The sequence below is a fragment of the Haliotis asinina genome, chromosome 12, assembly GCF_037392515.1.
Source record: "Haliotis asinina isolate JCU_RB_2024 chromosome 12, JCU_Hal_asi_v2, whole genome shotgun sequence".
Taxonomy (NCBI): Eukaryota; Metazoa; Mollusca; class Gastropoda; order Lepetellida; family Haliotidae; genus Haliotis; species Haliotis asinina.
The window spans coordinates 48,928,222-49,072,400 of record NC_090291.1 but is presented as its reverse complement, the minus strand read 5'-3'; the positions used below and the strand labels follow the sequence as shown (position 1 = coordinate 49,072,400).

The 144,179-nt window shown below is 40.1% G+C and overlaps 4 protein-coding genes across 5 annotated transcripts; 1 reads left to right on the top strand and 3 right to left on the bottom strand.

Annotated features, from left to right (window-relative positions):
* Positions 1–31,354: 31,354 nt before the first annotated feature.
* Positions 31,355–33,693, bottom strand: LOC137257544 (uncharacterized). The gene is made up of 2 exons (XM_067794869.1): positions 33,537–33,693; positions 31,355–32,460 (listed from the first exon to the last, which is right to left on the bottom strand). Exons 1-2 carry the CDS (start codon positions 33,661–33,663, stop codon positions 31,355–31,357), a joined length of 1,233 nt encoding a protein of 410 aa, XP_067650970.1. The 5' UTR covers positions 33,664–33,693.
* Positions 33,694–46,935: 13,242 nt separating this feature from the next.
* LOC137258302 (chloride channel protein C-like) lies at positions 46,936–77,889 on the bottom strand. 2 transcript variants are annotated; one of them, XM_067795938.1, is made up of 18 exons: positions 77,693–77,870; positions 75,260–75,492; positions 72,220–72,362; positions 70,206–70,335; positions 68,991–69,071; positions 68,484–68,659; positions 66,756–66,848; positions 64,869–65,112; positions 63,204–63,398; positions 62,555–62,643; positions 59,652–59,782; positions 58,482–58,653; positions 57,985–58,162; positions 56,242–56,408; positions 54,296–54,472; positions 53,748–53,847; positions 49,322–49,417; positions 46,936–48,322 (listed from the first exon to the last, which is right to left on the bottom strand). In XM_067795938.1, the coding sequence occupies exons 2-18, from the start codon at positions 75,431–75,433 to the stop codon at positions 48,068–48,070; spliced, it is 2,601 nt and encodes an 866-aa protein (XP_067652039.1). In that variant the 5' UTR covers positions 75,434–75,492; positions 77,693–77,870; the 3' UTR covers positions 46,936–48,067. The 2 variants fall into 2 exon arrangements, with proteins under 2 accessions (XP_067652039.1, XP_067652040.1); XM_067795939.1 differs by lacking the exon at positions 54,296–54,472 and having other exon boundaries at positions 77,693–77,889.
* Positions 77,890–79,058: 1,169 nt separating this feature from the next.
* On the bottom strand, positions 79,059–105,017 carry LOC137258303 (chloride channel protein B-like). Its single transcript, XM_067795940.1, has 18 exons — positions 104,874–105,017; positions 101,812–102,065; positions 95,797–95,939; positions 95,210–95,339; positions 94,095–94,175; positions 93,216–93,391; positions 92,095–92,187; positions 91,134–91,377; positions 89,467–89,661; positions 88,645–88,733; positions 87,956–88,086; positions 86,692–86,863; positions 86,281–86,458; positions 85,196–85,362; positions 84,454–84,630; positions 83,509–83,611; positions 82,720–82,815; positions 79,059–81,981 (listed from the first exon to the last, which is right to left on the bottom strand). The coding sequence occupies exons 2-18, from the start codon at positions 101,977–101,979 to the stop codon at positions 81,727–81,729; spliced, it is 2,598 nt and encodes an 865-aa protein (XP_067652041.1). The 5' UTR covers positions 101,980–102,065; positions 104,874–105,017; the 3' UTR covers positions 79,059–81,726.
* Positions 105,018–112,277: 7,260 nt separating this feature from the next.
* Positions 112,278–142,062, top strand: LOC137258342 (protein-glutamine gamma-glutamyltransferase K-like). The gene is made up of 15 exons (XM_067795989.1): positions 112,278–112,600; positions 125,493–125,608; positions 126,425–126,607; positions 127,264–127,530; positions 129,151–129,269; positions 129,828–129,935; positions 130,665–130,842; positions 132,612–132,747; positions 133,647–133,750; positions 134,189–134,304; positions 135,570–135,696; positions 136,436–136,723; positions 137,124–137,284; positions 138,306–138,442; positions 139,016–142,062. The coding sequence occupies exons 1-15, from the start codon at positions 112,518–112,520 to the stop codon at positions 139,155–139,157; spliced, it is 2,265 nt and encodes a 754-aa protein (XP_067652090.1). The 5' UTR covers positions 112,278–112,517; the 3' UTR covers positions 139,158–142,062.
* The last annotated feature ends 2,117 nt before the right edge of the window (positions 142,063–144,179 follow it).

The window sequence follows — 144,179 nt, the reverse complement described above, 5'->3', positions numbered from 1 at the left end:
TACTAATAATGACAATCATTATACCATAGTACACTATCGATATACTTTATCATGGAAATATTAATATACTGTGACACGTGATATTTCCTAATGGTATGGATGAAACGTTATTTCTTTAATGGGCATGTTTCAATGCCGTACCTTGCTGTACACCTGTTAACTGATGTTCGACTCTACATCGAAACTTTGGTGCGTTCAGTCAGAAAATCTACCCCATCTAACTTTAGCAATGATTTTGTATTGAGCATTTCTTGATTCTGGTGTTTGTTATTGTTGCTTTTCGGAATAGCGAGCCCTTCCCTATCAAATGAACTGTTTATTACATTTCTGGTTTCGCCTGCCGTGTTATTGGTGGTCTATTGCTAAAAGCGGCTTATAACCCAGGTCACTCAGTATTACTATTTTCGTGGCCGTTACCTCAACATTTGGTTTGGACTGCGTCAAATGACTTCTCGCTAAGAGTGCGCTGAATATACCGTGGTGCTGTTTTCTTACAATGATACACATCTGCGATTATCTGTAATGGTTCACAATAAAATCGAACAAACATGTCAGCGGTACCAGCTGTACACGAACCACTGAAATGAAGCCTCCTAAAACTCCTTAGATACTTTTAATTGTTCCAAATTGCAATTTAAAAAAAATAACGACATTTAACCGAAGGCCTTCATCAAGAAGCGTGTCCCGCTGATTGCAGGGAACGCCATGAACCGAGGACGTCATCGGTAACGGCGAACGTTAGGTCAGTCAACATCCCATCCCGACATTCACCGCGGCAATAACGACTACACATCGGGGAGAAAAATGTCGTTAATGTCGTCACGGTTCCCCTCATGACACCTAGATAAACAAGCGTCCTCGCCACCTGCAAATAAACAACACTTTAAAGACGACAACATACGATATCTAGCGTTCCTTCCCAGGCTGAGGGTGTTGTGATGGATAGATAAATGATGAGGGCTAGCGTGTTGACTAGATTACCGCTGTACTCTTTAATACAGGTTGTGTTGTTGTATGCTGGGGTGCCCTCCCCGGAATGTTTCATTATCCACATGGGCCTCTTTATACCCCAGGGGCTTGAGAACTGCTCAGCTTCTCGCCAAGATGACGGGAACAGGCGAGATCCGCGACACAGTGCTTTATGGCATATCTGGTGCTCGTATGTTTGAATGCTACCATTGTATTTAAATTGTGTTTTCCGACGTGTGTGCGCTGTTTTTTGCTGTTTTTCCCTTACTGATCAGCAACGTTATCTGTACATCCTACTACTATTGCTGCTGCTGCTGCTACTACTACTACTAATACTTCAACTGCTGCTGCAACTACTACAATTTATTGCAACTATTGTTTAATTTACATCTCCCTTATTTATGCATGACAGTTGTATACAGCACTACAATACACCACAACACTGTGATAAACAGTGTCATATACACTACACTACCATGATGTAACCTAATCACAAATCATTGTCTCCGAGTGTTCCTTCGTTTCGCTGTAAGGAATATACATGTATTGAAATCCCCAACAACATGTAATTATTTTGACTGCTTTCCATATGATACCCGTGCAGTTATTCCCATAAACACATACTATGCTTCATATAACGATGTTAAAATGTTCCGAATACAGAATAATATGATATAAATAATGTTAAACAGTTAAATAACGATGTTGATATGATTCGGAACGCCTGGAAACATAAGAACAACGTCACGTGAAGACTGGCGTTATTTAACGTTGGAACAAGCAGTATTTGCCTGAAATCCTGACAAGTACTCGAAGTTATGCAAGTGATAATCAACAGTTGAAAGGTAACGTATTAACAGACATAATACCAACATTACCCGCTAAGAACTTTTCTGTACGCCAAACCCAATCAAAACTTACTTAACCTGTGGGTCAGACGAGAAACAGTTGCACTGCCAACTTTACCCGAACAAGATATCACTGGCTTCTAAATTGGACCTATTGGCTTTCGGAGGAAAAATTAAGCTGTTAACAATTATGGTGTATATGTCTTGCTCGGAATCCTGTCTTTACACACGCGCAAGCCTTTGCACCTTAATTTGTTTATTTACGTTGTGTGTTCACAGACGCACTTGTCTTACAAAGGTCGAGACCTCGTCTTCCAATGGTAAAAAGACACGCCAAGAAGATACCGAGATTCTCAAACACTTGCGAGTTATTTACACTTCCAACCGGGCGAAACAAGACCAAAGCCTCCATCTTCAAGTAGCAAACAGCGTCTAAACAAAGTACAAGCACGGAGGGAATAGCTATCTTGTGACTGGTTTTGTGTTTACGCTGCGTAGCTATTTGCTTGGCAAATTGACTCAGTCAAGCATAACTTTCACGCGCTATCGTCCTCTTAATTTCTTATATGCACGTGTCTAGGGCTCGAGGGTTTATGTATATTACAGACTTCACAACATGTGCGGGGATATGTTTAAAATCCCATTTCGTTTCCACATGCTTATTCGTTTACCATTCACATGTTCATTTCGTTTATGTTCCGGGAGGCAATTTGCAAAAAACCAGACATACTGTTTCTTGACAAATTGGACAATCGCAGTTGATGGCCGTTTAGCTGTGGAAAGCTCTTATCATGGCATTGTTTCACCTTATCTTCTAGTGTTTATTGCGCTCACTTAATTGGAAAAAATATCCCGTTTGAAGGAACGGTTTTGAGAATTTTTATATCCTCCACGACAAACGATATGGCTGCCTTTACGTGTTAGATCTTGATCGCCAAACGCGTGGTGAGTTTTTAAGCAATTTTATTTCACCTCATATAACTAAATAAGCACAGTATTCTATTTTCCTTTCAACAGATAAAATCTTTATTTACATACGTTAAAGACATATACTTAACTCATAATATGGTTACAATCATAAAAGTGATTTATCGCGTGGAATGACAAAAGACTGGTACACCTCAATTGAAAAGCCTATCTTTTTGCGATCTATAAACCTTTGGAGCACTTCAAATAAAACGGGGCTGAATCAGACTTTTTTCAAATGTCTGAGACTCTACTAAAATTACTGTCGCGTAATTTGAAACTTGAAATCTGCCAGTCGGTTGTAGGATATTACAATCCCTCTGATGTTAACATCCCCGGGTGTGTCCTCGACATTATGCCCTAAAGTGCATTTTATACCAAGTTAAAGTATGTACAACCTTGACACAAGACTTACAATGCAAAGTGTGAAAATAACAAACGAAAGTTTTCATCTATTTTAACGCTCTTCCGTTATCCGCATCCACTGGCTTCGTTATCGTTTAAATAATCTGTCTTTTTTGCAGCCACTGAGATAATCAAACGGACGTCATCTTTATATTTTATCAAGTGTCAAAAGCGTTGCGATGAGAATGTAATCGGACTGTATTTCCTTATGACAGCTGGAGGTTTTAACGGTTGCGACCAAGGTTATATGCAAGAGTGAGTGAGTGAGTGAGTGAGCGAGCGAACGAGCTTCTAGAAATATTCCAGCAATATCACGGCGGGGGACACCGGAAATGGTCTTCACACAATTTTGACAAATATAGGGAATCGAACCCCGGTTTTCGGTGTGACGAGTGAAGCTTTGACCACTAGGTACCCCACCGACCAAGATGGAAAAGGCAAGATGTTAGGTCAGTTATAGAATTTGTATTGCTCAAGGGCAAAATCACTTACCGTTATACTGGCAATGCAGTAATACAATTCATCGATACGATTGTATCGATACGATTTTATTTATACATATAGTTTTATAATAATTTGGTATACTTTGGCACATGCTCTTCCTACAGATGATGATCAATGGTTAGTTGATATCGTAAAACGATTGGTAGGATAGTCTACCGATTAAAGGTTTTGCTACCCTCGGGTTCTAATTCCTGGATACAGTGTGCAGGGCTTCTGTGTCCAGTTGGGTGATATAGCCGTAAATATGCTGAAGAAAACGTCCATCTGTACTAACCATCATATTGTGCAAGACTGTCTGGCTTTCAGTTTGATTACGTGTCCATATTTGCTTAGTACTTGAAGCGAGACCCGTGAAGGTCCCGGGGTAGAATAGGCCTTCAGCAACCCATGTTTGCCACAAAAGGCGACTATGCTTGTCGTAAGAGGCGACTAACGGGATCGGGTGGTCAGTCTCGCTGACTTCGTTGACACATGTCATCGGTTCCCAGCTGCGCAGATCGTTGCTCTATTGTCTGGTCCAGACTCGATTATTTACAGACCGCCGCCATATAGGTGGAATATTGCTGAGTGCGGCGTAAAACTAAACTCACTCACTTAGTCACTTGAAGCGAGAAAAAGTGTTAAGAAAAACGATTTCTTCTGTATGGAATACATTCACTCTTTTTCACTCCGAAAAAAGTGTATCATTGTACAACCACATCGTATCGTGATGCATCGTATCACAAGTTTATCGTTTGTTGTTTAGCGCTGATGAAATAAGAGCAGTACTATTTATACATAAAGCGTAACAAAAGCCTGTATGTCGAGATGACGTCTCCACGGAATGTGTCGCAAACACTTGGTATCGTCACTGTGTCATAGTTATTCAATCATAAACACATACTCTGTCGTGGTATCGCATGGTGATAATCACTAGATTGTCTGGTTCAGACCGGATTTGTTTGTAGGCATCATGCAGCTGTAATACTACTTAAAATATCTACTCATGATCTTCTCATAGTCAGTCAGTGTACAATCAACTCTACTTATGGTGCAGATTTCTTATGAATGTGGAAAGGGTTTTGTCGCTTCTACTAAATATTTTCTCAGGTTCAGTAAAGAGACATATATGAAGAAATTCTCTTTACTACGATCAAACGTTCTGAGAAGTGAAAATCAGATTAGTATTGGTCCTAATAAGTATTTGAAAAATGACAAGAAGGAGGGAAGCAAACCTGTACGACCGATGTTTATTGATTTTGACAATACACTATGTTTGTTCTGGACTAAGCGTCGGTTGGTAGACAAAAAAAAATGGGTATATTGGCAAGTAATCCAATTTCGTTAGAAATTTCAAAATTTGCACTTACACTGTTCCACCCAAAATCAAAGAGGCTAGGGGCAGGACAGCCTTCTCTCGCCTTGTCTCTTTCTTTCATTTGCTGGAATTTGATGAAATATGATTCACAAAGAAATACGTACAAGGGGGTTAAGTGTATGAATCATAATTAGAAGGTAAAGTGTACGAATAGTAGCAATAATTATTTCTACTTCATGGTTTGATTATACACTTAACACCACTAGTGTGGTTAACATGTTTCAATATATGACAATGTGTTTGCCCTACTTTGACACTGCGGTGTATACCCCCACACTATCTGTTAGTTATATCTACTGGGTCCCCCCTCCCAAGTTTCTTGACGGCCTCTAATGTCCCGTTAAAGGTTGAAAAACATAAGTCTGAATTAGGATGTCAGCAATTTTAATTGCTCCGGGGAAACCCCGTTATAAACTATTTGTACCGACTTTGACATGTCAATGGCGTGTATGATTGCTCTTTAAAAGACAAAAAGTGTTATTAATGAAAACATATGGGAGTCCTCATACAAGTCTAATCTCTTCGGTGTAATGCATGAATCAGAGTCTAGCAGACGATGATGGCTTTACAGCTTGATATTGGCATTTTACTTTCATTTTTGACCAAGCATTTAACTTTTTTGTTTGAGAAGTGTTTAACAGGCAAAGAAAATTAATGATACTTGTTTGAATTTTGCTGACCCATGAGTGAGAGGTGTCACGAATATCTGGAAGCACACTGACTTTATAAACAGGAGCATATGGCAAATTTCAAACCATTAGATTTTGCTGGGCAAAAAACACCTTTCTGACAAAATTCTCAGTTGGTCTTTGCAATAAAAATGATTTACGGCAAAATGATTAGTTTTAAATGAAACCTTGAGGAAATAAGTTAAATGAATATCGCGGACCGGAACTGGTCGACTCGCTTCAAGTACTACACGCGAGACAACAGGTGGATCCGTTCTGGTAGTGTCAATGGCGCGCGCTGCTTAAAGGAGTCATGGTCTGCACATGCGTGGTTGAAACTTCCTTCCCGAATCTCCAACATGGTCACTCGGCATGACGCCCTCTTAGAAGTAATTGTATCATGTCAAGTTGTAATTTCACAGTCGCGGCGCATGAAATAGCTCCTAACACCTCTCAGCGCAGTAATAAGACTTTTCAGGGACCCAGTGAGAGCCATGTTGAAACACTTTATCATGTTCTACCTTGAAAGTGTATGTGGCATGACGACTTACTCAACGTTCAAGAGGCAGGATGCGACACTTAATTACATGGAACACTATCAAAAGAAAACATAACCAAACGACTTTGGTTTTTAAAAATCCCCGGGGCCCTCTAAATCAATTCCACCTGTACGATGTCATCAGCTTTTTGGATCCGAGAAAATGTAAACGATTTCCGTTTCCTGTCTGGAACGGCCGACTATCCATTTCCTCTCATAATCTTACTTCGGTCATGACTCAGTCAAATCTCGGCCAAAGTGTCAATATATTGGGATCATTCAGCATCAAGTTTGAAATATTGATGCAACCATATGTTTAGTTAACTTCAAAATTCTTTTTCCGAATCGTTAATCTTTAGGTTCGTAAAGATAATGTCAACCATGTCATTAAAAGATTATTTTAATTTATAACTTTCACCGGCGTTCCAAATTAGAAAAGCTCGCTTGAAGCAAGAATATAAGTTAAATTATCTTGCTACGTGTATTTGGGTTGATTGTTTCAACGTGTTTCATCTTGGCTATATTGTTGTTCGAGTGCTGAAGTTAATCAACTGTTTGCTTGATCTGGGCAGGAATATGTAAGGGCAACTGTGACAGAGATGGAATATTGGCAGTTGCGACGTAAAGCACTATTCACTCACCCATGCTGTAAATACTGTTTTCCACCCGTAGTCTCATTTACAAGAAGTGAAACCATGTTTGCTGTCGTGATTTTGTGAGTTAATTTCCTTGTACACGCGAAAAACTGTGAACCATCAGGTCTTTGCATGTCAGACTGACCGAATCTCTCAGACTGACCGAATCTCTCAGACTGACCTCTTGCACTTAATAAATGTGGTGACATTTCTGTAGGGGCGATGAGGTAGGTTAATATTTATAAAGCGTTCGTTCATAACGCCGGAGACTTGGGGTCGAAACATGGGTACAGTGAGTGATACTTTTTACTTACAATGATCGAATATTCATAAAGGTCTTACTCCCTATTCTCTTCATTAGACTTACCCTGTCCAAGTTTAATATAGATGCCAGCGCTCTTTACACAAAGTTACGAAATAGTGCATGCAAGCATGCTACACTCTGTCTAACCCTTCAGCAGTGGCTTAGTGTACCCGAGGGCAACTGCTTACATTGCACCGGGAGTGAGTGAGTGAGTCAGCACTATTCCAGCACACATCACGGAGGGGGACACCAGAAATATGCTTCACACGTTGTATCAGTGTGGGGAATGAACCCGGCTCTTCAGCGTGACGAACAAACGCTTTTCCCACTTAGCTACCCCATCGTCCCCACGTTGCACCGGGACACGAAGGCAGAACACTATGATTATTCCGACAACGACGTACAAGTTGAACCGCCATTATATTCTCCCAGTGCTTTTGTTGTTGTTTCAGACTAAATCTTTGCAGTTTCCTCTTTCAAAAGGCAAATAAAGATTAACAAGTTATAGTTTCTGTGCACAATTCACCAAATCAGTTATAAACTATTGTAGTTTTCCCTTTTCTAATTTCACGCTCACTTAACTGCTATTTTCGCTGCCGCAAACTAACGTTGATGCCCCAGCTGACAAAGAGCGTTGTTCTGTCGAAGCTTTTCAGTCCATTTTTCTACCATTTTCATTACACTTGTTTCCTCCCAGTCACACCTCTTAGTTTGTTTCTTGCTGTGTGGGGAATCAAGCGTTCGGTCATTTATGGATTTAGTCATATGCAGTTCTTATTCGTGTAATATCCTGCTTAACATTTCAACCACGGGCTAAACACTATCGATCCAGCATATCATGGTGTTTTCACGGGTTTTGTTCAGTCCGTTCTTCGATGGAACTCAGAAATTTGTTCGCATACCGTTTGATCCCAGTTTCAACATATATTTAAAGAAACGGAACATATTTAGTCCAAAGCGATGTGCAAAAACGTATCATGTTCTTATTCGCCATTAAATTCTACTTAATGAAACACGCATAAGTTTGAAAGGATTTTACTAACGCTTCCCTAACATATCGCAAATTGAATGCGTTTTGAGCATTTGAAGTTTCTCTCGAGTCTGGGGCAGTGAACATGGTTACAGTGACAGTGGAGTCTGTGATTTATGCGACGGAAACTTAACGATATGTCAGGGTCTTTGAAAAAATCATCTTTTTTGTGACAAATGATCCCATAGAAAAAGTGTAAAAATAATACAGTGTTCCAGTAAGGGTTTATCCCCTTTCATCATAAAGCATGTGCTGTTTTATCTGCGAAAAGAATGTACGTATCAGTTTCCATGAATAGGTCAAATGTCACAGAAACATTGTGAGTACAAAGTTGATGTAACGGAAAATTCGTTCATTGTGACAGATGATTCCCAATCCCAAAATACAGCTGACGGTGTGTGATTGGTCCACCTGGTGAGTGGTGAGTGAATCGGATTTGGACCTAATGTCAGTAAATTTCAAATCAACTCTCTTGCAATATTGATTTTCTAGGTATGCAAGCCAATTATTACCTTACCCTTCCCTTACTGATACTAAATTCACAATACTGTCACTTAGTTTCTGTTGCAGAAATCACAACGGCTCTACTCTCACTGTAACCTAGTTCCCTACAGTGTTACTGCAGGCTAAAAGCAATGTATCATACTGTGTTAGGAATTTTAAACTACGTCAAAATCACCAATATTTTTGTTAGAGTGAAATTACGTGTCCGCTCGATGAGACTACATGCAATCATCGGGAAAGCTAACTGAAGTTTATACATGTATTACTAATGCAGAAATATGTTCTACACACAACCACCGCCCTGACTACAGGTGTGGCAAGTATAATGTTACACAGTGTTACAGTGGTTGTTACAAAAACTAAGTGGATATATTTTTCATAAGTACTGTGTTTTAGGTGATTATTGATTATCCTACAACATTATTGGATAGTTTTGGGTCCGAATGTACATACGAAGGATGGGCGACCATGTATTGGCTGTGGGCCGTGTGAGGGGTAGCTGTAATCATACCATAGCTCTTCAAGATGGGTTCGATTCCCCACATGTGAACAATGGGAAGCTTAATTCGGGTGTTCGACGCCGCGACATTGCTGGAATATTGCTGAAAGGCGGCGTAAAACTAAACTCACTCAATGTTAATTGTGTTGACAGTGGTTAACGAAGAGCAACACCTCCTTTAGTTGACCCTGTGTTGGTATGGATGGCTGTTGATGGGTGTAAGATGGAGGTTAGTCAATTTGTGCTGCCTTGCTGTAGACACCTCTCTGTGTTTCAATAACCATTAAAATATCGCGGAAGTCAATTTTGCTCTGTTTCTGTCTATATGTACAGTCAAGTAGGGTCCATAAGTCAAGAGTTCCGCCTGATGGTTTGGATCTTTTTTCCCCTGACAAATCAACTGTTCAGTTGTTTACAGTTCGGATATAAGATTTAAAGTAATGAGTGTGTTTTGTTCACCAATAAACTGAACCTCAAGTCTAGGGCATCTGTCTATATATCGCTGAAAGTATTCGGACCTTTTACGAACGTTTCTCAAATTTGTTGCTTTAAGCATATTTCCATCTGTTGAGCATATCATGAGCATTATTCAGGCAGCATCGACTGTCATATGATAGGTACGTGAACACAGCATGTTACATATGCTTTGAAAACCGCATTCTGCGTAATAACATGGTGTCTATAACCTACATACTAGAACTAAAACACACACAATGTGAACAGGGAAGCTGGTAACTACAACGACAGGAACACACCAAAATGTGAGTATCAACAATGAAGAGAAGTTCTTTATCGCTGTGATTGGAAGAACTAGAACTGGCGACCACATTAGTTCCTTCGCACGTACGTCTGAATCGTCCTCTGCCACTCCTCATGTGGAATGCGCCGATTCCGGTAGGTTTTGAGAATTGGGATCTCGAGCTCGAAAGTTCACGACTATGGCAAAAATGGAGGGTTGTTCTGTGGCAATGGCAGCGCGAGCGACTGGCAAGAGGGTGGTTGTGAAAATGTAGCACGATGGTGGCATGTAATATTTAGTGGTAACTTGCAGACATACGAAACACACGCCCACACTTTAACCGAGCCGCTACAAAAGGCTATGCCCTCAGGTCGTCTCCGAATCACGCCAGACGTCCCAATTCACACCAGACGTCCCCGAATCACGCCAGACATCACTTCGCGTGTCTTATCCTTTGAGCAGGGACATCTGATCAGACGTTCCTTTAGATCCCAGCCTACCTCTGAGGTGCAGAAGAGTCGGACACCCAGCCCCCATTTCTGTTCTTTGGCATGTGTTATGGGAGTGTGTATTGCCAGATGAATTTGAATTCCATTGTTATGGCCATTGGTCTTGGACGATCCTCTACGTCAAGAGTGGCCACGAACTTCCTTACAAGTCGATTTATAACCTTGTAGTTACGTTTCTAGTTCGCACCGATCTTACGGCAGGAGAGCACAGAGTTTTGCCTGTCAAGCGGCCTTTAACTAATATTAGTATACATCATTTGGTATCTTTCACGACAGTGACACAAGCCACGTTGAAATTCACCGTCAAATTTACAAACTGTTTCGAAATCACGTCAACAAAAGCATTCGAAAAAACAGATCTGATTACCTGAATACAGACATCACATCTAATGCTGATAATCCTACACATTTGTTCTACACCCACAACAAGGTGCTCGAGAACCATCTGATATTGCTCTACGAGAAGGAGACGATACTTCTAAAGCAAATGATTTCCAAATTACTCCTTTGAAAAAATCACAAAACTCCGTCATACGTTGGGTAGTCTCTTTGATGATGTCTTGTATCAAGAGTTCCAAGTGCACCACTTCACTTCTTTCACACGTGTCTGGAAATGACATAAGGAAAACATCATCATACCCAACATCATGTGAGGCAGATCCACTCTCATCCAACTTCCTGCTGAAGGTTCCAGACACCATTCTGTCTGTCATGACCTTGATTGTCAACCTCATTCTCTAATCTGGAGAACCGTGAAGGTCCCGGGGTAGAATGGGCCTTCAGCAAACCCATACTTGCCATAAAAGGCGACTATGCTTGTCGTAAGAGGCGACTTACGGGATCGGGTGGTCAGGCTCGCTGACTTGGCTGACACATGTGTTCGGTTCCCAGTTGCGCGGATCGATGCTCATGTTGTTGATCACTGGATTGATTGTCTGGTCCAGACTCGATTATTTAGACAGCCGCCATACAGGTGGAATATTGCTGAGTGCGGCGTAAAACTAAACTCACTCGCTCACTGGAACCTGTTCATGAAACCTTTGACATTGGAAGCTTCAGCAATTTCCGACCAGTTTCTAATCTTTCGTTTCTTTCTAAAATTATTGAAAAAAACAAGGTGTCGGAAGTCAGATGCTAGGATATTACAGAACTTCGATGTGATCGCTAAGTATCAATCTACCTATAGGACTAACACAGAAACAGCTCTCAGAGGTGTTCTGGACATCATCAAGATGTCCGTTGATGACGGTAATATTGCCGGGCCCGTCCTCTGTTGCCTTTGATAGTACTGACCATGCAACACTGTTATCAAGGCTACAGATTGGAAAGGGACATTGCAGCACAGCCACATCTAGAAGATCGTACACAGTCTGTTCAATCTAAAAGGGTGCTGTCAGACAACCATGTTCTGGAATGTTGAGTGCCACAAGGTTCAGTTTCAGGACCGATACTGCACACTGTGGACACCAAACCTCAAGGGCAATTCATCTCTGATGAGGGGTGCGGTGAGCGAGCTGGCGAAAGCGCCAGGCTAGTGATCCAGAGAGGTTGAGGTGTCGGGATCGAGCCCACCACTGGTGTGGTGGTGGCTTTGTGTTAATAAATGACTTCGTTGAACATTGCACATAAATTCAACCACCAGTTCGCGTTGAATATTGCTGATGGCGGCGTTAAACAGCAAACAAAATCCAAATCATAATGATCATCCATAGTACTGTTGCAGGTTTCCCCGTCAATGTCATCGTCCTTGTTTTCCTATTCATCATCATTCTCATCATCATCACATTTTGCATCCATTGTCTCAGATTACAGTCACGGCGTGCACCTCTTTGTGCGGACCGGAGACTTTCATATTTACAGTTTTTCAAATAGTGTCTGGCGTTTCATTCACCGTCCCTGACACCTAAATATTTGGAGCAGGAGCATGTGCCGCGTGCAGCGAAAGCATGGCTCTCAGCATCCTCTCACAAAGAATACCATAATATATAAAATATGAAACGAGTGTTCGGGACAAAAACGAACGCAGACTGAAAAAAGATAAAAAGTTAAACATTTATGACAGTCATCGTTAACAGAGCGGTCATTTCATATCAAAGGTCAGTACGACAGAGAGGGCTCCACAGCGTGTGTATTCTTCATTTGGACAGGTCGACCACGCTTCCACGACTCTCTTAGTCGTTTGATGGTCGATAGAACACAAAATTTAATTAACCGGAAATGTCTCGCTCCGTAAATCATACAAAAACTGTGATCATGTGCATTGTGACACATATATGATCTGTGAACTATGACGTTTTTATGATGATTTCATTTAAGGCAGTTTTGTCGTATGTCCACCGATGTTTTATATATTAATTACAAGTAACGTCAAAATCGAGAAAATGTCTTTTAAATAATCGAAGAAAATGCAGAGAATCGGTTTTGTTTCACAGAGTACCTATTTTTTATTTTTTTTAAAAAAACAACAAAACATCATATGCACCGTCATCACAAACGTTTCCCCTCATCATCCTCTCAAATGGGTAGATCAAAGCGTGGTGCCTGCTCTGCAGACCTTGACGCTATGCAGACTTTATTGCTTACGTGATATAGATATCAAGTTCTAGTCACGCTTTTCAACAATAAAATTTATATTATTGTGTAATGCACCTATACGTTTTACATTAAATACTAGTTTCGTAATTCATGGTACGTCAGATCATGAAATCACAGAAGTTGTTAAAACTGCATACCACATTTTGAGTTTCAGATATCCAGACAAAGGAATTTTGTGTATCGCGATTTGAGTATGTGTATCTATTTTGTAATGTTATTTTAGATTATAATAAATGAATGCAACAAAGAAGGATAGGTTCGGCACCCTTGCCTTACACACAACCTGACGGCTATTGACCAGGAGACGTTGCCTCGTCGAACCCACCCAGAATATTTTAGAGAATCTGTAAAGTCACCGTTTGCGTTGACCAGTTTGTCAGAGGGGGTCGGATATTCTTCTATTCTCAGCCAACAGATTGGGAGGTAGATCATGTGTCAACTGTCGCATGGAATGCAAGAGTGACATTTCGCATGAGAAACCCGCGTCTTTGTACCAAGGACAGAGTATTTATTATGAAAGGGATTTTACCTTGCACCTTTAGGTCCACTTGAAACAAACATAGTCGAATGGGATACAAATAACACTTCTCCTTTCATTTTGTTCATTATTTATTACAATAGCGTTAGTCTGTCCCTTGCCCTAAACATGCGGTTTTAAAGGTCCAACTCCCATTCATATAAACCTGCTTTAACGATGTGTTTCGGGTGTTGTCTTTAGGTACCCTTAACTTAAGCTGTCACTGAGAAGTGATGTCACAGTTTATGTAAGTCTGTGACATACTTACTATCCCCATTTGTTACTATACCCTTCGGCGTGGCTATATGTTGCTACGTGGCCCATCATCCGATATATTCAGTTAAGAATATTATATAGTCCTTACACCATTTGATAAAACAGTCCAAACTTCCCCCTCCCCAACCCTTCTTCTCAGTACCCTCCCCCCCCCCAGTATATAAGTTAACTTAACAATAAGTAAAGAAAAAAACTACAAGAGTGTTGTTTACTACAACTCTCAATGCACATGTTTAGATTTTAGCTTACATTCGTATTTAATTTCGTCTGTTTCATTTTGTCTCTTTTCTGTAGGTTTTTGTGTATTCTGAATATGTTTGGGGGGGGGGGGGGGGTATTCACAAAAACAAAGCTTGGTTTGTTTACCCAACTAGATTCTTTCATGAATAAAAATACATTTAAACCATACATCCAGTATGTGGAGTAGGAAAGAGAGATACCAATGATGGCCTCGGAACCTTGGTCCAGCCACGTCCAGCGTACTGTCTTTATGGCGAGGGTTTTGGATGTGTGTGCTTTTGATACAATTCAGACTAAGCTGTTCTAGAATGCCCATGATATTTTTTTTCAGTGCAGGGATGTAATATACCGCTGATCTTGTCTGTTCCACCTAAGCCAATGAGTCCGTGTTCTGAGTCCATTTCCGTATATCAGTTCGCATATGTAATAACCCTACAAGTACTGACAGAACACTGCATTGCTCTATCCTACCTCAGCCACCGACACGCGAATGGGCTATCGCGAGCCTGTCTCCTTATCGTCAGCTCTTTAGATTCATCATGGCTAATTTTCCCGACTTTTAACATCGCCATGCACACTCCTATCTCGCTGTTCATCGCATTCCTACAAGTGAGGAGCCTAATGGAGCCATATGATAGCACCAATCCACTCCCAACAGCTGCTCGTCATACCAGCTTCTCAGTGCCCGCCTCTCAAATGGAGCATGTTGCTGAAACAGCTCGAACGTCCGCCATTTTGTTTACGCTGATGTCGACAAAGCGGTAAATAGGAAGATAAAGTGTTAATTATCTCCACAGAGTAGGGAATGCTGACACTGGTCATGGAGAAACCCGGGGTTGTTTATAGCGTGGACAGGCGCCTTTGCTGTGAGTGGTGTTACAAATAAATAAAAACCTTTCTGGTTTTGACGTCAAACGCATACTATATCACTCATTTATTGTCATGTGTTACTCACCCACACAATAACCATCAGACGCTTATGATATTATTCAACAAATGATTTTCATAGTTTTTTCAAATTGTTACATTGTTAATTTCATACACCCCTTGATATTTCATGACTGTCTACATTCGCTTGAATCTTAGTCCATAGTTCTGTTTTTGAGATACTGACTAAATAATACGTTTCATAAAAAATAAATTGTTTATATTTTTTTCACTTTTCAGAACTAATCCTTGGTCCCTCGCAATATGAATGATGAGTCGGTGCACAGATTTAAGATAGAGTCATATACTCTAGTTCGTTTAACTTCTAAATGCCTTTTAAGAACTTGATTGAAATTTGGTTCAGAGCAGAGGAAAGCTGCCTCACTGTATCGAATGTACTTCATGCAGTAAAACCTAACAGAAACTACTGCGCTACTCTCTTTAACTGTCACAGTTCATCGACTCATTACATCCGCCGCGTAACAACGCTCTCTATCAACGTCACGTGACGCAACTCTTAATTAGCAGCAGGGCCGATTACTCTTGTCCGAGTGTTTCAATGCGTACCGCGCAGCAGGAAGCTGTCTCGTCAGATGAATTGAAAACATTCCGAGCCAAGCCCGATTACCCAGAACCAATTGAGACCGTGCGTATATCAGTGTCACCACCCCACCAACTGCTTCTGTTTGTTGTGCTACAACTCGTCACGTAAATTAACACTAAACTGACATCGCTACATTAAACATGAACTGTGAAGTGTGGAGTATGTTAAGGCATGTAAGTTACGAAGAGAATACTGTAGGTGGCCTGTATCCAGTGTATCCAAATGAGTGAGTGAGTTGGTTTTGATCATGATAACGTGTTGATCATAATTTCAGATATATCACGGACTGTCGAATGTCGAAGGATACAAAATAAAGGGATACAGATTTTACTGAAAATAAAATATGGTATGGTACTACGTGGGTGAGTGGGTTCGGGTGGGTGAGTGAGTGAGTTTTAATCCATGTTCAGCAATATTCCAACAATAGTTCGCAAATCTCCAGAAATGCGCGTTCCACATTGTATCTATGTGAAGAATATGACCCAGGTATTCGGTGTGACGAGCGAACACTTTAACCACTGGGTTCCCCTGCGCCCCTGGTATGGTACTGACACACTAAGTTGAAACTCAAGCCCACAAGGTGCAATACAGTGTATATATATATATATCTTTTATGGGATCAATGAAACAAAATGTTACATTTAGAGATTCATATTATGGCACTCTCTTTTTGTTCTGAAATTGTTTGTATGTCCAATGAAACTGGGGTGAAAATGAAGTGTGTACACTGTACACACATCTCAAACACCCTTTCTCCCCACCGTCTCTCTCTCTTTCTCTCTCTCTCTCTGCCTCTCTCTCTCTCTCTCTCTCTCTCTCTCTCTCTCTCACACACACACACACCTATCTCCAAAAACTGTATCCACCCAATGGTACCAATGGTAATCAGTCTTAGCAGTATCTGTGCGGGTTTGTGTTCTCAATGAACAACAGTGATGAATTATCGCGCATGCGCACTCATGACGTGAGATGACAGGTGTTGATGACGTTGACATACAAGGCACGGACTGCACGTTCAATCAGCCAGAGCACGCGGCTTGTTTGTCTTGTGTTAAACAATCGGCGTCAGTTACCGAATTCCCTCTCTGAAAGCGACCGGAAAATAATCTTTAATTTGAGACTGTTCGAAACAGATATACCTTGCAACAGAGAGCATGCGCAATGAATCTTATTCAAAACTCTTTTATGAATGAGCAGACCAAACAAGAGAGTACTGTTTCTAACACAACAGAGTTATTTCAAAGAGTTACTTGGTGTGAAATTTAAACTTGCTTTCATACTTTTTTCAGCATCTGCCACTCAAAGAGAAGAACTTATCTGCAAGAAAATGCTCACAAAAAATATTTTATTTTATTGGGTAAAAAACTTCGTATGGAAACATGGACTTGTAAACTGTTGTGGGCTCGCAACTGTGCAAATGAGTCTGTCTCAGGAAAAACAAATATAACAAGGCGTGCATAAAAAATCAAAATGGCGGACATAGCATCTGGAAAGGTTGCCTAACGGACGAATTGCATATGTTATATGACAGCACCTGCATAGTCTAAGTAAAATAACGCAAGGAAACGCGGCATGTACAACTCTACACAAACACCATTGATCTGTTTACTTCATTGACAGTTGTTACATCCGTCAGGGGGCGCTGCAATGACATGTCGTCTGCCACACACGTGACGTGAAACTGTGACGTCATCACGGAAACATGGCGGGAGGGGGGCACTTGTATTGATATCTTCTTAATTGAGCTGCAAACATGGCGGATATCTACTTCCATCTACCAGGAACCTCTCTTTTGAAAACAGTGACCCGATTCACTACTTAAATCTGTTTTTGTAGCAAGCAACTAAGCTGAACACGAATGTCGGAAACCTTTCCGGTCGTAATGTTTTTAGCGGTTGTGCAACTTGGCTCAATTCGACTGTAGGCCATAGACTCAAATGAAGGTGATTAGCTAAGCATGGGGGAAAGAGGAATATGCCAGTTTTTTTCCTTCGTGTAAAATAGACACAAGTGTAGTCTCACCTGCTGAGGGATTATTTAGGGGTGTTTGAAACGTAGTTTAACAAATTACTGCAGGAGAAATGTCCTGCACTCATGCTTACCTAGTTAGTCTACTTACCCCGGTTCCATATAATGGTAAAATAGTGTGTATAGGAAGAACAAGATAACATTAAAGTTGATTCCAAGATTTCTTTTGTGACCTCACACGACGCTGAGAATGTTCGTTACGTTTCGAATTAGCAAAAGGAAGGGTTACCCTGACCGTTCATTGCTTTGCATGTCTGAGCAAACGGATGGTTGATAGTGAAAGCAGAGACCCACGTTGCCAGGGAGCAATCAGTTTTCAGCTTACACATCAAAGTTCAGCTTCAGCATCGATGTTCAGCTTACACATCTATGTTCTGCTCCAACATTGATGTTTAGTTTCCACATCAATGTTCAGTTTGCACATCAATGTTGTGTTTCCACATCTATTTTCAGTTTCACATCTATGTTCAAGATCAACAGCAGTGTTCAGCTTCCACATCTATGCTCAGCTGCTTCAGCGTTGATGTTCGGTTTCCACATCAATGTTGTGTTTCCACATTTATGCTCAACATCAACATCAGTGTTCAGCTTCCACATATGTGCTCATCTTCAACGTCGATGTTTAGCTTCCACATCTACGCTCAGATTCGAAATCAGTGTTGAGTTTCCCCATCTATGTTCAGCTCCAGTGTCACATCTCTGTTCAATTTCCACGTCTAAGTTCAGTTTTCACATCTTCGTTCAGCTTCAACATCTATGTTCAGTTTCGACATCTGTGTTCAGCTTCAACGTCTATGTTGAGCTTCCACTTCTATGTTCAGTTCACATCAATCTTCACTTTCAACATCTACGCTCATCTTCAACGTGGATGTTCAGCTTCCACATCGATGTTCAGTTCTACATCTATGTTTATTTGTTACATCTATGTTCAGCTTCCACGTGTTTATTCAAGCTCGACATCTTCGTTCTTCCAAACCTGGTTGAGCATACCGCTCTTGATTACGAAGGGCAATAAATTTGTCAGAATTTTCTAATTTGAAATTCCCCGCAAGCCTCAGATGTTTTTTTGTAAATAGATGCTAACTTATTTCTTTTCTAGCTAAGCAAAAGTGCGTGTACGTTTAGGGAAGTGTGAACAATATTTATGACGCTGAACACATCATTACTGCTGTTTAATCTTAGAGAGGTCTCATTTGTCTAGTCTCGTGGCAACCCACACGAGACTTAGCGAGACGAACCGGAAATTGTTGAAGCTGGTTTCAAAATGTCCCACATTGTAGGCTGTCTATACCGTTGCAAATTAAGATGCTTGGATTCAAGACTTTCGGTTAAAGGTGATGATGTGTTTAAGTGCAACATTGCTAAGAGGGGAGGCGTCAGAGAGAGTCAAGATAAAGGCGTCGTTTGAAAATATGAAAATATGGCAAAATTTAAACTACAAGCTGTTAGTTGCCATGTCTGGACCAGACAATCCAGTGATCAACATGATGAGCATCGATCTGGGCAGGTGGGAACCGATGACATGTGTCAACCAAGTCAGCGAGTCTGACCACCCGATCCCCGCAGTCGCCTCATACGTCAAGCATGGAATGTACGGCGTGAATGTGAGGAAGCGAAAACTGAACGTGAAAAAAGTGTAACTCCTCTACGTCAACTATCAGTGACACTGTGAAGATTGTGAAAGAAAAATATGAAAGTAAAATAGATAGGTACATGACCACCTAAAATATTTTACAGATTACTTGTTATGCATGAAAACATTGATATAACACTCTTTTATCATTGATAGTGACCCCTTTATTAAGTTACGTTAATGTATATGTCATCTGTATTAATACAACTTCAAGTTCATTTGAGAATGGGGCTAATTCGCTGCCCATTCCTCGCCATTTTGGCGAAGACTATGTCGGCACTGTTGACGACACAATAAATATACAGATATTTAGAATCTTCTTTAATTCTGGTTCAGGTGGATAAGCGATAAAAGAGAATTGATGCTAAGTTAAACGTCGTAGTTGGTCAATTGGTCATGTTTCGATTTTGATAAAAATATATAAGCAGATTACTCATGACCCCTCTTTCAATTGGCACGTGTGGATAAAACAATCCAGTCTTCGTGAGTGAGCGAGTTTAGCTTCAAACCGCACTCCGCAATATCCCAGCTATAAGGCGGCGGTCCGTATATAATCGAGTGTGGACCAGACAATCCAGTGATCAACAGCACGAGCATCAATCTACGCAATTGACATACGATGACATGTGTCAAATTGTCAGCAAGTCTGATCACCCGATCCCATTAGTCACATCTTACGTGTACAAGCATGGGTTACTGAAGACCAATTCTAACCTGCACCATATGGTCTGAGGTTGAACATATCCCTTTGTCTCGGGTATGAGTGTATTTAAGTAAAGCTGGATACAGATTAAGCTTATATTGCTTAATCAAGAGATTTAATCGTAAAGTATCTTTCATCACATTGAAGCGAATGTTTCCCCTGCGGAGGGAAAATACTATTTCTCGCCGTAATAGGAACCCCGGTTGGGCGATGTAGTATACCCCAAAATACGAACAGCCTTACAGTGAGTGAGTGATATGTTTTACACCGCACTCAGCAACATTCCACCTATATGGTGGTCTGTAAATAATTGTGACTGAACTAGACAATCGACTGATCAACGGCATGAGCATCAATCTAAGCAAGTGGGAACGATGACCTGTATCAAGCAAGTCGATGAGTCTGACCACCCAATTCCGTTAGTCGCTTCTTACAACAAGCATAGTTGTGCAGGCATGGGCTGCTCAAGGCCGGACTTCATGGGTCAACCAGAGCCTTGCAGAACAGATTACGGACGTTTTCGTGAATTTCAGCAACACACAATATTCGTCTAGTCACCTTCCACCGTCTTTGACTTTCTATGTTAGATTTAAACTCAACTCACTCACTCGTTTCAACTTTACAATAGTCACTTTCCATTTGATCTTATTTCATTAACATCGAATTGAAACAAGATTTTGACAGTATGACATCATAATATCGGCACACTGATCATTCATACCCATGGTTCTGTCAAATTGCTTCGTTCTGAAACAGGATGCTTTTGTTTCACAGAGCAGATTGCGATCAGCAGGATGGAAAGTCACTTAAAATACCTCCCTCCCTCCCTCCCCTCCGCTGTCCCGTCTCACGGAACACCCTCCATGTCACATGTTGGGGGCGCGCTATACAACAAGGCAGGTGTACAGAGGTAGCGTTTTTAGATTTATTGTCTCTCCTACGTTTTTGCACCATCCCTCTTCCATATCTCGGTTTTATAGTAGGGTGATACGTTAGACGATCTCGATGTTGCGTCTCCCGACAATAAAAACGTAGCTTATATATGGCAGCCCGGTGGTGCTAAATGTAACGTGAAGAGACCGTGGCGTTTTTTCACAACACTTTGTAACATTTTATCTCCCATGTGTGACAGTTGCTATTATCTTTTACCCCGAACGCTGAACGATCAAGCAAAGAAACCTTGAACCAATCTTTTTAGACCGTCCTAAGACGTAGGTGTCCCGCCTGCACTGAGCGTATACACAATATCAGAAATATGACATACTAACTCTGTATTTATATAAATATAATACAATCTTTGCACAGATACGTACCATATGCAGAGCAGGTAAAGTGTGACTTATGTATAGAATTCTACCTATGAATTTCAAGAAAATGCGCACTGTTGAAGGCAATTTATGTAAATGCTTTCTGTGAGGCAGAACCTGAATCAATAGCTCAATTTTTCTGGAGTTCTAGAGTTACTAAGAACTTCCGGCAAAAGTTTTCACACTGGTTAGAGTTAAACTGTGTACACACAGGTGTTTTACATGTTCAGTTTGATTTGATCCTTTATGCGTGTTCACCAACTTTTCATTCTGATGAAATGTTTGACTTTTTACTAAATACCACATTTCTAAATGCAAGTTGGAAAAGATAAAACATACATTATTGCAATTTAAGAAGAAATTACAATATTATTATCTTATAGAAAAAGCTGGACATTGGAATAAATCTGAGATTAAAGAATTTGAAAGAAAATGGGCACTGTATCAAAAACTTACCTCTGGCTAACTTAGTTTGTAGAGGATGTATGGGTAAGAATGAGAGTGTGAATGGTGTGAAAACAGGTTGTGCATGCATTGTTTGATCTCTGCATAATATGTGATATATATTGTATCAACACTGAAAATATATATAAAAATATGTCTTATGTATTGCTTACATGTGATCAGTGGAATCTGGTATGTTTTGCAATCTCTCCAAAAGATCAGATAAGGACAAGCTTTATGGGTGAGCAAATTTAGTCAGGTAAAGTTTGTCCTTATCTGATTCATCAACTTCTAAACATGCCTCTCAAAGAAGTTCTCCAAAAGGTTGGAAGTAAAACCTTTGCCCATACAACTTACATTTGTAATGCCTGTTATAACATTAGGATTTGACGGACACCGTTTATTATATAGACTGTCTGTTGTAACCTATAGGCCAAACCAATGACGTCAGGTGCTTGTGACAAGGGTGTACAGGCTTGCAGGCAACACCCGTCAAATTCATCTAACTTCATAGTTTCGTGAACAAACCAGAAAATCAAGTCATCTGTGGCTTCAGAGGACAGAGTACCAGATGTACAGAGATCGAATCGATAAAGTGAAATATATTGGGAATACACTTGTTTTCCAACACAATGTGCGCCACTTTCGGACCTCGGTCTTGGACCAAACATTTCCCATGTAGTAATACTTGATCGTCAGGAGTTTGGGCTTTAAGTCCATCGGGTAAAAGACGTTAAACTTTCGGTCAAAAGAAAGTGTCCGCAAACCTGAAACGTACACTAGTAATGCATGGTTCTGGGATGGTGATGTACTGCAAAAGAGGATTCGTGATAGAATTTCATAGTGCTTCGGCGACTGCGGTCGGTCAAGTAACGTTTGTGACATTGGGGTCAAATTCGATGTTTCAAATTTACACATTCTTTGGCTCAGCTGTTCATTTTGAAATGGTGCATGTGAAAATAAATTGCTTATTTCACTTCACTTAAAAACTCCTCGATCTTCAACCATACTTCAAGAATGACCTTTGAATGATTTTGCAACCATATGTTAAAGACCCGTCTTCTATGCGTATATCTTACTGCATCTGAGCTTATCCGGACAATTTCAATAAAAACACAAGTGTTCGGATAAACGGGGCACGACTGTATCGGAAATAGTGCATGTCACAGGAGCCTGTTCCCTGTAGTTACAGCCCCCTACCCCGCACCTCCCAACCCCTCTGTCTTCCAGTGCACTTGCAGGATAATAAGTGAACACCACCATACTTCAAGAGTGACCTTCAAATAAATTAGCAAACTATTTGTTAAAGACCCAGCCCACCAAGTGCCTATCTCACCGTCCGAACTCGCTTCAGATTGAATCTAAGTTTTAAATTATTTACGAGGCAATCACTGGTCAACCATAGACACTGCACGTTTCAAATACGAAACCAAATATGGCGCTTTGTAAAATAAACTCATTTTAAGAAATCTGAGTCTCGATCTCAATAATTGAAACCTAGCCGTGGTTTCAGTTGGACCCGATGACGTCAGGCATGACTGGAACTAGCCATTGTTGGCATTCTTTCAGTCGTCGCCTTCCACGCTCATTTCGTTTTTAATCAATTTGGTATTTTGGTAGAACAGATAGCAGTATTTCATTTCGATGAAAATCCATTCATCAAGTGTCAGTTCCGTCTTTCACACGGGCTATAACATTATGAAGGATGGGATCTACGTCAGTTGTTGGGCTAACGGTGTAAATGTCACGGTGTCAGTGAAGCGTGACGAAGTAGAATGAACAATACGCGAGATCTCACGAGAATCACGTCCAAAACAAACTCTCCGAACATCTCGGGATCATAAATAAACCGTGTTTGTCATCTTTTCACTTGCTAGTGGGTATAAATTTCATTTAAGTTGTTTGGATATTATGGTTTTCATCCAGTGTGTACATGATTAGGATACTCATAGATGGTCCATAAAACACTGGATACATCCTGAACATAATGCATTGTGAGAGTTCCCCATTATAAAAGTGTCTCTTGAAGTGTCTCATTAATACTTCATGAACATCTTAGCACTAATTTTAATAGATGATGATTATTACTTCATGATCCTTACATATGATTATCTTTTGAAGGGGCAGTGGGGTAGCCTAGTGGTTAAAACGTTCGCTCGTCGCGCCGGAGGCCCGAGTTCGATTCCTCACTTGTGTGCAATGTGTGAAGCCTATTTCTGGTGTTCCCCGCCATGATATTGCTGGAATATTACTAAATTTTAAAACCAACTCACTCACTTTCATTTCAGGCCCCCCTAAGTAATTGAAGGAATTACAGCAAATTTGAAGGAATTGCATCTCAAATGTAAACAAACGCAGCCCACTCGCGAAACAATTGCAGCGATATCGGTAATTTAGCGGTAATAACAGAAATACATCGGCCCTATCGGAAGCAATGTCGGTAATACTGGAAACACGATCGGCCATCTTCGGAGATTTTTCGGTCGCGAGCGGAAACTCACGCAGCAAAACATGGCGTCGTTGGAAGAAGCGCCCGTCTCGGTGAGATTTGTTTTTAGTTTCTACTATTACATTTTTATACTTATCCATCTTTGACCACCCGTGTTGAATGCGTTTAGGTATGAGGTGTTGTCGGGGCAAAAGCTTATGTTTTTAGGAAAAGATAGTCACTCTAGGAGAGTGTCACAAGTCATGCCCCTGTAGTTTGTTTACATCTGAACATCGAAGTCGTGCCGATGATTACGAACGTGCGCCAGATATAACATCATATTTTTGTAAAATGTGTTTAAATTTGTCAATTGCACTTCGTAGCAAGAAAAATTATGGCTCATAAACTTCTTCATGGCGCACGTTCATGATGTTCGTAATCATCGGCACGACTTCGATGTTCAGATGTAAACAATCTCCAGGGGCATGACTTGTGACACTCTTCTGCAGTGACAATCTTTTCCTAAAAACATAAGCTATTGCCCCGACAACACCTCATACCTAAACGCATTCAACGCGGGTGGTCAAAGATGGATAAGTATGAAAATGTAATAGTAGGAACTAAAAACAAATCTCACCGAGACGGGTGCTTCTTCCAACGACGCCATGTTTTGCTGCGTGAGTTTCCGCTCGCGACCGAAAAATCTCCGAAGATGGCCGATCGTGTTTCCAGTATTACCGACATTGCTTCCGATAGGGCCGATGTGTTTCTGTTATTACCGCTAAACTACCGATATCGCTGCAATTGTTTCGCGAGTGGGCTGCGTTTGTTTACATTTGAGATGCAATTCCTTCAAATTTGCTGTAATTCCTTCAATTACTTAGGGGGGCCTGCATTTGAAGCAGGGATTCTGTACAACCGGGATAGGTCACTCGCTTGCTTTCTGTACCATATGTAGTAATTAGCGTGTGCCTCGTCATGCTCCAACGCACACAGTGACTTGGTTCGTTCCCAGCACAACTTAAGCTGTGTTTAACAGTACTTCGGCCAGTTTACTGTATCAGGCAGAATTTACAATGAATGGATTGATGAAGCAATGAATTATAGCAAGAATTATATCTGAATGGATGAAACATTAAGAAAGAAGAAAAGAAAGAATTACACGTGTGAACGAATGAAAGGATAAATGATACACTACGGCCATCCCTCCCCAAACAGGTTAAAAGAATGCAAAACTATCGCTAGAACACTTTGAGTCATGTTTTACATGATTAATGTATACAGATGACTTATTGCATGTGGGGAATGACAGAATGTTACCTGACACAGTCACACACCCCTCAAAAACTAACACAAAGCTTTGTAAGCTTTCCAGCTAAGTCAAATGTCAAGATCAACAAGAAAGAAAGACGTTTCAGAACTATTACTCTCAAGCATCACATGCAAGCATCAATGGCGGATCAGATCAGATTGGCGATATGTCATAGTTTTCACACACAGTAAAATACTCACCCAAACAATTTCTTAAATTGTGAAACTGTCACTAGTACTTGCAAACACCTTTCCCTTGATGGTATATTCCCCTCACAAAAATTAATGACGTATGTTTTAGAGCAATAACTAGAAACTATCAAGCATCGCGATGTAGTATTTCAATGGCGGATCAGAACAGATCGGCGATATGTCATACTTTTCACACACCTCAAATACACCCTAGCAATTTTCTTACAGTTACAAAACTATCACCGTTACGTCAAACAGGTTTCAACTAAAGGTATATTTCCCTTCTGAAAATCAAACTAATGTCATGGACCGAAGAATTTAGTCTCTCTTCGCTGTGTACCGAGAATTGAAGCCAGTGAGCTATAGCATGCCGACTTGAAACTTTACAACAAATCCACTGTACCAATACTGACCCTAATACTAATTATTTGACTTTAAATGAAGTGACAGAATATGTAACATATCTTCTACATGTAGGTTTTCAGTTATCACAACACTCAGAGAATGTAATCAGCTGTCGAAATAAACCGGGTTCAATCTTAGATACTAAGCTGCCGCCATATTGGCTACACATGGTCACGTAACAACGCTAAGGCACTTTTCGAGGAGTGACTACTCTCCCGGTATGAACCTCCCAGTTTGAAGGTAGGTAAGTAGAAGGTTAATACAAAAATATCACCAGTCTCGATTTTTCGTGGAAGCGGAATCTAAACAGTGTGCCCCCTACATCCTGACAGGTCCCAGAAAGGCATCAATGTATGTTATCGGGGTTTGAATAAACCCTGGGGACCAGCCAATGTGGTCAAGAGTAGATTGGCTCTTCGTGTCGGTATCATGTAATACCAAAGGCAACAATACCAACTTAACCAACAGTATGCTATTGGAGAGTCGTGCAGGCGCCGTCCTCGATGGTGGACTGACAGGATATTTACCTGCATCCCCTAAATAAATCTTTCAGACATTTATCATTATGTAAATGGATCACAGTGATGACACCAGGTGGTCATGGAGAGGTCGAGTGAACGTTATAGCGTGGGATGCCGTTACATTAAGACAGTGCGTCCAGGCATGTGAAGCCTATATAAAACAACTATCCAAACGGTAAGCTATTTTAGAAAAGGAGATTTTAACTTAACTGTCGTATATTTTGTACTGTTAATGAGGTTTCTATATTTATAATGTTATTTCAACCTTCATGGCTTCAGTGTCTACATTTGTATATCATATAAAGATTTTATGAATTTATGTCAAACGTTTATGAATGGGCGCATGTGATCCAGTCGTCTAACGCATCGCCGCAATCACCATGCAGAGTTGTGTCCCTTGTGCACGTCAGGACATCATGATCACGGTTTCGAATATCGAGCACCATACCATGTGGAAAGGTTCAAACATCTCAGACCTGCATCGCATACGTTGACATTCTCTGATGTAAGTGCTATACTGATTAAAACGGCCTTGAAACCAGTTCACCTACATATTCACAGAGCGAGAAATAGTCACTGGCCCGTTACTTTTAAACCACGGAAGATTAAATATTATGTGATAAAAATGTTCATCGTATTACCAGCTTAATGATTAACCTGTGACAACTTTCAAATTTCGCGCTAGTGGATTATTTTGTGGGCTTGTAACTTTCATATATAGCTAGCCCGACTGGCTAGCAAAATTTGGAAGCTATTTCGCACGCCGCATACTGATGAAACATATTCCTTATCACCCCCTTTAAAATCGCATTCCGGCTTTTAACGCTACTGTAACGGTATTCCAACGTTGTACAGAGGGTATAAAAAGATCAGAGGTTACATAATACCCATGAGCAACACCTATCAAGCGCAAAACAGAGAAGGAATGGCAGGCAGAGCATGAATAATGCGTTTGTGATACTGTGTATGGATCATATTGCCGGTAGCTTCTAGACTGGGTTACTGTCTGTCGCACTTTCGACAGTCGACTGGTTCAAGTCACTACTAGATGGCGCGGCTCCTTCTCAATCACGCAAAAACACGTGTAGCGCGCTTGTCTTGACACTACCGGAACGAGCGAGAACAGGTTTAATCGTCGAGAAGTCATATATCTTTCAAGGAAATGGGAGAAGCCATTAGTTTTGGTTAGATTGAGAAGGAGAGGTGAACGTGAGGGCGTCTACATCGCGTTGTGCCTCGCAGTGTGGGCGATATGGGAGTACGCGGGAGTTTAACACGATGCATTTAAGTTGAAAATATTGTAATAATATATGGCAATTCCACATGTATGTAAATATTCAAACATGACTTAATCATGTTTGTAATTTTTAGAAAATCGAAAAGATTTCTAATTGTAGCCTGTTCATGGATCTGGGATTTTTCAATCATAACAAACAGGATGTAGTTAAACTGTGAAAATATTCACTTTGTATTGGATGTGAGAAAAATGTACAGACTCTATCAAAACATTACTAGATACAGTCTCGACATTCCATGATTGAGGTGCAAAATACAGCTATAGACTATAAGACGCCCGTATCAAATCACATCGAATAACCACTTCACGTATATTTCAACTTCAGCCACAATCAAACATGGCCGTGAATTTTCTTTTCTCGTGCTATGTAAATATTTGTTCACCTTTCTAGTATTTGAATTAAAAAGATATGGATACAGATTAAAACACGATGGCAATTCTATTAAATATTAATTTAGTGTCAGGAATTTTAGGTGGAACCGTTTTTTATTTTTTTCTGCACCCAGTTCAGTTTGCGCATTATTCATTATGAAGCAATTATCTGTACATGTTAAACATTCTTTTACATGTTACAAAAGCCTTCCAAAATGTTTTCATAAATGAAAATATTAAGTTGGAATTAACTATTGAAAAAGGAATGCAATCCTTTTCGTAATATGAACTTCATGACGTTACAACAAATGTTCCTACTAACCGGACTGCATGTAATGCAATTTTTTGTCTAAATTTCCTTCATATGAACATTTCATATCAGCGATTGTACTATAAAACTAATAACCTCAGTTATGTGATAAAGATTAACTGCTTAGGATATTGCTCAGCAGTTGATACGAGTTGACAAAACGCTGGAACGCAATGTAACAAAACTACCTTCTCAAGATATTTCAAGTTTTCTTTTAGAGTCTAAGCGATTACATGTATAGCGTTCATACCCTGACGGAACTATTGGAACCAATGACGAAAGCATGTTTTGAAAGATATATACCTTTCGACATTGCTAACAGGTAGATTTATAATGAGCCAACTGCTAATAAACCAGCACTTTCAGCCACTATATAGGTAGACCGCTGAACCGGGTTTTTGTGTTGGAAATAAAGACCAGTCCTGTAAATGTTATTTCCCTATTCCATACATGGGCGAAACATTAGTAGATTCTCAATAAATGCAGAAAACGTATAATGAGAAGGTTTCCACGCGTCCTAACATTTTTTTTCATAGATTGAGAAAAGATTCTTTCCTGATTCCTTACACTGGCGAAGCATTAGGATTCTCTTAAAAAGAAAGAGCAGAAAACTTATTATAAGTAGGTTTTCAGTGTCCTTAACATGTTTTTTTTATAAATTCAGAAAACAATTAATGTAGCCAGATCCTGTTTACTTCAGTCTGTGTAGAATTCGTTGTTTATTTTATTATTTATTAAATATAATATATCAAATATTGTTATACGGGTTCAGCTAAGGCCTAGTGTTTAAAACAGGAGCCACGGGCTCCTCCTCTTTGCTTACTCCGCACCCAGTCTGACCCGTGAATGTCAGGGTTAAAATGTGTTGCCTTCAGTAACCCATTCTTATCGTAAGAGGCCACTAACAGGTTCGGGTGGACAGGCTCGCTGACTTGGTTGACACATGTCATCGGTTCCCATTTGTGCAGATCGATGTTCATGCTGTTGATCACTGGATTGTCTGGACCAGACTCGAGTGCCGCGTAAAACTAAACTCACTCACTCGCTCCAATAAAGTTTTATTCCGTAACACAGGAGAACTGTATTTTATACATGTCAACTTTGTGGGCCTGTATGAAATGGACACTTCGTGGTCTGGTATTTCGACTACAGAGACCACGGCTGGCCGGATGTGCCGCGCAGAGAAACAACCAGTGACTGATCAAGGGCCTCCTAGAACCTGGGCAGGGACTTCTTGGAGACTGATGTTATTATTTTCACACATCTAAAGGAAATGTCAAAGGCGGAACGTTCAACGTGCCAATTTAAACGTTATATACATACAAGTCTACATTGAAGAATTACACCTCGACGGGACGCCATAGTGTTCAGTTTTAATAAACAAACGTTGTTGTTGATGCCTTTTAAAAATACGATTAGACCGGTTTTTAACCACTGGATATACCAAATATTCTAGTGACCAAACATTTTAGTTACGTTCGTTAATGCAGCGAATAATTAGTTAATGATTCTGGCTTTTCGAAATTCAGAACCGGCACCATGATAAATTCTTCATCTGGAATTCGTTCGGTTTTGCTCAATAGAAAACTGGCTTGCTTCAATTACTTACCAATTTTCGAATCTTAGGGAAATGTCATTCTACTGTCTACTCGTGTCATTGCACGTTACGAATAGAGGCGAAGAGTTACGGAAAGAGGCGAGTAGTTACGAATGAGGGAAATGTGACAAGCCAAGGTCACAGAGTAAACAGTCTTGAAGCATCTGACGTCACGAATTTCAGTGAAGGTAACAGACCTCCAAGAAAATTATTTCATCGAATATAACACTGAAGTAGAAGCTACAAAAACATTTCCACATCCAGAAATCTCTGCTAAGAGTCGATTGTACAATTGTGACTATATCATGAATATGTATTTGTTTCAGTAGTATTATGATTGTATGATGTTGTTTGTAAACAAATCGAGTATGGATTAAACAATCCAGTGAAGGAAATTCGAAAACGTAAAACTCTTGGCACAATTTTCACATCAATTTTAAAGGTTTTACCCTGGGTCAAAAGGTTTTCAAAACAGTAGTAGTAGTAGTAGTAGTAGTAGTAGTAGTAGTAGTAGTAGTAGTAGTAGTAGTAGTAGTAGTAGTATATCTAGACATAACAAATTACCACGGTATATGTTATAAGTTCGAATGAAGCTCAAAAATGGTTATCTAGAAATGCTTAGTGTCCAAGCTGTACCCGTTATATAGGTTAAAACCAATAAAAAATAAAAACAAAACAAACAAAATATATAATGAAAATAAATTATTTATTCTTTGTAAATAGCTACAAGCTTATACAGAGTCCCGTTCACTGAAACAAAGGTATGTACATTATATATCTATATACACATTCATATATACGCATTGTCACACGACCAAATTACAAATTATATCTGACGTAATCTAATATCAATTTGCGTCTGCTGATATTGACAAGCTTTAACTGACAGGGACATTTTGAATGAATATTGATGAAGTCTTACATACGGCTGGATAATATGAAAATTTACATCAATTGGTCCACGAGTTATTTCTAAAACATCAGTATAATATCTGGTAACTTCATTGATTCCAGTAACCAGGGTCCGCAGCACAGACCGATTCCGGGTGCAACAAGAATGTTCATGATATGCATGTGATATACATCATTGATGTCCATGATTGTTCCGGAAAAAGAGGCAATTGCTGTGCATACCTAATCCAAAGTCATAGTTGTATGTATACAACCCCAACTCACGCTCTCCTGATCATTCCTGTACAACTCCCCTCCTCGTGCTTCAACAGAAGGGACATACGAGAGAAAGTTTTTGTGCACAGTTTACAGGCATATTTCTTGATGTCCGTGTGGGTCTGGAGATGAGCCCTGAGATTGGATCTGTCCGCGAACGCCCGACCACAGTGGGAACAAGAGAACGGTTTCTCCCCGGTGTGGGTCCTGATGTGTCCCTGGAGCAACCAAGGTCGGGAGAAGGCTTTACCGCACAGTTTACACTTGCAGGGCAGGGTGTGAGTCCGGATGTGCATCTTCAGAGCACCCAACGAAGAATAGGATTTTTCACAAAATTTACATTTAAAGTCCTTTTTAATTTGAGACGTGCAGTGGAATTGTTTATGCTTGGAAAGACCCCCGAATGTGGAATAACTTTTATTGCAAGCTTCACAGTTGTATCTCGGGGGCTGGGAATGGACGGAAGGGTATATTTGGTCCGTTTTGGATCCTAATCCTCCTTGGGGGAGATTAACCAGCGGATATGGTCGGTTATTTCTCAGACAGGACAGCCAGGCGTTTATATTTGTATAGGCTCCGGGTTTGGAATGAAGCGCTGATGTTTGATAGAAGGAGCTTCTTTGACGCAGCAAGCGAATAGCATCGAGATGGGACAGGCAGTTTGGGGGGTACACGTCCTTACCCAGGAGGGGTAGATAATTGTCCGAGCTGATTCCCCCTCCCCTCACGTCATCTGGGCAGCTATTAGCATGGAGTACATGTTGATTCCCGTAGGGTATGTTGTCACGCACGGGTTCAGTTAACCATGGTCTGACGATCGGCTTGAACGCGCTCTTGGGTGTATTTTGCGTCTCATTTGAAACCAAACTACTGTTTAATCGTTCTGCCATTTGCCCTTCTTTCGCTGTCTCGTTTTCCGAATTTCTGATGATTCGATTTGTTTCTCTTTCAGTGGCAATTTGTCTCTGGCTTGACTCCTTGTTAACTCCGATGTCAACGGGACATTGGCGAGAGGCACCCCCCGGGCTGGCCTCACTTTCCGCACTCCTACCTCCGGGGCTCAAGGAGAGGCAGTCGAAACTGTTTTCCCGATTTTCCAGATTGACTGCGACTGCAAAAACACAGACATAAACATTTGGGAATTGATTGAAATTGAAAAAAAAAATGAAAAAAAATTAAGTGAATAAAATGTTATAAAGCTTAAAGAATTAAACTTGTAAATCTTGGGGAAAAAATACAAGCGTTCAGTTCCTACAGGGGAAGTGCACACAATGTTACAGTTGGAAAGTTAATCACGTAAAGTGTGCGTTTAAAAAACTATTTTACTGAAAGTTGTGAAATACATTATTACCGTTTCTAAAGTGTTTAAAATATCTTGAAATCATTTTAGCATTTGGTTAGGAACCTAAGGAAATGGATATTAAATAAAGAATATTAAGGGCGATTTTGGAGGAAATTGTTGCCTAAATGTTTCCAAAACACAAAGTAGAAATACGCGCGACGCTTAGGGAAATTATATCCCCTAGTGCAAAATAGCTCAACTTGGTTGTCTTTTTTTTATAACAAAAGAACTTCATTGAAGATCGGTTGTTACCCTGTATTTAGTGAAAAAGTAGGAAATAAGTAATTAAATAAGAAACGGAGTTTGCTGTGAAAATAATTGATGGCTTCGTGCTATAAAAGTAGACGCTGAACTGGTAGTATTACTCTGGCAGGCGACATGGAGAAAATATAATATATTATGTATATTAGATAGTATCAAAACAACATAACAGAAAACGTGTTCCGTATGAACTGCACGGTGTATTGAAACTTGGAAAAATATGAAAAATGAAATCTAAATGACATGGGAACGCGGTTTATTTTCTGAGTGAATATATGGCCTATTCTTTAGAAAATAAACACATTAATATTTTGGTAATACTAATAATTTTTGTTTTAATGTCTATTCTCTTAACCCATGAACTGCCAGTTGACTTTTCTTGAACATGTTGACAAGGTTCAAATACACAAAAATAATTTTAAAACGTCAGGACATACACAGTTTAACAGACATCCAATGTAAGTTTTACAGTAAACACATTATTTTGTTTCTGCATTGACAATAAATATATATGAGAATTTTTAAGCAACCATAACATGATAACCTATAATATTTCAAAGATACAAAATATTCGTTGTACATACCTGTGTGAAAGTCTCCATTTACTGCCGTTATAAGGCAGGATGAGCCTTGAACACAAGCCAGTGCTGTTTCCGATTCTTCAACACAGCCAAATGCAGGATGTTTCTTGATCAAGAAAGCACGGGGCATGTTTGCGAAGGAAAAAACTCTATAAGCATCAAATACTTCTCTGGGAGCGATCCCAAGACAAGTGTACCGTTATTTGGCACCGATTCCACTCTTTGTATGCAGTTGTAGAACTTCTACACCCGCCGAAACCATCCACCAGGCCAATTGCAGAAACTCATGTGCCTGCTATCCAATCAGGTGCCTTGTTAATCGTTCGGGGCTGTCCCTCGTGCTACGTCACAGCACGAGGCCGCTACGTCTCGGCACGCGCACAATCTGACAACCACAGGTGCCTTGGTTCTGCGAGCGCTTCATGTCTGCGAGCCAATGCTAATGTCTTGGTAGAATTCCAGTAACCATGCTGGGTTAATTAGACTTCAGGGTACAGAATGGAGGTACATTGTTATTAGATGGTTAAGTGGAAGTCACTTGGGAAAATGTGGCATTGAATAAAATTAATTCGACACTTGACAACTGACAAAGTCTTATTAGACTGCGACGTGGCAAATTATACGTTTGGAACCATGGAGCCAGTTTGATGGTTCAAGTCAAGTTGAAAAACTTGATGTTTTTAACAGTGAACAATGAAAAGGTTTGAAAATAAAACTAACTTCTTCATAACTGAGATAGGCCATTTCACACACTCCTTAATGACATAAACTAAAAAAGGAAAAAAACAGGTGCAAGAAAAGACTTGACAGGCAGTTGACATTTACGACGTGCTAGCTGGAGACAGCACTGGTATGGCGCTATTAATGATACAGAGAATTGACTATGTTTTTTTCTACTATTTTCTTTCTGTATCTAATTAAATTCTACCCAAAGTGATCGATGCTTAGTGACTGATAGCAACTCTTACAAGACTGATTACAGACAAAGAAAACATCTCAACAAACATATATCATCACATAGTACAATTATTCCGGTCTCTCAGATACAAAAGACGGGGATTTTGTACATGGGATTTTGTACATGGGATTTTGTACATGGGATTTTGTACATGGGATTTTGTACATGGTATACTGCACATGGGTATATTTTCCACGGTCTTTCGTGTACGGTTGTTTTGTACATGGTATATTGTACACCAGTAGCGCACCTGCCATTTAGCACTTTAGGCACGTGCCTACACTTAGTTCAAGACTTACCTTTGATCCAACATGGCAGATTTCTGCATGTCATCTTTTGCACTAACCCATGTCCACAAAGCAGTTTTCTGCCCAGAAGACAAGGAGGTTGGATTTCATTTAAGAGTGTACAAAACATGCACGCTTTTCTTATTGATCTGTCCCGCATAACTGTCATTTGTTCAAACTGTTTTTATTGTGTTTACATATGAAGTAATCAGGACCAAGCATTTAGTATACACACACACACACGCAAAACACACACACACACACACACACACAAACACACACACAAACACGCACGCACGTGTCCCCAGGAAAATGCATGGAAAGTTATTGTTTGTTATTTTAAATGTAAAGTACATCAGCTGGTATATAACATTTTATAACCAAAACGAATAATGACCTTTGCTGAAAGCTATTTTGTCGTTGCGTATTTATGTTATAAAGAATTACATAAAATACTATTTTTTCAGTTTACTTTCAGAAACTTCCCTATCAAAATATATTATGTGAAAAGATTGAAATACAGGAAATTATAGCAGCAAATTCTGTCTAGAGCAACCATTTTTTGAAAATTTTCTTAGGAGGCGGCTTATGCCCACAACCCGGCATACCGATATTTTGTATACGGGTATATTGTACATGGTATTTTGTATACGGATATTTTGTACACGGTATTTTGTATACGGGTACACTGTACATGGGCATTTCGTACACGGATATATTGTACGTGGTATTTTGTATAGTGTGTAGTGTGGTATTTTGTACATGGGTATTCTGTCCATAGGTATTTCTTACACGGGTTTTTTGTACATGGGTATTTCGTACACGGATATATTGTACATGGGTATTTTGGACACGGTTTTTTGCGTTCAATCTATTCTTTTTGTTCATGGGTATTTTTTATAAGGGTATTTTGTTCACTGGTATTTTTGACACGGGTAATTTGTACACGCCATTTTGTACATAGATATTTTGCACATCGGTATTTTGTACATTGGTATACATGTAACGAGTACGTATCGGGATTGACTGAAGTATTAATATTTAAACCCTGTTTCATGTAACGATTCCTCTGTGTGTCGTTCACAGGCCGCTGTTCTCTCTGAGAGTTAAGCGATTTACTCGTAATACAGTGATTACGGCACACGTTTGTGGCGTCTGGTTGATCATTATTATCATGTGTATATTTTATTTTATTTTGAGCATAGTTTACTATGCTGGAAGTATTCGCAAATAATACAGTTGGCCCGTCGCATCCTAACTGCGTAATCGATGTTCATGCAGCGGATCACTGGACTCGATTACTTACAGGCCGCCGCCATCAAGCTGGGATATTGCTGAATGCGGTGCAAAACTAACCTCACTCACTGTTACCAGTACAATTACATCTGATATTCGAAGGTTCGGCACAATTGATCTATGTCACCTGAAATATACCCACAAAAAGAAAAGCGAATTTCTGTAATTATTCTTTGATGAGTCCTATGTGGAAATCGCATTTAAGACACTGATACCAAAACTGTTATATTGTTTTTATCTAAACAAAAGAATTTGGCCAAGACGTTTAGTTTAACCTATAGGTATATACATGGATCACCTGGCATCGTTAAAGTCAGAAACGTAGAATCCTCTAATCTCCCCCATCCTTAGACCTATGCGCAAAGAGTGACAAGACTTGAATCTATCGAAACTTTCTTTAGTAACTAGACATTGGTCTCGAAGATTCACATTGTATTAAGCACAATCAGGTCCCATGCCAGTATTTCAAAGAGCTTATTAGAGCCTTTTGTCAGCGTTAGAACATTAAACGCCCCAGTCAAGCGTTCAAAAAGTTTTAGGGTAGATAATGAAGGGCATTTCAAAATGAGTTGCATCGGAGACAGTATCGAATACAATTCCTACTACTTGAAACAGATGATGTGGGGGCTTCTGGGGTGAACAATTGATACACTTTTTCATATTTTTTTAAGATTTGCTCTCCTTTTGTCAGTGTACGCTCAGCGTTTCACAAAGACTCGGTACCATCACATATATGCAGTTATAAATAATCATATTCTTATGTTATGAAATAAAATGGGATTTTTTGTTTGATAAGGGACCTCGATAAGTCGCTTATATTTCATAGAATCCACACACTGATAAAGTCTGGAATGAATCTAACATTTTGTATATTTTGTTTAAATTCCATATCAGTCATTCAGACTGGTCGAACTTCAAAGATGGCTCAATTTAAGTGCAGTTTGTCACGGAAAGAGGGCCACTCGTGGCCAGTCTATTGGTCAGGCGATGAAAGGAAAGTGTGGCGATTTAAACAGACTCATATCAACATACAAACACGGTTCCATTGAGAAACATTGTACGTCTTAAGCATGGGTTATTAATTAAAGGCGTCAGAAGGGAACGTGTGATGAGCACGGGCGCGCGTGCACACCGCACGTGCAGCTGTTGCTACCCAAGTGAGGCATGTCGTGTTCAAAGTCTTGAAGCAAGATCTCAAGAGGACGCTGTCGGGAGTCCGACGGACGAGCCAGACCCCCTCCCAAGGGGAATTACACGCAGTTGGTACCTCTATACTCTCTCTTGTTTAGCTGAGGAGAGAAGGTAGAATTATAGCAGGTATTTAACAAATCTCCAAGCCTTTGAAACCGAGACCGAAATTTCATGGGAGATCATTGGAACAGGTATTTGGTGAATTTCTTGTTCCTTTGATACTGCTGCAAGCTATTGAAATCCAATTTCGTTTATTGCCCTCAAATCTCATCGCAATGATCATACGTGGTGCCAGACTTAACGAATATTGGCGCTAAATTCCACGTGTGATGACAGTTAGCTTTGATTCTGTCCTGTAAGTATGTTGTGTTAAGCTCAGCGGGTACCGGGGCGACACTTCCGTGTTCAGATTCTTTGAATCAGTCTGACGATGATGCAGTCTGTACTTGAAGACTCGATTACTTTAATCATAACTTCCAATGTGTCCTTTCATGTGAGTAGACAGTGTTTAGTGTGTCTAGGTAGAAGTCTAGTGGGTATAACTGTACACAAGATGAAAACAAGTTTCCAAAATTGATAACACGCATACACGTGGATTTGAAATATAGTTTAAAAAGTGCGTTTGAAATGAGTTTCGGAGTTTTTTCATTGACGTCGTCCTGCCATTAAACCACCAGGTCCTTAACAAAGTAGACCCTTCAGTATCCGCACACAGACAAACTTAAGGACAAGGGTTGCATGATATTGCCGGTAAATTGCAGTACGCGCTTTTCAAACGATACGTTTTTTTAGTTTGTTTGGGTTTTTTTTTAGTTTTGTTTCTTAGAACCAGTATATTGGGTGAACAACATATATGAAGTTTGTGTAAATATCTTTATAATTGTCATAGTCATCAGAAAAAAGTTACCAGTCGACATAAAATTAGCAGTTAGTATTCAACTAAAAGCAGTCAACAGAAAGGAAATAGCTATTAGCATACAAGAATTAACACTTAACATACAAAAGATACCAGTTAACATAAAATAGGTACCAGTTAATATACAAATTCTACAGTTTAACAAGCAATTTTCGTAGCTGCAGTGCGGGCAGAATAGTCTGACAGCTGTGATTGGGTGAGATTGTAGACGGGGTTTTTTTTGTTTGTTTTAAAAGTAAATTTTCAATATTCAGTCCTGCGTTTTACATACACTGACTTGTGCTAAATGTGTGCAGAAATATTTTCAAATAGGTGAAGGTTGGTGCGGAACTGGGGTAGGGGTGTACAATCTCCTGAACTGAAAAGGAACTGAAAAGGGACGTTGCCAATATATATAATGACTTTTACCGACCTGCATATTTTTTAAAGATAACATAATATTAGAGTCTTTGAACGTCATTTAGTGGCGAACTGGGGTTTAGGGTCTTTCTTCAGAATATTTCACTCAAAAACGATGCTCATGTGTGTGTGTAGGTGAGAGAGAGAGAGAGAGAGAGAGAGAGAGAGAGAGTGTGTGTGTGTGTGTGTGTGTGCCCGTGTGTGTGTGTTTGCTGCCTGTACTAGCCCAAACTTCAGCCTGTTCATCCGATGTTAAGCACGAATACCCCACTCAGACACACTATACTGACTCCGAGCCGACCAGTCATTGTTGTAGCCGTAAATGCCAAGCACCAGTCAAGGACGAGCAAGTAACATATTTTAACGTTATTTGGTATGATGAGGAACGACCCGCGACCTTCCACTCTACGCTCTAACCTTTACAGCCGCCATATAGGTGGAATATTGCTGGGTGCGGCGTAAAACTAAACTCGTTCACTTTTACCACTACAGAAGTGGCAGATATATAGGCAAACTTTGTGAATATCAACTTTTCAATGTTGATCTTTGAGTGGCATTTTAGAAGTTTGTTCAATATTTTTCATGAACAAAGAATATGTTCTTACTCCTCCATCAGGTGCATGAAAACGCTACAATGGTAGTCGATGGGACAATATTTGGCACTACCCTACCCAAACTCCCTTCCTCCAGATCACTAGCACGTACACGCATGCACATGTCTTTCGTAACCCAGTGTCTGTAGTGTCGCATGTCATCCGCCGCATCGACATTTGTCCTTAGCGAGTGTAAAAAACTAAATAACACTGACGTCAAGTGATGTTGTTTCACACATTATGTACGCACTTACCTTTCAAACAAGTACAGTTTTACTGATGACATTTACTCTTTAAGAGTGTTTCTACGACAACACAAAATTTGGCGAGACAAACTCATAAAATACACACATTAAATGTCAGTAAAATAATCGAAAATTATTGGACATTGTGGAATGGTGAAAAGTCCTCAGGAGAAAAGGCCTTGATAACTCACACGTGTGGGTTATTAAACAGATAAATTCATCGTTCATCTTTTGTTCCTGACACTTGCAAAACCATTTACAATCAGGCCGCGTTATTCCGGACACTTCTGTTTTTCATCAAAAACGTTCGGATAGTGTATATAAGTACTCACATACAAAAGGTGATTAAAAGGACGCATTAAAAAATTAGATAGGCCTTTGATCTTTTAAATGACATTTAGAAACATGAAGTACTTACTTTTGTGATTATGACGGACAGATTAGATATTCAAATTGATCTTTGATTACATTACTTTGGAAGCCAGTGTTTCTTGTAATTGGTTAGAGTAAGGCGATTAACTGGGCGGATTTCAGTTTGCAGCTTAAAGTATAACTATATATGCCAGTACCACATCATTAGGAATGAATAAGACTCAATCGATACCCCGGAGTAAGACTCAATGGATACTCCAGACTACATACTATATGCGAGTAGACATTACTAACATCAAGTTTCTGCACTAGGAATAAAGGTGAAAATCTTTGTAATGTACACAGGGTGTGACTAATTTTCATGTACATTTGTTGTATGCACCTAGAATACATGAAAGTCAATAAACGGAAAGAAAAATTATGAAAAACTAAACAATACTTTTTATTCTTTTGTAAAAAAAATCCTTTTCCAGAATGGGACCTTTGTCCGGTGCTTTATTTTCCAAAGACTTTTTTTCAACACTCAGGAATAGGATCTGTGCTAAATGTTATGTATATTCAGTATATTAAATGATATTGATTAGTAAGTAAACTGAAGAATATATTTGAAATCCTTAACTAACACACTAGGTGAGTATTTATATTTTTGCTTGTTTGGGTGGCATATTTAGAAGTTGGAGGTCACACAGAATAAGTGAATATGGATGGCAACTTCTTCTAGAACTCGACGTTTTGATGCAGGTTCTTGTATCGTTTTCAAGTGTAAAAATGTACATTGTTTTTAACACGTCGTGTTCTAACATTAAAGAAGTTGTCATCCATATACACATATTCAAATTCTGCAGTATGACACTGATGTTTACTGGTTATATTCTGCATGGTCATATATCAACAAATATCACAGTCATCGGGTGACAATAGATACAGGTGCTGACCTTGAACTGTTGCTCTTCATTCCATGTCCCATTTCTTTGATACATTTGGAAACCAATAAAAGTAATACGTATTTTGTTACGTTAACGAAAATAAGTACATGTGTGTATGTGCGTGTGTGTTTTAAAAGTTCACAGGTATTCAGTTAGACATATTTAAAAAGACTTACAAAAAAAAAACAAATGAAGAAACAAACAAAAAAGACCACACAGAGCCATCTTCACTCCTATACGGCCGCTTAACTTCTTCAGATAGTAAACGACAGTGTCTATTTCCCATTATACATCTATCTAACAATTAAATTAAATCTAGCTTTGAATCTCGTACTGAGGTTGGACACTAAAGTAGATGGACAGCAACCCATACGATTTAGCAATATACATGCTAGCACACCTTATTGTTTAAACGTGTTGTCTATATCGCACAGACAACCTTGATATTACTACACCTAATGGATCCGACACACACAATGTACTTCTTATTGCACAAGGTACAGACTTACAGTCGACCTTCAGGAAACATGGCGTTTCGCATCAACAGGCGCTAAATGAGATATTTCACAGGTTAGGGGCATGTTAACACTAATTATCACTCGCCGGCACCGAAACGAACAAGGGACAGTATTCTCGTACCCATCAATAACAAGTAGAACGGCAGCCAGTCGCGTGCCAGTGTTTACCGTTGAACACTAATACAGACGCCCCGGTCCAGATAAAAACGGTGTAATTTATCAAAGACTTGAGGCAAATGACCGAAGGTCAATAAAAGCTGCTCTCTGTGTAAGCTATCTCTCTCATTAGGACTGGTCAGCGTGTATGCCCTGGATTCTTTGATGTATATAATACCGCTCTGTTTAGCGTTGATGAGGGTAAATATTGTCTTCATCAAGACTCTTGTTTTCACATTAATACCAAGTGTATCGACGACTGATAGCCCCCGATGGTCAGTCTGTATACTTCCGTCTTATCTCAAGTGGTCAAACGTCCATGCATCATCTACAAAGGGGCGTTGACTGACCACGTGTGGCTACTTGCGTCCTGACCACGCAACATGGTGCTTCTGATTTAGGAGATTAAAGCGGTGATGCGCACACAAGGGTTGGTTTAGGCAACTGTTAGATGGCTAATCTCTACTTAATGGTGTTATCTTAGCTGTGTTCGTTAGAAATATGACTTCAGTACTCACCGAGATGATTGAACTCTTAATGAATAGTATATCCCTGATTACTGACAAGGAGAGGGTTTATATTGTTTAACGTCGAAATTCGTGATATCCCAGATATATCACCGAGGTTTGTGACATAATCATGCTAGGGTCAAACATATATATAGCGACTAAGTATGAGTGAGTGAGTATTGTTTTGCACCGCTTTTATTCCAGCACTATCACCACAGGGACACCAGAAATAGGCTTTGTACATTGTGCCCATGTGGGGAATCGACCCCGGACCATCAGGCGTGACGAGTGGAACCTTTAACTCTATGGTTACCAGGGAGCTGGCAGCGGGAATGGAGGCGCAGGACGATATGCTATTCACGAATGGTGCTCAAAATGTTGAATAAAATATATTTCACGTGATTACTAAATATCAGATTGGAAATATGAGAGCACAACCCAGTGAGGAAATGGGCGTGTACCTTTGATGGTGTCAATATTGTATTTTGGCATGAAAAATATTTTTCGAACCGAAGCGAGGCAAGCTCGTTGCCAATCTTTGAGTTTGGTCGCTTCGCTCGCATATGAGAAACTGGCCATTTTCTCTCTGTTGCGCAAACCTATTTGCGTTACTGTTTGCCTATGATTTGCCGGAGGGTGAATTTTGTTGCTGAAAGATATGCTAAATTAAAAGATATCAAGGGTAGTAACTTCCTAACGCGGTGTTTTGAAAGGAGTGCGGGAGTGTATGATCCTTGTATATTCAATATCTCCTGGGTATCCTCCTTGGGGGAGGTCTGCGTTATGAGAGGGAACCATATCCATTGCCTGCACCTATACTACCGACAGAAAATAAGGGAACCAAGAAACTGAATGTAGATGACTTTGACTGTGACAGGGGCCGTTATCGTGGCGTATCTCCCAAACGCAACATCCAATGACAATGGAATTTCGCATAATGCATGCCCAGCACGTGTTACACGTGCATACAGAAGTTAACTCCTGTAAATGTACTGGAGAAGTCGCAATCACTAATGCAATAGAGATTGACACTTACTGACAGAAATGCCTCCGAGGCAGTATCTCGGTGAAGCAACAAAATGGAGAATTGTGGGGATGATAGAGGGGCGGGGGGACATCATTATGTGAAGTTGCCCGGCAGATAGGTAAATCAAAAAGTGTAATTTCACGCCTGTGGGATAAGTACCGTCAAACGGGTGGGGTTGCAACGAGACCTGGGCGTGGTAGACCAAAATCAACGACACCACGACAGGATCGTCTCATTACGTTAATTGCTCTACGCGATAGGTTTAAATCGGCCCCTGTCATCAATAGAGAATTCCGCACACTCACTGGAAGACGCATTTCAACCTCAACCGTTAAAAACCGACTCTATCAAGCTCGTCTGAAAGCAAGACGGCCTTTTAAGGGTGTCACCCTTTCAGCTCACCATAAGCGCCAAAGATTGGCATGGGCTAGGCAGCATCAGGGACGGGTTATGCGCCACTGGCGTTACACCATGTTCTCTGATGAGTCAAGGTTTTGCCTTCGATTCACAGATGGCAGAAAACGTTGTTGGTGTCGGAGCGGGGAGCGATATGCCAGAGCAGCAATTCTTGACCATGATCGATATGGAGGTGGTAGTGTCATGGTGTGGGGTGAGATTACATATGACAGACGATCAGATTTGGTCATCATTAACGGAGCCATGACTGGTCAGCGATACGTTGGCCAAATATTGCGTCCTGTTGTGGCTCCATTGGCTAGAGTTATCGGCCGAAATTTTGTATTCCAAGATGATAATGCCAGACCACATTGGGCCCGAATTGTCTCCGCTTATCTCCGACAAGAAGGTATCAAGACATTGGACTGGCCCTCTAAGTCCCCAGACCTGTCCCCAAATGAACATCTCTGGAACGTTCTTGGTCGAAGGGTGTACGCCAGGGACCCAGGACCCGCCAACCTGGCCCAGCTTGGTGCAGCTCTCCAAGAGGAATGGCGGGCAATACCACGGGCAACCATCCGGAAATTGATTAACAGCATGCCATCAAGGTGCCGTGAATGTGTTGCCCAACATGGTGGACACACCAGATATTGAACTTGACGCCTAAAATTGATTTAGTGGATATTTAATGCAGTTTCAAATTCGCTATTATTTCATTAGTTCCTTTATTTCTTGTCGGCAGTATACCTAGCTAGCTGCGCCTTAGGAAATAAGGAATTTACAAGGGTCTTACAGTCCCGCACACCTTTTCAAAACACCATGTACCTACTATTATATATACGTTTCTACAATGCCAAGGTTCCATCTGAAATCCTGCCAAGTTGTAAATAACATCGGGCTTTCAGTCTTACCACACATTCAACATATAATGCAACTTCATTCACTATATGTAAAACACCAGTTCCGGCAGATGGTTAATTAGAAGCATATTTCATGACCCTAAGTACGTATCACTCGAAAACGTTAATACTTTAATATTTCAAAGTAAAAGTAGATTATTTCTGAAATGCGTTTGAAGTATGATTGTGTTCTGTAGTAGAAAGTTGGTGCTTTTTATGCATTATACGTACCACGCCCTCACGTTGGTGCTTGTGAAACATGTTTCTGCCACAGATGCGTGGTTCGGGATTAAGTCATATCGTTTATTTGACGACATACTCGAAACATGGATGGTAAAATGTCTCAAGTGACATGAGGCAAGACTTTAAAATCCGAACAGGAGTTGAGGGTCATCCATATGACCAACACCGCCGCCATTACACTTTCATCTCCAACATTTCATATAACCGTCTTTGCAAAATTGCTACATAAAATATTAAGATCAATTAAAAATAGATCAGGGTTACTACATCAATGACTTTGAAGTTTGAGGGATATCCCGCATTTTAGATACATACTTGACGAACGAACATTCTGACAAATGGGCTGCCCCCAAACCCCTTCAGAGTGTGTGTGTGGGGTTTTTTTTTTTTGTTTTTTTTTTTTTTTTTTTTTTTTTGGGTGGGGGGGGGGGGGAGGGGGGGGGTGATCAGATGCCACATGAAGTTATAAAATGAACAGACACATATGGGTTAGTATTTCGATTGAAGACATAGAAATACATCAATGTTTCTAAATGCCAGGTTTAGATGCAGTTAAACAGTTCTAGTGAAGTTACAATGTATACTCATGGAAAATGTAAGGGAACGCATGAAATAGCCGTGACTTTTAATCTTTGAAACAGTAAGAGAAAAGTTCATACAGATGAAAAGGCTTATGTCAAGTGATGAAAATCAATATCGAGTGTGTTCCCCATGTCTCTGGAGAACTGCTTGGCATCGTCGTGGCATGCTGCGAATGAGTGTACGGATGGTACCAATCGGAATTCTACGCCATTCTTCATGGAAAGTTCATCCAAATTGTTGGGTTGAACAGGTCTGTCCCGAACATTGCGGCCAAGAACATCCCAAAGATGTTCGATGGGGTTAAGATCAGGACTTTTCCCCGGCCATTGCAACACCCGGCCACCTGCAGCCCTCAGTCTGTCCCGACAAACATGAGCGATGTGAGGGCGCACATTGTCACGCTGGAACTCGAACATTCGACCTGCTGTACGCGCAAAAGGGATCACAGTCGGGTTCAAGATCTCATCACGATATCGTACACCTGTTATCCTGCCATCAAGACGCACAAGGTCTGTTTTGTGGTTAAAGGGAAACCCGCCCCACACCATAACAGAGCCCCACCAAAATGATCATGCTGTTTAATGGTGCAGGCACTGTGACGTTCCCCAACGCGTCTCCAAACTCGAATTCGACCGTCATTATGGTCAAGTGTGTACCTGCTCTCATCACTAAACATGGTGTTTCTCCATTGACGTACGGTTCTTCCTCCACGGTTCCGTGGCCACTGCAGTCTCAAGCGCTTGTGTTGCTCAGTCATGTTGATTCTATCCAATGGACTGCGGCTTTTTAGACCAGCCGATTTAAGACGATTACGCACTGTACGTGAACAAATTCTGACGTTTGTTCTTCGCCTGAATTCCGCATTGATTTTGGAGGAGGATTTGAACCTGTCTCGCAGAGCAATAAGGAGTAGGGTCCGGTCATCCCGTGGGGTGGTTTTCTTTTTCCGTCCCCGACCACGCCTCATTTTGACGTCACCAGTCGCTCTATAGAGATTCCAAAGTCTGGATATCACGCTAACAGATTTGTGAAAAGTTGTTGCAACCTGTCCTAATGAGCTTCCACCATTAACCATGCCAGTTGCCTCCCATTTCTGTGCCAAAGTTAAGTACTGTCTCGCCATGTTAACATGTTTTCAACGGACCTCCAGACCCGGCGTTTATTAAAATACCGGTACCCGGTATTTTTAAAAGCAGGGATGAGTACAAGGCCTTCGTTCTGATCATCTGTCTTGTGGATGACAGGAAGTTATGACCTACGGGACCATTCGTTAACATGTTTTTAACCGTTGTGTTTGGCAGTGCACATACACGTCACGTGTAAATCTAAGTGCATGTAACTTTAGGAGCATGTAGTGCACATGCATGGAAAGCGATATGGTGAGTTTGAGTGAACTGATCTTCACGAAAACGATAATACACGACGCTGAAGTTAGTAAACAGAAATATTGAATTGCCCAAAGAAACACGCGTTCCCTTAAATTTTTCCATGAGTATATATACTACAAACAAAAAGTAGGGGAACACCTTAAATTGGATAGTCTTGTATATGCTTAAACGTGGCGAGGTCATATACTCTTTACACACAGAGGCAAATGCAACTTTTTGGGTGCTAAATGGGCATCTAAAACAACATATTGGAACATGCAGCGAAGGAACTGATTCAAAATTCCTTGAGTCTGAGTGAAATGAAACATTGTCAAAAAATAGAAAAAAGCATGGGTGTTGAAACACAATAGTGCTATGTTTGATTCAAACACACAAATACAAGAGACTAGTGCATACGGAAGACAGATTGATGTTGATTGCATGCATGATGTACGGGCATCTGGATTTGAACCTTGACAATGTGTTTGTGCGAAACCTTCCTTGTCCACAAACAAAAACATATTTCTAACCTTAATCACAGTACTTTACTTGGCAAAACAGACTATGCGACCATGACTCAAACTTTAACAGGTGTACATTTAAAATAATAGGTTCAAACACTCCAATTATACTTAAATATCATTCCCAATATTACGACGTTCCGTTTGCCTGTCCCCATATATGAATGCATTACAGACATGTTACAGTGACTGGACATGCATGGTGTTCAACATGCACAGTGATGACGCATGGTCCAATTGGACACTGGGTAGGAGAGTGTTCAACATAGTCCACAAACAACATTAATATGCTACAAATTAATGTTATCACAATACCTACAAACTAAATTCCGTTCTTGAGTTTGATAAATCGGTTTTCACTTTCATGGGTGTAAATTCAACATGTGAACGTTGAATAACCCCTGATACACCAGTTCACGTGGATTTGTGAAGAGATGTAAGTCGTGTTATCATGATGTGAAAAAGTTGCATGAAAGTTTTCGTAAACTATAAGAAAAAACATGAACCATTCTCATTCACATTTGGTAAATGTGGATTTCACTCTTCCGGTAAAACTGGTATCATCTTGACATCTGCACGCTGATTTGAACATTGATTATAGCAACAACCTGTTAGTCATAATGGCATCATAAAAGTCGTGTAAATTGATATCAGGACTAACAGCTAGTTATTTTTTTTTTGAGAGAGAGATTGTTCTATCTCTCATTAAAGTCTATGGGTATATGGTCTCTTACGCGAAAAGAAAGTTTTAACTCTGATAATTGTTTGAATATACACTGAAATGTTACATTCGTATTCTGTTAATCCATAAACCCCACAAACCGGACCATCACTGCTGACAATACTTACATGTGCAAAAGGTGACATTACTCGTAGCACTTGATAATTCGAAAACTAGTTAATTCGGACATGCTACCATTTGGATTCACGTGTTTTCACTGTACACAATAATACTGGAATTCAAGAGTGGTTTTCCATACCATTAATATCAGCTAAAACAAGTAAATATATACTGAGGGAGGTAGTAAGAAACAAAAGCTTTGCATCGCATAGCCTATGAAGAAACCTGGAAAAATCAGGGAACACCTGTGCCTTCAAGTGATCCCTTATTGTTTTCGTTCATTGTGCATCTATCAAGGGGCTAAGGACGATTCGCTACTTCTTGTTTCTTGTCTCGAGTCCATCTCAACCTGATTCTCCACAATTGTGTTCAGTTTCTCCTCGATGTTAAAACCCATCAAGTCTTTCCGGGTGATGAAACCAACCACCCTATTAGTGTCGTCTGTAACCACTAGGTGGCGCATGCCTAGTGTGCGCAGAACGATGTACGTACGATGAAGCGAGAACTTCTCTGGCACTGTGAAGGCTGATTGGTTGACGTACGGGCTCTGTCGGCAGATATAAAGCCGTTATGAAGTGAACACCTGGTGTCATCACTGATATGATTTATGGAATCTTTTTGGGTTGAATATCTAGACTGGTTAATCACCACATTTGTACTTTCAGGTGTTTCCTTATTTGTTTTTTTTTAGTATACTTACATAATTGACTGCCGTTAATGGTCATAATATCTAACAAAATATGAATTTAAGGTTCCAGAATAGAAAAAAAGAACATTACACCACTTAAACGTCCCTTTGGAACCAGAATTCATTTTTGTGATATAGTTGTGAAGTCACGGTCACTTTGGATAGTTTTGGGCCAAACTAATTAGAATTGGTTGTCATAGAAATATATACAATTTTATTTCATCAAATGATTCTTGACACAAAGTTGTTTTTGTTGGCTTATCGGTGGAAACTGAAATACCGCATTTCCTCTAATAAGCGCCTCTCGCGCGTATTTTTTCAACGGACCTCCAGACCCGGCGTTTATTAAAATACCGGTACCCGGTATTTTTAAAAGCAGGGATGAGTACAAGGCCTTCGTTCATATGTCTTGTGGATGACAGGAAGTTATGACCTACGGGACCATTCGTTAATATATGTATTTTTAGACCAAGGAAGAATACATTTGAGAAACAAATGCAAAGGTCTGTACCGCGCTTATTAGAGACCAGGCGCTTATTTCTTGAAGCACAGCTTTGTCCCTACGCGTACTAAAATACCGGCGCTTAACAGAGGAAACACGGCATATGTATGATGTTTACAAGTTTTACATGCACGTACGTGTGAAAAATCATGTATGCTTTTGAGAAACTTCTGTTCTCTTCTTGGAAGATTCACCAATACTTTGCTTTTAACAATTACATTGGCTTTTGTATGAAAATTTAGAGAAATATTTTGCATATTTCAAATTCTACTGGTTGATTAGGTTGAAATGATATTCTTAAAAATCTGGTGTTATTTTGCACAGTTTGGTAGACCAGTATACATGATGGCACTTACCAGGTTTATGTAGCGTTCCCTGTATTCCTCCTCGTTAACGTACTTCTGGAGACTATCGAAGGTTACATTAGGGTTGGATAACTTCTCGAGCATCAGCTAGGAATACCAATAGGAGTTAATAAGTGAAGGCCTCTGAGTTCCACTGTCACCATAATGCGGCGTTTAACAACACACAGTTTCTTTTTGTATCTATATCTATATATACTCAACAGGAGAGTTAAGGATCACTCCAGTTTTCAATCTGAAGTATTTAATAGTTCATACTGCAACAAGAAATCATGCCTGATCTTAGTCTTCAAGTACTGAGATTATTATGCTCTCAGGCACAAAAGTAATTTCAACCAAGGTTCCAGCTCATGCTGCATTTTATTACGGTGATATAGTAGGGGTATTTTTCACTTTGTTGACGGCATCTGAAAGTTCCCTCAAACCGACAGTCGATCCGGATTCATTACGACAGAATATCCCAGGATCGTAATGATTCAATTGTACAGGTTACAGATATATTTATTGATTTGAAAAAGATTGGGAATAAGTAATCCAACTGAAAACACCCGCTCCCTACTATTTACATGCATACATTTTCAATTATATAAATATACATATATACATACAAATAGGATATGGATGTTGATTTTCTTACATACCGAAAAAAATGCAATCATTTGATGCATTAAAAAGAGGAATGTCACTTTTAAACATGTGGGAAACACACTTGCCTACCTTCTTTTACCCTATAATATCTCCAAAATAGCTAGTAGTAAACAGTTCTGTAAAACACTATGTTCGTTATATTTTAATAAAACAAATGGTCAGTTACTATGGGAAGACATATTGAATAGAGAGTCCCAACAGAAGGAATGGAGAAACATCTTAATTTAATGGTTAATCGATGGACTCAAATGTTAATCTAAAATGATAACACAGAATAGTTTAACAACTAATAATCACTTGCATATATATATTTCACCCATGTGTTCGTTTTTGCTAACAGGTGCCTGACAGTCTTATACATTTATTATCCGATTGTATCCATTCAAGCAAAGCGTGGACAGATTTGGCTAACTGTGTACAAAGGTTGGCTGAAGGATGCATTGATTTAACACCAGAAAATAGTATTTTGGGTTTTAAGGGGAGAAATAATAATCTGCTAAATGCCATTTGTTTCATGGTGAAACAAAATATTTACAATATGAGAAAAGGAAACTAAATATAATTTTTCACATGTGGGTCCTCTTTCCACACACCAGGATCAGCCATTTCACGTCATTTCAACGACAATCAATAAACTTCATTTCATGAAATTTTATTTTTATATGTGGTAGACAGGGTTTGTGAGGTATGGCTGACACAGAACGTGTCAAACAAACAGGTGTAAATGCTTCAATGCCAGGCAATGCTAGTACTTTTAATTGTTAGTTACAATAAGTGGTGCTGAAACTATGGTTTGAAATTTGATGAAATGACTAAAGTATATTGATTGTCATGATTACACAATGCACAATGTTATATGGATTGTTGTCACATAAAATGACGCGAAATGGCCGATCGGCCTTGTCATTTCACGAAATGACTGAAACTTTTAGTCGTTTACGAAATGTCTGATTTCACAATCTGACTGTGACATATATAGCATCTGCAGAGTAATAATGACTAATGAAATATTGACTTATGCCATATGTCTACCAGATACAGTCTGACTGTGACATATATAGCATCTGCAGAGTAACAATGACTAATGTAATATTGACTTATGCCATATGTCTACCAGATACAGTCTGACTGTGACATATATAGCATCTGCAGAGTAACAATGACTAATGTAATATTGACTTATGCCATATGTCTACCAGATACAGTCTGACTGTGACATATATAGCACCTGCAGAGTAACAATGACTAATGTAATATTGACTTATGCCATATGTCTACCAGATACAGTCTGACTGTGACATATATAGCATCTGCAGAGTAACAATGACTAATGTAATATTGACTTATGCCATATGTCTACCAGATACAGTCTGACTGTGACATATATAGCACCTGCAGAGTAACAATGACTAATGTAATATTGACTTATGCCATATGTCTACCAGATACAGTCTGACTGTGACATATATAGCATCTGCAGAGTAACAATGACTAATGTAATATTGACTTATGCCATACGTCTACCAGATACAGTCTGACTGTGACATATATAGCATCTGCAGAGTAACAATGACTAATGTAATATTGACTTATGCCATATGTCTACCAGATACAGTCTGACTGTGACATATATAGCATCTGCAGAGTAACAATGACTAATGTAATATTGACTTATGCCATATGTCTACCAGATACAGTCTGACTGTGACATATATAGCATCTGCAGAGTAACAATGACTAATGTAATATTGACTTATGCCATATGTCTACCAGATACAGTCTGACTGTGACATATATAGCATCTGCAGAGTAACAATGACTAATGTAATATTGACTTATGCCATATGTCTACCAGATACAGTCTGACTGTGACATATATAGCATCTGCAGAGTAACAATGACTAATGTAATATTGACTTATGCCATATGTCTACCAGATACAGTCTGACTGTGACATATATAGCACCTGCAGAGTAACAATGACTAATGTAATATTGACTTATGCCATATGTCTACCAGATACAGTCTGACTGTGACATATATAGCATCTGCAGAGTAACAATGACTAATGTAATATTGACTTATGCCATATGTCTACCAGATACAGTCTGACTGTGACATATATAGCATCTGCAGAGTAACAATGACTAATGTAATATTGACTTATGCCATATGTCTACCAGATACAGTCTGACTGTGACATATATAGCACCTGCAGAGTAACAATGACTAATGTAATATTGACTTATGCCATATGTCTACCAGATACAGTCTGACTGTGACATATATAGCATCTGCAGAGTAACAATGACTAATGTAATATTGACTTATGCCATATGTCTACCAGATACAGTCTGACTGTGACATATATAGCATCTGCAGAGTAACAATGACTAATGTAATATTGACTTATGCCATATGTCTACCAGATACAGTCTGACTGTGACATATATAGCATCTGCAGAGTAACAATGACTAATGTAATATTGACTTATGCCATATGTCTACCAGATACAGTCTGACTGTGACATATATAGCATCTGCAGAGTAACAATGACTAATGTAATATTGACTTATGCCATATGTCTACCAGATACAGTCTGACTGTGACATATATAGCACCTGCAGAGTAACAATGACTAATGTAATATTGACTTATGCCATATGTCTACCAGATACAGTCTGACTGTGACATATATAGCATCTGCAGAGTAACAATGACTAATGTAATATTGACTTATGCCATATGTCTACCAGATACAGTCTGACTGTGACATATATAGCATCTGCAGAGTAACAATGACTAATGTAATATTGACTTATGCCATATGTCTACCAGATACAGTCTGACTGTGACATATATAGCATCTGCAGAGTAACAATGACTAATGTAATATTGACTTATGCCATATGTCTACCAGATACAGTCTGACTGTGACATATATAGCATCTGCAGAGTAACAATGACTAATGTAATATTGACTTATGCCATATGTCTACCAGATACAGTCTGACTGTGACATATATAGCATCTGCAGAGTAACAATGACTAATGTAATATTGACTTATGCCATATGTCTACCAGATACAGTCTGACTGTGACATATATAGCATCTGCAGAGTAACAATGACTAATGTAATATTGACTTATGCCATATGTCTACCAGATACAGTCTGACTGTGACATATATAGCATCTGCAGAGTAACAATGACTAATGTAATATTGACTTATGCCATATGTCTACCAGATACAGTCTGACTGTGACATATATAGCATCTGCAGAGTAACAATGACTAATGTAATATTGACTTATGCCATATGTCTACCAGATACAGTCTGACTGTGACATATATAGCATCTGCAGAGTAACAATGACTAATGTAATATTGACTTATGCCATATGTCTACCAGATACAGTCAACCCTGTAATCATCATCTATGTATACCTTCAATATGTGAACATCTATTCATATTTATAATATCATGTAAACATATGCCAGGAAATAAAAACAACAGAACTCCAAGTTCTAATTAGGATTTGGCTTCATTCTTACGTGCATCACATTTTGACAGCATTTGGAGATGTGGTGGGAAAAGTGATCTAACATACTCTAATGAATGAAAATGGATATCATAATGGTTCGGTAATTTTCACCCAGTCGCCAACGACAGGTGTATGCATTCAGTGTAAAATATCGCTGAATGAGTAGCTGCGTTTTTACTTCACAGTGGAAGGAACCGGAAACTGAAGTCACACTTTTTGTACCAACCTTTTCATAGTTCACAAGTTTGACTTCTTCGTCCTGTGGTACAGCTTCATCATGTTCCTGGAACATCTCGTCATGCATCAGTAACACGATCAGCTCCAGTCTGTAAAACATATGCAGTCAGTGAGTGAGTGAGTGAGTTTGGTTTTACTCCGTTTTCAGCAATATTCCAGCACTACCACTGAGGGGGACACCTGGAATGGGCTTCAAATATTGTACACGTGGAGAATGTGAGTGAGTGAGTTGCTTGGAGCAAATTGATTTTAATTTGGGAGAAACTTCATGCACATATTAGGCGTTGGCAAAACAAGGATGTAGTTAATGCGGTATTCAAAACCAAGATCAGCGGATCCTGACAACTATGGGAGGTACCTATGCACACCAAATTGCAGATTTGCAGATGCACACCCAATTGCAGAACTACAGAACCTTCTTCAAGAGGGTATCGCTTGTGATACGTTTGACAATCTTTCGAAGAAGAAATTAGTTAGTTGAAAATGCTTTCTTAAATTTTATAATCAGACTAAAACGAATTGAAAACGCTGAGTGACCTTGTAATTAAGCCATGGAAGATCTCCTGCCCATGTCTGTCCACCTTGACCACAGGGTATCCGCCATGAGTGGTCGTCAGAATCAGGTTTGCTATTACCGACACAGCCTCTACTTTATGTACCGTCACAACGGGTGTAGCCATGACGTCCTTGGCATAGAAGAGGTCCAGGTGAAGCCTGGAAATACAGACAATCAAAGGTCAGTCACTAAGGGTATGTGTGGGCAAGATGTCCTTGGCGAGGTCCAGGTGAAGCCTGGAAATACAGACAATCAAAGGTCAGTCACTAAGGGTATGTGTGGGCAAGATGTCCTTGGCGAGGTCCAGGTGAAGCCTGGAAATACAGACAATCAAAGGTCAGTCACTAAGGGTATGTGTGGGCAAGATGTCCTTGGCGAGGTCCAGGTCTAGCTGAACATATGTTATATTTGGGATTACACTTTCTTAGTAAAGTACAAACTGGAATTTCTTTTGGGGATTCAGTCCCATCCGGGATTTGAACCCATACCCTCAGAGTCTGGCACCTAATCGCAAGCCTACAAAGTCAGCCGCCTAAACCGATCAGCCACCGCCACTTCCAAGATATAGCATATGTTACATTTGACCACTTTCTGAATGGCATTGTTTAATCCTGGGTCCAGATGAAGTATGGAAATACAAATAACCAAACGTCAGTAAAGAGGGGTATATGCGGTCCTTGGTGTATACCAGGTACAGCTGTAACACAAACAACACACAGGTAGTCACTAGGGGATCTCTTGATTTAGACGATCAAGTTTTGTTTGGTTTGTTTCCATGGCAATATTAAAACGACAAACTGTCAATTGTCACGTTTGGACAAGACAACTCACGCTGAGTGAGTGAGTTTAGTTCTCTGCCGGAATCAGCAATATATCAGTTATATAACGTCGGTCTGTAAAAAATCGAGTCTGGACGAGACAACCCAGTGATCAACATCACGAGCATCAATCTACGCAATTTGAATACCATGACATGTGTCAACCAAGTCAGCGAGCCTGACCACCTGATCCTGTTTAGTTCTCTGCCGGGATCAGCAATTTATCAGTTATATAACGTCGGTCTGTAAAAAATCGAGTCTGGAGGAGACAACCCAGTGATCAACATCATGAGTATCGATCTACGCAATTTGAATACCATGACATGTGTCAACCCAGGCCGCGAGCCTGACCACCTGATCCTGTTTAGTTCTCTGCCGGGATCAGCAATTTATCAGTTATATAACGTCGGTCTGTAAAAAATCGAGTCTGGAGGAGACAACCCAGTGATCAACATCATGAGTATCGATCTACGCAATTTGAATACCATGACATGTGTCAACCAAGTCAGCGAGCCTGACCACCTGGTCCTGCTAGTCGTCTCTTGCGACAAACATGGGTGACTGAAGATCAGTTCTAACCCGGATCTTCAAGGATCTTCAATCCAGTTATAGACTTCATCCATCTGTGTAGCTGGAATACGATGCCTTCTACAGTAAGCGAGTTATACATCCCGAGCCTGTCAGTCACATCTAGTGAGGCCCAGTTCGAACCCGTATTCTAAAATGATTGATGTTATTGTTCATACGTTGACGCACGTGTAGACTCAACGTGATGAAACTCAAAAGCAGCAGTTGGTATATAAATGACAATTAAATAATCACACTGTTTGTTGCTTTGCTGGACAATTTTGGCTCTATGACACTGAAAGGGATTAACTTCGAGGCAACAACGGCGTGAAACACGACAGATAAATAATAAATAATTCTATTGTTGGTTAATTTTGGCTCTGTGATAAGGAAAGGGATTAGGTTCAGGGCAACAAAGGCGTAAAACAGGGAAAAAAAGCACAAACAAATACACGCATTTTCCATCGTTAGTTAAATTTGACGAAAGGGATTACTTAAGTTCAAGGCAACAGTGGTAACAAACACGACAAATAAATACTCGCAGTTTTCCGTTGTTGGTTATTTTTGGCTCTGAGTCTAGAAATGGGATGCACTTAAGCTCCAACTGGGCATGGAAGATAGGATGGGTGAAGTAGTCCCCCACCCACTTGGACACCATCACGGCCACCATTACCGGGAGTAGAACCTGGACATCATTAGTCAGCTCCATCTGGAAACACAATCCCACTAGACTAAACCATACATTACATCAACTGATGCTTCCTTAACCACGTTTCGTTAATGACCCAAGCGTTTGTTTCTTTATGCCCACAACTGACTTGCTTTTCCTCGGTCTTGTTTGATTGCCATTTTACAAACTCGTCCTGCCCAGAGAGTTTGATAATGCATCATTCATAAGCAGACGCTTGTGATCAAGGTGGAGACGTACAATGGGCGTTTGTTGGAGATTTTGTTTAATTATGTCAAGTGTTTTGTCACTTTTTCGAACTTTAAGTGAGTGAGCTAAGTTTTACGCCCCACTCAGCAATATTCAACTTACATAGCGGTGGTCCGTAAATAATCGAGTTTGGACCAGAGAATCTATCGAAAAACATCTATCTACGCAATTTGGATGCGATGAGATGTGTCAACCAAGTAAGCGAGCCTAACCACCCGATCCCGTCAGTCGCCCCTTACGACACGCATGGGTGACTGAAGATCAATTCCAACCCGGATCTTCACGGGTTAGGCACCTACAGGGATATTGTTCCATTGGTGATGTATTAGTATCAGGAATACCTTTCAAAAAAGGAATTTAAAAAAACAATTACGTATAATAATTATTTATAAATTCCTTGGTTGCATCGATTCACAACAACAATGCAAGCTTGAGTCCCACCGCAACCATGGCAACCGTATCAAAAACATAATCATCAAAAAATCATTTTGTGTGTTCATTTTCAGCCACCATCAAACATATACTGAACAGCAAAACAAACGCAACTCTGGCTTTTTGTCAAGTTTCTAAATAGAAGACACAAACATGAGCGCTTACTTTTATGAGATTTCATTTTCTCGAAACCTGTTCAGTACATGTGTATATTTTCTTTCCCGTTAGTTTACCCTGTAATGATAAGAGATCTTTAAAAGGTACTGTTCATCAACTTTTTGTCAAAGAACACAGGTAGGGTAAAGTAGAGGTAGTAACAATGAACCATTTGCACTCTGAGGTAACTGTTTCTCCAGATCTTCTTGTGGTTGCAGGCTACAGCAGAAGTAGTAAAGACAGTTCTAATTTTGCATTAGCAATCAATATTCTAAAGATAACTGTTGCGTCAACTCTGCTTGGGGTTGCAGGGAAAGGTAGAGGCAGCAACAGTAGTAATTCCAATCGTTAGTCACCCATTAACATACTGACGGTAACTGTTCTTGGATGATAATTTTCTCTGTTCTTGGATGGTAACTTTCTCTGTTCCTAGATTGCAACTTTCTCTGTTCTTGGCTGGTGACTTTCCACGTGTAGCTATCATTCGTGATACCAATGTTTTAGTCGTAGCATGCTACAACCAGTTGAACCACGCATGTGCAGTGTGCGACACCAAAACCAAAGACTGACACCATTTGCTCTAAATACACTTGTTTTGTTGTACTTTTCATCTTATCTGCTGTATCAAGAGCTTTATGCAGTGGAAAACTGCATTGAAAGAATACTTTTTAAATTTTTTCAAAAACATTTCAGCAGGTGGGTGAGGTCAATATGTTTTCTAAGGTTTCTTTGTATTGCTGACCTAACCATGGAGACTCACCATGATGACAGTGACCGCTAGTGTCAGTCTGGACACGCCCCCAAAGAAGGAGGCAGCCCCGATGAGAGCGAATGCTCCCGGGTCCATCCACGCCCAGTAGCCATTAGTCTCGGTGTGGACTCCAAACATTGACACAAGAATCATACCGACTATACGACCGTACAGGGAGCCGATTAACCTGAAAAATACATCGCGATCTATATCAATATACAACAGACACGGAGGACCCACATGCAACATGGGGACCAGCTACTTACAATATGGCGACAAGCTACTTAAAATACGGTCGACTAGCTACTTACGGATCAGGGGCCAACAAATGACAACATAGTGACAAGCTACTTAAAACATGGGCACCAACAAACAACAACACAGGGACCAGCTACTTAACCACAGGGACCATATACTTAAACATAGGGACCAGCTACTTACAACATGTGGACCAGCTACTTAAACATGGGGACCAAATACTTACAACATGGGGATCAGATACTTACAACATGGGGACCAGCATGCCACAGGACACAGAGGTTCCGGAAGACCAGCACACAGCCAGGAAGAAGTAGGGGAAGGCGGTGAACAGCGTGGCGTAGCCGAATTGGACATGGGTCCCTCGAGAAAACAGATGCTTCACAGCAGTCTCCAGAGTCCCAAACAACAGGGAGGCCACTGAAGGAAAATAATATTCGAGAATAAATAAAAACTCATGTTTCACGGCAGTCTCCAGAGTCCCAAACAACAGGGAGGCCACTGAAAGTATCACCAAACACCATGTATGGCCACCGTGTTACGGATATATAAGATAAACCAAACTAATCTTGGCCTGTATTAGGAACGACGTATAAAGGGGACTTGAGTGAGTTTAAATCTACGCCGCTTTTAGCAATATCACGACGGGGGACACCAAAAAGGGGCTTCACACATGCTACTCATGTAGGGAATAGAACCCGTTAGCTATTGGCTACCCATTGCCCCAAAGTGTACTTTAGTAAATTACATGACATTTAGGATTCATATTAACTGAGCAGTTATTGACAGCCCTGGACCTAGAGTTTCGGAGCTCTCATAGCGCTAAGGTGGTCGTAAGTGTAATTCATTAACTTCAGACTCTGTTAGCGCCAAGATAGCTTTGACAATCTTGACCCTTATCATACAGAACTGCACACAAGGCTGGTATCGAAACACTCCTGCATTGGAAACGGTAGTCTCAGTTGGACCATACCCCTGATCCACAGCCTCAAAGTCCCGTGTTTCCAATGGATCCAAAAAAGCCAGGGTCTCCTTTCACAATAGTAAAGGTTGCATCGTAAAAGGAACCTCAGGGCCACAGAATTTCAAAACATTCCACCAAAACAAATCACAGACGTCCAAATATAATATTAAGTCATTCAACCATAGTGATTCTTAAAGTCTTAGAAAACACATTTATTTCAATTAAGATAACTTTAGTCATTACAATCAAATGTTCAAGAATAATCTATGGGTAACAACATTTTTTAATAACAAGTAGACAACCTTGACAGAAAAGGACCTCAAAACGTTCAACCTTTGGCACAATTTGTACTTTACTCGAATGCAGACTCCATACGTCCCTATCATTCGTCCTTGAACATAGACACGTGAACGTGTGGTTTGTGACCAATATAGTCTTTATACAACATATTTACATTCACTGTATGTCCCGTTGGTGTACCACGTGGTCGAGCTCATCTGCCAACTGTGACCTTTGACACAAGTGTACGTCATGACGACCGGCTCCACGTGCAGCGTACTGCGGGTATCGTTGAAACAGTCTATTCTGAAATAACAGCTCATGGACTGGTCATCAAAACCCTGAAATATTAACTTAGTAATGTCAAACCACAGAGTAAGTCATTAGAGTGTGCATGTAGACCACTCCACATCCGTTTCAGGATTACGTCTTGCTGACCGTTACTGTTCAGCCTTTATATAAAACCTAAAAAATACTCTTTCATATTAGACCCGTGAAGATCCGGGTAAGAATTATCTTCAGTCACCCATGCATGTCGTAAGAGGCGACTAACGGAATCGGGTTGTCTCTCAGTCACTCTTTCATAATAGTGTACTTTGCCATATCCATGACACAACAGACACGTCGGGGGAATATGAAGGAATGTTTTATTTATTATTATTTGCACTTTTTTCAAAGTACAGGTCACATGTTAATAGATAACAGTTACATGCTCTTAATATTTTTAAGAGAAAACGCAGGGCTGAATTCACAGATGCTCTCCTACTTGCAACCTATGACAAGGACCCAGTTGCAACAGCCAAATACCAGTTGCAAGTAGTTTGGTAAAACGACAGAGGTTTCGGCGCATGTAAACATATTTCGGTGATGTAGTTCTCATGAGACCATAGCAACACAGAGACAAAGCTGATCCCTATTTAAAAGAACTGTCATAGCCGAGAAGTGTCTATAAACAGCATTGTTTCGGTGCCACAGCTATTCACAAAATATTAGAAAGAGTAGCTGACATATAGGTGCTTATAATGTTAGACTTATTGTTGATGTATTTCTCAAAGATTGACTTGCACCTTGTGCAAGTTAGACTCATAAGTAGGTTCATATGGTAATATTGGGTTGCACCAGTGCCAGTAACAAAGCACTTAGTCAAACCCTGATCTGTACTTACCGGTAAGTGAAGGTGTTAATATCAGAGTCTATACAGGTATAAGGTGTTAATATCAGAGTCTATACAGGTATAAGGTGTTAATATCAGAGTCTATGCAGCTATAAACATACATGCATATTGCTCTACAGTCTTTGCTGATGTTCAATGCTAGATATAGGCTATATCAAAAGCAGGTAGTACATTACTAGGCATATAAAGTATGTAGTGATGGCCAAAAAAGGTTATGAAAGCTATACACTTTAAGACATAACAGTATTGGAAGCAGATTCTAAAATTTTTCTTTTGGTCTGGTATTATTCCATATTTTCGGTTGCGAAAGATTGTTTGTTTAGTATGAAGCACAATTATATTCAAAGGATCATTTCGATTTTTCTTTAATCAAAATAGTATGATTTGAGGGGTAAGTCTAATTCTTCTTCCAGCATCAGACATGAGCCACTCTTCAATTCTCTTCCAAAGTCAATTTATCAAATTACAGTCCAAAAAAGGTGTAAAATAGTTCATTGGAAGTTTTACAATAGCTACACAGGGATGAGTCACTAGCTTTTATTTTAATGTTGATAATAGTTTGTGCCTAAGATATTGTTAATAAGTTTCATTTGGAACCATAATTCTGTATTCTGTGTACATCTAAATGGAAAATGTTCTCCAATCTAATTCTTCATGTGAGATTCTAGTATAGTTTCCCAATCGAAATTTGAGGCTGATTTCTTGAATTTTGCAGAGAGAAGAGTGATGTAGAACAGCTTTCTACCCTCCGAATGTAACAGTTTATGAATGTAGTAAGGTGATATAAGCAATTCTAAGTGAAAAGTGGTCTGAGTTAAGGGTAGCAAGATTATAATATTTTTGTAGGTGTTTCACACAACCTATTTCTTACTTTGATAGGATGAGAAATAGGCATTGCAATGAAATTTAGTTACAAATTCATTCAAATCTAAATATATTCCATCATCATCCAGCAGATCTTTGACTGATCTTACTCCTTTTCTTGTACGATCAGAGTAAAAAAGGCGTGTGATTACCAATGCTCAGTTTGTCGTTGAACCACAAAGGAAATGTCAGAATGTGATGGAACTGGGTCTTCTTTTGAACAATATTTATGCACGATATCTCTGAGTGCTTTTAGATCCTATCACTTCACCTGATCTGTAATGATCCCAAAACGTTGTGTGGGAAAGAATATAGAAGCTTATATCCATATCTTGCACGGTATATGAACATGTCTCACCGTTATCAACTTGAGACATGGCAATCCGCGTTTCTCACTAATTTTAAGTCCCGAAAACGGAGTGAGTGAATATGGCTTTACGAAGCCTTTAGCAAATATGTTTTCCCCAATATCTATGCATAGTATCTGATGATTCACAAGATGTTGCAACACCCTTTCCTATGTGTACACATAGGAGTATTTAATGTTTCACAAGGTGTTGCAACATGTTTTCCCCTGTGTATACAAAGACGTATTAAATGTTTCACTTGGTGTTGTAATATTTTTTACTATGTCTGTGCATAGAAGTATTTAATGTTTCACAAGGTGTTGCAACATGTTTTCCCCTGTGTATACATAGACGTATTAAATGTTTCACTAGGTGTTGTAATATTTTTTACTATGTCTGTGCATAGAAGTATTTAATGTTTCAAAAGCTGTTGCAACATCTTTTCCTATGACCATACATAGAAGTATTTGTTTCACAAGATATTACAACATTTTTTCTTTGTATAAACATAGAAACATTTAATGTTTTACAGGGTGTTGCAATATTTTTCCAAATGTGTACGCATAGAAGTATTTAATGTTTCACAAGATGTTACAGTATGTTTTCCTATGTGTATGCATAGAAGTATTTAATGTTTCACAAGGTGTTGCAATCTGTTTTCCTATGTGTATATATAGAAGTATGTCATCTTACACGATAGGCCCAGTCTCTGCCTGCATACACTTGTAGTGGGAACACTGGAAGGCCGAGGGCAGAAACACCACCACGGTAGTAACTATCACCTGCAAGCACAGAAGGTCTGCAGCAGAGTCAGTGAGTGACTTTAGTTTTACGCCACACTAAGCAGTATTCCAGCTATATGGCGGCGGTCTGTAAATAATCGAGTCTGGACCAGACACTCCAGTGGTCAACATCACGAGCATCGATCTTCCCAGCTGGAATACAGTGTGTCAACCAAGTCAGCAAGTCTGACCACCCGATCCCGTCAGTCGCCTCTTACGACAAGCATAGTTTGCGGGTGGTCAACTGTGACCCGGATCTTCATGTGTATCTACAATCACAAACCACTGGAGGTTTAACATTTTGTAAGGCCCAAAGCCGATGTTTGTTTGGGTTAGAAATAAGTTAATATGGATTTACACCATGTTGGCAAAAATCAACTAAGATCATGACGAGGACACTGTGATAGGCTTCACAACTTGAACCTATGGGGGAATCAAACCTAGATCTTAAGCGAGGAGCGAACAATTTAACCACTAGACTGGCTCAACAAGGAACAGGCACATACAACGGAGTTAACTCCATTATATCCGTTGATAATTATGACTGTTTTCCAGTTTACCATTATCAAAGCAGGTTCCGCTAGTCTGAAAGCCGTCTGCGCCCATCTTCTTCTGATCCATGACAGAAGTCGCTTCCGGCCGCGGGCGAGTTTGAGGTTGATGATGGTGAAGAGGGCGCCCGTGAGGCCACCGATGATGCCGATGACGACAGTGGGGATGAACATCAGGATATTTATATTAACACCCTTATCTATCTGTTAAAGACAATTTTCGAAAATTATAAAAAGAAACCAATTCGTGATAAAAGTGTTGAAAAGCAAATGAAGTCAGCGATCAAAGTGTTAAAAAAACACGTTTTTTTAACGCTCGAAGTGTTACTTGCCAACGGAAATGCCACAATTATGAAACTCATTACATGTGAGAATTAGTTAACACCAATTATTAAAGGCTGTCGCACTGTTTTCGTAAAACATTTGAAGCAGGGGACGGCGTATAAATTTCGGCATTTTGTATCCTTACTAGTCCTCACTAATGTACGTAAATGTCACACGCAAAACCATAACGGAAAAATAATCACCTGCACCCACATTTGTCATCTTACCGATTACAAAATATTGAGGCTTTCGTCAACGTTCACATATTGAACTTCAAGTTAGTAGTCGGTTCGCATATCTTGTCATGTTACAGGCTAACGGTGAGTGACTTTAGTTTTACGCCGCACTCAGCAATATTCCAGTTACATTGGGGGTGGTCTGTAAGTAATCGTGTCTGGACCAGACAATCCAGAGATGAGCATAGACCTACGCAAGCCAATCAGCCTGACACCTGATCCTGTTTGTCTAATCCAGCTCTAATCCAGCTCTCAACTCCGTTGCGAATACTGGTAGGTGGAATACTGCAGTGTCGGATCAACCAACTAATCATAATGCCAAGCGGATTCTACGATAAAGAAATACGAGAGTGGATTTTCAGCTTGTAAGAGTGCACAATACCAGCAACTGAGTCCTCTCTTGCCTTTATATGTCCGAATTCAATTTTGAAGAAGCCGCGGTGGCTTAGTGGGTTAGATGACTGACTTTAGAATATCGACGATTACGTCTGCAGCAGACCCGTAAAGGACTCAACCCAACAAAAGTACTAGAATCTTTACACTTATCAGAGGAGTTCACACAGTTCGAGGTCAAGACTTCCATTTGTCCGACTTCTATTTCTGGAGCCGTATTGGGTGTGGGTTAGATGGCTAACTCTGTGTGTTGCTTGACTCTGAGTCTGGGTTAGAATTCGGGTGGGTGTCAACCCTACGAAAGAACTGCAATCTGTACTACACTGAGAACGTGTAATCTCAAATATACCATGTGACTACTTCTTAAATGTGGTTGTGTATCTATAGCTTCTGGTGCGGGAGCTGTACCAAGTATGTTTACTTGTCAGGGTGGTACACAACATCGGTGGTCAAGACTATCAGAACAGTTGTCCGGCTTCCTTTTTAGTATAAGCCGTGGTGGCTGAGTGGGTTAGATGGCTGGTCTTGTGTGCTAGTGATTAGGTGCTTGAGAGCGTGGGCACTAGAATCTGTACTTTATTGAGAAAGTGTAATCCCAAATAAAACACTTTACCGTGGCTCTCTCTCCCACTCTTTTCCAGCTGTACTACAGCGTGCATCATTAAGTATGCTCATGGTAAGTGTACTACACGTGTTCAGTGAAGTCATGCATGTCACTTACGTTGAACAGAATGTATCTTTCCAGCTTAAACTCGCCAAAGCTGCCGGTGTAGCTGAAACCGTCGAAGGCGGAGTTGAAGAGGTCGGTGGTGAAGGTGGAGATCATACAACAGAAGAAGATCTGCCAGGACAGGGCCGTGGTCCAGAACGACGACACCTCCTCCATCGCGAACAGCAGCCCACCTACCGGGGCACCGAACGCTGATGACACTCCGGCGGCAACTCCAGCCGAGACAAAGTTTCGCCTGTAATATAAACCGTGATTACACCATGCCATTTAGAAAGAGGTCAAATATGGCATATGTTATATTTGGGACTACACTTTCTACAGATTCTAGGGGCGGTGTGGTAGCCTAGTGGTTAAAGCGTTCGCTCGTCATGCCGAAGACCCGGCTTCGATGTCCCCCGCCGTGATATTGCTAGCATATTGCTAAACGCGGCGTAAAACTAAACTCACTCACTCACTCACTCACTCACTCACTCACTCACTCACTCACTCACTCACTCACTCACTCACTCACTCACTCACTCACTCACTCACTCTAGTACTTTTCTTGGGTTGAGTCCCATGCGGGATTCGAACCGACTCCTTCAGTCGGGTACCTTTTCGCCCGCACACAAAAATACTAGAACCTGTTCTTTACTAACATATCATAAATATAACATTTATTACAATAAAAAACGTCGGCGCAAGAGAATAATGAAACGATGATCATTCACGAAAAAATATCAGTGTGACGTAAGCATGCAATATACACCAGAAAACAACGTCATGAATGACCCACTGAATATTCATGATGACTGTCGGTGTCCGCGATTAACGACTATGTGTTTTAAATAATTTTTGCTTTGGTGAAAAGTGCACTGTATGATTAGTTTGGGGAGTATAATTAATTAAGTCTGCTTGAAAGGGACAGAATGTTGGCATTTTACAGGCTCTTCTTCCAATATATCATCACATGATGGCGAAGTGAGTTGGTTTGGCGTCACGTTTTTCGGATAGGGATAAACTTTATGGATGAACAAACATCAATAAAGTTTGTCCTAATTTGACTCTCCATCTTCTAAAAATGCCACTCAAAGAGGCCAGTTATCTCACGTTTATGAATTATTGTGTCAGGAGGCCAAGATTTACGCGAATACAGTTCCTTATGTAAAAGTCTTTGGTGCGGGGATGGTTCTTTGAAACCTACTTTCATTTTCTTAAAATTGCAGTATGTATATTTATGCCCCTTCATACAACACATCCGGTGTGGGGTATTTCTTTCCTTGATAGTAAACGATATTTCTTCTTAGGAGAATACCTTATAAAGTATGGTTCAACAGATTAATCTATAAAACCGAAGGAAAGGTTGGGCACGTGATAAAGATATCGCAGTGCACTGACAGTCTAGCACAAGTCTGTTTAAGTATTTCTGTACTGCAGACCGTAATGCTACGTTCCAAGAAAGGCAGGGGATGTCACTTTGAATGAAAGCTGTGTGTACATAGGAAACACCTCTCACTGGTCCTTTCGTTGTAAAATCGTAAATGGCAAAACAAGGAATCAGGGTTATAGTTGGACCAGAGCTGAAAACGCGTTTCCGAAAACTATGCGGTGCGTTCCAGTGACCAAACCAATTTAGTTTGTGAAAGGAAGAACAGAAGTAGGCTAGTACACGTGCAGTACATGACCATAAAATTGAGTCCGCCTGTACCTGCACGCGCCTAGGTCACAAGGCTCTCAGGTAATCACACTTGTAATCAGCCCACAATGGCAAGTGGGTGCACCCATACATGCTAATGCGGGTCAGTTCGGTGCTCAACTTGTCCTTGTTTGCCAGTAGTTGAGAAGCATTCAATGCTGTTTGGCGCCATAATAGGATAGAAAAACACTAATTCGTCTGACCTGTCTTCCGAATTGCGGAATCTCTTGAAGAAAGGCGCGTTGAACTTGAATGTCTCTGACCTGGCCTGGCTTAGTCCAGCTCCAACCAGCCCTCTGTATAGGACAGGCCAATTTAAAACATATTATTGTTTCGATTGACAGTTTTCCTTTAATACCAGATAGTCAGTGTAGAAGGATAGTTTTATTTGTATTCTAAAATCAAGAGTTTACAAATCTCCAAAAGTAAACATGTTTATAATCTATAGTATAGATATGTTCCTCCGCAAAAAGTCGGAATCAAAATCGAAATTTGACCTTCATAATTGTGCTGTAAAAACAACATTATTTCGCGTCGATGAAGCCGGAATATATAACAGAACATACATGTATATTGACACAGGACGTATCATAACAATGGTTTTGGAGACAGATACATTGGGGTTTGAAACACTTGAATAACGTGATATTTAACTGATCCGATTTAAATTCAAATTTAAAATCAAATGTTTAATGTAAACTTCTTTAGGCAAATAATTGCCGCAGGATTTAAAATCATGAACATTTTCATTAGGAAAAGTACATGGGCGTGGCTTCTATTATGCAAAGTAAGCATCTGCGTACAACAATTTTGCCCATCAATAATTTTTCACGTAGAACTACAAAAAAAAACGTATGTTTTTTTATGTTATTTCGACCCTGATGCATAAAAAGGCTTTTCACAAGGCCACCGGGAGTGTCGCATACTCCATGAAAATCGACTCATTTCTTTGGCTTTGATTCATAGTCACCGTGACTTGAATTTGACATTATTGATAGCTTCTTCGACGGTGTTGCTGGTCAGACTGACCGACGACTAGCGTTAGTTTAACCTTGCTAGACCATTTTTATACTGTCTTCTGATGTCACTATGTTAGCAGTTAAAACTTTCAAGTGTGTCAACATGTATTAAATGACTTTCAAGTTCACCAACATGTATTATATGACTTTCAAGTGTGTCAACATGTATTAAATGACTTTCAAGTGTGTCAACATGTATTAAATGACTTTCATTTTTGAAACTTTGTATCTGTTTTGTGTTCAAGGATGATTTACACTTCAACATCATTTCAGTCTCTGCACATACTGATGTTACTTTTGAATATCTATTGAAAGCTTATCACTTATCGTACAATTTGTCTTTAGGGATGAATATTGAGATAAATCAGGATATACTATGTCTTAGAATGTGTTAGTCAAATAAAATGTCAGGAAAAACACCCAGAGCATCTTAAAGTATCTACAGAAATACCGTAAAGTAAAAATAGTATTAGATTATGTTAATTTGCTCTTGGAAATTTACTAATTTACTTCGGAAGCATGCCCCCGAATCCCCGTAGCTGAATCGAGCGCATTATTGTTTATGTAGGCCACGGGCCCATATACAACATACATGCATTCGTTAACAAATATACGTGTGGTTACCATTTACAGGGCATACACGTGTTATTTGTACAAATAGATTCTTATAATATTGAATATAAACATGTATACACACACCTTTATGCATGTCTAGAATGGACAAATCTTTGATCTGATTATTGCAGTTTGATTTCTCTCATTTTATAAGCATGAAAGATATATTTACACAGATTTCTTAAGAATGTTTCTTTATTTGTTGATATAATTGTTGACGGAATAAAATTTATGGTAGCTTGGATGTTTCTGATAATAATGATAAGCATAACATTCAGCCATGTTAATGTAACTGACCCTAAATGAATCATGGGACCCTCGGGGCCTACTGGCATCCCACAACCAATGGCCGCCACACATGACAGGAACTTGACGATCATTGTCTGGACGTTGAAAATATAGTGTACGTGGGTGCCATTCAGATAGCCGGTCACTTCCGGGATGCCAGAGCCACCTGCACTTGGTCTCCAGAACTAGGGGGAGATAAACATCTAATTATTATTAGGTCTAAAATATATTGGACAAAATTAGTTAGGGATATTTGTAAATTTTGAAATTATCAATAATGATGCATTTATTCATTGACCTACTGATAAAATATGTCATAAAAATTCCAAAATGACCAACCTGTTTTGTTCAGTACATATTAATCAAGGGTCGAATTCATTCGTTTACATAAAATATTCTGCGAAAACATATTGGTTGCGAAATCACTAAATCTGACATGTTTTTCTCTTATTTAATCATCAATAACCAGCATACACTGGTGTGCTGCTAATAGCAATGTTACTAAGTGTGTGTCACCACAACGATGCCGGCACTGAAGGTGATGAAGACGAGACTGTAGGCGACGCCAAACAGCCAAGCAATTCCAATCTGTTCTTTCTGCAAAGAGGTCAAGGGGCAATGTTATTCAATCTGAATCAAAGTCTGATCTGAATTCCCATTACAGATTATATTTGCACGTTTGTTTGTCAGCCGAGCAGATATAGACGATGACCATTCTTATTATATAGTGGACAGGCACTTTACTTATACTTATACAGTGGAAGCTGTCTAAACCGGGACTCGTCGGGACTGAAGAAATATTCCGGTTTAGACAGCGTGCCGGATTGTAAACCTGACACTGTTACCAATTATATATTGTTATATCACGTGGTTCTGTCAGTTACTGCACACACTGACTCAACTCACTAGCTAGTCATGTATAAGTTTACCCATAATGAACGAAGATCAAATTGTCAGATATCATGTAGTTTCAATGCACGATTAAATGGTGACCGGCCTTGCCGAATGCTGTATTACACAGCAGCTGCCGGACTGCAGAGCTTTTAAACTATGATGAATGCACAAGTCAACGATAAACGAGATTTTATGCCGGTGTTGATAACTTGCTGGATTGGGCAGCTGCTGGCTTTTACAGCTTCCAGTGTACTTATACCGGTACCAGAAAATACCTTTATGCGTACCGGTATTAGTAAATTTGTTCGAGGACAGTTTTATAATGCTCTTCATATGAAAGCAAGTGGGCGGGGGTAGGATTGATGATGCAGTATGTAATAGTCGAACAATATCACGGCAGGCGAGACCAAGGAATACAAAGAATCGGCATCTTGAAAATCCATGTGTCCCTCGTTGGCAATAGTTGGAAACACCGTCTGGAAACACCGTCGAAAAACACCAGTGAGTGATGCATTTCTTAATATGATTTCAGTTCCCCACGTTCGAAAATATCTGTGCATGTGGTTCAGCATGAAGTTGTTTTGGAAATACCGTAGTTTTTTTTCTATTTAGTGTCAGTGTGCGGATCTTGTTTGCGTGTTTAACAGCTTTACTCCTGAGAGGTTCAAGGACTTCCACCCTGCCCTACAACGAACCACGTGCGATGTATGTGGTCTTACGTTGAAAACTGCCTCTGTTCACCCTGCAGAAAATAGGTACCCAGTGAAATAGGTCGTGAGACTATTAGCGTCTATCCGGGGTAATAATGATGAAATCTTGCTAGCCAGGAGAACTCACGTCCAGAAATGTCTGTATTGTGTCCCACTTGACCTTGGCAATGACCTCGATCAGCTGATGCAACAGGAAGCCAACGAAGCCGACACAGAAGCCGATCATGCCCATCATCAACCAGCGGTCCAGCTCCAGTCTACCAACAGATGATGGTGTGTGAGCGGTTGGATGGGGATGGAGTGATACGGGCGTTAAATCAAAACTGTCAACACCAAGACTCGGCCAGGCAAACCAGTACAGATCCTATATACTTAACAGCAAAAGAAAAGAAAATTTCCAACAAATGAAATCTAATAAAGATTACACGTTCATGTTTGTGCCTTCTGTTTAAATACCTGACAAGAAAAAAAAAATTTAAAAACCCAAAACAGTTGCGTTTCATTTGCTGTTCAGTATACTTTAAGACGTTCTTTGGTCGTCGATAACTGGTCGGGTCAGACAAACACACATGGGTGATTAAGGATTAGGGTTTATCGCCACATCCTGCAGTGTCTTATATTTGTATCTATTATATAGATATCATGTACCGACCTTCTCTACTTGTATATTTATGGTGGACACAGGACATGATGAAAAATGGGTCAAAGGGAAGTATGCTGGGAATTCGATTTGAGTTGTAATAATATGTTTGGAACAAAGCATACAGATCATGAAGTGGTTATTTACAAATACAAGCCACTGAAGCTATACACTCCCCAAAAGAAACGCATAGATGATATTGATGTAAGAAATTTCCAAATCAGCGTTAATTGTTATAATTTCACCACAATTAAAAACACATCTTCGGAATCTTTAATGCACATTAATGCTCGAAAGTGTCATCTTGCATGAAAATATCATGGCGACAATAAGTGGTTCGCAATAGGAACGTGAGCAGGGACATGGACCATACATGGTCAATTGACATTAAGACGGTCATCGTCATTTTTTCGTCAAATTAAAGGGTATTGTTATGCCGCCACTTACTTAATGTAAAATCGAAACATTTACATTGGATGTCCGGAAGCTGGGGAGTTTGTCCTTCACCTCAGTCAGAGTTTCACAGAGTACCATCAATTGTTAATTGAATTCGGCGTAAGATCGCCCTTTATGTCTGTCTCGTCAAACCATACGCAATCGTTTACGAGAAGCTGGACCCTATTTTGACCCTGTGCTTCGGTGCAATGACGTTCCATCCTGGAACCTACAAAACTGGCAATGTGTATGGTCCAGTGACGACAGGGAGTTGTTGAAGCAGGATTACACCCGGCATCACACAGCACATGCCACCTTTCAGTATCTTTTGATGAGAACGTCCCTGTGCTTCACAATCCAGACACCAGATCACGTATTTGTAAGATGACCTCTGCCGACGAGTACGGAACATCAACCGGCGTTAAATCAGCTGTCGCATGCATTGAAAGAGAAATGGGGCAGAATTCCACAAGTTCGAATTCAAAGACTTATTCAATCCATGCCAAGACGGCGCAGAGATCATTGGGGCTCAAAGTGGCCACAACAGATATTGAAGAAAACGCCCTCACCTTTTTGACGCTTTATAAGCTGTACATGTTAATAGACATTTGATCATCAATACTGTGAAATTTGGCTGAAACCGGTCTTGAGTTACACAGGATATCTTACTTTAAAGTTAGAAGATTACCTTCGTTAAAATACGCCTATACGTTTCGTTTTTGAAAGAGTAATGTTTGGTTGTGTCTCAGAAAAACGAAGATCTAAATAAAACATTGAAATTCCACGTCCAATGGCTGATTTGGCCATCATATTCGCACACTTGTGTAACTATTTCCGTCCTTGTTTGACGGCCAAGCATTAAAATATCAGAAAGTAAATTACAAATTAAATGCATTTTTTGGTCTCTGCCAGATAATACATAAAGAAAAGGATGAAAATGTGAAGTCAGCCTTAAATGTGTCAAATTATATCATTTATGCCAGTCAGATCTCACACATATATCATTTTTTTCCATATCCGTATCAAACATAAAATGGGGCTGCGTTTCATTCATTTGCAAACAAACCTGCCAATAACTTGTTTTTTTATCCAACGCCTGTACACGAAGCTGTGCGAAGGGAGATAATCCAGGCTCTCGAAGGACGCCAGAGTTGCCTTCTCCTGCTCCGTGTACTTGTGAGAGACGTACACTGGCTCGTAGTCTCGGCCCTGGAAACAACACGATACTAGTTCAGTACTCATTATCTATGGAAGCGTATTAGGGCCACGGTGAAAATATATTTTTAATCTCATTACCTCCTACGTAGGAGATACTAAGTCCTACGTAGGAGATAGTGACACCAAAACAATTTTAACCGTGGCCCTACTACGCTTCCGTAATTGTCAGATTTCGAAAGGACACGTTTTGAGCAATTGCTCTTTGGAAGTCGTTGTATAAAAGTATTGGTGGCGATACGAAAGTCTTAAGTTGACGTGAATTTCGTATCTCAGTAAAAGTTGTCTTCTCACTATTTTTGCAAGTTTATTTCAAAGTTAAGATTTCATTCCGCTGGACGAGAGAACGGTCACATGACCGCGAAACTGACTGGACGTGTGAATGATTAATTCCAGGTATGGAAAGTTAGTTAATAAACTTTGTCTTTGTCATTTTACACTTGTTCAGCAATCTAGAACATACAGTGTTCCCAGAAATTATTGAGAAAATCTTTGTTTTTTTCTAATGATGCTAAGATTGGAAAAAGGGCTTTCACTATGCACTAAGCATACTAAATAAGGGAGACAGCTCTTGAAGGCTTAGAAGGCAGCTCATTACGTCAAGAGTTATCTCCCTTGTCTGAGCAGACGGCTTCCTGTGTTGACATGGTAGAATTTACAGCAAGAGAGAAAAGAAGGCTCATTCTAGATGATTTTGAAAGGGGCGAGGCTGATGCTAAAGTGTTAGCTTGTAGACATGGTATTCCTCTGTCTACAGTATACAGAACTTTGAAGAATATTCAAATAGGAACCGGGATAGAGCACAAAGCAGGGGCAGGTCAGCCTAGGAAATTCAGTGTTGTGGATCGCCGAAGACTTGGGCAGATTGTGAGTAGGGGCAAATTGAAAAGTGTTGAGAACCTCAGAAATGAAATGATTAGCAGAGGAAGTCCTCAGGTATGCAATGAAACAGTTAGGCAGGAATTACAGAGACTTAATTGGGTGAAAAAACGTGGAATTCCCTCGTCGTTGATGAAAGATGCACAAAAGGAAAAACGTTTAAACTGGTGTCGGACTCATGAAAATCAAGATTGGGATAATGTTTTCTTTTCGGATGAAAGTTCTGTTTGTCTTTTCCCTAATTGTGTGAAAATTTGGACCAAAGATACTGTCAAACCTATCTACCAGCGACCAAAACATAGCCCGAAGTTTCACATGTGGGGTGGCATATTGGCTCGCGGAGTGACGCCATTGTGTGTTTTCACGGGAAACTTGACAAAAGAAAGATGCGTTGACATTCTAAATGGTCACCTTCTTCCGACAGCACAAACATTGTATGAAGATGATTGGATTTTCCAGCATGATAATGACCCAAAACACACTGCGCGCTACACAAAACAGTGGTTGTCGGGCGAAAATGTTCAAGTTTTAGACTGGCCCAGTTACAGCCCAGACCTAAACCCAATTGAGAATGTGTGGGGAGTCAGGAAGGACAGAATAAACCAAAAGGGACTGAGAAATATTGAAGATATGAAGGCCGAGGTGGTCCAATATTGGGATACCCTGTCACACGATTACCTACAAACTTTGATGGGTAGTGTGCCTAGGCGTATTCAGGCATGCATTGCTGAGCGAGGAGGTCTAACAAAGTACTAAAACAAGACTGAGACTGTAAAAGGATGATGTTTTAACATGTTTATGTAAGTAAAACGCCAGAAGTTAATAAACGTAATGAGTTACATGACGCAACATGATTCTCAATAATTTCTGGGAATACTATAATTATGTGCGTGCGTCTGTGTGTTTTACATATTATATTAATACCAGTCTACTCGACAGTATGCGAATTAGTAAGGGAGTGGTTAAGGTTTGAGAAATTTTCAACAACATTCCACGAATACCACGTTAGGACCACTAGACCTGGGTCCCGATCCACAAATTGTTCGTAACGTTACGAGATGTCGTAACTCGATAGTTTATCATAGGCTTACGAATGTCGTAGTTACGAACGTTTTCTTCATCAGGACCCTGGGAATCGACTTCGGCGTGAAGTTAGCCATTAGGCTATTCCTTCTAGGTTTCGAACCTAGGAATTTTCACACCAAACCTAAACTGAACCATTAGCAATGTTAATTTACACTTGAGGGTGAACTCTGTCTTCTTTTTTCCGTTCTGTTTCGGTGTTTTTGAGTTCAGTTTTGATGATTTGGGCACCGTGTGTATGCAGGCAGAGACCAACAAGTACCATGTTTCATAGTCTCTAACCTCTAAGGGATTTTATAATTTATCTTCGTTGGCATTAGACATCTCACAATAATATTATTCCTCTTAACCATGCCTCTGAAACAAGACAATCCTCTTTTTCTTACTGCAATGGTTATTCTAGATTCCGGAATGGATATGATCTGGCGTCTTGTAGTTCGTTTTGGTTTTAATGGATATTTGAGCAGTTTGTTTGTTGTTGTTGTTTTTTTGTTTTGTTTTTTTGTTTTTTTTGTTGTTTTTTGTGGTGTTTTTGAGTTCAGTTTTGATGATTTTTTCAGCGTTTGTATGGTAGACCTGCTAGCAGGAACCAACAATTACCATGTTTTAACGTCTTTTGGCATGACGCTACACGGGATCGAGTCCGCGTCAATCCGCTCTCCGCGCGGAAGCTCTAACCAGTCCTGTCTCAAAGGATTTTACATTATCTCATTTGGCATTGGAAATCTCACAATTCCCCTTGAAACATGCCTCTGAAACTAGACAATTCCCTTTTCTCTTACTGGAGTATAGTATACTGTAATGGTTACTCTAGATTTCAGAATGGTTATGATCTGGCAAAGGAGATTAGCAGTTTAAAGAGAAAATAATCAGAACATATTTTCGTCATAAATACAACAGTATACACAAGTGTGAAATGCAGCACTTACTCTTTCTAATATCCCATAGTTGTCATCGCTCACGTGAAACATCTGGTCGTCAGTCGGAGACATGTACGCTAAGCCAGTTTCTTGTAGCTGTCGATGTACCGGTTTGTCTTGAGAGGTGGAACCGTTCTCATCAGGAAACTTGTCATATCCGCCGGAGAACACTGGATTCTCCATGGTGAAGCTTTGATGTGTATTCTTTCTGTTAGGGTGATATCCTCAGGTCACCGTCACACCTGTGAATGAATCTCCAGCTGTCCATAACACTACTTACTAAATCTCACAATTGTGCCGAATAGTATTAACATCCATATCCCGATGGTGCGTTAAAATCGAACCCGGACAATAAAACCAGAGGTCGATAACATGAGCAACGGCTGTAGTACTTGCACACGGCTTGATTTTACGTCACATTAATTGTGTTTCCACCAGCCTGAATGCATCATGATTGTGCAACACAGTAGTGTGATTGTGAAACATATAGGCCTGATTGTTTAACGATTGTGAAATATACAGGAGACTAACTGTTTCATTATTGTGAAACATGAATCGCCAGAGCATGATTTTTGTTTATGATTGGGAAACATATAAGCCTGATGGTTTAATGATTGTGAAATATAGGAACTTCCTTTTTTCATTGTTGTTAAACATGCGACCCTAATTGTTTCATAATTATGAAACATATTAACCTGATTTTTAATGATTGTGAAACATTGGAGCTTATTCGTTTCATTACGTGAACACGTGAAACACGTGAACCTGATTCAGTAGGAGGACAGGAAACAATAGAGAGTGTGCAAGTTCTGTTTGTCTGTAATTAACAGACGTATGCTTGAAGATGAGATCCACTTTCTTATCATTTACTCACAATATCATGATCTTAGAGTTCAGCTACTGAAAATACCACAATGAAAAGAAGTTTATACATATAATGAATTGTGAACATTAATCATTAGCAGAATATAGTTTCGAGGCGTCAGCTGTGAGGCAGAAGTAACTCAGCGCCTGATGGAAGGGAGATAACCCACTCACATTCCACGTTGTCCATCATTGTTTGATGACGTCAATTTCTATATGAAGTGTTATGTATTGTATCATGGAGTGTATATCTTGAAATCGTGTGTAATACTTATTACGTATTCTGTACAGCTTTCCACCAAGAGTGTTAAATACTGTTTATACCCTGGGCCTAAGGCTCCTAATAATTAGTGAATATAGTTTTGCGCTGTTGTCATATTCCGGCAAATATCACAGTGGGGGACACCAGAAATGGGCTTCACACATTATACCCATGTGGGACTCGAGCCCGTGACGAGAGAACGCTTGACCACAAGGCTACCCGACTACTCATACACTACACTCCTACAAATACCGGAATATAGACCTGAAATGGCTACGAGCCGGTTTCTTTCTCTTTAACGAAACATATCAACCTGACCGCTTCATGATCCGTGAAACACGGGAGAACCAAACCACTTCGGGAAACGATGAAACGACATAAGCCACACATATGCTCACCCCGTATATAATACATACAGTGTGCGAGATAGTTTCCAAAATTTGCTAGCCATTCGGTCTGAAAGTTACTACTCCACAAAATAATTTACTAGCCCGAAGTCAATCATTAAGCTGCTAATACGATAAATATTTCAACCAGGCCATAATCTTGCATGATTATGAGGATTATTATATATTAACAAGTCGGAGAGAGTGATATATTTACAAGATGACACAGGGAAATTTCACAGTGACTGCGGAGATTTACTGGCCCGACTGGATTTTACTAGCCATGGACCAGTGTTTTTTTTCGCACACTGAATACACACATCCTTTATATTATCATAGAAACTTAACTATCACTAACCTGTTCAGCAGCAATATTCCAATGAAGCAACTGAACACAATGATTTTAAACTAATGTATATCGCAGTGGCCAAACAAGCGTACGTTCGGTGACTTGTGTTCATGTTGAGGTCAACGTACGAACACAAGTGCAACTCGTTCTGATGCAGGGATCTAGATCTGTATCCGTAATCTACTACGTGGTCTACTACGTTGTCTTTAAAGGGGCCTTGAACAGTATGTAAGTTACAGATATAGAAGAAGCTATATTTAACACTGGTTAATGTAGCACCATCAACATTAGTCATAAAGTTTTTTTCCCTACAAAATCAGTTTAAAATGTGGAAACCTTTACAAAACATGCATAAAAAGAATACACGTGTGGGGCACAATGAAAAAAAAAACTAGATTATAGAGACAAGCTTAGCGCGGAGTTGTGTTTGGGAGGGTAACACTGCGACCCTGGTCTTTCGTGCTGTCTTTAGTATATAGGTATAGCAGGATGTAGAAGTTTTAGTATTATCTGACATACGACCGCAGGAGACTATGATAGCGTTATCAAACAGCGGAGATACGAATTTATAGAACGCCTACCTGGGCAGAACATCAGAAATTGACAGTCCCTCCCCTCAAGTTGAGCAATGGGCCACTTCTTCATGCACGCGGGTGTGTGTGACAATGACGTCAGTTTCTACTGACACCTCGCAAGTTGTGTCGTGCCGGTCAGTGGAGGGCAGTATAACTGTCGCCCCTGTCGCGATATCACTGTTATCACATGTGGCGATGTTATCAGCAGCAGATACCTTGTTTGAGTGGAAGCTGCTCTAAGGGAGATAACTGTGATACTTGGAACGCGAACGCTGCTCTGATGGCCAGAGCCTTGCCCCAATTTAAATAATGTTCGCATGATGTTTAGTCAGACAAGGATCATGAAAAAGCTTCATAAGAAACCGTAAATGGTGCCTTTACACAGAGGTTCTGAATACAGAGTAAACATCGAGGAATGTTACTGTATTAGTTATACCTATATGTGCATCTAACTTTGTGTTCCATGTCTAATGTGACGCATTGTGTAGAAATAAAGTGAGAGACTTTAGTTTTCCACCGCACTCAGCAATATTCCACCTAAATGGTGGTGGTCTGTACATAATCGAATCTGGGGCAGACAATCCAGTGATCAACATCATGAACTTTCATCTGCCCGACGTGTCAGCTCATTGACTCACTCAGTCACACAGTCACACAGTCACTCAGTCACTCACACATAACTCTCCATTAACTATACAGCATGCAGTGAGTCACCAACCATCCATAACTATATGCATTGTATCCACACAGGTGGAAGGTGAAGAAGTTTGTGATCTTCAGAAACATTTAAGACAGTGCCATGAGTGGCAAAGGAAAGGTATCTTCCTCTGTAGTTGAGGCTGTGTCCGCATTCATCAATGTTCCAGTGAATCCTTTTAGTTGCAGATACCACATGACAAAGTGACAGGAATTCCTAGTCACTTTTATATGAGCTGACTGTTGTGTATTTGATTCAAATGCAGCCAACACAAATGGACAACATTGCAAACTGAGGTGTACAGTTCTCCTTTCATGAATAAGTTCACAAATATTCAGTCTTCCTACTTGCAAACTTTTCAGAGAACACGAATGAACCTTTAGTTTTTCAACCTTTCCACATAATAAGTGTGTGTCTCTGGGATGTGAACATTTGTAAGCGGATCTTGTAACAACTAAGGGAAGCAACTGTGACCAATGGACCACTGTCTCTTGGATAAAGAGCTGTCTACGAGAAAGGTTGCAGCAGCAGCAGTTGTTGACAGATCTACACGAAATTCTACATGAGAAACTTTATTCACAAAGGATCTCAATTCAGAGAAAACATGTTATCATGCGTAACTGTTCTCCTGTGTCCAGTTTGAATCTAAACACTAGACATTTCAACATAACAATGTTTTTGCAATAAGTTTATTTAATCATATAAAAATAACATCTTGTAAATATCAAGTTTGTTGTTCAGGTTTTCCTAATTGTAAGTACAGAACGCCAAATACCCTCTGGTTGGAAAACAAAATCTGTAATTTAAGCACTTTAAATCCAGTATGGAGGAGAATCAACTACTGTTTTAATGCAGTAGTAAAAACGTATATAGTTCTACATATCTGTATAAATTTCATAGAGTTGCTGACCATGTAGCACTTTTCAAAACAAAGAACTTTCCACTTGCTTTCGTATTCAAAACCACTGTAAAAGAATTCCTAATTAAACTGTTGTTGTTTAAGCCCACTGATATATTGTTTTAAAGTTTACTTAAATGAAAACAAATCACTCTGCTCATTTATCAATGAGAAAAATGTGAATCTCAACAAAATCCAACAGCAGATAACAAGACAAACCAATGCATAATGACTCAATAATAACTGTTCATCAGCCCAGGAACATATTGTTTTATACATGTTCAAATGGAAACAAGCAGCTTTGTTCATTTATCAAAATGAAAATGTAAATTTAAGCAAAATGAAACTGTTTATAACATTTCCTGTTCTCTTATATTATTCTGCTGATAATGAACTTTCTAGCATTAAGTCACTTACCGTTCCTACAGAACCATATACAGATATGGCCGCCGGTGCTTAGAACACATCATGGCAGTTCTATTATAACACAATATGTACAAGGGGAGATAACTATCATACAACATCCTGTACAGTGGAAATAAGAACAAAATACAAGGGAATATATTCCTCAACAATGTTCAGTCAGCCACACTCCCAAAGGAGACATCGCCATGGAGATGTAATGAGACTTCTCTTATGAGACTTCTTTTATGATACATAGCTGCAATGGAAATAAATTATAATGCTTTGCAAACCAGTGCAATACCTTTGGTTACCACGCATAACACCATCAAACCATCTTCAGTGGAACCTTATACAACACTGTAACAAACTATAAAGCTTCATTATGTTCCACACTACTGTCTGAATCTTCATCTCACTTATCAGTCACTGACAGTCCTTCGCGTCTTCCACTAGCTCTCTGTGTTTTCATGTTCCTTCCACTAATTACACACTTGAAAACTGAAATAAACTGAGCTCGTTACTTTTCATTTCATCCCACTGAAGAGAAGTAATGGTTTGACAAGTGAGCTTGAAAAGCGACAGAAAACCTTTCTTGCTGGACATCTCTGGCAGAAGACTGAGACACATGAACAACTGAGTAACAACATGAGAATAACAGTCATATTGCACATAACAACAAAACAACTTTGAACAACTTCCTCACAGCGACAACACACTGACATCATAAAGGTTTCATACCTTTAATGAGAGAGGCGTGACCTCACAAAAATGGACACTGCTACTATTCTGGTATAGTCCATTTGGGTTACAAGGGAGGGCTGCAGAGAAAGGGACAGCCAGGTGTTCGAGGAGCATGTGCGCAAGTGCCAACAAATCAGTTTCTGACAATTATGAAAACATTTCATGCTTTGGCATCAAAATTGATATTGAAAATTAAGATTCATCATCTGCATGGTAAGTTGTAGTTGTATAATCATATTTTATCTTTCCCAGGCCACAACTCATAGGATATTACCTTTAATAATTTTTGATGCAGCAGAAAATGAGTTTAACAAAGGAATGATAACATATACTGAGAGAAATAAATAAAGGATCACATGAAAATTCAAGCATTTCATCAATATATTTTCATCACCACAGTGCCATTTAAAGCTGGTGATGAAAACTGGAAATATTACAGGAACGCTTGAATTTTCCATTGATTTTTAATTTGTTACTCTGAGTATGTTTAAATAGCTTCCCTTCAAAATGAGCCACAGCCACAGGGGGTGAAAATCAGGGATTGTGAAAGGCAGCCGTGACATTGGCACAAGTCCTTCATATATTTCATGCAACCACACTGTAAGACACTAACAAAATTAAAACAACAATAATGATAATAAAAATGGCTTGCACCTCTGGTATTGAGGTGAAAGACAGTGAATTATCATCAGAGTAAATCTTGATCCAAGTCAACCATTTGCTGATCCTAGGAACCAAGGGATATAACTCTACATAAGACTGTCAGCATAATGATCCAGCTGTACTTTGAGCAATGTGATCTATAAAAACATTGGGAGTCAGATTTTGGAATGATGGCAGTAAAGAGAGATGATTCATGTTGACAGTCATAATAACTTGGCCATTTTGATTGCTCTGACATTCACATGTAATCACTTTCACACAATATTTATCAAAGATTCGTTATTGGATGAGTTGTGCATTTCTCACTATTTCCAAAATGTGCAAAATGAAACCAATAAAAGATCTCAGTCTCTTACTGGCCTCATGAAATCAATACAAAGGTCAAGGTCACTTTCACCATGACTTCTGTCACTATGAAATCACAAAAGTGAAGGTCATTATGACCCAAATATTACCGGCACATTATTGATCGACATAAATATCACTGACCTCCATGTAAATATACATTACTCTAAAGAAGTTAAACAAAAACTTTAATATTTCTTTGGACAATCCCACAGACATAATGATCACCTGCCTTCACTATAAATGGTTATGCATCAGATGTATTGCTTTTATCCTCATCATGGCAGGTTGTTATGAAATTGATTCTGTGCCATGTGGTTCCTGGAGAAGACGCTCCTGCATCTCGATCTGTTTCTCCATGACAGAGTTCAGTTTCTCCTCAATACTGAAACCCATCAAGTCTTTCCGTGTGATGAAGCCAACAACCCTGTTCATTGCATCTGTCACCACCAGGTGGCGCATGCCCAGTGTCCGCAATACGATGTATGTACGATGTAGCGAGAACTTCTCCTGGACTGAGAGAGCTGATTGGTTGATGTAAGGGTTCTGTGAACACAGATTTGCTCAGATGTAAATGTATAACGTTAATCTTCAAGTATCATATCTGTTTTAGAAACTTTGGTTGTTACTACTGTATTAAATGTGACAATTTTTACTTGCATACTGGCAAAACCTATGTAACAAATCTACATGTAATACAAACTGCCATTCTGATGTCAGAAAACACTGTGATAACCCTGAATAATAATGTAATATATGTTATATCAACACTTACTTCAAAAATTATTTCTATATTACCATTAGTAGTAGTAGTATAGTTTATAAAAATATGTCTAACTTTGGAAAATGAAAAATATCTGAGTACCAGTGATGATGAAATTCACATCAGATTAGCAGTCAGGAAAATATTCTTCAGTACTGTAGTCTTACATTCTGTTAGTTCAGTCTTAGTCTTAGTTCAGCAGTGACAATGTGTAATCTGCATATATAGTAGACGAAATACACAACGATATGCATGAAACTTGAACTACAACAGGGTGAATTTTGTGGACAAAAGCAATCTGGGTCCTGTTTCACAAAGTGACTTTAGCGTTTTGACTGTCCTTACTCTTTGTTTAAGTATAGGAAATAAAAGAGTCGTAGCGAAATAACTGCTTTGTGAAACGCCACACTGGCATAAATTAAAGGCCAGGAGTTTCATAGAGGTCAGACAAAACGTTTTCAGACCTATACCCCAGCGTTTAATTGTCTCCAGTTGATCTATGGGTTGACAGCGCCACCTACCAGGTTGAGAAACAAATCTCTGTATTTAGGGTCATCATGGTATCTACTGAATGTCTTCACTACATCTTCTGATTTGGGCAACCTCTCCAACAGGAGCTGGAAACAAACAATCCCAGCATGGAATCATTCTTACGGACTGCATAAGGACTGCAAGGCACCATAGCTCACCTCGGTTACATTATCAGTGACGTAAAGTATCTCACATCATGTCTCAGGTTCATCAGTCTACCATTTACATTCAAGTTCATAAACAAGTTTTTCAAAAATTCAGTTTTTCAGTTTTATGAATAATTTAAATAACAAATGAATCATATGCAAACCTGGATTACACTTCCAAAAGTATATGAACTCAATATGAGTATATGAGTCAAAAATCACTCCATCTGGTCATTTGTAAACATGTGCAAGAATGAAAAGTCCAGCGTCACAAAATAATTACAGAACTGTGATTATTGTAAACTTGTGTTCAGTTATTGGAGTTACTTTAAGTGGCAGTTAGAAGCTAGCATGATGAAGGGGAACACTTTTTCTGGATAGACAACTTCTTTAATGCAGTGGATGAGACCTTTTGCTTGATAATGGTGAAATGTTGCATCTGTTGCAATAAAGAAGTTTTCTGTCCACAAAAAATGTTTCTCTTCATCGAAGTTACAGTGGTCATGGCACATACTGAAATTGCCTTGAGTAAGTCGACTCCGAGATAAAGAAATTTTGAAAAATGGTTGTCATCGCAAGAAATGGTCATCCTTCCAACAGGAAGTGACTGTCCGATCCTTATTGTCTACTTACCTTCTCATAATCAACCCAAGTGATATCAGAGCCCTCATGGAAATCTGTGTGGGCATCTGCCTGAAACAACTCCTCATGCATGAGGAGCACCGTCAGTTCAATCCTGCAGACATCAAAAACATGAATGAGTGAGTAGTTTAACAATATTCCAGGAATATCATGGAAGGGGACACCAGAAATGGGCTTCACATATTATACCCAAGAGGGGAACTGAACCTGGGTCTGTGACACGACGAGCGATTGCTTTAACCACTGGCCTACCCTACTTCTCCGTTACAGAAAACATGAGATCACACTGACACCTGACAGATTTGCTTCACCTTAGTTTACTTGACTCAATGCAGATTAAGTGACCTTTTATAATATATGACAATAGGGAATGATGATTCTATGGGCCATCCTTTTTTATCCTGCCCCTTTAACCACTGTGCTACATATACTCTGCTCTCGACATATGATACAGATGTCACAGTGAGATAAATATAAGAAGCTGGAATCAAACCAGGGTATTAGTACCATAAGTCAAAGCCTTACCCACCAGGCTAACAAGGGTACATATCTATGCATGAGTTGTGCACATTCAGTATTGCTATCTGAGGAAGTTGAAAATTCTTTACTGAAAATCTTCAAAGTTGTATAAAACATTAGCTTCAGTTGGAATATATAAATGTGGATATTCAACATTCTCTTTTAATTCAATCATGTATTATATCTATGACATGGAAAGTTCTGAGAAGCAAAAATTTAGTCTTGGAACTTTTTCTTGGTAAAGTGTTCAAGAGAAACAATACCTTAACAGAGAGTACTGCCTAGGAGCACCAATGTATTAACCACAAAGAAACATCATGCAGCAACCTTAAATGAATAGTGTTGTATATTCCCAAATGCAGCATTAGAACAACAAACAAACAAACAAACAAAAGCGCAAAGGCAACAAACATTTACCTTGTAATTAATCCAAAGAAAACTTCTTCATTGTTCCTGTCCCTTTTAACCACTGGGAACCCACCATGGGAGTTGCTAAGCAACATTTCAGCCAGTGAGGCTACTGATTCCACTTGGTGGACGGACACCACGGGAGACGACATGATGTCTCGGGCACAGAACAGATCCAGTTGGAGGCTGAAAAACAGAAGTCATATAGAATATCATACACACAGAAGATTCATCTATAGGTTGTCAATAAAAATAACCAGTAGGTAGGGGAATATCATTTACCAATTCAGATAAGGATGGAAACAAAGATATCATGTTGGTAGGGGAAAATCATCCCCTTTGGATGAAAGCTGTAAATAAAGACAACTCGTAGGTAGGGAATGTAAACCAGATAAGAAATCCAGTTGAGGGTTGAAACGTAGGTAATAAGCTGGTAGAGAAATATTATCCACATAACACATGCTGCTGAATGATGAAACAAAGGTAACAAGTCAGTAGGGAAATACCATCCCTATAACACATCTAACTGAAGGGTGAAACATCGGTAGAAGTTGGTAGGGAATTATCATCCACATAAAACATCTAACTGAGAGGTGACACGTCAGTAACAAGTTGGCAGGGAAATAAGATCCACATAACACATGCAGCTAAATGCTGAAACATAGGTAATAAGTTTGTTGGGATATAGCACCTATATAGCATATAGCAAGGATTACTGAAACAATGTCACCAGTATCTGTGGTTCACGTACAGTTTCCCTTCATTCATGACCCTAGGCTCTGTGTCAAGGAAGGGAATACACTTCAGCTCAAGGTGGGCATGGAAGATAGGATGGGTGAAGAAATCTCCAACCCACTTGGACACCATCACCGCCACCATGACTGGGAGTAGAACCTGGACATCATTTGTCAACTCCATCTGGAAACACAATCCCAATCCACCATGAAAAGTCACTTACTAGCAAAGTAGTACGTAATTTACTGTTTCACATTAAAGAACATGAGGCTTTTCAAGCACCTAATCATTATGATCAGCTTGATCTGAAAACTTAAATGCACTTCATACAAAGGATAGGGATATTATGACTCATAACATCCTGTACTACCTGCCATATAGACTTCATTGTTAATAACTTCACTGATTCATACAGTTTGCATATCGTTTTTTCAGTTCATGACTGAATGCAACGAAAAAGACTATTATTAATTCAGAGCTGTGTGAAGTCCTTGTTTAATACATGTAGACGTAACATAATAATAACAACTAAGGAATTCTGGGACATTTCATCATAAACATGGAAGAGGACCCCTAAATGATCATCTCATCTCACACCCATGTCAGGAATCAAACCCAGGCCTTTGAATTCTATAACCTACAGACAACCACATCTCTGAAGGCTTGTGATCCTCATGGTATTCTGCCCCTTTGAAAGAGTGATAACTCTTTAATATAAGAGAGTTAGCAGATATCTTCATGACATTTACTTCCTACACACGTTTACTTCCTGTCCACGTATTTATCCTACACGTTTATTTTCTGCCAGTAATTGTCAAACAATTCCAAGCACCATACCTGATCTCCTTGTTCAAAAATACCAGAAAAGCCACTAAACAGCATTCCTTCACTCCAACAGTGGTACAACATTCACTCCACCAATGTTGTTGGTCCAACATTCACTCCACCAATGTTGGTCCAACATTCACTCCACCAATGTTGGTCCAACATTCACTCCACCAATGTTGGTCCAACATTCACTCCACCAATGTAATAACCTGGGGCTGGTATCATTTCCTCCGTATCCTTTCTTCATTTCATGATCTGACCATGTACACTCACCATGATGACAGTGACCGCCAGTGTCAGTCTGGACACACCCCCAAAGAAGGAAGCAGCGCCAATGAGGGCAAAGACTCCTGGATCCATCCATGCCCAGTAACCGCTGGTCTCAGAGTGGATTCCAAACATGGACACCATGGCAATGCCAACTATACGACCATATAAGGATCCTATCAACCTGAAAGAAGAGCATGTCAGTAAGTGCATACTGCTTAACACTGCAACCTCACACGAGGTTACCAACATCATTCTGCGATCTGATAATATTTTTATCAGATCACACATAACACATAATAATGATTGATAAATATGTCAAATGCAACAACATGGGGACCAGCTACTTACAACATGGGGACCAGCTACTTACAACATGGGGACCAGATACTTACAACATGGGGACCAGATACTTACAACATGGGGACCAGCATGCCACAGGACACAGAGGTTCCAGAAGACCAGCACACAGCCAGGAAGAAGTAGGGGAAGGCGGTAAACAGCGTGGCATAGCCGAATTGGACATGGGTCCCTCGAGAAAACAGATGCTTCACGGCAGTCTCCAGAGTCCCAAACAACAGGGAGGCCACTGAAGGAAAATAATATTCCAGAATAAATAAAGTGTTGGATAAATACATATTATATCACGTGTAGTGTACCCGCTTCTGTATAAGTTGGTGTACAGTTACACACACACCACCACATAAGCCTAGACAGCACACTCAGCTGATTCAGTGACAGTGTTGGGTATAACACAATGTTGACCATGATTTCAGCGACAGGACATCACATCATCCCAAACTGGCTTTCACAGGTGATGTCCTTTCAGTTTCATCATGCAGTATGTCTTGGGAGTACAGTGGTTACCATGACAATCATCTGACAAGCTGTAGGTTTCACACTCGAGATGCTGGTTATTATGGCTAACATCCCCAAACAGTTGCAACTGAGTTAGTTCAGTATAACGCCGATTTTAGCAATATTCCAGCAATTTTTCAAGAGGGACCTCAGAAATGTACCCATGTGGGGAATCGAACCCAGGACGTCAGCGTGCTTTAACCACTAGGCTCGCCCACATGCATCACCTTGAAAAAGCTGGAAGACTGACTACTGAGTATACAAGTATGAAAACCCTTGTGTCTTTTGATATGTTATATATGAATACTTAAATCTAGAACTCCCAGGCGCAGTCAGTCTAAGTAATCTTTTTCTCAGCACTTTTCGTTACACTCCACTACTGACGGTCATAGGTTACCTGATGAAACCTCCTACTATTTTTTGTTAGACTCAGTAGTGAGGTGTAACGAAATGTATGGAGAAAAAGTTTACTTAGACTGATGGGCAGTGGTGTAGCCTAGTGGTTAAGTCATTTGCTAGTTATACCGAAGACTGGGTTTGATGCACCATATGGGTACAATGTCTGATGCCCATTTCTGGTGTCCCCTGCTGTGATATTGCTGGAATATTGCTAGAAGCAGCTTAAAACTAAACTCACTAACTCACTAACTCACTCCTGACTGCTCATATTGTCAGTGTTGCCATGGTTTCCATGTATGGAGTCTAGGACAACCAGCTCATTGGCAGAAGGCATCATCTGTTCACCACATAATAGAAAATCATTTCCAGAGAACCGTAGAACTTCATTTTTGACATACAATGTATAACCAATAAGCCTACTCACATTCATTGTAAGTACCGTTGGTGTGCCAGGTGGTCTCGTTAACCTGCCAACTCTGACCCTGGACACAGGTGTAGGTCATTACTGCGGGCTCGATGTGTAGGGCATTCCGAGTGTCATTTAAACAGCCTGAACTGTCAACAAAACAAACATGCTAACAATAATCTAGCCATATACTTGTGTGTTGGTGGCTGCAGCTTTGGTATCAATGGATAAGACATATGCAAGTTTAAAATATCTAGGTCACTGAGATACAACACCTTAGTCTGTTGATGGTCTTCCTTACACAACTGAGCCAGGACCCCCTCTATACACTTACACAACTGGGTCAGCAGCCCCCTCTAGACACTGACACAACTGGGCCAGCAGCCACCCCTAGACACTTACACAACTGGGCCAGCAGCCACCTCTAGACACTTACACAACTGGGCCAGCAGCCACCTCTAGACACTTACACAACTGGGCCAGTAGCCCCCTCTAGACACTTACACAACTGGGCCAGTAGCCCCTTCTGTACACTTACACAACTGGGCCAGCAGCCACCTCTATACACTTACACAACTGGGGTAGCAGCCCCCTCTAGACACTTACACAACTGGGCCAGCAGCCACTTCTATACACTTACACAACTGGGCCAGCAGCCACCTCTATACACTTACACAACTGGGCCAGTAGCCTCTCTAGACACTTACACAACTGGGCCAGCAGCCCCCTCTATACATCTGTAGGAGGAGCAGGAGAAGGCTGATGGCAGAAACAGCACCACTGTTGTCACAATAACCTGAAACAGACACCATCACTGACAGTCATCCTCTAAATTATCTCTCCTGTCTCCAGGTTATCTCCCCTGTCTCCAGGTTATCTCTCCCCGGTCTCCAGGTTATTTCCCCTTTCTTCAACCTAAAAGGGGATATTGTAACCTCCTATGAGGTCTTGCTGAATTCTCCCATTTTTCTTAGGCTCCATTTTAAAGATTTAGTCTGTTTCTTAAGGACTATTAACTATTAACTATTTCTTAAGGACTAAGACTAAGCATATCAGGTGAGAATGTCACTGAATGCCACAAAACTTTCAAACAAACTGTTGGATCACAAAACATTATGTAAATAAGTAAAATCCATATGTAATGAGATGACATTTGATACCACTGACAGTTCAGGGTGGTGTAATATGTAAACGACTGAGATGTCAGCTACTTATACACATAAAATCAAACGAAGGAGAATTGCCATACACTATGGTAATCCATTCAATAACAATAAAATGCTCACATCCTACTGCCTAGCCTCTTGGGCCTGATTTTCATAGAATGACACAATAAGCAGCAAACTGATAAAAACATTCACATGAGTAAAACAATTCTGTGCTATGTTTTGAGGAGATCGAATGGAGATCAAGTGGGGATCATGTTGCCTCAAAAAACAAAGCCATGGAGGCATAAAGGTATTAATTACAATGCTGTCATAGTGATGGAACGGCCCCAGTACTTCAGGGCGCGCATCTGATGGACCCACCATTATCACTGCAGGCTCCACAAGCCTGAAGGTTTTCTGTCCCCAACTTTTGCCAATCCTTGACAGCAGTCTCTTCCGACTGCGAGTGATCTTGAGGTTGATGATGGTGAAGAGAGCGCCAGTGAGGCCACCAATGATGCCGATGACGACGGTAGGGATGAACATGAGAATGTTGACGTTTACACCTTTGCTGATCTGGAACAGATAGGATATCTGACTGTGAAAACTACTACCCACCCAGTGAGGGAGGATCCACCGGGTTTGAGATACAGTGTGACATCCGGGCATCAAATATCCGGAAATCTCATCTTACTGTCAATTCTCAATAAAAACCAGTCTCTTATGCTGTAAAAGTGACTGTCTTAAACGGATATTCCATTTCCACTTGTTAAATTTTACAAATGAATCTTCTAAATCAACACAAATATTTAATCACTTATCCGCATGAAGCTGTGATCTACTGTGAAGTGACATACGAGTGTCCATATGTTTTGACATGAGACAAGGTCTCCTAATCCAGATTAATGAACCATCAGCAGGGTACTGTTGGTGATAAGTATAGACTTATCTGACACTGAATTAACTGTAATTGGCAAAATCCAAACGACATGCTGTTTTGAAGTTGATTTCAACCAAGAAGTGAAGGCTTGCTACCGTTTCAACAATGAAGACTAGATAAGAGAAATCCAGATATCCAGATGTTTAGTTATCCAGACGATTTACGCAAAAACAAATGTGTCCAAATATCTGGGATCTTACTGTATTGAACTTGTATACTGACATCTTTTTCCATGTTTCTGTAGTTCTTTGTCTGTCTATCTCAGTCTGCCTGTCTTGTGTGTTTGTTGGTGTGTTTGTGTCTGTCTGCTTGTTTGTGACACTGCATCTGTGTCTACATATGTTTGTTTGTGAGTGTTTGTGACCGTGTCTATTTATTTTTGTGTCTCTCTGCATATGCCTGTATATATCTGTGGGTCTTTGTATGTGTCAGTGTATGGTGGTGTCTGCAAAAGCATGTTCCTAAGTTTTTGTCTGTGTCTATGTCTATGAATTCTATGACTGTGTTTTTGTATTATGTGTTTATGTATTTCTGTGTCTGTGTATGTCTGAGTCTTTTTTTTATGTCTAAGTCTGTATTTATGTCTGTGTCTAAGTATGCGTGTGTCTGCATCTGTGTCTATGTATGCGTGTGTCTGCATCTGTATCCATGTCTGTCTGTGCCTGTCTATATATGTCTATGTCTGTGGTTTGTATGTTTGAGTCTGGGTTTACATGTCTGTGTCTATGTATGTCTGTGTCTGTGGTTTGTATGTCTGAGTCTGTGTTTACATGTTTGTGTCTATGTATGTCTGTGTCTGCATCTTTGTCTGCATGTGTGTCTGTATATCTGTGTCAGTGTCTCTGGCTTACATGTATGTCTGTAACTGTATCTGTATGTAAGTATGTCTGTCTCTGCAACTCTGCAACTCTGTCTACATATGTCCATGTCTGCACCTCTGTCTGTGCCTTTGGCTAACATGTATGTTTGTGTCTGATTAACTATGTAATAAATCCTCACCATCCAGTTGAGCTTAATCATCTTCCTGGGGGGTGCCTTAGCATTGCAGAGCTATTTGACCATGAGATTAAATACAGTTACATTACTGAGGTACTCAGGAAGTGCTCACATTGAACAGAATGTATCTTTCCAGCTTAAATTCGCCAAAATCCCCGGTGTAGCTGAATCCCTCAAAGGCGGAGTTGAAGAGGTCGGTGGTGAAGGTGGAGATCATACAACAGAAGAAGATCTGCCATGACAGGGCCGTGGTCCAGAACGATGACACCTCCTCCATCGCGAACAACAGCCCGCCTACCGGGGCACCGAACGCCGATGACACCCCTGCAGCTGCACCAGCAGAGATGAAGTTTCTCCTGTCAAGATTAATTGTAACGAGTATACTACAAGTAAACAGATAAAAACTAAAAAATACAAATGTGGGGTAGCTTGGGCCTCGATTCCCAACAAAAAGCCCATATAAAAGTGAGCTCTGATGCAGAGTCCAGATTGCTAAAAACATAAAACTCTAATCACTAATTCACTGACTCTTGTTCATTCCACTCGCTCACCCACTTGTCAAAATATTGATCATGATGCATTTAACTTGGTTATGATACTATCATCCTCCACACTGGTTAGATATACATCTTGATGAAAACTCACAAACACTTGACCATTTTACTAGAAAGTGGTAGTGTATTCCTGAGTCTTACGTAGTATCCCAATACACAAAAGGCAAAGAATCAGTTTAAAGAAAAAGCAAAAGTGCAGCAGTATCTGATGTTCCCAGCATGTACTATTGCTACACTCTACTAAAGACAGCATATAATAATACTCATAAGATCTTTTCACTCGAAGACAAATTTGTGTTTAATAGTACTTCACTATTGGATGGATAGGTAAGTGAGTGAGTTTGAGTGAGTTTGAGGGAGTGAGTGAGTGAGAGAGTGAGTGAGAGTTACCTGTTCTTAGCAATAAAACAATAAATTTATCAAAAATAGACTTTACATGTTGTATCCATCAACAAGCGAATGCTTTAACCACCAGGCGACCTCCCACTTCAATGTCAACTGAAGTAAGTGCTGTCTCACCTGTCCTCGGAGTTCCGGAACCGCTGGAAGAATGGCAGTCTAAACCTGAGTGTCTCTGACCTGGCCTGACTCATCCCTGCTCCAACAAGAGCTCTGAAGGATAACAGACAGTCTTTTTACCACATTGTTCTGTCCTTCAGGATAAAAAACTGAACATGTTTCCAATGTCGGTTTGAAGCTACTGCAGATAAAAACAGCTGACCTAAAGTTCATGGACCCAGTACTTCATAAACCTTTCACCTTCACCTTGACACTGATCAATGTCAATGAAGTTTCCACTGCATTTGAAAGCAGTGTTCTCAAGAAATAGGAATCATCTGCAAGGAAGTGTGGGCTATAACTTCTTTGAGTGGTGTTTCAGAAGTTGGGAAGTATAATGACGACAAATGTATGGATAACAACGTCTCTTACTTTCTGAGTGCAATGTTTTGGTACAGATTCTTGTACTGCTGTCTAGTAGCAATGACACATCATCATGATCATGATTTGCAAATTTTAAATACATGCGCTTTCTGATATGATACCCTACAGGGAATTTCGTGTTTGATCAAAAGAAAGATGATTTTGACAGAAAGACAGGGCTACCTGAAGGGGAATTTAAAGTTGCATGATCAATTATTGTTTGAATTATTAATTTGGAAATTTGCCAAAAATGGTAACTGGAAAGTACAGGGTGCTTATGTTGGCATTGGTTTCTTGTAGACAACCCACAACAGATTTCAGAATTTGTTATCCTTTTCAGTGATTTAACATGTTTCAAAGCTTTACTTTACTTAATAGCTTTACTTAATACCTGTTAACAATCCATCTTTTCCTTGCACATTTGAAAAACCCACGGAAAGAGCATGAAGCCAGAAGGCCTGCCATAACACATTCTTTTTATGGAAGAAAGCAACTAAACAATTAAACTCCACTTGAAATGGGCTTCATGACAGCCACATGTCTTTTCGCAAGCAGGAAAAATGAATATGATACCCTTTTCTTTCACTGAGATTCTTCAAAGGTATTCTAGAAGCTGGTGTGGAACTAATTGTTGTCAAAAATAAACCAAGAAGTTGCTAGCCATATGATTTGTCTTGTATTTTCTTTCATTGTTCTTGAAAAGTCATCATGTAACTGACCCTAAATGAATCATGGGACCCTCGGGGCCTACCGGCATCCCACAACCGATGGCCGCCACACATGACAGGAACTTGACGACCATTGTCTGGACGTTGAAGATATGTCTGATATTGGTTCCATTCAGAAAGCCAGTCACTTCCGGGATGCCAGAGCCACCTGCACTTGGTCTCCAGAACTAGAGGGAGATAAACAATAGCTCTGAAGAAGGCATACCACAATTCATAAAAATTGGTATATAATTAGAACGCTATGATTATTTTGAAAATATGAGTGTGAAAACAAAAAGATCGATTATTAAAATCAGCGTTCGAAATACCTTCCTGTCTGACCACCCAGGATGGGATATTTTCAACACAGTCTGACAGATTCTCAAATTCTCAAATATGAAGACATTTTGCGGGCAGGCATGTTTTGGTCAGGGCTGGCATGTTTTACATCAAAGCCAGCCTTGTGGTCTGACTAAAATTTCTGGGAGTTTCATACCTTGTTAAAATGATAGATAACTTAAATTCAATGAGATTTGCACCTACCTAAAAAGATTTGCTCCTTTTTCCACTCTAAAGTTACAATTGACCAGCAGTTGTTTTACTCATACACTCAAGGTGATATGCAGTTGTTTCCATACAAATGATGAACATCGCTAATACAGTGGAAGCTGTCTAAAACTCATTGAGACTGAATACATAATCCCGTTTAGACAATGTGCTTGATTGTAGAGCTGATGATAAATGTTCAAGTCACAGATGGGATTATGATTTCATGCTGGTGTTGATAACTACTGGATTGGACAGATACTGTTTTTGAGAGCTTCCACTGTACAAGATTTGACATATCACTGATATTGATCTAGGATTAACATTACAGGAAGTCTGTCTCACCACAACGACTGCTGCACTGAAGACAATGAACAGGATACTGTAGCCCACTCCAAATAGCCAGGCAATCACAATCTTATCTTCCTGAAACATCAACAATATGCTCTAATAACTCAGACAGAAAAGAGAAGAAGGTAACTAAAGCTCCAAGGAAATTGTCAGGGAAATTTCCTGGCTTCAGTCAACATGGAAGATATACCTCAGCTGAGTTCATGTCATGACATACTCTCATGACATTCCACCTTCATGACATACTCTCATGACAATCCACCTTCATTTTTGTGAAATAAATATGTAACAGTTCTTGGACAGGTCAACTTTTGCTTGAGAAAACTTAAAAGGGATTCAGGCCAAAATGACAAACAAGTTAGCCAGAAATATAACAAGCAGGTAACTGGCCATCATCGGGCCAGGAAGCCCTGTATGATCCATGACTTACACCAGAAAGCCCTGTATGATCCATGACTTACATCAGGAAGCCGGTATGATCCACGACTTACATCAGGAAGCCATGTATGATCCATGACTTACACCAGGAAGCCCTGTATGATCCATGACTTACATACAGGAAGCCCTGTATGATTCATGACTTGCATCAGGAAGCCGGTATGATCCACGACTTACATCAGGAAGCCATGTATGATCCATGACTTACACCAGGAAGCCGGTATGATCCATGACTTACACCAGGAAGCCCTGTATGATCCATGACTTACACCAGAAAGCCCTGTATGATCCATGACTTGCATCAGGAAGCCGGTATGATCCACGACTTACATCAGGAAGCCATGTATGATTCATGACTTGCATCAGGAAGTCGGTATGATCCACGACTTACATCAGGAAGCCATGTATGATCCATGACTTGCATCAGGAAGCCGGTATGATCCACGACTTACATCAGGAAGCCATGTATGATCCATGACTTACACCAGGAAGCCGGTATGATCCACGACTTACATCAGGAAGCCATGTATGATCCATGACTTACACCAGGAAGCCCTGTATGATCCATGACTTACATACAGGAAGCCCTGTATGATTCATGACTTGCGTCCAGGAAGCCCTGTATGATCCATGACTTACATCCAGGAAGCCCTGTATGATGCATGACTTACATCCAGGAAGCCCTGTATAGTGTCCCACTTCAACCTGGCCACCTCCTCAATCAGCTGATGCAGCAGGAAGCCTATCAGACCGACTCCAAAACCGATCATACCCATCATGAGCCAGCGATCCAGTTCCAACCTTAAACAGTCATGTGTAAATAGCAAACTGACAGTTATTGATCTCAGTGTTCTAGAGAGGGGTTTCACATCATTTAGATTTTCATGTTTGTGGTTGTGTGAGAGCTGAGGTGGAGTCACATAAAGAATTATGAACCTTATTGCGGGTGTTTATACATGTGAAGGACAGCTGGGAGTTTGAAATGATTTAACACTGACAATAAATTTATATGCAATTTTTAGAAAATCAGCTACAACAAAATACTTTCTCACGTTCAAATAAATCTAAAACATGATGATTGGCCACTAATAGCTTTTCCTATCCATTAAGTGTGTATCCTAAAGCCTGAATGTTTTGAACATAAGAAAATCCATTTGTGATTCGTACGAAGAACTTTCATTAAAATTTGTGAAGGTTTCCACACTGTATAACTTGTGAAAGGTGCTTAAAAACATAAGCTTCAACAAAGCAAGGTTACCTGGTAATGACCTGTCTCTTGATCCAGTGTTTGAATACAAAACTGTGTGAGGGGAGATAATCCAGGCTCTCGAAGGATGCCAGAGTTTCCTTTTCCTTCTCTGTGTACTTGTGAGTGACATACACAGGCTCGTAGTCTCGGCCCTGGACAGTAGAGATTTTACTTAAAATTATCACCTCTGTAGTGAGACAGAGTTTTATAAGTTTTATGCCACACTCGGCAATATTCCAGTTATAAGGTGGCATACTGTAAATAATCGACATACATACATATCACATACTCTGAGAGTCAAACTTAGTATATTTGGTGAGTCACTCTTTGTATATCAGTGTGCTATCTTAGAATATCACTGAGTCAAACTTAGTATATTTGGTGAGTCACTCTTTGTATATCAGTGTGCTATCTTAGAATATCACTGAGTCAAACTTAGTATATTTGGTGAGTCACTCTTTGTATATCAGTGTGCTATCTTAGAATATCACTGAGTCAAACTTAGTATATTTGGTGAGTCACTCTTTGTATATCAGTGTGCTATCTTAGAATATCACTGAGTCAAACTTAGTATATTTGGTGAGTCACTCTTTGTATATCAGTGTGCTATCTTAGAATATCGATGAGTCAAACAGTGTATTTGGTGAGTCACCCATTGTATATCAGTGTGCTATCCCTAGTATCTCAGGGATTCAAACTTAGTATATTGGTGAGTCATCCCTTCAATATATGACTGCCACCCTTTGCATATCGATGAGGAAAGCCTAGTATCTCAGTGAATCAAGCCTAGTGTATTAGTGAGTCATCCCTTCAATATATCACTGCCAACCTTTGCACATCGATGAGTAAAACCTAGTATCTCAGTGAATCAAGGCTGGTGTATTGGTGAGGCAAGTCAAGTATTTCAGTGAGGCAAGCCTAGTGGGCGTACCCCTGACTGATGATTCAAAACATGAAGAAAATTATTCTGAGTCTGATAAGATTATTATCTTACTTCATAACACTTCATGACAAGAAAAATTGTAGTCATTTCTTCATCATAAGTATATATATCTTGTACATAAACTGCCAAACCTCATCATTCACCTATATGCTCGAAAAAGGCATAAGAATCTATACTGAAACATGGCCATCGTTAAAATATACAAGTTGATCATCTACAAAGTTTTGTCATCTCGAAAGTGAATGTCATTTAATCACTGTCCACACAGTGATCTGAAACAATGTCCCCAGTCAGCTCCTATCATTCTGTTTTCCAGCAGAAGTCAGTATTCTTTCAACAGTAAATATCAACATATCACTGGTGCAAGTCTGTATTCTTTCAACAGTAAATATCAACATATCACTGGTGCAAGTTGGTATTCTTTCAACAGTAAATATCAACATATCACTGGTGCAAGCTGGTATTCTTTCAACAGTAAATATCAACATATCACTGGTGCAAGTTAGTATTCTTTCAATAGTAAATATAAACATATCACTGGTGCAAGTTGGTATTCTTTAAACAGTAAATATCAACATATCACTGGTGCAAGTTGGTATTCTTTCAATAGTAAATATCAACATATCACTGGTGCAAGTTGATATTCTTTCAACAGTAAATATCAACATATCACTGGTGCAAGTTGGTATTCTTTCAACAGTAAATATCAACATATCACTGGTGCAAGTTGGTATTCTTTAAACAGTAAATATCAACATATCACTGGTGCAAGTTGGTATTCTTTCAACAGTAAATATCAACATATCACTGGTGCAAGTTGGTATTCTTTCAACAGTAAATATCAACATATCACATATCAACATATCACTGGTGCAAGTTGGTATTCTTTCAACAGTAAATATCAACATATCACTGGTGCAAGTTAGTATTCTTTCAATAGTAAATATCAACATATCACTGGTGCAAGTTGGTATTCTTTAAACAGTAAATATCAACATATCACTGGTGCAAGTTGGTATTCTTTCAACAGTAAATATCAACATATCACTGGTGCAAGTTAGTATTCTTTCAATAGTAAATATCAACATATCACTGGTGCAAGTTGGTATTCTTTCAACAGTAAATATCAACATATCACTGGTGCAAGTTGGTATTCTTTCAATAGTAAATATCAACATATCACTGGTGCAAGTTGGTATTCTTTCAACAGTAAATATCAACATATCACTGGTGCAAGTTGGTATTCTTTCAATAGTAAATATCAACATATCACTGGTGCAAGTTGGTATTCTTTCAACAGTAAATAGCAACACATCACTGGTGCAAGTTAGTATTCTTTCAATAGTAAATATCAACATATCACTGGTGCAAGTTGGTATTCATTCAACGGTAAATATCAACATATCATTGGTGCAAGTCGGTATTCTTTCAATAGTAAATATCAACATATCACTGGTGCAAGTTAGTATTCTTTCAACAGTAAATATCAACATATCACTGATGCAAGTTGGTTTTCTTTCAGCAGTAAATATCAACATATCACTGGTGCAAGCTGCTTTGAATATAATGCTGCATTCTGCAGTTTCAAGTTACACATGTGAAACATACTAAACAAGTCACACGTCTGAGACTCAAGACTTCTATACATACCATGATAAAGTACCTCAACTGTGACTGTGTTTTCTTGAGTCTGGCATAATAACACATGGCTCCTCAGAGCAATATTGCCTATATTCACAAATGACACCAAACAGAAGGCTCAACAGTAACAATGAACTGATCACCTGTTTCCTGGCAGTTTCAATATGTTCTACACTTAAGATGATCACTTAGGCTGCAACAAGCTAATACCCTGTTTTTCATCAACAGTCTCTCATAAACATACATTTTATCAGCAAGTTTTAAATATCATGTTGTCAGCACTGGAAAAGTTATTTGACCTGTTTTACACTGATTTTCCCCCCCAAAAAGCTTTTCTACCAGTTTAATAGTTCTAAAGTTTTCAAAAAATGACATCATATGTTTGTGTGCGTGAATATTGTTCCCAAAGCTCAGCACAGTGAGCCTGTCACATGTCACACACCATCGTAGAAGCCTGAGATTTGACTATGAAGAGACCGATTTTCTTTCCAGTTTATTCAAAAAGAGTTAACTTTAAGGAAATGTATCATGAGACTGCCCTTTCCTGCACAGCCAAGTCTTACAATTTGTCATATTAGTTGTCCCCTTTTCTTCAAACGGACCAGGGCTGGTCGCCTTGTGGTTAAAGCGTTCACTCATCACACAGAAGATTCAGATTCAATTCCCCACATGGGTACTATGTGTGAAGCCCATTTCTGGTGTCTCTCACCGTGATATTGCTGGAATATTGCTAGAAGCATGTAAAACCCAACTCACTCATTCACTCAAACAGACCAACGCAGAAATCTGCACAGCCACAAATATTTTCCAGACATTGTCCTCCGAAAGTGGAAGGAAAATGATATCACAAAGACATACATTTTCCTAGCCTATAAAACATCATTTTTGCAAACTTACACAGTATTTATCACTATTGAAGCAGCGCAATAGATGCCTAAGAATATTCTTGTCCAGAACAAACAATCCTGTGATCGACTGCAAGGACCAACATTACACACTTGTAAGGTTATGATGTCACACAGCCACCAAAGTCATAGAGCCCGACCACCAAACCATGCAACAGTCTGTCTGATTCAAAAGTGGACAGATGAATTGCAATCTCACTCGAAACCTAATGAACAAATGTCAAAACATAATCAAAACACCTGACCAACACTGTGAGAATTTTGATGAAGTTAAGGATGGAGAAGGCACAGCACAGGTTAATGAATCAATAACTTCGGTGGTACTTGTGCACATCCTTCTTGAATACCTGGCTGTCCCTTTCTCTGCACTCCTCCCTCATAACAAACTGTGAACTGTGTCAATATTTTAATGATAGTTTTTTAAACAACCTCTTCATTTTTAAGGCTTAAATTCTGAAAAAAAACCCAATTAATTTGAACTTTGTGATTTATTAATGGACTGTAAATATGTATCTTTTTTTTTTAAAATAAATTATACGGTAGCTTCCCTGTGGGTTGATAATATTACAATAATAATATTATAACATTATATAAATCCACTGTGAATTTTTAGGGAAATGTTGTGTGACAACGTGCCTTTAACTTTTAATTTGAATGAAATTAAAATGCCAGTAGCAAACTTGACTAGTTTAGTGCATGTACAGTATCTATATAAAGTTTCATGAAGAAATACTGAATGGTTTTGGAGAAATTCTTTGGAAATAAAACATTTGGGGTAAAGCCAGTACAAGAGGTTTCAAAAACAAAATCTCCATCCTATCTGTATCACTATTCTCTACTAGCTAAAACCTTTTCTTTGACTAAACATTGTGAAAAACAGATAATAAACTTAGTTTGAGAAAAATAACTTCCAAACTTCCTTGTATTCAAAATCCTTGGCTCCCTGTTCATGGTTACCATGGGAAAATCTTTAGTGACCTTATTAGTATAACTTCCTTATACAAATGTTTGCTGTAATGGTTGGTGCTAAGTTTGGTGTTGAGGAACAAACTAAAATGTAATTGTGAAACTGATATTTATCCTATTCACATAACTTCCAGGCTATCAGTGGTTGGTTAAACACAAGAACACAATGAAATCCATGTCTAACACAAGGATACTAAAGCATGTATATACATAAAAAGAGTTTTGTGTGTTGTTTAATGCTGCATACAAGAATATTTCAACTATATACCACCTGTCTGAAAATAATCGAGGCTGGCCTAGACAATCTAGTGATCAACAGCATGCGCACTGATCTTATACCTATGATGATGTGCCAACCAAGTCAGTGAGTCTGACCACTCTATCCCTTTAGTCGCCTCTTACAACAAACATAGGTGACTGTTAAGACATAAAATAATTCTGACCTGGACCTTCACAGGTCTGGACACAAAACAGTTCTAACCTGGGCATTCACAGGTCTGGACACAGAACAATTTTAACATGGACCTTCACAGGTCTTGACACAAAACAATTTTAACCTGGACCTTCACAGGTCTTGACACAAAACAATTTTAACCTGGGCCTTCACAGGTCTTGACACAAAACAATTTTAACCTGGACCTTCACAGGTCTGGGAACAAAACAATTCTAACCTGGACCTTCACAGGTCTGGACACAAAACAGTTCTAACCTGGGCCTTCACAGGTCTGGACACAAAACAATTTTAACCTGGACCTTCACAGGTCTGGACACAAAACAATTTTAACATGGACCTTCACAGGTCTGGGAACAAAACAGTTCTAACCTGGACCTTCACATGTCCAGACACAAAACAAATCTAACCTGGACCTTCACAGGTCTGGACACAAAACAGCTCTAACCTGGGCCTTCCCAGGTCTGGACACAAAACAGCTCTAACCTGGACCTTCACAGGTCTTGACACAAAACAATTTTAACCTGGACCTTCACAGGTCTTGACACAAAACAATTTTAACCTGGACCTTCACAGGTCTGGACACAAAACAATTTTAACCTGAACCTTCACAGGTCTGGACACAAAACAATTTTAACCTGGACCTTCACAGGTCTGGACACAAAACAATTCTAACCTGGACCTTCACAGGTTTGGACACAAAACAATTCTAACCTGGAACTTCACAGGTCTGGACATAAACCAATTCTGACCTGGACCTTCAGAAGCAGTGATCTGGTCTTGATACAGCACATACAACATGAATATTGCTGAGTTTGCATAAAGCAAAACTATACCACCACCTATTGCTTGTCACACTGAAGACCCACTTTCGATTCCCCACAAGGGGGTAATGAGAATGATATTGCTAGTATAAAAACATATTTACTCAAAGAATGATACTGCCAGCATAAAAACATATTCACTCAAACACTAAATCTTTGCTCACAATATCAATCACTGAATTATCTTGTCCAGATTTACGTCACTGTCAATCACTGGAAATGACTGTGTCAGTTAAACAAGAAACACACATGCTTTGATCACTCAGCATAATAGCTGTTATCATGGTTACTCACACTGGCAAATATTCCATATGTGTCATCTGAAACATAGTACACTTGGTCATCAGCAGGTGGTTCCACAAAAGACCTTCTCTCCATCCGTCCACCTGCCAACCGCTGTGGGCTGCTGTCAGTGCTGATGGTCTCAAATTGACTATAGTCAGGGGTGTCAAGGGTGTCCATCTGTCCAAGTGGTTGCTGATGCACACCCAGTCCTTCAAGCACTCACAGTCATAGTTAATTTATGATAAAACTCTGGGAAAGTCTATCTGCAACAAAACAGAACGAAAACACAATGTCAGCTTCCAAATACAAAGTATCTTGTAGGCATATCAGTGAAATTCAGATAAATGGCGGTGGGGTAGCTTAGCGGTTAAAGGTTTCACTCGTCACGCTGAAGACCCCAGTTTGATTCCCCTACATGGGTACAATGTGTGAAGCCTATTTCTGGTATGTCACCCCATGTATTGCTGGACTATTGCTAAATGCAGTTTAAAACTAAATTCATGCGATATCAACCCTTTAGATGATGACAGATCATGTCATGACTTGAGAGAAATCTCAGGACTGTATCATTGGACTATACCTAAATTATGTTCAGACATATACTCCCATAATTCAATCACTCCTCTTTTCCATTATGTCATGTTTTTATGACATACTACTTCTGAACCGCCTCTATACTGTATTGTTTAGAGTGTCGGCCTGGAGTGTCTGCTGAAGGTCATGGGTTCAGTATCATGTGTCTGAGTGGGGTATTCATGCTTAACTGTGGCATGGTATCTCAGTGGGCTAGCACTATAAAACCAGCTTAAGTCTGGGCTAGTACAAGCAGTCACACATACACATGTATGTCGTCATATGAGCAAAAAATTCTTAAGTGCAACACAAAATCCCACTTCACCACATCTCACTTAATACTTTTGACTTTATGTTGATTGTTAGAAAATGAGTGGAGTAGCTTAGAGGAAAAAGTGTTCACTTGTCAAGCTGAAGGTCTAGATTTTATTCTCCATATGGGTACATTGTGTAAAGCCATCTGTGGTGTCCCTTGATACTGTTGGAATATTGCTAAAAGTGATGAAAAACTTGGCTCACTCATTCACCTCCCTTGTTCATTACAACTGTTCAGTCTCAAAAAACAAAACATTCTCGCCGCAACATAACATTGTTGTTTGTTCATGAGATCACTGCTGATATTACATGATGGACTTGATACAAATGATTGAGGCATAGCTGATAAATCAACTCATGATTATGAAACACATAAATATCCACACTGGCCTTGCTTACATCACTGGTTAACGTGACAGCTTTCAAGATTCTGTGAATAACAAGATTTTTCAGGTTTCAAGGCTGCGACAGGACTTGATTCATTCACAGATTTCAACCCACAAATTCTGTGGAGTTGATGGTCAACAGAATGAACAACAAATTTTAAATATTTCTATTCTCCTCAAATTGATAAGTAGGTTGGAGTTACCTCCCTTTATTTCTTGCCACAAATCTATTTTTGAGTGTTGTGCAGTTTTCAAGATATGTTTTCAGGTTTTTACTACAGAAATTTTTATTTATATTCACAAGCATGTGTGCATGCATGCGTGCAGCTGAATGTGTGATGATGATGATTTTTTTGAAAAGCATGTCCCATAATTTTTCATATCTTTTTTAAGTACAAAATTGATGACCCCACAAGTACATGTGAACAAAATTGATGACACTCACACCTCATCGTCACCAATACAATAGTGGGGACATCCCCTTAAAAACATAAATTATGAACAGTCCCTTAGCTCTTTCTGAGGTGCTTTTGAAACATCTCACTTATTTTTGATTAGCTGAATGACAAAAAAATGTTGCTTATTTATTGACGTCTTTCACAATTCAGTTTTTGAAGATGGTGGTGTTCTAGGCACTTTTATCACATATTTTGCATGATGTAAATCCAAAGGATAATACCCGAAGCATATTCACAGCAGCCTTAACATTTAAGCATGCAGAAGAATACTTACCACGTCATGTGCATTACAAGCTGGGACATGTCACAATGTTCCTAATATCTAACAAACCTGAGAGAGGTTTCAGGTTACTAGTGTTCATGACATATGCATGACAATGATGCTATACATGTATGTAATTGTTTGATCAGCATTCTAGAAGTTGATCTATGCTTCATTAATGATGAATTAGGGTTATACCAGTGGCTAGCATACTCATAGTATCACTTCTGGTCCAATTTGTCTTGTTTCATATACTGGTAAAATAGGCATGAGAATGAAACGTCTGGCGTTTGTAGTGACTTCCATGAGGCGACTGCTACTTGTGAATGTTTGCAGCCTTGATAATAAAATACGATATCAACTGTAAATTATTATATGTAATTAACAAAACATGAGTAAGACTTCCACCCACATTATTCTGAAATGTTACCAATAAGGGAAAAGTTTTATATACATTCAGGTAATATGATTTTACCAGAAGCCACAAAATAAGTTTTTAAATGACATTGTGCATACTGGCATTAAATTAAGAGGGTTAGGGTTAGGATTAAAGTTAGGATTTGGTTAAGGGGGGATACAGGCGACAGTCTTTCCAAAATATCTGAAGTAGTATAAGGTAGAACTGGCCACAGATATACAGACCCATGCCAGTTATATTCAAACACTGGACATAATTCCCATAGACTTATTTAACTACTTATACTACACTGAAATGACATATGGAACTAATGAGAGAGTTCCGCCATTTGCTCCAGGGAAATATTCCAACACTGGAAATAGTGTAATAAGTTCATTGAATTGATTGATTGGGGTTTTTTTATACCTGTTCTAGTTTATTGAATGCATGTTTAGAGTGAGGTATGATGTGGTCGGGTGATATTTGAAATGTGTACTTGTAAGACGAGTGATTAAATGTGCAGGCGACATGTAACACTGTTAAACGCGCTCGGTGCAGTCTACCATATAACAGGGGGTGTGTCTCCAATGTCAGGCTGTGTCTACGACACCGATTGACAGAAACATTGTCAACTTTACTGTAAGTCGATTATTAAAGGGACATGAAAATAAAGAACACACCTAAACGTTGTCCTCGAGTAACATGTCAGTAATGATCAGACGCGTAGAACGAACGAACACTCAATCGAATCCAGATCGCTAGATCACGCTGTGATGTGTCAGCTTAAAAGTCACCGCCATGGGAAAGTGAGACGAACAAAGATTGACCGGAAGTTTACATTTTGACAGGTGCTCCAAGGGGGGTAACTCTAGTATTTCGACAACAATGATTAGTGAGCGCACGTAATATCACTGTCAATCAAAGCTGAGATGCAGAGATTTTCTCAAGTAAAATTGTCACATGACTCTCGCGCGAGAAAATTTCACACTCGTTCCGTACAAGTCATGACACACCTGCTCGAGTGTAATAATTTCTTCATTATCTATTTTATACATGTACAATTCTGCAGTAAAACCCTGTAAGCAAGTGTGACGACACTCTTCATTGACGTCACGATCAATTGTTTATTGACGCCACGAACGATAAAATACGGATACAACGGTTGTAAGGCAAAAGTGATATGACTGGACTTGTGTTCCACCAGATGGATAATAAGAGTTATTACTCGCCCGTTGAAGATACTGCAGTGTAATATTTTCACTTCAATATTACACTAGTGTAATACCGTTTGACGTAAGACGTCAAAATGGTTCAATGTTGTGACGTCACAATGCTAATGTTGATGTCGCGATTTTACTAGACCTTGCTTGACTTGAAAGCTGAGAGTCCTCACACTGTAGGCGATTTCGCCGCTGTTTCTGTCAATTTATGTTGGCAAGTAATAAACAGAATACTAAACTCGCTTCCGTGAAATACCATTTTCAGTAAACTCGTTAAAGATTTAGTATCAAACTCGCTTTCGCTCGTTTGATACCAAATCATTAACTCGTTTAATAAAAAATGGTATTACACGGAAGGTCGTTTAGTATCCTCTATATATTTATTGCATGGCATTCCATGAAGCACAGGCAAACTGTAGCGCAAATGGGTTTGCGCAGCATAGAGTAAACGTGACCAGTCTTCGACATACACGTGCATGTCACAAAACGGGGTACATTGACACGCAGTCACCAAGTTAAACTAACGCCTAGTCTCTGAAATATATAATTTTGAGAGAAACAAACAATTCATTTTAAACTGAAAAGTCCCCCAGTGAGAAAGGAAATATTGACCCTGAATCCAACGAAATTCAGATTGTGAGACATACTACCACCAGGTCACAAGACCTGACCACTTGATCCCCATTTTGTTCGTCTCCCAGGACAAGCATCATACACTGTGGTGTATTCCCCCGGAACTGCCTCATAGCTTTATGTTTGATGAAATATGTTTTGTGCAAAGATGCACCGAAATACATATTTTGGAGGCGTACTTCTGTGCAATACTATGTCTTAATTGTGGATATGAAGTGTCTGAAGAAGCGTCCGTATAATCCCGGAATCTTGTCGAGTTCTGTTTGTGAACAATGCTGCAGTCAGCTGAGGTGTGAGTTTTACAGTCCGTTGTTACACACGCCTGAAAAATCTGTTCTAGGAGAGTGAGTTTAGTTTTACGGTTTTAAGTGTTAGAACAGGTTATTGTTGGTCTGCAGTCACCCAGGCTTGTCTTGAGAAGCATCGAAATTCAGAAATGATACATACTTTATAGAAAAAAAGTTTCTAAATCCTATTCATAATGAACAATCAAAAGGAACTCTTCAGTTTAAGTCAGTTAACAGGATCGTTGACCTGACCGGTGCGTGTCATCGCAAAGATTGATGCTCATGATGTCAACCATCTGACGTCTGGACGATATTCTTCAGATCGCAGACATATCTGGAATAGACTGAATGATGAGTTCAGCGAAAAAAGGAAAAAAACGGAAATAGTGGCTAAAACAGCACAGAATTTAACAAATTAATTTCGAAATCATCCGTTATTTGTTCTGTGAATAATTGTGTTGACGGCATTTTGTTTTTAGATATACACTTATACTCATTTCTTCGGGATCTGCTCACTTGGCAGGACCGTGAGTGAGTGAGTGAGTTAGTATGGCTTTACGTCGCTTTTAGCAATATTCCAGCCACATCCTGGCGAGGGACGCCAGAAATGGGCTTCACACATTGTGCCCAAGTTTAGAATCGAACTCAAGTTATCAGCGTTACGAGCGAACCCTTTAATCCCTATGCTACCCCACCATCCATCGGACAATAGCTGCTTGAAAGTAGCCTTCGGTTTCATCAAATTAAGCAAAACCCATTTTCAGCTACCCTCTGTTGGAAACCGGGATAAATAGCAGCAAAATGTGAGGTCAGGTGTTAGGGATCAAAACTCATCAATCAAACCAATCAAATTAAGTAGGTCACCTGTCAAAAACTCGAAATGTTCGTCTTTTTTCTGCTATTTATATGATTACCCCTGTTTACATGAACCCCCATTAGACGAACAAATGCAAATCACGACGGTATTACCGAATAGTAGATATTGGGCTGATACAACGTAACAATACTTTACTGTATCATTAGATAAGTGTTGATTGTTGGTAACTTGCTGCCGTTCCTACAACAGAAGTGTAATAAAAAGGTATCAAAGTGCTAAATACGAAGAAAAATAGAATTCACTCAGTTGTTTCATTTTTTCTCTCCTCATATGAGCGGAGTGATTCGTACATACAAAATACCGCGCTTTTATTATGACGATAACAAAACAACTCATATTTAACCCGAAGCAAAGTTAAATATTTAAATATTGAACATATAACCGTCAGTTGATTATTAAAAATAAACACCAGCGACATGTGAAAGGAAATCAGCGCTTAAAGTTACTATAAAAGGATAATAGAATCACGGCAGTGGAAGCTTAACAGGGGTGTTCAGGTTTTGTCACAGAGAACTTGTTAGACCTGTTTCAAACACTGCAGCTATTTTAAGTGCATGGCAGCAATACGGGTAGCGTACTTGAGAAACAACTCTATTCTCTTCCAACGAATCACCGAAGCGTGTGCTATACATTCATACTGGCATCCACACCCGAGAATTTAATGAAGGATAAATCTTCTCTATTGATGTTTGATAAGGGGTGAATTATGTTTTTGGATGTGTAAGACTGTGTCGTATACAGTGGCTATTTTGTTCAAAGGACCCGACGGGTATTCCAGTTCTACTTGCCTGGACTAATTTCAAAGAGCTATCGTAGCGCCAACACAGTCGTGCCTCCTATACTGTAACACAGACTTACGACAGTCGTAGAGCTAACATAGCTTTGTGAACTTGGCGGTGCCCAGGCCCCACCCAGTATGTAGTATCTCACAAGTGGATATAACAAGCACTTGAAGTGCTAAATCAGGTCATTGCTAAAAATTAGTTTGTCTTGATTTTTGCTTAATGGGGTATAAGTACCAGTGTATACAAGGAACCATAATTCAGATTTAATCCTATTAATTTTTTACAGTGTCAAGGCCGCTGTCTTGTCTGCGACGTCAATTTCAATAACATGCTGGATGGCAATATGTATTATAAGTTGTCCACTGGTCACAAGGGTGTCATAAACAAACCTTGAGGGTACATGAGCCCATGGCCCCCGAGGGACCAATGAAAAACGTATTTATCTTACCGAACAACTTAATATTAATTTCATACTGTTTGGAGCACTTCTGTCGAATACGAGACGAATCGACATTTTGCAGATTTAGAGTTATCTCCCTTCCATCATTTTCAATCGCAAAACATCGGTAATTTCCGTGCTTCATGCGTGATTCAGTGTTATCCGAGACAAAGAAGTACTACAATGAAGCACCAAGAGAGTTCGGAATTCCCAGCGGTGTACATTGAAAATAATACATCGCCAATAACCGGGGTACATTGGAAATAATAGCGGTTAGCCAATCAGAAAGCGACATCCATGTGTGAGGTGAGGTAAATATTTATGTAGACTTATCTGCATGCGTGAGTGAGTGTAACATACTGCGTTTAAGTAACACGTGTAGTTGTAAAAATTCGGGTGGAGACTGGATTTATACCCATTTATGTTAACATACCTTTAATTCAAGATTACAATCAACCCAGTTAGTGCGATAAAATCGAGAGATGTTTGTTGAGTTCAGAAGGAAGGCCCACTCTACGGGAAATAAGTTATCCATTAATCCTCGTTGACCCCGTATATAACATGTCATATTTCCGGTCTAGCATTGTATGTGTCCTTGACCCCTTTCCCGTCATAGCTTTATTTTCAGCTTACACGTTTAACGCCTCGCTAGTAATAGGCGTCAAAACGGTAAAGAGGTTAAGTCTAATTAAGGAATAGATATATTAGTCTTCAAAACGTTACAAATTTGAAATGAGAAATGTGAAACCATTTACGTTATTTCATTCAAAGTTTGGTCTAACTTTGTGACAATTGTAAGGTACAGCACCTAGTCAGATCCCGAATCTTAAGAGGGCAAGGAGCAATAAAATATTGACGTATGTCAAAAATTGTAGTAACGGGGTTCTGTTGTCATCGCTTCCTGTGTGAGGTTCTGACAAAATAAATGACTGTTTCAAACAAGTTGTTTACATTGATCACGACAGTGCCGCTATGTATCTATGCGCATAAATGTCCATACCTCACGTCTATTCGCGGAGCTCACCTAAACTCAACTTGTTCATGACATAAACACCGAATATATATGCTGTGGATTAAGTCACTGTTGCCTTTTAGCTACACGGTTAGTTTGCTTTGTCCACACGAGTACGAAATTATTAGCGGGATTTAACCACCCGTGTGCATACCTGTGTGTTTAAGTCGTAGTCAGGGCGTAAGTGTCAGCTACGACCAAGAACACATCTACGCCATAATGCATATCTATAACGTTAGAAAAGTTACGCCTCACTCTAAGTCCCCGAGTTACGAAGGTGGCGTAAGAAAAGCGTAGCTGGGCAAAACCGGACGCAGTCTACAGACACCGCAGACAGCACTTGAGCAGACATCGTACATTCAGACAGAACGTTCCCGCTGAAATCGCGTGACCATCTAGAGCTCCTTAGTCGATTCAAGTGAGAATCGACATATTCAGCATTGTTCACTCAGTCAGCGACATATTCAGCATTGTTCACTCTGTCAGCGATAACATCAAGGATGGTGTTAAGGCAGATCCACATTATCTCCCTAGCACTGTGTAACCAAATATTTCACGTGTTTAATAAAAATGGTCTTTCTCGGAAACGTGTTTAGTATTCAGTTTATTACTTCTGCAGCATCAGTTCATTGGAACTGCCTACAATATGATGACTCAATTTAACGCGACGTCATAACGAGCTTTCACTCGTTGGATACCATACTATTCACTCGTTCCATGATAATGGCATTACACGGGTGATCGTTTAATATTCTCTATGTATATACTACATACCACGTTCCTCATATATGTTGATAAGCCAGTGATATACGTTTAAGACTGTTTTCCACTCAGGAGGTGAATGTAATGTTTGTGCGAACCAATCCGTTCGAACCGATGCGCCACAAGAGCTACCTACAGAAACATCCACTGTTAAATAACTTTATTGGGAAAGGTTAGTCAATGATTGATTATTGATTATGCAGGCAATGTATCGGCCAACTGTTTGCTTATCTCATTTGGATATTTATGCATTAAAATTTATATTTATGCAGGTAGACCGGAGTGGTTTAATGCATCGATAACACGGTGAACTACTTTGTTACAACAAGTGCTGTGTCGGTGGATGTACATCCAAACAAATATCACTTTGTTTACCACACCAACTCTACCTTCGGTTTGTGTTCTGCTTGTGATAATTTAGTCTTTGTGCTGCCCTTGGTGGAAAAGTTTTGAAAAAATTACATTCAGTTACTATAAATCTATAAATTGATTTAGTCACGTTTTGGCCGAAATGCTGGCGATGTGACTTTCACTCATTCAGTCATCAAGCCTACATGAAAATCCTACTCAAGGAAGGCAACATTCCGCATGCACTCCATGAGATAGAATCATCCATATTTTAGTAACTGTGTGTCCTTGAAATACCTATAAATTACTTTTATAGTCTTAATTGTAGTAATTGAAAGGGTGCAAGGTAATCTCCGCATTTCAAACCTTGAACTGGACTGACAGACTGAAAGCAACGAATACCTTCCTCATGGTTTTCGGATATTTGTTGTTTCAGGAACTGTATGAGGGAATTAACTTTGAACGTTACTGTAGATGCTACACCGGCTTCTAAGTCACACTGACCAACACAAATGCAAACATCGTTTATAACCACACATGTAGAGCACGATAACGGCTGTTGTAGTTATAGGGGTCTTGACCTTGACAATCGTGTGATCTGGGACACCGGGTCGTAAAGTCTGTAGAGATTTGGACATAAGCAATTCTTTGCATCAGTTTGTTGTTTGTCTAGGTAAATAATGTTTACACCCATACTGCATGTCTTTCAGGCGCAACGCACATGTAGTGTACAGTGTATATTACCGTACACACCTATTTGTGACGCCAATTATACGGTAAGAAAATCGTGTTAATTAACTTTTAAACAAGACGGGAAGCTTACTGACGAGAGCATATGTTACATGCCTGCATTTAAATGTTCCATGTGTGAGTGAGTGAGTGAGTGAGTTTAGTTTTACGCCGCACTCAGCTATACTCAAGCTATATGGCGACAGTCTGTAAATATTCGAGTCTGGACCAGACGATCCAGTGATCAACAACATGAGCATCGATCTGCACAGTTGGGAACCGATGACATGTGTCAACCAAGACAGCGAGTCTGACCACCCGATTCTGTTAGTCGCCTCTTACGGCAAGCACAGTCGCCTTTTATGGCAAGCATGGGTGAAGGCCTATTCTACCCCGGGACCTTTACGAGTATGTTCCTTGTGTATGTTGATGAGTTAGGTCATACCATATTTATTGATTGTGATATCGAGCAAAACCTTCTACTATTGTTTGCTGGCGACATTGCAGTATTTGCAGATTCAGCTGTTATCTTACAACTAAAAATTGATGTTTTATCTCATTATTGTAATAAATGGTCTTTAACTGGAAATATAAACATATGTTTTCAAAAATGGTCGAAAGCTATAAAAACACGAAAGACGGTCATGAATACAATTTAATACTGTCACAAAATAAGGATTACGTTGATTAAGCTGTATTTTTCTCAATTGTCTTTGAACTATTTTTCATTCTTGTCTGACGCTGGTTTGGCTGAACATAACCTGCCTAATTTGCCAAGTTTCTCATTTGCCCTGGTCTCTATCACACTAAATGCAACTATTATGTCATAGCGCAACCCTACCATATAATTTGCATCTAATTCTAAAGTTAACAATTTGCAACACAACAGAAGACTTCACCAACAGTCACGAACTTGTAACAATATTCCCAATAACAACAGCCCAGCCATAACTGACTCGCAACTTCCTCGCTATAACGCCTAACGCTAGTTCATCCTAGTGTGACCGCGCTTGCTGTGTTGAGTTGACTGGTACTACCGGGTGAGCCCCACTGTGTTGTGTTGTTTCCCAAGTGCATACAGCTTACTAACCGGACCACGACTCGTTGGTGCTGACTGTGCCTTTGCAAGTCGGAAACATTCGTGTCATTATCCAAATACTTTCGGATACATAGTATCTGACTTGTGCGTTCCCTCGTTTCTGAATCTGGTTCTTTGAATATTTCGGAGCATCATGGCACGTGGACGTAGTGGACGACGCGGAGCAAGAAGCAGGGCACCGGAGCAACCTCGTCGACGTAGATATAACTTCAGAGCGTGAGTTTTTACAAGCACTTAATTTGCATGCATGTCAGTTCGACCATAGTGTACAAGTACACAAAGCGGTAAAGTTTCAGGAACTGGTTTCGATAGTGACCGTTGATGTTACTTACAACGTTTTAGGTTGTATTACCAGATCGATAATCAAGGTACTATGCATTATGCAGTATGTTGCAATTACTACTGAAGTTTCCTTTGTTTTGTTCATCGTGAAAATGGGTCGAGATGAACAATGAAAGGTAGATATTAGTTTACCCATTTGAATAGCAATAAACCTGCTGCCATTATGTCACTTCAGGTTGTGAAGTACATGACCTAGATTCAATGTAGCTTTGTAGATAATTTACTATACACCACAGTATATACCCTCTGACTGGGGTAAGAGAACGCTCTCAAAGCATATCAATAAGAACATTATGTTTCGTATCTTATTATATAATACAATTACTGTTATAAGCACTCTCGTCGTAATAATTATCATTATCATTCAGTTTATTGCCCAAATAACGCATGCGTCACTTTTTAAATTCAAAAGGCGAAATATATATGGCGCGGGATAAAAAACGATTCATAAGTGCAAAGATTGATACATGATACATGCAGCTCTGAAAGGAACCTAGTATCTGTGGCACCGCGTGACATAACACCGAGCAGTCCTATACAATGAGTCTGTCATAAAATTAGCAGGGGGGGTTAATGAATTGTGCAGGGTAGAGGAAAATGGTAAAAACAAGACAGACGCCATTTGGGGCTGTCGAGTGCATCGGCGGGGTCACGGAGCTCAGTTGCTAATGGGTGGGGGAGAGGTAGGGAACGGAGGGGCTGAGGGTGGGGGAGCCGCTGGGACGAGATATCCTGAGTTGAGAGTTAATGTGGGAGTTTTGTTAAACATCCGACACATATTGACGGGGAATGGAGATAAACTAAAATCAAATTTCTAAACGAAAAATGAGACTAAGGGTTTCAACAGAGACCATATACCGGTACATGGTCTTTGGGCTCAAGTTTCTTAATCTTGACGAACGTCATTGCTTATTGATGCACCACTTCCCCAGGGGTTATGTTCTGTGTTCTGTTGACACAGAAGTGACTGAATTCCATCATACAAGACTGCATGACATCTCATCCAAGCCATGACGACTGTGATGCTTCAGTTGGACAAAGACATGTAACGCTGGCATGTTGAAAACCTATTACTCCACATCCTGGCTCTCACTAGCTGTTGTGCCAGCCTCAATTAATCTGACCTAAATAATTCATCCATACTCTTGCTTTAATCAATGGCGTATCAGACGGTTTCACGACTTGCACTGATGGGCACAGATCCAGCATGGCTACGGACAAATGCATGTGTACAGTCAGCAGAAGTGAAGTGTGAAGATTGTAGTTGTAGATTAGACATGATCAAAATACGTCCATGTATCCTGCTACCATGGAACAGCCAAGGTGCCACCCCCACCCCCGATTTAGCACAGCCAGGATAAAATCCCTGATATATCGCATGTAAGCTCTGTTGAACCACAGCCGCGCTGTCTGACCTTGGCCTTCACGAAACTGGTTCACGCTCCATTTCATGGCGTCTGTTTTGATGTCCAAAGTAGCGTCGCTAGCACATGTGTAGCTGTTTACTTGACCCTGGTCGAATTCGTATAGTAACGCAGTCTTTGAAAGTTTTATTACTTTATGGATGCCCATACATTTTTTAAATCATGATCTCAGAGTATTTTGTCCACCTGCTTAGTTCATTGCCCAGACTGGTTTCATGACATTCAAACGAGACGTTCAGCAGTCGTGGCACAGGACAAGTCATGTGAACAACATCGTGGTTGGCAGTCATTTTTTGTTCGAAAACCATTATCAGTCCTTATTTTTCTAATCAAGTTTTCCTATAATTCAGGACGCGGGAAGGTCCCAGGGTATAGGCCTTCAGCAACCCATGCTTGCCATAAAATGGGAATATGCTTGTCGTAAGAGGCGACTAACGGGATCGGGTGGTCAGGCTCGCTGTCTTGGTTGACACATGTCATCGGTTCCCTATTGCGCAGATCGATGCTCATGTTGTTGGTCACTGGATCGTCTGGTCCAGACTCGATTATTTACAGACCGCCGCAAAAGGGCTGGAATATAGCTGAGTGCGGCGTAAAACTAAACTCACTCACTCACTCCTATAATTCAGAAACTGAGATGCAGACTTAACGTAGTTCTATTTTTAGATTATGTAAATACTAAAATGTTGTCGGTGTAAATGACTGTCGTTGCTATTGTTAGGATAGACTGCAATACATCTTTGGTCTTACCGTCTGGTACATCCGTGGGACATTGCATCATGTTAGGTATCGAACCCCAAGCGAACTGGACTACCCGCCCACTGTTGAGCCTTTTACCCCCAAAGAAATCTCATTCGATGGATAAAAGAGACTGAGTGTTCTCTGTCTGTGTAATTCTATAAAATGTTTGTATTGATAAAGTATTAGCGTAAACAGCAATCCCAATACAACCTTAATATAACCCAAAATACTTTTCAATACCACGTGTCAACACTAGGATCAACCTGCCTGCTTTGTTCTTGGATAGTAATATGAATATTGCGATCAGATGTCACCTTTTTCAATTATTGTCATACATAGTTGCCATGGTTACCCCGGCAGCGAGCATGTGCACGCGAAGAGTCCGTTCAGGTAAACAATGGCAGGAGCATACTTCCTGTGGGCTTTTGTGAAGATCATCAATACCTGTGACGATTAATGAGCGGCAATATGCTCCAAACCCTGTGATATGACCTTGACCTCGGCATCGCCGCCTTGATTCTCAAACATGTTAATTATTGTGTTCAGCCGTGCTAAAAAGAGAGATTTAATGGAAGTCACTTCTTTTTTTAGTTACTCCATATACACATTCTCGTCCGTATGTGCATTACTTCGAAATGCCCTTGAAATACTCTAGCCATACAAAAATTCACGAGGTAAACCCTATTCACCATACGAACATCAACACCGACATCGACATCGACATCGACATCAACACCAACACCAACATCAACACCGACATCAACATCAACACCAACACCAACATCGACACCGACACCATCAACACCGACACCGACACCGACACCGACACCGACACCGACACCAACACCAACTGAAGGCAGACTTACGCTTTGTCTTTGAAAATATTTAACTTGAAAAGAAACATAGAAATTTTGTGAAACAGATACATTCTCGTCCTTATGTGTATTACGTCGAAATGCCCTTGAAATACTCTAGCCATACACATATTCACGAGGTAAACCCTATTCACCATACGAACACCAACACGGACATCAACACCAACACCGACATCAACACCAACACCGACATCAACACCAACACCAACACCAGCTGAAGGCAGACTTACGCTTTGTCTTTGAAAATATTTAACTTGAAAAGAAACAAAGAATTTTAGTGAAACAGAAAAGCAGCCCCAGCGTTAGCGATACAGAACCTGAGGAAATCTAGACATTTTGGAATTTGGAAGCTCACTTAGCTGTAATGTCATACCTTAACATTAACGTACGAATGTTTTAGCGCTAAAAGGGCATCGAAAATCTAGGCCGAGAGACCTGTGGGATAAAGCACTAGGAAGCTTTGAAAGCTAATAATGTGTGGCAGCTAATAATGCGTGGCAGTTACGTATGATTATCTTAGCGCCAAGAGGGCATCGAAAATCTAGGCCGAGGGACCTGTGGGAAACTGGGAAAACTAATAATGTGTTACAGTTAACCCCACCCACCCACCACCGTTATATATAGGTAACACAGACAAAAATGTCTACATTTGTGACGTCAGCCAGAAATAAACCAGAAATAAATATGTTCGTTTACAAGTCACTTTGCATGTCGCCGACCTAGAAGTCTTAAATATTTCAAGAAATATCCAACATTTACAAACCGTAGAGAAACATCATAACATATCTATATGTTTTTAATAAACGCCTTGGGCACAATAGTTTTCATTAAAATGAGGTAACAACTGAACTTGAGATTGGCTTAAACAAAAGCCCGAAATATGAATGTATAATCAAGGATGTGCATGCTTTCATATTCAGTTCGAACCAGGAAACCCCGTTATTACGCGACTTCGCTCACTGCATTAATGGTTTATTATGCCACATGTCGCGTTATTGGAGACGGAAGCATCAGATGAACGCGGAGTAAAACGTTATTAAACTCCCTCATGTCTACAGCCAACTGTGGGCGCTAGTTCCTTCAAAAAAAAGGAACACCCCAAAGACTATAAGCAGTCATTTGGACAGTAGATCACATACATGGTGACCCGAGCCGACTGGTTGAGGGGGAAGTACTATTTTGAACTCGAGGGGGCGTAAGTACTTAGTCTGGCTGTTAAAGTTCAAGGTCAGGGTTGCGAGAGCGAAAACTGGGAACTGTGGCGGCGAGCTGTGTAAGTTAGGTGACGTGTGCATATGGTGTCAGTTATAGAGTAAAACGGCTGTGGAGTTGTCTAGTGGTTAAAGCGTCAGCTCGTCACCCCGAAGGCCCGGGTACAATGTGTGCAGTCCATTCTGATGATCCCTGTTGTGATATTGTTGGAATAGTAGCGTAGAGTCATTATCACCCATTCACTCACTCACTCACCACAAAAGTGAAAGTACACTAGGCATCACATTCATTGAACCGACAGTCACGTTACCTTCATATCAAATACTAGTAACGTAAGTTACATGTCGTAAACAAAATCCATTCATTTAACACATACTCTCCAGTCGCAAGGATGTTTCAACATCTAGTTCAATCGACCCTGTTTAAGGTGGTTGCATTGCCGATGCCAATGAATGCACCCTCCTCTGCCATAACAGCTCATGAAGTCTTCATGTCATCCAATTGACAACAAAAATGAAGGTGTGATACACACCCTAATTTCCGATCCACTTTACGTCGGGTATTCACCATAAACATTTACAAACCCGTTTCCAATCGTGGAAGTATTCGCGAGATCATTCAGATCAAGAGCCCTTAGTGTAGAGCTGAGGAATGTCGGCATTTTCCACCTTCTACCTCCTTAACTAACCCAACAATATTGTACCTATCCCAACAATATTGTATCTGGCACAGCAATATTGTGTCTGGCGCAGCAATATTGTATATGACGCAGCAATATTGTATTTGGCACACCAATATTGTGTCTGACGCAGCAATATTGTGTCTGGCGCAGCAATATTGTATCTGGCGCAGCAATATTGTGTATGGCGCAGCAATATTGTGTACGGCGCAGCAAAGCAATATTGGCCCTACTGCAGCAATATTGACCCAAGCGGAGCAAGACTTTCAGTTTCGTTGTCAGTTATCATCGTCTCTAAGACATTGTCACTGTGACCGTTTTCCGCGTTTGAAACCAGGGCAGTTGCATGTCACGGTGACCCAAAAATGGCGTTTCTATGTGAAACCACCTGTCACCTGGTAGACCGCGTAGGAGGAAATATCTTACATTTATTGCCCAAAACATATCCTGTGACGGAACACAGATAATCTACCGCCAAGTCGTTATCTCGATCCACTCGGCTTAATCCGCTACTGTTGATAGTGATTAAGAGTCTTGCTCCAAGGCTGTACTGGGGGTCAAAGCAAAGCGATCGAAAGCAGATATCGCGATATGTGTGGTAATATATTGCAAGATGTTTCCTGAAAAAAGCATGATGTAAAAATGACTGAACAGTGAACAGTTGCATTTAAGATACGCTGCATTAGTACAAGCTAGCCGACAATGGAGTGGTCATGATGACGACGATAATTTTGGTTATGGTGTGGTGATGATGGTGATGAAGAGTGTTCGTTGTTGGAGGTCGTCATTTTACCTCAAATACATGGTGTAAAAAAAGGAAATGTCCGAAGATTTCCGGGTCCTACGAAGTTTTCCGAATGCATGTCAAAATACCGGTTTTTGATCAGCGTATCGCAATACGTATCGTTTTCTGCACCTGTAAATATCAGTAAACAGGTCATATTGGGCAGCCCTAAGTAATTGTACAGTGATTCTATCTTTAAAGAGGCAAGGCTAGGTAAGCGGACAATACAGAGAGACAGTTTGACAAGTTTATTTATGTAGTTCTGTTAAGCTTCAAGTTGAAAGTTCAAAACATGTTAGTCAGCACAAATTGAATGATTGTACCCGCAGATTTAGTTTGCAATGAAATCATCGATTAAACTTAAAGGTCACATATACTCTAATAGGGTTCAAATGCAAAATCACTTGCTGACATAAATGAAACACCGTCATTAAAACTGCTCATTTTGATCTTTAATTACCTTAAATCGACCTTTTTGTCAACAGTGCACAATTCTCAGCCGCAAACGAAATTTCAACAAATCAGAGCGTCGCGTCTCCGTGACGTAATAGTGGGTATAGAAATGAGGGTCTGTGCAGTATTCATCTACGTTTCAGGGGTTAAACTATTTCGTTTACAGGTTTGTACAAACCTGAAATCGCGAAAGCTGTTGAGAAAAATGAAAACTACATATATGTTCTTACAATCTACTATCATTTAGTTTTGTCTCCTGCTTTGCCTAGTTTTCGAGTTACAACCCATGTTTTCATAGACGATTCTGGCAAAATCACTTGGTGTCGCTAGGTTGTAATCCGTGTTAGGTGATATAAACCTACACGTTATTTGTCATCGTTCACTTGATGCTCAGTTAATGAATTTACAACAGGTATAATTAGTGGTAACGCCACTTAGATTACCCGCCAAAGGCCTCCATTTGGCATTTCTTTCGTCTGGATCGATCAAAGGATTAACCGATAACAAGCTGATTAATTAATTAATTTTATGGTGATTTAAATGGGGAATTTGTCAAAGGTAGTGTTTATGTATGTACATTTACTAATCTATACTGAATACACTCTGTCGTGTCTGTGTCTATGTAAAACAACACTCTTCTTTCAAAGAATAACCGCCAATACGTTGATTGATTGATTGCTCATTATTGGCGAACTAAATAACTTTTTAAAAATAATGACGCAGATGAATTTCATATGACTTGTTTTTGTGGATATTGATGGATACATTCCTCGAAGAAGGTAATAGCCTGACATTGCTCCTATAACTTTAATTTTAATATGTGCATTTTTGTTTTTAATATGTAGTCGTAGCTTTCACCAGAATCATTGTTTTCGTCGTGAAGTGTAATGATGCAGACGACATACACTAGGGCGTGGGTGCGAATTATGATTCATATAGACAAACTATGAAATGTCGACATATAACATTGCTGTTATACTTTCGCAGATCGCTTCTTTTTATTAAGTTTCAAAATGCATACAAGTATGATTATAAAGTAATTAGGATTATGAGACCAAGTATAAAGACGTATACTGACAAGTGTCTACATACTTGTGAGTGTACGTTACAAACCAAGTAAATTTAGCAAGTGAAGATATTTATCGCGCAGTATTTTCACTTCGACCCCGACCTTGCTTGGGTTATGTTACGGGTTGTGTCATGCAAACTCTTTTTGGTAATGATTCAAATACATGTTTATGTAGTTTGGATTTTCTAACTTGATGAGAACAAACCATACATAATCTCATTAATTCAAATGGATTTGACTTTACGATTTTCAAAAATGCCGGCGCCCTGTCTTGGCATGAATGCTATTTAAGTTTGTTTTCACCGACTTACAAAAGGACAATTACTTTCTACTGGTAGTAAAATATGTATTTTATTGATGGACAATAGGATTTTGCATGACACTACTTATAACATAAGAATTTCACTCTTGGAAGTGAGGTGGTAAGGGGCGAACACATCCGATTTAGTATATACCACAGGCTTCCACAACGCTCACTTCACACACACTAACAACCAATTTAAGCACAAACTACGGAGTGTGGTGGAAATCTGTGCATAGTGACACCATCACCCGACCCCAAGGAACAATTGACGGCAACACAACAATTCGGCATGTCTTTGGTGACATCGAGAAATCAGCAAAATGACGTGCTTCCTACACATTTTCTATACATTTAACGGGAAATCGTTCCTTCTATGACGTCACTGTAGGGTTCTGGCGACAGAGTTATGTAACCTGTCTGCGGTTTCATTTGCGGGCGAGTGAGAAGCAGACGGCTTTTCAGCAACTTTTAAGCTTTTGGTATTAATTAACCATAATTTTTTTTTAAAAAAATGGTGTTTCGTTTTTGACAAACCAAATGTCTTTCATATGCAGTGATAGAAAGAGTACCAAAAAAATTAGTTTGGTGGTCCTTTAAAGGTCTCAACTACTGTAAGACCATTATTATCCTTAGCAGCCCACAGTCTAAAGTTTGAGGAAACTTGATTCGGTTTTGAAATGACGAGTTCAGCGTTCATGTCTGTAACCCTATCTCAAAATATTTACACGCTGTGAGCTGATGGACCGACGTTCGAATACCGAGGTTGCCGAGAAACTGTTTCTCCAAGCTTTATAACGAAGTACAGAGCCGTAAAAGGGAGCGTTTAGACATGTACAAGTCTTTAAGGCAACATATAAAATGAAACAAGTCGTGTCATCGCATCATTTTAATCTGTATGCATGTATCATAAACATTTGAAAAATAATTTCTACAAAATATGCACTGCTCCAGGATTAACTTCTTGTCTCTGAAATGAACATTTTCAACGAAAGTAAAATCAGTTATATTATCTTGTTAAAAGATTACCTACACGAGCTGAGAGGTCGCTGCCTAGTTGGGAAAATATTTACCACAATTAAATATATATGTCACGCTTTGTTTGATACATTAATGCACTGGTAGGTTTCGCCAAAGCCTAAACATGTCACACAGCCATTACTTCGGGTCTTCCTCCCACGAACAGCCATACCGCATATACCTGAAGCACTGTTTAAATTAGCGTTAATCCAATCTCGTACGTTGCCAATAGTCACCAGCAGCTTTTTTAATGATTGTACATTGGCTGCAAGTCTCAAAATAAAAGAATTTATCCTCCTCTATTTATTTCAAGAACATATAAGTGGATCTAACGTTACTCTCGGCCTTACGTCTTTAACAGTCGTGCAGTGAAGTGGCATATATTACCCTATGAATTCAATGATCAAGGGAAAGGTACAAAATACGAAGCAAAGTGAAACACGACAACATGGAAAGTTAAAGCCCTAATTTCTCAAGTGCACTATGGGCGGAAGTCCTTGTAAAGATATGCCTACCACTGCCTGAACACTGTAGCTGTTGTCAGCGACAGGAAGTGTTTAACAGGATGATGATTGAACCAGAATTTGACGTACGTTTGGTATTCGTGGGCAACACTTCTCATTAATTCATTTAGCCAATATGGTTGTTAGGGTGTTAGGATAATGTTTTATCGTGTGGATAGTGAGGCCTCATGTCGACACTATGATCTAATGCCGACGCTATGGTCTGTTGCCGACACGGTGGTCTCATGTCGACACCGAGGTCTCATGTCGACACCGTGGTGTCTTGTCAAGCTTGTGGTCTCATGACAACGCCGTGGTGTCCAGTCGATGCTGTGGTCTCATGACAACAAAGTGGTGTCCAGTCGATGCTGTGGTCTCATGACAACACCGTGGTGTCCAGTCGATGCTGTGGTCTCATGACAACACCATGGTGTCCAGTCGATGCTGTGGTCTCATGAAAACACCGTGGTGTCCAGTCGATGCTGTGGTCTCATGACAACACCGAAAAGAGATTAGGTCACTAAGGTTTGTTTGAACCCTTTTCTGATACTTTTGTTTTCGCGTCTTTGAGGGATACTATATATCCCCCGTAGTTGTACCTCGTTTCTCGTACACCTGTGCTCTCAGGCAGTGTCCTTCAGGGGATCGGTCCCTCCAATGACGACTGTTTTGTAATTACACACAGAAAAAAGAAGCGTCTCTAGCCTCTGACATTCCAACACCAAACGTCACACCACGCCTCTGTGTCCGCCTAAAGCAAAACAAACATGATAATAATATCAGTCCTTTGTTTATTTTGTTGAACACAAACACATTCTTCATTCATTACGTCACGGGCGCTGCAGTCTGACGCCCAGCAATCACTAGGCGGACCAGACACAGATAACCTGTTGGCCATACACACTGAACATGCTTCACTGTCGATCTCAAAGAAAAAGTTATAATTTTATATTTGAAAAAAAAGTTTTTTCATGTTGATGGCTACGACATACTTATTGATTGTTCTTCTTTTGTCTTTAACAAAACGTTAGTTCCGATGTCTCATGTTTGTCGTTTCTTTGAATGACGATACTGCACATGATGTGTGTATTATTATTTATCGTCTCAGGAAGAATGAATATGATTCCTATTTAGCTATTTTGTGTTAGGCTTGTTTAAATGTAGTTCAAAATTAAACGGTCAAATGTCACATGACCAACAAAAGGAGATTTTAACTAGCTGCTAGATGTCAGTTTTAAGTAATGTAAACATCAAAATAATTGTATTTTTCATTTGTCAGAATTAAAATGAAAATTTACCTGCAGAAACACACTCAGGTACTGTCGGAAATAAAAAAAACCCTGTATTTTGGCAGCTGCTCTGTATCCCTAAAATATACACAACTGTTGAAAACTATAGATCAGACAACAGTTTGTAAAAAGGTCGCCCAGCCAGGTATGACGATGGATCAGCTGGCATGGAATGCACGTGCTGCCTACGGGCACAAGGGTCCATCTCAATGATATTTTATGCCTTTCTGCGTGGTTGACGATGTCTGATTCATTTCCTAAAGGATTTTCGTGTCTCAGCTGATATCTCTATCCCCCAGCCGGACCCCACCCCCTGTTGGTGACACCCCGTCCTTGACACATCGTTTGAGACGACCCCTCCTACCTGTTTCCTTTTATATTGACAGTGAGACATCCTTAACAGTTTCAGTATTAAAGTTATTATTTTTTGCGCCAGATATAGTTTATAATGAATTAAGCTAAGTTTAGCTTTATAAAGAGCATTTAAAAAGTGTCATTTGCAATACATTATCAACGCAGACTAATTTACATAAAGTCATGATCTGTTCCAAATAAATCGCTTGGGACTTAGGAAAAAAACGCATTGCTCATTTCTACACTAATCTTTCCTCAGCAAAGTCCCTTTTCTACTTTCCTTATCTCCCTACTACTCTGACTGTGTTAGACTGAACTTTGTTGAACAGATATTTCACACTTTGACATATTAACTACTTAAATTGTAGATATAACAACAACCCGTATAGCGAATACGTTGATGATGAAATAGGGAACACTTACCGTCATAACCAGGTCAGGGCGTCCATCCCGCCAGACGAGGTCAATAAGACAACGTCTGTGGTCCCCGCATGTAGGGCATACGTACAGATGTCTTTGTAATATCACGCAGGTCAGATGGCTTTATTGCTTCATTGGATAATCGGATTACGCACACTCGTGGTAACGTGCAGTAGTGGGTATCATGGTCAAGGTATTATGAATCTATAGTGTTATCGTATTTCGCTCTCGTCGGCAAACCTGCGAAAGTTTAAACAATGACACAATATGGCATTTACATACCAGAGTGTATTGGTATGGGGCCAAGGGGTCAGGGATCGCACTGTATAGCATTGTTACTATAAATGCTAGCTGGATTGAATAGGACACAGAGCCTGAAGGTTGTAATATCTCTGTAACGCGCAATGTTGAAATAAGTGTATGAAACCTTTCAAGCATACCAATCATGTTAGTACACGCAAAGGTGGATAACTGATAGTTTCGACAAAATTACTTGTTTTTTCCAAACGCCAGTCACTCCCAGGTGAATGATATACTGTGTTTAATAATACATCCCTAAATTCGTGCACCTCACATTTGCCAAAACGTTGTATCCGAGTATCGGAGTTACATGGGCTACGACCATTGTAAGTCTGTATTAAGGTATAGGAGTTAGGACAGTCGTAGCGCTACGGCCATCGTAAGTCCATGTCAAAGTACAGGAGGTAATTAAGACAGTCTTAGCTCCATGTCAGATGATAGTAGTTAAGACAGTAAGACAAGCCCTTGTTATCCACGTAGGGAATATGGTTTACATTCATAAGAACTCTGTAGCATTTAACGATCATAAAATATTGCACTGGCAGTTAACACAATAGTGATATCAAGATTAACAAAAGCAGTGTACATTATTGACATACATACAAAACTTTTATAAGTTATCACCATGCACGTAAGAGCAGTGTACGAAGTAAAACAGGGAACATATGTGAGGAGTGAAAGGTCAAGACTTATTATGTAGTTTGACGCTGAAAGGTACAAATGATTTGGACGTTCTGTTTTGTAAAGAGGAATTTTGAAGCAGCGGCCGGAGGTAAGTAGTTCAAAATGAATATACAAAAAGTGGAACGTATCAACCAGAATTTCATTCAAATTCTGGAGGGCAATGCCGCTAATGTTACGAGCAAATTTTAATATTTAGTTGATGTGATGAAAAATGTGATGACTCTTTGGATAAAAAAAAAATGAAAAAATAGGCGCTAAACCATTGTAGTCTGTCAAAGTATAAGAGGTGAGACAGTCGTAAGGCGACGCGGGCTTGGCCTAGATTTTCGAAGCTCTCTTAACGCTAAGATAGTCGTAAGTTCATGTTAAAGTATGGCACAGTGTGTTGAATGGTGCGTCGGCGGGATGGAGCGTTGCTGATGGCTGGAGTAACTGGTTTGCTCCTTGCTGACGTGCCCCCGCGATGTAGCTGCAATGTGTCAACTGACACTTAAAACAACATTAACCCATTCACCCGTCATTTCAAGTCTTCTGTTATGAATCCAGAGTTCACGAATTCTGACTTCCTGTTTCCAGCGCTCGTTACTCTCTTACGCTATGGAACTACTGTTGCCACGTTGACATTGCATCTATAAATGATACATTTGCATTCTTATAGGACTCGCAGTCGGCGATGTCGCATGATGGGAGGGGATCAGGAGGGACGTCGACGATGCATGTTCAGCGATGAGGAGTTCAGGAAGAGGATTGCGGCCCTTAAAGTCCTTGCAGAAGGTAATTACGTCGGTCTGGACAAACGGATGAGGTGTCATTGATATCTTCTTATTGGTCAGAGTTGGGTTTTACAACGATCTTAGAAATATTCGTGCAATATTTCTGCCAGGAACTCCAGATATGATTTCATACATTGTACTCCGGTCTGGCTCCTTCTCGTTTTAAAGTGGTTTCTTTGTTTCTACCCGCAGTTATGTATTTTCAGCCACAAAACTGTAGTCTGCACCTAGTGATATCCACGTGGATCGTTTACTGTTCGTCAAACCTCGAGTGAATCTTTTACACTTGTTCTGTACCTGTCGTTTAGGATACATGTCATAGGGGCAATATATGTGTTATCACATGTGTATGTTCGCTATTTGATCTCGTATATTAACCTATTCTTGCATTACATAATTCTTCCAGTATTGTTCTGATGCATTAACGTATCTTGTCTTTGTTTCTCTCGTACCTTTTCGTTTATTTAGTGTCTAATGTAGTTGACTTGATGTTAATTGCTTTGATAAGTCTTGTAAGACGATGCTAATTTATTGTTTATGCAAGATCTTTGTCTGATATCAACACTCCGGCTGTCTCGAAAAATCTTAATGTCATGGTCACATGTTCTCGAATTAACATGGATTATCTGTTGTCCAAACATATAATAGAAAACTATAACCATTTGTAGAATCTTGTCCAACATCCTGGTCTGATATATCACCACTCCGGTTATCTCGAACTATCTAAATGCAATGGTGTTGCGTTCTCGAGTTAACGTGGATCATGCATATGTGTATTTTATAACTGGTTTACTACAACAGAGATTACTTGTTTCAGCCAAAGCCGTCAAGGTGTCGTCCGTCGATTTTTGTAAGGAGTCGAACAAGGAGAATCACCACACTGACGAGTTCGACAAGGATGAGCTGATCGTCCGACGGGGGCAGGCCTTTGACATGTCCATCACGTTCGACCGTGCCATCAACAAAGACTCTGACGTCATAGTTCTACAATTTACAACAGGTCATTGTGCACTAAAAATATATTCTTGGGGAGGCAGGGAATTGTGTGGATGCGTGCGTGCATGCACACGTATGTACATGGGCGGGCGCGTGGACGTGCGTGTGTGCATGCATGTGGTATGCGTTTGGGGGGCGTGGACACACAGTAACCACTAGGGTACATCACTGCTCTTATATAAGGTAACTATACTGGACAAAATAAGTTAGGGATATTGGTATTTTTATGATTGATATATTTTATCAGTGTGTCATTGGGTAGATTGATCATTATTCATAATTTCAATGTTTACATATATCCCTATCTATATTTGTCCAGCATATTTGTGGATTCTGTTTACTTGTAACTTATAGCGTGAAGTTTACATGAGATATATACGTGTATAAATGCTATAAATGCATGGTTTATATGTGTAGGCAAGCTTTGTATGCGACATTCACTGACCCCAAAATAAAGGAGAAAGAATGACACAACAAACGTTTTATGAATTATTTCTGCTTGCAAATTATATATATATACTGAACAGCAAAAGAAACGCAACTTTCGAAGAAATGAAATCTCATAAAAGTAAGCGTCCATGTGTAAGTCTTCCATTTTAAAACTTGACAGAGCTGCGTTTAATTTTCTGTTCCATGTATTAATTCAATGTTTTCTTACAGGTGCCCGTCCCCAGGAGAGTAAGGGTAGTCTACTCCGTCTTCCTCTCCTCTCTAAAACAAAACCTCTGAAGCGTGCTCGGGCCTGGAATGTGAATAAGGTCAACATCAGTGGAAGCAAGTTGACGGCAACTATAACGCCCTTCCACCGCGCCATCGTCGGCCGCTACAGCGTATACGTTGAAAGCAAGACGGAGAGCGACAAGAAGATAAACAGATACGAATTGGAGGATGAAGATATCTTCGTTCTCTTCAATGCTTGGTGTAAAGGTAGGATCATATAAACACTCTTTTGTTCAATCCTTTGTGCAAAGATGGAGACATACAGACACTGTTCTCTTCAGTGCTTGGTGTAAAGGTAGGATCATACAGACACAGCTCTTTTCAGTGCTAGGTGTAAAGGTAGGATCATACAAACACGGTTCTCTTCAGTGCTTGATGTAAAGGTAGGATCATACAAACACGGTTCTCTTTAGTGCTTGGTGTAACGGTAGGATCATACAAACACGGTTCTCTTCAGTGTTTGGTGTAAAAGTATGATCATACAGACATAGCTCTCTTCAGTGCTTGGTGTAAAGGTGGGCTCATATAGACACGGCTCTCTTCAGAAGTTGTACTCTGTCAGGATATATGCGCAGAATTGCTTGAAAACTATGAGCCATTGTATGACCATTTACAGACATTGTAACAGGCCAATCTGAACAATTGCTAGCTCGGGTGTTAAAAACCAAACACAACACTTGCCGTGAACAGTGATATTGTTCTTCCGCCCAGCAGTTTCCAGAAGTCAAATAAGCGAACGTAAAATCTTAATTCACGCGATCCATTGGCGATTGCCATGAAGGCATTTCGATATCTTAGCCTCAAGTTCATAATATATCACTGCCATTTATGTAGTACATTCATGTTTTTTTTTGTAATCGTTTGGACGTTTTTACACACACACACACACACGCACACGCACACACACACACACTGTGGGCACTTACACAAACAGTGACCCTTTGTTATCCGAAGTTTGACTGGAGACAGGACTCGCGCAGAGTTCAACAATTAGGTTGGATATGAAAAAAACACTTTTAAAAGAGGTAAGATGGTGCTAACATGATACCAAAGATTTTTATTAATATCAAGTTGTGTTATTTTATACATTTAGATCATATTTTTCTGAATTTGAAACAGTTCAAAGGAGTTTTTCGAAAACTCATAATTTCTTCAATTTCAAATCGTGAGAGCACGTTCAGGTTTCCTATATTATGTAGTGATAGTCACTGTTACGCAGCCAAACTATCAGAAATATTAATATTTGAGTCATGATAACGTCCGTGTTAATTAATAGAGCTGCGGTATGGCCTATGTTGTATATTTGGGCAGTGAAATGATCAGTGTTATTTATTTGGGATGTGGTATGGCTATATTGTAAGTTTAGGCTGTCGTATGACCAATATTGCATACTTGGGCTGGGATACCACCTGTATTGTATATTTAGGCTGCGACATGACCTGTATTCTATATTTGAGCTGCGATATGACCTCTGTTGAATATTTGTGATGAGCGATGAGCAATATTGTATATTTGGGCTTCGATATGATCTTTATAGCATATTTAGATTGTGGGGTGACGTATGTTGTATGCTTGGGCTGTAGTATGAGCTATATTGTATATTTGGCAATATGACCTTTTGTGTATTTTACATCTGTGGTATGACCTATGGTCTTTATATTAGAGATGAGATATAGATATAGATACATATATTGTATAATGGCCTCCAGTATGACCTATATTTTATATCTGGGCTGTGATATGGGGTGTATTGTATATGTAGACTGTGTTATGGCTAACACGTGGGTCATGTTTATGAGGTAACTGCCATTCTTTTATGTCCACCAGATGATACAGTGTACATGGCTGACAGCACTGACAGAGATGAGTATGTGCTGAGAGACACTGGCCGCATATGGGTTGGGAATGCCAGGTTCAATAGAGGCAGACCATGGAACTTCGGACAGGTCAGTGTAACGGTCAAAGAACACATGAGTGAATGTGGTTTCACTTTTCGTTGCTTTGATCCCAGATATGACGTTGACAACCAAGCAGTAAAGTTTTGTCGAAATTGAGATTCGAACCCAGAATGATTGGCTTCTGACATGGTCCAGAGACCATTAGACCAAAGTCCAGTTTATCAGTCTGACATAATGGCTCCTTGTCTATATTCTTATGTTTCCCAGCAACCAAGTCTTGTAGTGATCTAGAAACAGTCTTCTATTGCTCAACACTACAAGATGAGGTAGCCAAGTGGTTGATGCGTTCGCTGGTTACACTCGTCAGCCTTCGACTTCCTACTATGAGTGAGGCTCAGTGTTTATGTCATGTTTATGTTATGTTTATGTTTCGCCGAAAATGGCTGAAAGTTTGAAAAGCAGAGGACTCACAACAAAACTTGTGTTGTTCCAAGATATTTATGCATGTATTTATTTTTTATGACGTCACAGACATGGTTGGTGACATTACACAACTCATTCGAAGTCAAAGGTATTCATAGTTTGTGTTGGCTATCTCTTAATTAGTTCGATGACCCCTGCTTGGACGCTGCGCTCCTGCTGCTTGACAAAGCAGAACTCGGAGACACAGCAAGAGGAAGCCCAGTTTCCGTCATCCGGGCTATCGCGGCCATGGTAAGGTCATGTATTGTACAACACATTCGTGTATGAAGACCATCATTAGAGGTCTTCAGAACACGCGCCGGTCGTAAAGGGCGACCTATGTGAAAGGATTAGACAGACCATGACAGATATATATTTTCTGCAGTATCTTGGCTCCTTTTATGCTATGTCATAATTACTTTTATGAATCGTCTTATTTGTGAATATTATTTTCATTTAAAAGATTAGATGCTGGTCTATGATTAGATGGTGAGGCTGTTAACTTGCTTAGTCACTTGATTGTCTGGTCTAGGTTCGATGTTTACTTAGCTGGTATGGTCACAGTACTTTTGCTTGTAGTGACATTGGTTACTGCATACCACAGAATGCGATTTGCGTAGATCCTTAGTCATGATATCAATCACTGTATTGTCTGGTCCCTTCTCGATCATTTACGGACAGACATTTATATTCAGCAACATGCCACCGGCCTAGAATACAGTCATGATAATGTGTAACACATCAGCGCATTTACAGACCAACATACAGCTGAAAAATAAGATCAATGAGTCGTTGCTAAGCAACCAAAACATCCATTTTAAATGATTATGTGATGAATATTATGCCTAAGACATCGTCATCACTTATTGTGGGACATATATCAACTCAGTGATGAGTGATGCATGAACGCCGTGCTTGCAAAATCTGTGACGTTGCCAATTCATTTAGCATCATTTCAACGTCATCTGACATCATCTTTAGGCTAACAGCAACGACGACGACGGGGTTCTTGAGGGACGCTGGTCAGAGCCCTACCCTAAAGGTACAACTGTACCTTGGGCGTGGCCCGGAAGTGTCGGCATCTTGGACCAGTTCTACAAGACCGGAAAGCCGGTGAAATTTGGACAGTGTTGGGTGTTTTCTGGAGTGGTAACCACGTGTAAGTTGAGACTTATCTTATTGTATTTTGTATTAAACAGGTTATAGTTTTACTTATTTTATATATTCGCCTGAAGGCACAAGTGACTGTACACGGTGATTTTTGTGGTGTTTATATCAAGACCTGATATTCTGTATTCTTTGATTTGGTGATATTTAGCTTATGCTTCAAAACACAACACGTCGTTGACCGGCTTATAAGCCATGTGTAAACATACTTAAACCACATCACACAAAACACCCATCTGATAACTGGTGAACTCATTACATTGCAATGTTTTATTTTCTTCGAAATCATTTTTTAACAAAGCCACTACATCGCGCGTGCTGTGAATAAGAGAGTTTGGGCTTTTTGTACCGTTTCTAGCACTATTCCAGCAATATCACGAAACGCCATATTCCATGTGGAGATTCAAACTCGGCGACTCAAGGGAACGCTTTAACTACATGGCTACCTGGCCGACAGTCCCCAATATTCTTTATTGGATGTCAAGCGACATGTCCACGTCAATGTTAGAGGAGAGATACGGCGACTATTAACATACTTTTCACGTACATACATACAACGTATTACCCACTTATAAATATTAACATGAAAACATAAAGTTGATAAAGTTATAAACACTTGAATCGGAGGCATTGCATTCTGGCGTCTGGAACCGTTTCTCATATCTTGTAGCCGTAGACTGGAATCGTTTCTCCACCATTCGGCAAATCGAGTGGTAGCCACAGTCCGCTCTTGGCTCCGGCGAACTTTTTGAATCAGTAGATTCCTTCCAGAACGTCTGCAGCGTTTCGGTGTTCATTCCACTGAGGGGCTGCCGCTTCCGTATCCTTGGGCGCCATAGTTGGGCAAGGGGGTGTGTCGAATACTACTGTTGCATAACAGGTCTGCTTTCCCCACTAGCTTTCTTCTTGCATGGACAATTGTCCAGCAGTTTGTCGAGGAGTTCCTCCTGAACCTTGATCAGGAGGCATTCCTGGGATGTGTAGTCCATGTCTTTGTTTCAGCAGAGAACGCATGTCTTTCTTCCGATGCTGTAGTCGATGGCACCGCACTTGCAAGTCAAGTTGTCTGCTTCGAAGATGGTAGGGAATTCCGATATGACAGCGAGGTTGTGTCTGTCCTCGAGTTTGCTCGCTGCAGGTCGAAACTGGTTGGGCGGGTAGATGTAAACGAAATCGATCATTTTGCCGTCTTTCACAAACTCGCGAAAGCAATCAGAGTTCGAGAAATTGGCGAGGGATCTGGTGTGATTCCGATGTGGCCGAATCGTTATAGGATTGTTTCTGTCGGTCAGAAAGCAAGATGCTGGGTCACTTCTCCAGCGGGGTCTTGAGGACTTCTGCCATGTCAGAAGTTTTCTTTCTTTGTGGCTCGGGGTCTATGCTACCTTGGATTCTCGTATATCTCGTATATCTTGCAATATGTGGTATTTCCTCTTCGCTTCCCAAAGGGACAAATGACCCGATTGGATCTCGGCATATGCTTCGCGCGGTAGCTTGGCTCCTGTCATTTTCTCTATATCCATACACACGCAATATCTTTAATTAGAGTGCACTTCCACCAGCAGAACTTGTAGCGACACTCTTTGTCTTCCGGAACTAGATTTGCACAAAAAGCTGAGGTCGCCTCTTGGAGGCTCCTATGCCTGTTGCACCTCTGCGGTATCCTACCATACCATACGGTAGTGTATACTATCGCACGAAATGTACCCCTTCCGCATCTATTTGATTAAAACCATTGTCTCTCAATGCTCTGTTCTCCAGTGTTGCGAAGCCTGGGTATTCCTACACGATCTGTGACCAACTTCGAGTCTGCCCACGACACCGACAACAGCATGACCATTGACTCCCACTGGGACGAAGATGGCGAACCCGCAGACTGGATGGATGATTCCGTATGGTAGGTTGATTGACATTCTGCATGCATATGTATGAGTTGAAGGTCCTCGTAGGCTTCTGGGTGGTTTGTGGTTGAGGATTTGAAGTTTCATCTTTACACAAGATGATCTTGCAGAGTATGTATGTCCGATAAAAAATGTATGTCAAATGTAATATATTGGTCAAGTCAAATGTGCGTCAAGTGTGATGCGTGTCAAGTGTTATATGTGTCAAGTGTAATGTGTGTCAAGTGTTATATGTATGTCAAGTATTATATGTGGTCAAATGTAATATGTGAGGCAAGTGTACTGTATGTGTCAAGCGTAATGCGTGTCAAGTGTAATATGTGTGCCAAATGTCATTTGAGTGTTAAAAGTGATATGTGTGTCAAGTATTATATGAGTGTCAAGTGTAAAATGTTTGTCAAATATGATTTGTGTTAAGTGTGATATGTGTCTCAAGTGTGTGTCAAATGTGATATGAGTGTCAAATGTTGTATGTGTGTCAAGTGTAATGTATGCGTCAAGTGTAATATGTGTACCAAGTGTTATGCGTGTCAAATGTAATATGTGTGTGAAGTGTAATGTAAGTGACAGGGGTAATATGTATGTCAGTGTAATCTATGTGACAAGTCTAATATGTGTGTAATGAGTGTCGAGTGTAATACGTGTGTCAAGGTCTATATGTGTGTAGAGTAATATATAAGTGCCATATATGTGTCACAAACGAATTGCAGAAAAGGGCCACAGCAAATATATTCATTATTATATTTTTGAACATGCGGTTATACACGGGATATTGTACGGTGTCCATTAAATAACCATGCCGCTCCTTATCTATAGTTACCCTGTTGGATTTCACTAATTCCCACTGTTTATATGTACCATGCGAGCTGTATCAACGTTCTGGTACTGTTTTCAGGAACTTCCACGTGTGGAATGAGTCGTACCTGCGACGTCTTGATCTCCCCGCCGGATACGACGGCTGGCAGGCTCACGACTCTACCCCACAGGAACTCAGCGAAGGTACCACTTAGATGTTGAACTATGCATACATGTCCCTTGCTGATGACGTGAAGACAATCTCTAAGCTGACGCATTAGAAAAATAATGCCAAAACAAACATTTCAAAATTATCTCAGAAAGTACAAATTTAGTGAAACCACGGGCCTTCCTATGATTGTAAGCATGTCTCTCTCTCTGTCGTTCTCTCTCTCTCTCTGTCTCTCTCTCTCTCTGTCTCTCTCTCTCACACACACACACACACACACACACACACACACACACACACCGGCTATGTATGCACGGTCCCCAGAGAGCTGATATTATTATAAAATGTAAAGTAACAAATATTGTGTTGTTGTTCTGGACATCTACACGGGTCCATGAATACTGTTGACACATTGTCTTTTGTCGCCCATCTGTCGTGTGTAAAAACCGGAAATGCTTCTTTGCCTTTGCCAGGCGTGATGCGTTGTGGTCCAGCGTCTCTCAAGGCCATCAAGGAAGGTCATGTGTACCTGAGCTACGACACTGGCTTCATCTTCAGCGAAGTGAACGGCGACAAGGTCCACTGGAAGGTAGGTTCAACATGGTCAGAGAGAGAGAGAGAGAGAGAGACAGAGAGAGAGAGAGAGAGGTTTCATGTGCCACCTGTAATCCAATCCAACAGTACCCCATGAGGTATGATCTTAATCTTGAAGGTATGAAGCACATGGTGATTGACGTTTTCCACTTTTGTGCTGACGCATACTACTGACAATCCCACAACATTACGGAAACGAGCCCTGTCTATAGTCATTCTCTCCACAGAGGTTACTCAGATCATATCTTTTCACGTGACCTCTCATTCTCTTCCCACAGTGGTTACTTGCCACATCTTCCTACATAACCTCTGTTCTAATACGACCATTTCATGGTGCGAGTGTTTAAGACTCGTAACTTGAGGCAATCACATTTAGTAGTGCAATCAGCGACCTTGTTTCAAAATGAACGTTCGAAATATCTCGGTAATTTCCGGAGGCATCGTGAAAACTAGAACCTCTTCCCGAGCGCGGTACTGAAATGTTTCTTCTAGACAGAAATCAGTCATGTCATTTTTGTTTCTCCAAATTGCTTGCATTTGACAAGTTGAATCTTAGTCGATGTAACACGTGTTCCGATTGGACAGAAAAAAGGGAAATAAATCTGCTGCCATTTTTGCCGCTAGGGGATTTTATGACAACCACGAAATATGGTTGTATTAGAACAGAGGTTCGTAGGAAGATGTGACAAGTAACCTCTGTGGGAAGAGAATGGTGGCCTGTGTAACGCGGCTCTTTTGTGGTGCGAGTGTCCTGGATCAGTGGATTGGTTGCAGTCAGATTTAGTTGTGCATTAGGTATAATTGGAAAAACTAGAACCTCTTCATCTGCGCGATGCGTAAAGCAAACTCAGTTATGTAATGGCGGATGAATGGCGTCTCCCTCGATGACAACAGAAAAGCTAGCCACGAAATGTCTAGGTTGTCACATCAACATAGGTCCCAGACAGAGGAAGGATATTTCTGACCCCACATTTGCTTGTGTTACTCAGCTAGCTCCATGGTTGAACACGGGTTCTGACTGGACAGAAAGAAGAGAGACAAATCGCGTTGCGATTCTTTGCCGATAGAGGATTTTACGAGAATCGGGAAAAATGGCCGTATTAGAACCGAGGCTACGTGGGAAGACATATGCAATGTCTGTGACAGTTTCATCATGTCCAAATGTGTTCTCTCATGATCGACTGTATTACGTGAAGTAAGGTTTTAGATATCAGATATCAGTCAGAAGCCAGTCGGGTAGCACCAGCCACTGTGTTGCAGGTGGATGAGGATGGCGCTATGGAGGTAGTCCGTATCAACAGCCACGCCGTCGGGAAGTGCATCAGCACCAAAGCCAAGAACTCCGCATTACGGGAGGATGTGACCCACCTCTACAAGTACCCCGAAGGTAGGAGTCAGTTAACGTTGTTGTACACCTCATCAGTTACACCTCCCCATTACGGGAGGATGTGACCCACCTCTACAAGTACCCCGAAGGTAGGAGTCAGTTAACGTTGTTGTACACCTCATCAGTTACACCTCCCCATTACGGGAGGATGTGACCCACCTCTACAAGTACCCCGAAGGTAGGAGTCAGTTAACGTTGTTGTACACCTCATCAGTTACACCTCCCCATTACGGGAGGATGTGACCCACCTCTGCAAGTACCCCGAAGGTAGGAGTCAGTTAACGTTGTTGTACACCTCATCAGTTACACCTCCCCATTACGGGAGGATGTGACCCACCTCTGCAAGTACCCCGAAGGTAGGAGTCAGTTAACGTTGTTGTACACCTCATCAGTTACACCTCCCCATTACGGGAGGATGTGACCCACCTCTACAAGTACCCCGAAGGTAGGAGTCAGTTAACGTTGTTGTACACTTCATCAGTTACACCTCCCTATTACGGGAGGATGTGACCCCCCTCTACAAGTACCCCGAAGGTAGGAGTCAGTTAACGTTGTTGTACACCTCATCAGTTACACCTCCCCATTTACTCAGGACTAACAGTATCACAACTTGTTACTGCGCAGTTCCCTTGTCCAACACGATGGCAGAACTGTTCACGACCAGTATCTCACAAAGGTGCCTCAAATGAACATGTGTTTATTTATTTAATTTAATCAATTAATTCATCCATTACGACAGGTTCGGCCAAGGAGAGGGAAGTTGTCAAGTTTGTCAACCAATTCAGTTCTCGGGAAGATGAAAATATTTACGGCAAGAACTTGGACACTGATGTCGACTTTACGCTCGATGTACCTGACAGTTCGAGCGTGTCAGAAGACTTTGTGGTTACTATGGTTATCAAGAACAAATCCAGCCAGGCGCGAACTATCCGTGGACGCATATCCGTGATGACGTCATACTACACAGGCAATCCCGCCAAAAGGCTGAAAACAGAGGAGACCGACGTGAAAATCCAAGCCAAGCAACGTGAGTAAACAAACTGGGAGTGAGTGAGTTTGTTTCGGGTGTTGACGTGGTGAAGGTCTTGAGCAGACGTCACACTTGTAAAGCTGCTAACGTAGTTACTGTGGTGACCAATAAGGGTAACTGGGGACAATGTAACAATCTAATGGTTACACAACACTAAATGCTTTATAGTTTTCTATAGTAACGTTGTTTGTTTATGACATCATTCATATAAACAGTCTGGCCTTTAAACTGTAATAGAAACACATACTTCCGGTTAACTTGGCCTGCCCATTTACCGAACACCGGAAGCTGAATACATCAACCCCAGTTCCGCACCAAATGTGGCCATACTTATCTGACCCGGAATAGTGTGATCATGTTTGCCTTGTGTTGATTCTTGTTGAATTGTCTTTCTCAGAGGAGAAGATCAAAGTGAAGATCAGCCGCCAACTGTTCCAGAACAAGCTGAACCCGGAGGCGGCCTTCCAGGCGTGCGCCAACTACCGCATCCTGGAGACTAAACAGTTGTGGGCCGACACAGAGTCATTCTGTCTTCTTATACCACCACTTACCATCTCAGTAAGTGGCATTACAGACATAGCGTTGCTCTTTTTCAGTGAACTAATTGACTTGCCTTTGCTTGTGTTTAGGTACGGTACAACTATGAGTGAGTGAGTTTAGTGTTATGCCACACTCACCAATATTCCATCTATAGGGCAGTGGTCTGTAAATAATCGAGTCTGGACCTGACAATCCAGTGATCAACAGCATGAACATCCATCTGCGCAACTGGGAACCGATGGTCAACCCATTAGTCGTCTTTTACGACAAACATGGGTTACTGAAGGCCAATGTTCTAACCTGGACCTTCACGGGTCGGGTGCAACTATGGGACCAGGTACACTCATCCTTTTCTGATCACAGTGTACCAGCATTCGTATTCACCGTGATTCATTAACCTTTGGTCGTAATTCAGGTGGAATGGTGCAATCGACTCAAGGGTTTTGTTGCTTTTACCACTACCGAAAGGTTATTCCACAGCATACACACAAAGACAGAATAACATTACTATTCTATGCGGTAGGATTTAACAAGTAATGTTTTTGTCAACTCAGCAAGATCGTTAGGCAACAAAATGACATTTAACACACATTGAGATTTTATATATGTGATACAACAAAAGGCTGTTTAAAAATTACATTGAGCAGAGTTTTTGTGTGTAAAACATACCGCTAGTCCAACAATTAACTTTTGAACTTGATCAAAAGGAAACGTGACCTGTGTTGGGTTACGTGCAGTTCCTAAAATTACAAATATGCATGTTTTAATGTTAAACTCACTTTTAATATGTACCACGTGTCAGAAGTTAGGGAATTTCCAGTTCTAAGGGCTATAGTAAACCAATAGATAACTTGTCGTATGAAAGAATCAGGTGTTTCTTAACTTCTTTTGATTAGTATATATTTCAAATGACCCCTGAGAATGTATTTTCTTCATTATACCATAGTTAGACCAAAATATTACATAAATGTTTAAGGGTTTTAAATATTCCATTTGTTAGACTCACTAACAGCCCACAATTTGTATTCGTCTTCTATAGGTGCCTGATAAAATCCATCCTAAGGAGAGATATGTTGGAAAAGTGACCTTCAAGAATCCTTTGGACTTCAAAATCACCGGAGCGTCGATTCAGGTTGAGGGAGGGTCAGCGGTCAAGGCCCAGCAGTTAGAACACAAGTAAGCGTGTACATATACCCATAAAAAGTAGGGGGTATCGGATTGATAGAATGCAAATGACGAAGCCAAGGAGGATGCAGATGATGACGAGAAATAAACGGGAAATGTGACAATTTAGTCTCCTATGCATTGGCTATTGGTATGTTTGCAAAATGGAATATCCCCTACTTTTTAATGGTAGATCTATTTTGAAACATGCCATCCGACGTTTGGAATACACGCTAAACATGTTACAGAATAGGGTACATATACCCTCCTCCAAGTGTGCCGGAACATCAAATCTCTGACCACAGCTCCTTACCCACTGCTTATTATTTATGGCTAGAGGTCGTGATGATGATTGTTTGTTTGCGTGTACGTGTGTGTGTGTGTGTGTGTGTGTGTGCGTGTGTGCGTGTGTGCGTGTGTGCGTGTGTGCGTGTGCGTATTGGGTTCAACACATACTGGTTACCTTCGCGAAGGCTGCACAGCTGTGTAATTATCATTCAGTTATCTATATTTTGTTATTCTGTGTACGGACACACCATAATTATTATGAAACAGTCCGTAATGTCTTTTCGTACTGCCTTTCAGAAAAGCCATTGGACCAAACGAAACCATAAGCGTGGAGTTTGAGATCACACCCCGTCGTCGCGGCCTTCGGGAGGTAGAGGCATCCTTCTCTTCGGACCAACTTTCTGGCGTTGATGGATCATTGGAGTTCAGAGTTGTGTAACTTTTCCCATTAGGTCAAGGTCACTCATCCTAGGTCACCATGGTTTACGTAGGGTTATTTGTTCGTCGGAAGCGTCACATCAAAACATACGCACGCAGAGAGATTTTTTTAACCACGGGCAGTACAGGTTGTATTACAATCGGGCAAATTTACGGAATAGCTAATCCCTGGTACAGATTTTGATTCGTGGTAACGTTTTCTGGCATGCAAAGTTCAGAACAGCAATTACGTTATAAGTCGTTCACTGGTCACGAGGGAAACATCAACCCAAGGGTCCAGAGGGACCAGTGAACAACGTATTTATCTTATCGAACACCTCAGTGTCTATTTTGAACTGTTTGAGGCACGGATTTACAGACAAGAAAAACAGATTTAGAGTTATCTCCCTTTCATCGGTTTGCATTCGCAAAACATCATTAATTTCCATACGTGATTCAATGTTATTCAAAATAAAGAATTAATACCACGAAGTACCAACTGAGGTCGGCATTACAAGCGGAGTACACAAATGTTACTCACTTGTAAGCATGGTACATTGAAAATAATAGAAGAGCACTACGTCAGTCAGAAAACAACATTTATGTGTGAGGTAAGATACATCTTAATGTTTCTACTCTGATAGTGAACTAGAGGAAGTCATTGAACGATACCGAAAGGCGAGAAGACCAACTGTAACACGTGACATACATACTCCTCATAAGGATCACTACCGATCACCAAAACCATCATAGAAATAAGCATCTAGAATGGACAGCCAATGTCTGGTACAATAAATACACAATGCCCACCACCAATGAAATACGGAAAGTGTTCCAGTATCAATTGTAATTAGATGCCTTTGTATCATATCGTATGGAAAGAAAGTTCAAATCTTTCTTGTGCCATGCGCTTGTAATGCTGAGTCCTTTAAGGGGCATTGTCGTTAATGTGCTAATGACATTTTTAATATTCCATAAGTCATACCGACTCAGCCGACGAACAAATGATTGTATTTTGACGTATAGCTATATTTTCACTCCATATTCCATGTGTTGTCATTAGTCTAACTGTAGTCACATTCAAATAGCAACTCGCTTCATGACACCTCCCCCATGACGCAACAGTTAACACGGAAGTGACTGGTTCCCAGGTTGATGCGCTGATCAACAGTAGAACCAGTTTAGGAAACTTCCTTCTCTTGCTAAGCATAAATCTGAATCAAAACGTACTGGAGAAATCAGCCTGTGTTATTGTCATCAAGATACTGAAATCCGAAAGTTTTGTGTTTTGTTTATCTGCGTTGTTTATCATTGGTGTTTTCTCGTGTCTTTCCGTTATAGGCAGCTTAGTCATTCGTGACTTAACGCGTCTTTGTATCAGGTCATGTATCCATTCGTATGTGTTAAAATTAGCTTCATTTTCTGTCTCTATGCACGTGCATTAATATCGTTCCTCTCGTTTCAAAAGACACGAAGGGACGCGAAAGGCGATTAACGTTGCCTTTTCCATACATAACGGAAAGTTGCGAATGGTAACGAATGGCTCACATTCGTAAATACTCGTGTCATTCCGGCAAGCCGGATTGTCGTTACGGAAAGAGACGAGTAGCTACGAATGGAATGGCTCAGTGGCATACCAACGATTTTATTTAGCATAATCGTGATTATGATCTCGGCATTATTCAAGTTCATAAGTCATACCGGAAGTGTTAATTACGTGCACTGAGCAGCTGAGGGAAGAAACGTTTGGTAACCTATTACATTTACTTCCGTGTGTGTTGTGTCCAATTATACATCGATTTCAGCCTGGAGTCTGTGCAGCATTATATAGAAACCCTACATTTTCATGAGTTTGTGTGTGTTTGAGGACCCCATTCCAGCTCATACAAGGGCAGGAAACTACCCTCGTGCCACATACGACAGGAACATTCATTCCGATTTCATTTTATTTCATTACATTTTTACATATATTGAAATATTTTTAGATGTCTGAGAATTAAAATTACATTATATCATAGATGATAAACTTAAACTTCACTTTCGGGAAATATACATCTGTAAAGAAATTCGAAAAGACTCATAGGCTATAGCAGTAAAACATGTGGGCGTATAAGACACTACAGATGTTATGTAATACTGATAATAGCATAATAAATACCATTATAATTCTGTAAAACTGTTGTAAAATGAAATATAAAAAACACCTATAAACTGATAGAAGTCCTGTTGCCTTTACAGTAAAGTGATGGAAGCTCTAGCAACCATGGCAGCTATTCACGTGAATGTAATGTGTCTTTAAAAGACTGCATGTATTGATGTGTGATTGATAGAATACGTCTTGATAGCGTTTTTGTGCATGAACAGAAACAATATGTCTAGGTCGTATCATTTACTGCCAGTGCACATATCTACCAACGTGAGCTTACTTAACTCACCCGGGGACATTAATACTTCACGTCCGTGAAACGCGTGTGAAACGCACGCGAAGTAATAACGATGCGTGCCGTACGGGAATTGTATTTTGTAGTTGTTGCTGATGAAGTTAGTGCTTTTCTCACACTGAAACACGATGAATACTCAATTTAAAACACAAAACCACGCGCAGCATGTACACAATATGTTTGATTTGTATTCCTGGGCAATTTACTGATCATACAGCCGAGTTTAGATTTATTTTTACACTGTTATTGCTTTTAAAGTTCAAGCAACAAAACGATTGATTGAAAATAAATAATCGCAAAGGCCGTTTGTGTGTAATGAGTGTTCCTTTTCATGATCCCAATGTTTACTTTTTGTGTATTCATATAGTAATGATGTTAGACTGATAGACAGCCAACGTAGATCTGCTCAATTTACTGCCATGTTAACGTGCTTGTTTTTAAAGAATGTATGTTTACTGTTTCTGGAATAAAAACGTTGAGATTTTTGTTTCTTTTTATGCCTGAAAAATAGATACAACCTGAAAGAAAGGTATGAAGAATCTTTTTTCAGATTAAAAGAATGTGACATACTGAGAGACAAAAATAACGGATCGCATGATAGCACAAGTGTTCTTCCAGGTTTCTACACAAGTTGTACGATACAAAGCTTGTGAAGAGACCTTGGAAAAATAAAGGAAAACTTGTGCTTTCGTATGATCCATTATTTTTTCCCTCGGTCTATTTATGTAGTCTTATCTTCAAGTCAGTTCAAATAACCAACGCCGATTGCGGAGAGGAGAGGGGTGGATGAACTCAAGTGAGCTCATGTCTTCGGATCCTGCTTCAAAGTGAACACGTGTAGCACGTGTGGTGTCACCTTTGGCAAGTAACGCCAATGAAACATGCCTCTGTTCACGGTTGGTTGTTCTTTAACACCGTACAAAGCAATATTCCAGCTATATGTCTAGGCCAAACATTCCAGTGATCAACAGCATGAGCATCGATGCATGTAACTGGGATACGATGAGCCAAGTCAGCGAGTCTGACACCAAGATCCCGTTATCCTTTTACAACAAGCATAGGGTGTTGAAGATCGTATCTCGGAGTCACCTTTTTCAGCAAGAGTTTAGGGTTCGAACCCAAATGACATTTTGGTGCATTCGTTGTATCCTTCTCCTTCTTTTCCCTCCATTACACATCGTGTAGCTCTGCAGTAGGAATTCCTGATCTTGATGCATGGAGTTTCATAAACGGGTAGACATTTCTGAAAGCGTGCAACATGTTTAACAAGAGAAGAATTCCACTTGATTTGAGTTGAGTAACAGCAGAAATTCCTAGCTGATCTAGGAATTTCTACTGAGAGTCGTTTTACAAAGCAATCTAAGCGCTGAGATGATTGTAGGTCCCGTACCGTGACTTAGAAGCAGGGTTTACGACAGTCGGAGTGCTAAGAGATCGCACCCTCCATACTTCAACATAGAGTTAGGACATTCGTAGCGCTTACAGTCCGTTTGAGCCATGAATTGCAAATTTTATCATTGTACAAAATTGGCACATAAATGTAAATAGTACACATGTTTATCATTTACTAATACCCAACCGCTTTCTGATATTTGAACATTTTCCGGACTCCACCAAAAGGTGTTTAAGAAACTATCATTACTGAAAAGGCCAAAGTTGTTGTCTGTCGCGGCGTGGTGAAACCTCAGAAACGGAACAGTCAGTCATGGCAGGGGACATCTCAAAATCCATTCCTGGAGACCCTTCGGTTCCTCGTCTGTCGTAGTTTCTTAAACAACCTTTGTGGTGGAGTCAGAAAAATGCTCAAGTGTAAGAAAGCTGTTGGGCATTAATAAATAATAAATATGTGTACTATTTACATTTAGGTGGCAGTTTTGTACAATGATAAAATTTGCAATTCATCGGCCCGTTTCTGACTGCACGCGTTCGCAGCTCCTATACCGTAACATAGACTTCCGACAGTCGCGGGGCTTAGGCAATCGCTCCCATACTTTAACATGACTTACGACTATGGTAGTTCGTAGTTAGACGTTCGCAGCTCCCATACTTTAACATAGACTTCCGACAGTCGTGGGGCTTAGGCGATCGCTCCCATACTTTAACATAGACTTCCGACAGTCGTGGGGCTTAGGCGATCGCTCCCATACTTTAACATAGACTTCCGACAGTCGTGGGGCTTAGACGATCGCTCCCATACTTTAACATAGACTTCCGACAGTCGTGGGGCTTAGGCGATCGCTCCCATACTTTAACATAGACTTCCGACAGTCGTGGGGCTCAGACGATCGCTCCCATACTTTAACATAGACTTCCGACAGTCGTGGGGCTTAGGTGATCGCTCCCATACTTTAACATAGACTTCCGACAGTCGTTGGGCTTAGGCGATCGCTCCCATACTTTAACATAGACTTCCGACAGTCGTGGGGCTCAGACGATCGCTCCCATACTTTAACATAGACTTCCGACAGTCGTGGGGCTTAGGTGATCGCTCCCATACTTTAACATAGACTTCCGACAGTCGTGGGGCTTAGGTGATCGCTCCCATACTTTAACATAGACTTCCGACAGTCGTGGGGCTTAGGTGATCGCTCCCATACTTTAAC

What these genes read in the sequence shown, in the direction of transcription:
- LOC137258302 (XM_067795938.1), bottom strand. Translation starts at nt 75,433, where the DNA reads ATGGAGAATCCAGTGTTCTCCGGCGGATATGACAAGTTTCCTGATGAG. An exon ending in TTCCGCAATTCGGAAGACAG is followed by an intron (nt 65,113 to 66,755) that starts GTCAGACGAATT and finishes TTTATATTACAG; the next exon opens with GCGAAACTTTGTCTCGGCTG. An exon ending in TAGCGGTCACTGTCATCATG is followed by an intron (nt 56,409 to 57,984) that starts GTGAGTCTCCAT and finishes TTGTGTTTCCAG; the next exon opens with ATGGAGCTGACTAATGATGT.
- LOC137258303 (XM_067795940.1), bottom strand. Translation starts at nt 101,979, where the DNA reads ATGGACACCCTTGACACCCCTGACTATAGTCAATTTGAGACCATCAGC. An exon ending in TCAGTGCAGCAGTCGTTGTG is followed by an intron (nt 93,392 to 94,094) that starts GTGAGACAGACT and finishes ATCTCCCTCTAG; the next exon opens with TTCTGGAGACCAAGTGCAGG. An exon ending in GGTCCCATGATTCATTTAGG is followed by an intron (nt 92,188 to 93,215) that starts GTCAGTTACATG and finishes GTTATCCTTCAG; the next exon opens with AGCTCTTGTTGGAGCAGGGA.
- LOC137257544 (XM_067794869.1), bottom strand. Translation starts at nt 33,663, where the DNA reads ATGCCCCGTGCTTTCTTGATCAAGAAACATCCTGCATTTGGCTGTGTT. An exon ending in AAATGGAGACTTTCACACAG is followed by an intron (nt 32,461 to 33,536) that starts GTATGTACAACG and finishes GTGTTTTTGCAG; the next exon opens with TCGCAGTCAATCTGGAAAAT.
- LOC137258342 (XM_067795989.1), top strand. Translation starts at nt 112,518, where the DNA reads ATGGCACGTGGACGTAGTGGACGACGCGGAGCAAGAAGCAGGGCACCG. An exon ending in GCGACAAGGTCCACTGGAAG is followed by an intron (nt 134,305 to 135,569) that starts GTAGGTTCAACA and finishes ACTGTGTTGCAG; the next exon opens with GTGGATGAGGATGGCGCTAT. An exon ending in CCTCTACAAGTACCCCGAAG is followed by an intron (nt 135,697 to 136,435) that starts GTAGGAGTCAGT and finishes CCATTACGACAG; the next exon opens with GTTCGGCCAAGGAGAGGGAA.